We start from the raw sequence: 105,522 nt of genomic DNA, 5'->3' as shown, positions 1-105,522 counted from the left end.
TACTACTGTGTCTTGGAAAAAAATCTATAAAAAAAAACGAGAGAATAATTAATATCAAATTCTGTGTCGAGAATCTAGATATAGTTGTTGTCAATAAAATAATCAAGTATTAATAATTTTGCACTAGCTTTCAATTGTGTTTCCTTTGTTTCGTTTTAATTAAAAATCTGCTCAACATGTCAAACGTATAAAAATTATAATCACTTGCATGCATGTAACATTTATCCAATTATTATAATTTCTTGAAGACAATAAATGAACTAAAAGCAATTAATTCGGAACAATTAACCAGTTTAGGGCATGATAGACATTGTATTTATGTATAAGTACTTTATATGTAACTATGCTACATTAGTTTCTGTAAATTTGATTGGTTGATAACAATTACAAGGCACTAGCTGCCATGTCAATTTTTACTTTCTATATAAGCGATACTTATACTCACAGCTAGGGACTAGTTTTGTTTATCAATGTTTTTCAATATTTTTCTTGTTTTACCCTGTCTTTGTGTATAACATTATTAACGTTGGCATAACTATTTCTTTGTTTTCTAGGAATGAGCAGTTTACTATCCATATCCGTATACTGAAATATTCTATAATTTTCCAGTATATGAATATGAATATAGTAAACTGCACATTGCTGAAACAAATGGGGGGGGGGGGCAAATAAATAGTTACATCAACGTACTGTGTAAATTGTTCTTGCACTTGAATTCTAAACACGTGGACCCTTTATCTATTTGCGAAAAATAACGTATAAGTAACTATATCCGACATTCAAAAGTAGTCGTCATGGCTTATGTATTAACACTACACATAGTCCTAATTTCAATACTATTCCCTAAATTGTACAACCAACCTGTACAAATGAACACATTAGCTTACTTAATACTTGAAGTTAATAGATTATCTTGGTAATATGCAGGGCATATCATCAGTGTATTTTACAAACAGAGAGCTATTACAGATAAATCACATCAAAGGTACACCAAACACATATCTATGATTACTATATATATCTAGAAAAGCTGTCAGATGGCAACACAAAGCACTTTGTTGCGATTCATGTGATGTTTTGTATCATGCAAACTGACAAGGCATGTCATCTAATGTACATCGATGTATGGATTCATCAAATATATCTTGGGCGTGCATACAATGTGGTTTGCCAAACTTCTCCTCGTCCATTTTTTATCTTACCATACCTGAAACATCAAACTAATTCTCACCATGACCAGAACCTTCAGTAGGAAGTCCTGGCTTACCTAAAGCAACATCGTTACCTATAAAACAAACTTATGTCAAGAAAACTCAAAAGAAAGAAACACTATTGAAAATATTAACAATAAACGTTCAGTCTAATAAAAATAAAAAAGCTTATTTTAATTAAAACTAGATGAAATTATTTCATCTGTACCACCAGAAATAAAATTGGGTACGGAAACCTGGCTCAGTAGCGATATCTAATCATCTGAATTCTTTTCAGCTGATAATTACCCAGTGTATAAGAAAGACCACCTCTCCATCAAATAATAACCAAAGCTACGGTGGTGTCCTCATTGCCATATCAACACAATTACTATCAAATGAAATCAGAGAATTACAAACAGACTCTGAGAGCATATGGGCAGAAATAAGCATGACTATTGCAAGAAAACTTATACTAGGCTGTTACTATAGACCACCTTCGGATAATGGCATATCACTTAAAAATCTACACATCTCCTCAATCGCATCAGCAATTATACAAAAAACACTGTGATGCTTGGTGGCGACTTCAATCTCGGCCACATTGACTGGGAAGTACCATGCATTATTCCCGGCAAATCAGAAATTAAACTGCACACACAACTCAGTCTCTTAGATATCATAAATGATCACTCTTTAAAGCAAATTGTAAATAAGCCTACTAGAATTGACCGAATACTTGATCTCGTAATCACGAATCATGACACCACCAAGCAAAGTTAACAAGACCGAAACCATGCCCCCCTATTGGAAATGCGGACCACAACATTGTCTATTCTGAAAGTGAATGCAATGTATATTTAAAAAGAAACAAAAAACAACTTCCAATTAAAGTACTACAATACAACAAAGTAATAATAGATTCAGGAACACTCTTATACAAAATTAAAGAGCAATTTAAAGAATCAACCTCAAATACTCTATGGAATGCATAACACCACTGTCCAGCTCGGTAACAAACATGCTAAACCATCTTAACTGGCCAACACTTGAACTTAGAAGAATAAGATAAAGATTTGTATTTTTCTTTAAAATTATACACCACCGAGTAGCAATATACCCCCACAAACTTGTTAATACCATCAGGCAGTCGATGCACTCACATCCAGGCACATACAGGCAAAAAAAGACAGTATGTCTGACTAATATACATTTTCATTCTATACAAGGACACTCATTCAATGGAACCATTTACCAGTTACTGTTGTCCAATGCACCACAGTTGAAGCCTTCATAGAACAGATTCCTACATATGTTCTAAACCAATATTACATCATGTAGTTGTAACACCTTATACATAGTTGTGATCTTAGGGACGACATCAAAAGTTCAATGAAGGATAAAAAAACTTAATTCACATAGTTTTCTCACTGACCCCCTAATTCTGATGTAAATATATAATAGTAAATTTTACCCACACATGCGCGGCACATAGTTATCAATATTATGATGGAGTACGGAAACTGAAAGAAGAGAGAGGAGGAAAAAAATGTTTGTCCTCCCCCTTTTTTCCTAAATCCGGTATTCCTTTTTGTTTTCATATAATGTCCATAATTTACACGGAAAGAAAGTATAGCAAATCTTAACTTATTAAGCACCATCACTTATGATTGTCATTTTCACCAGAGAGTCAGGCGTAATAATACATCTCTGTTTTGATACACTAAGGCGAAACTTTTCGCATATCCGGATTTTCTCTCATTTCATCTCCGTTTCAGATTCAAATATTATCGCCAAAGGGGATTTCCAAAGTCAAAAATGGAGACGAACCAAAACAACGAAATTGTGTATGGAATTGTTAACAATATTCCAGGAACATATCATTCCTCAGATTTACGAAACTTTTTCTCACAGTTCATAGAAACAAATGGGTTTCATTGTTTCCACTTCAGACATCGACCAGAAAAACAAATGCTTCCCAAATCTGCAGATAAAGATATGATAAAAAACGACGCAAAAACGTTCTGTTGTGTGTTCCGTACAACTCCTATTCGTTTAGATAACCTGATCAAAATGTACAACAGAAAACATTGGTTAGATAAAAACGGAGATTCGATATCACAAGTGTGCTACATCTCTAAAATCTCTGTATCCCAAACTACCAAAGACTTTGCCTTGGGATTAAAGCCTGGAGGTATAAAATTTATCAGCTCTGCATTAGTTTAGTTTAAACAATATTTTATTTTCAAAAAGTGCACAAAAGATAATAATTGCATAGCAATATAAAATGTTCCACAAAAAGTAACCAAAAGTTAGTGTGCATTAAATGGCCTTTTCCATATCAGCCTACATGTAGGTATCATCCCGAGATCCCCATATCAGCCTGAGACAGAGTCAAGGTTCTAATATGGGTCGAGGGATGATACCCAGGCTGATATGGAAAAGGCCATGTATTAATCGCTTTATCATATATACTTCCGACAATAGTTTTGTGTAAAGCAAATAAACAAATGCAATAACTAAAACAGTCAAAAACTTTATAAAGAAGTTCAATTATGAATCAAATATACTATACTTGTCCAACAACATCACTACCTCCATCATTCGATATACATTGTATGTATGGTAACATTTCCTATAGAGGCATTTTGAAACATGAAAATTTGGAAGAGTTTTATGATCATTATTACTCCATATTTCAATGTTGTAAGTACTATAAAATGATTCATAATTGTCAATGGCATTTGTTTGCAATTACTAAACTATCCCCACAAATGTTACCATAAATTTGTACGTCTTCATAAATAATACCTGACGTCACAATCATGACAATGGAAAAGTAAACAACCGATACCGGAAATACTGGAAGTAACTTGCACGAGAGGCACTATTATGGGTTTTTGTGCACGAGATGCACCTGATATGGGTTATCAGCCCAGGTGGGAAATTATGGCTTGTGTACTTCCTCATGTATGCAAAAGCTATCATATCAATGCTAAATATTGCACTAGTAGTCATGGTAGTGCAATAAATCTTCCACTTTTTGATATTAGGTCAATTTGCAATTATGCAAAGTTAAAAAATATTCTGCAATTATCATCTACATGATCATGATTATACATGTACAAGACGTAGGCAAATATAATAATGGACAATATATAATATTAACATGATAAATGTGATCTATAAAATTGAGAAAGGAAATTGGGAATGTGTCAAAGAGACAACAACCAATCTAGTTTTCATTTATAAAATGTGAACATTGTTATACATGTACATTGTAAATACATGCATGAATTATATTTACAAAAATGTATTCTACATGTACATGTACATATTTACCTAAGCTTATAAAATCGTTCATGTTTAATATTAATAAATTCCATTCCTCCGACTGAGGGATTTAATAAAATGATAAGTAAACAATACTACATGTAAACTGTTAACATCATCGTTACATGTAGTATAATACAAATTCTTTGTCCAGTGTGCTTGGTGTGGTCTGATTTTCTTAAAATACATGCAAGTTGTTAAAATTGGTCTTAAACATGTTAAAGGAAAATGTTTTCTGTGCCAGTTGTACTAAAATTAATTTGCTCTATATATATATACTGTTTATGTTCCATGAGTACAATATGCTCTCATACTAAAATAATGTTCAAGGATCCAAATTAGTGCCTATAATGTTCATAAACAACTATGTACTGAACAGACATGCCAGAAAAATGTAACAGACAAAGTTGTAAATAAAAACATTGAACACAATACACAGTACATTTACTTCATGTGATTGCCTGTTGTTTTCTCTTTTTACAATTTAATCAAAGTCCTATACCAGCTTAGAATCATGGCTGCCAGTACATTTTACCTACATGTATGACATGTACATACATGTAGATAACATGTATGACATGTACATACATGTAGATACATTAAGTGCAAAAATCCTATTTTTTTGTTATACATGCACATGTACATCATGAACATTTACATCGTGTATGGATTGTCTCAGTAGTTCTATATATATATACAATGTACAAGCTAATCTTTTAATATTTCTTTTCCATATCTTTTCAGATGCTGATCCATTATATAAAAATAGAGCAGAATCAAAGCAAATTCCTACAGATAGAGAAGACTTTACAGATGCTGATTTATCAAAACTACCAGAGTTACATCCCCCTGATGTGATGCCAAATGGCAATGTTGGCACACCCACCAAAGTATTCTTAGAACTTATCCAGCAATGTAGACTCCCCCCTGTGGTCATAAAAAAACTTGGGTTGACCTTTCCTAAAACAAGGACAAATAAGAAGTATGGTGATGTTCCATTTGATTATGGGAGAGAAATTGTTGAAACTGATTTTTCAGATGAAACAGTTACATGTATATCTGGTCAAGGACATAAACTTCTAAGTGAGGGAGTATTTCAAAAAGATGATGTGAACAATATTGCTGGACCATCTCAAAATACTTCAGAAAACGGAGAAAGTCTTAAACAGACAGAGTTAGATGAAAAAAATGATAAAAAGAAGAAGTCAGACAGACATTGGAGACGTGACCCAGAAACAAAGAAGAGAATGAAAGAAAAAATAGAAGAGAAAATGATTGCTGAATCAGATCACTCAGAAGGGGTAGGGAACACAATTTTAACAAGATATGATCAAAAAAAACACCATGACATTGACAACCATTATGACAATGTACACACAATGTATCATGTATGTAAAATGTCTTAAAATGAATGACAGGTTGAAAAATCAAGCATAAAAAAGATTTATCCATTTCCCGACATACTAACTATATTTATTTAATCAAAGTGTGGTTCGTTTGATCTCAGATTTTCATTGGTCAAAATTTGATTATGATGTCAAATTTTCTTGCAATCCTCTCAATTTTGTATTGTGATGGCATGAAAAAAGGCGAACTTATGTTAACCATGTAAATTTGTATATGAAATACCATTAATTTACCTTCAAATATACATGTATATGATGAAACAAATAGATTTCCTTTCCTTACAGCAGGTCACATTGCCTAACAGATCATGCAGATAAGAAGGCACCTGCTCAATGTCAAACAATTGGTTATGAGAGCTAGTCGAGGTAGAGTTGAGAATGAATCAAATTCAAATAACTTTTATTTTCAGGACAATGATAGTTGTGAAGAGTGGGAACGACATGAAGCTTTCCATGACGACCCAGATAATCAGGAACGGAATGAAGAAAGGTTGTTTGAGAATGAAATAGAATTAAAGTGGGAGAAAGGAGGAAGTGGATTAGTTTTCTACACAGATGCACAATATTGGAAGGAACAGGAAGGAGGTGAGAGCAGTTTTATTCCCAACAAAGCTCCCATTCATTCAGCCGTTCACTTTCACAGTTGAAATTAAGTGGGAGATAATTGTTAAACTTTTCTAAATTTTAGAAAATAGATGGCAAAAAATTGCACTAATTCATGTAATAATGGTAATGTCAGGTTTAACCATTGGTCTTGACCTCATTTATAAGGAGGTTATGACTGCATTTTGCAACTTAAGGTTATAGTTGAATTTCTAAAAATAGTTCATTGATAAGGTCAAGATACACTTTCTGACAATATTATTTTTATTGTAGATTTTGATGAACAAACCACTGATGATTGGGATGTTGATATGAGTGCTTACTATGAGAAAGGTGCTGGGGATAAGGACATTAAGGACTTTCTAGCTATGAGACAGTCTCAAAGATGGCGGGACGGTATCGATAGCACTGATAGATTCAGTCTTGGGATTGCAAAAAAACGACAGAAAAAGAATGAGTCTGCTGCAGATCAAGCTAAAATTGGAAAGTTTGAAGTTCATACCAAGGGCATTGGGCGTAAGATATTAGAAAAGCAAGGCTGGCAGGAAGGCAAAGGAGTAGGGTCTTCTAGGGAAGGCATGGCAGAAGCTTTAGAAAATGAAGGACAACCAGCTTCGGTTAAAACAGGATTTGGGTAAGAAGGTTTACTTTGTCTTGTAAATCATGATTAAAAACAATGATCAACATTGTTTTTAAGGTGGTACCCAACACTTTCATCAAAATTGTTTTGGCCCGTTTAATTTTCATAAAATTTTGACAATGCATTTACTATGACCCTTTAACAAAAATATGAAAATTTCAAAAAAAAATAACCAATGTTAGAAAAATTACACTGGTTATATAGCAGTTTGACAAACACAAATTTGATCATTGAGAAGCTTAATATTCCTTTTACAACACAATGTAATTAAAACGTTTAGCTGACTTTACAGAGTTATCTCCCAATAGTGTTAGGTACCACCTTTATGTCAAGTACCATGCAGCTGCACTTTAACTTAACTTTAATATCCTATTTTAAGACAAGTTAAAAGCAAAATAGAGCAACAGAGAAAAGAATGAACCATACTATTAATAGTTTTCATACTAAACTGTGGATATGATGCAAAATATTATTTTAAATATAATTCATGACCTATTAAAAGTCCAAGTGTGATTACTATTAAGCATGTGCACTACTGGTATATCACTTTCCACAAGTTCTTTGGAAAATTATCTATAGTGGATATAAAAGATAATTTACTTAATAGAAATAGGAAGATGTGGTATGAGTGCCAATGAGACAACTCTCCATCAAAGTAATTATGAGTAAAAAAACAGTTATAGGTCAAAGTCTGGCCTTCAACATAGAGCCTTGGCTATCACCTAACAACAAGCTAATAAGGGTCCCAAAATGACTAGTATCAAACAGTTCAAACAGGAAAACCAAAGATCTAATCTACATACAAAAAGCAAGAAACAAAACAAATCACTTAACATCAACAAAGACAACCACTGAATAACATCTGGCTCCAGACTTGCTTATTTTGACTCACAAAATAATATCAATTTGGTGACAGGATGTTTTTTATATAACTCTATAATATAAGCTAGGATATTTTTATAAGTGTAAGCACTTGGTAAATTAATGAATTATTGGGTGAACCTGGTAAAAAAAAAATTGAGAATGGAAATATCTGTTTTCCATGGTTATTTTAGTCCTAGGGAAAATAACTTCGTTAGAAAAAGGGGACATAACTATGTACTTTTTTACATTGAAACAAATGACACAAATTTTACTACTTTCATATCTAGGATCTAGACAATATATCAATCTACAAACCATACACATCTACTATTACAATTAATCAAGTCTTTAAATTTATGTTTTGTAGTTACCATGGAGAAAAAATATCAAGACAATCGTCCAAGCCTAGAACTGCTGACAGGCAGGCTATAATAAGCACAGTTTATGATAGTCAACAAGAATTACAGAAGTCAGAACCATTATTACGAAGACATGATCATTATACCATAACTTATAGAGACCCTGTACACTTTAAAAAGGCAGAGTCAGAAAAAAGTTGATAATTGTTTTGCAATAAATTGTATATATTTATTTATTTTTGATTTAATTATGTTGTTAGCTTAACCTGCAAAAGAATTATAGTGGATATTCAGGCTGAGAACAATACAATTGGTAGAACCTGCAGAAAGAGTAGACTGGGATGAAAATCTCAACTGTCACAGAATGTTGGATTAGGGCAGAAATGTGTTCTTCCTAGAGGCCACTCAAAGAGTTGTAGCAATGATTGTTTAAAGTGCATAAGATTTATTAAGCACCACTATTTTAACCTGATGTGGCTCTGTATAAGAATATACATCCTGCATATCCAAATGGAAAGAGACATACCTCTAGTATTTTAAAAGAGGGGCAAAAGATACCAGAGGGACATTCAAACTCATATATGGAAAATAAACTGACAACACCATGGCTAAAAAAGAAAAGACAGACAGATAAACAATAGTACTCAAGAGACAATTAAAGTTTTGCTACTGGACAGTAGAAGTCCATGGAACAATATAGTTATATTTCAGTCAATGTTTAAGGTATGATTGACAGATATGGGGTAAATATCAAGGAAACTAGCTATCAAAAGTAAAAATAAGAAACATTTTGGAGTCACCCTTGAAGTCTTCAAAAATGAAACAAGCTTTCACATCAAAAGACAACCTATCAATTCCTGTTGTGTACATGCATTCTGAATGCATTTTACAGAGCCAGCTATGGATCTGGTATCATCATGTTTTGAACAATGGAAAAGAAGTAAAAGTGAGATATCATACTAACCACATACACATCATATTTAACAAACCCAAGCTCTATTTCTATTTAAAAACAATCTTAACTTAGATTTCTATGGGTAAGTTTTCTGAGAGCAATGCATTTATGGATTTAATCTCATAGGCCATGCACACACATGATTTGCTAGTTTAAGTTTTAGGGTTCTATATATGGTAAGATACTGGGTGTCATTTAAGGTGGTACCCAACACTTTCACTAAAGTTAATTTGGCTCGTTTAATTTTCATAATGTATTAACTTTGACCCTTATCAAAAATATATAAATTTCAAAAATTTTGAACCAACCGTTTTGTCAGAAAAATTACGCTGGTTAAATAGCAGTTTGACAAACACCAATTTTGATCATTGAGAAGCTTAATATTCCCTTAACAGCACAACATAGTTTAAACATTTAGCTGTTATTGCATAGTTATCTCCCTGTAGTGTTAGGTACCCTCTTAAGTGAAGTATATTTGAAAACAGTAAGTAGGTGTCTGACAAATTCAAATCATCTCACATGTTGGAACTCCTCACTGCAAAAACATTGGCCAATTATAAAATTATTTTGTACAGCTGTACGGTATTGGGACTTTTTTTGGCATATCGTTTGTAACTTTCATTTTGATTATTGTTGCTATAAAAACATAAGCACAAGCTCAGGCGACATATGATTGATTTTAAATGCATGATTTGACATTGTTTTATAGATCAAAGTATGGGATTTATGCTTATAATACCAGTATTCACAAAATTTTTTGGAACATGTGATGTATTAGCAGAACTCTAGATAAAGCAACAGTGCATAGTTGTGTGTAGTGCTTGTTGTGTGTCTGATGAGATAAGCTATTTAATGCTGTTTCTATCAGGTCATTCTTATTTTGTGCTCTAACACCATTGGTCCAAGTTAGGAGAGCATTGCAGCGCGCTAAAAAAGATTTTTAACCGTGTCACATTCTATATGTGCTGGTTATTCAGTAATTCATAGGGCTGTTTTGGGTTGCTGTGTTATATGTTTTTTTATTCTTTTCATAAATTAGGCCTTTTAGGTTTTTTTTCGTTTCAACTGTTTCACATGATGTTGTGTTTGTGTCTTTTATGGCTGACTACAGGGTATAGTTTTTGTTTATTGTTGAAGGCTTAATAGTGACATTGTGATTTCTTAAAACCTTGTCAATTAAACTCTGTTGATAAAACTTCAGAGTCAAACACCATAAGGATGATTTAGACCAAGATTGGCTTCCATTTGTATAAAGCCAAAACTCACCCTTTTCAACATGGAACATAGCAATAGTATAAGAAGTATGGACTAGTTCTAAGGATCTGACTCCAAGCGGGTAAGTTGTGGCTCTAAGAGCATAATGTAAGACAGCAACTTCATGAAGTTTTTTTAATTTAAAGGTCAATGAAACTTGAGATGACATATTTTCCTTTGAATAAATCACAACCAAATATTGTTGGTATAACATCGTCATGTATAATTTCGGATTACGTTGACCTGATCATTTGTGCAAAAACATGGTTAAAGACATTAAGGCATACTGTGGATTCATTAATATTTGTTGAATGCTAAATTTGTGGGTTCTGGGGAACCAAAAATTTTATTATTCCATGAATTACAAATTATTTTAAGGAATATATGTAGACTTTACCAAAACCACGAAATAAAGTATTCACCAATATGCAATTTTCCCTCAAACTACGAAAATTGGAACCCACAAAACTTAATGAATCCTCAATAATATTTAATTAATTCCACATACTCTTCGTCTAAATAAAGTTTTAAAGAGGAAAAACAAGAATGTGTCCCTACTACACAGATGCCCCATTCCCACTATCATTTTCTAGGTTCATTAAAATTAGAAAAATCATATCATAAGGAACATGTGTACTTAGTTTCAAGTTGATTGGACTTCAACTTCATCAAAAACTTTAACCTGAAGGGAGACTAATGGGCCAGCCCACACACAGACCAGAAAACATAATGCCCATAAATGGGGCTTCAAAATTATTCTGATATCATTGAACCAGGGAAGGGTAAAAAATATTTCAACAACCTTCTGATTAATCTTTGCCATTCCAGATTTCTCTAACCAAGGTGAAAATTGCAATCGATCACAATTACTGTAGATTCATCAGGGTGGTTGGATACTGATTATGGTGGTAACAGGTGAACTATAAACTTATAATTGTTCAATGAATTACTTATTTTCTATAGGCTTGTATAACTGGTCACTCGCAAAACCATAAAAACAAATTTCTACGAAAAATACAAGTTTTCCTAAATCAAAGATATCGATATTGGTAACCATTTGAAATAAATTAATCCAGCTTTAATATTTTGAGGGATCTGACAGAAATCATACCTGCTAACTGTCACTATGTGCGGGGGATTTCCCCCATGGAGGTTCCCAAATTGAAATTTTTGAAAGTGCAATTGTGTCCACAATTAAAACAAAACAATTTAATTTTACAATGATTTTAGGCTTATAAAAGTATAAAGGACCCAAAAAAACAACATTAAAATGTATTTTCAGCAAGTTGAAGGTTTTTTAGGACTATGACAGTCATCTTGAACACAAAACCCCCATGGCATTTTGAAAAGTTGGCAGGTATGAGAAATATGTACATTAAGGGTTGGTTGAAGGAACTTCATCATTATTACTGATCAATAAAACATCTGAAAAGTTTAAAATTTTTATTGGAATGAAATATAAAATTTATCTATAATGAATAAATTGACTCTTTATATACAATAAAATACCCGAAAGACATTAAAATACATATAGAACAAAAACTAAATATACAGAAATATAATAATCATAAAACATAATAAATAAAAACATTTAAAATATTTGGATTTCATAAAACATTTTTATATTATAACAGAAACAGTTCATTTTGTTAGATATCATGATAATAGATCTGTTATTAAAAATATTGTAAGTACGATCAATTTGAAAAAAAAAAATCCTTTCACAGCATTTCAGTACAGAACAACATATAAACTGATATCTTACAATCAGTAGACTTCTTCTTCCTATAACAATTAACACTAATTTGGTTTCACTAGCTGTTTCCCATTTCCAGATTGAATCCTTTGTAGAGGTGGGATAGGACCTTTATAGGGACTCCAGGATCTAGTGTTTTTAAGCTTGGGATTTCGGGATTGACCATTTCAGGATCTGGGAATTATTTTTTTCGAATTTCGGAACCTCAGGATTTCATGTTTTTAAGGATTTCAGGATTTCGTGTTTTTAAGCCAGTAATTTCGGGATCAGGACCCCTCCTATCCCTATTCTTGGTACATTTTTTAGAACCTGATTATTTGATTGGTATAGTTACCTAATTGATTAGAAATGCAATTATTCAGTTTGGACTGCTGATAGAAAAAAGTTTTACTTATACATGTATAAATAGTTCATTTTAGACATGACTATGTGCTCCGTACCTATTTCCAATAGGAGTTTGAAAAGCTTCATTTAAAATGAGTTAAATACTTGTGGGGCAAATGTCAATATATCAATCTAAAGTTATTTTAAGGAATGAAAAAAATTTGGTTGACCTGAGGTCAATCTGTGGAAATGAGGTCATTGAACAACTTTGACCTAATAACATGAGCACTGAGACATAGGAAATGTATCGAAAAGTGCACAAAAATCTAAAGTCATCATTAAGACTGCAACCCAATGACACAAAAAAACCAAAAGACATCTACAGATCTTTGTTTGTTTGTATAATACAAGATTGTAGCTACTGATCATAACATTTATCTTCTGAACAACTGAAAAGTTTATTTGGAATGTTTATTCCCCAATTACTCTTCCCCAAAAAGTGGCTTTGAAAAATAAGATCTAAAACTCTGAATAAAAAAATTGAGATTCCAAAAAAACTCCAGCATTGATATTAAAGCTATAGCGAACAGGCTGTGAATTGGTTATATACCATTATATGTAACAGTATCAGTTGATTATCTGTGACTTATGTTCTAATACAAAGTATGAAAAGTTTTTAAATGTTATTATTTTCATGCAAAAAGTACCTTGTGTGCTACAAAATATAATTATATATATTATAATAGTATGCACAAAATGGAACATAAAGAAATTGTGCTTTTATAATTAAAATTCAATGTTTGCATTAAGTTATTAGAAAAACTAATCATATCAAATGGAATTCATTAAAAAAAAAAATCAATTGTGATTGTTTATAAAGGCTGCTCAACATCCATAATAGAAAATCAACATGCTGTCCAGGTTGACAAAATGTTAATGAGATATGAGTATACTTTGCTATGCATGTGACCAACAGTCTATGTCAGATCTTAAACATAAAGTTAAGGTCTGATGGAAGATATATTATCCTGCTCAGAAGCATTCTTATAACTCTGAAAAGAACTGACAATTGCTCTTACTCCTAAATGCAGTATGCTTGGGGGAGAAAATACACAAACTCTAATATTAAACAAAATGTTTGGTCAGCTAGAGGTCAAACCCCTATCTCCCCCACTTAAGGCTAGTTACAAAAATACCCGTTTAGTTGTGAAATATTTTGATTGATAAATGAAAACTGATTTAAAAATGTATCATTCAATATGTTTTTAATAATATTTGTAATGGTCATTTAACAGCCCAAAATTGATTGAGACCTCTGTATAAAAATCAAGATGGTCTCGGTTTGTCTGTCATGTTTTATATGTTTTTCTGTCCATGAGTAATGTTTTAGACAATCTCCATTTATGTGTAATCTTTAAGATATTCTTTGTTTGTGTGTCATGTTTTGTGTTTTTAAACAAAAAATTACTGCAAAACAAAAATACCCAGTTATTATAGTTCATGTTAAAATGTCAGTTTTTGATTGATTAATATAAGGGAGGTAATTTAACCTATTCCATAGCAAAAACCATTCTCTAGTGTCCTTCACAGGGACTCTTGATCAATTGTGTGATTTTTTAACTACTGGTGGTTGTCTTTTACAATACACTTGAGCTTGCTATTCAATAGAGGGGAATAACAGAACATTCAGTATAATAAATTACTGTAAATTCAAAAATTATTGCGAGGTTTTTATTATTGCAAAAAATGCGGAAGATTTGTAAACGCAATAATTTAAACTTGCATTTTGAAATATTTAATATGCATTTAACAACATATATCTCAAAATCGTAATAAATAAAATAGCTTTAAAGTCTAAAATGACAAAATCGCAATAATAAATGCACGCAATAATTTCTGAATTTACTGTAAGTTGATAGAGCATACTGTTATCCCTCGTAAAATATTGTTATCCTTGGCTTAGCCTTGGTTGACAAATTTTCTCTGGGTAATAATCTGCTCTATCGCACCAACAGCTATGTGTTATTGTAACAGTATTAAGTACAGACAAAATTAAAAAGGAAAACAAATTTTAACTAGCACTAGTGATAGAGCCAGATAAAAAATGCAATAAAATTAGAAATTAATAACATAAAAATATTAAAAAAGCTAATTCTAAATTGTGAGACTGTATTAGATTTACATATATAATCCTTGTACATGTATGCTGTATAAAATATAAAAAAGTGCTACTTAACTATAATTTTTTTCTACAATCTAGTTATATAAAATGTTGAAATTTGATTAAAATTTACCCATTAGAAAATATGTACAATTGTGTAATAAGTATAAAAAACATTTTAATATGAAAAGTTGTGCATCAACAATATGAATTTTTTTATTTGCATACATTAAGTACACCCCACATATTATCATATAAAATATAACACACCCTCAAGTTACCAAATACAATAAAGCTATAATTGTTCAACATTAAAATATTGGTAGATATATAAAATCTAGATAAAAGTCAAAGTTTTAAATATAAAACAATAGTTGTTTGTAAGACAAATATCACAACCATCAACCTGGCATCCAATCAGGACAAGTCATTCAGTAGATTAAAGGGAAGTAATTCTGTCATGACACCTCTTCAACACTGGATTCCATCTTGGATTCTGACATTTTTCTGCAATAAAAAAACATGATTATAAAATCTGAAGATATGCATTATGATTATTTTGATATACAAAATAGCTTGATCAATAAACAAAGTATACTCACTACGTGTTTCAAATAAAATCATTACATTAATTTTAATTTTCCAACTGTTTCTTGGACAAGTAAACATGGACAAGTAAATATGACAGGAAATCTGAGGGAGTGGTAATGCATTATGTTTTATGCCCCACCTACGATAGTACAGACGAACGGAGGCACAGACCAGAAAACGTAATGCCCCTCTACTATCTTAGGTGGGGCATAATTAGACCTTTTGTCAAATAAATAATAAAGCTGTTCTCAGATAAGAAAAGACCAGCTTAATTTCGGAGTACTACTGTAGATTTAGAAATTAATGCGATGTTTTTATTATTGGGACAAATGCAACAGGGTTGAAATCACAATAATTTAAACTTGCATTTTGAAATTTTCTATATGAATTAAACAGGATTTTCCTCAATATCGCTAACATCAAAATCGCTTCTTAGTCTAAAATGACAAAATTGCAATAATAAATGCACGTAATAATTTCTGAAATATACAGTATATTAATTACTCTGGTACCTTTTAACAACTTGAGCAAATGCATCTGGTGCAGAATGTGACCTGGATGTCTTCTTATGTTCTCCATTGTCTTTGTGGAATGGATTCTTAAAGGATTTCTGTCTCAAAATACTCTTCACTAAGATCTGCAAAGTAAAAGATAACTTATATTAATTTATTAAAACATAATTGACTATTTTATCAAAGCAGTAAATTTACATCAATGATATTTCATGTGAATGCAAAATTGCTGACTACTGGCATGGGCAAGTGAAATTTATGAGGACTTAACAAGTACAACTACCTCAACCAAAAACTTTAACCTGAAGCGGGACGAACAGAATAACAGATTGACAGACGAACGAACGAATGAACGAACGAAAGAATGCACGAACGAACGTACGGAGATACAGACCAGACAAAATGCCTTATAAATGGGGCTTAAAAATGGTTGAAAAAAACCTGCTAAACTAACCATTTTATTTTGAATTCTGAGGAAGGAATGAAAGGTCTTTTGTTTCTGCTGGGCTGGTAATTGAGATATCTGTACATAACTTTTGGTTAGAATGCATGATAGCAAAGGAGTAGGTCCGGTAAGGACCGATTTTGGCCTCAAATTTCAGTTTCATCTGACGAAAAATTTTGACCACTTTTTAAACACTTAAGTGTCTATTTCATTTGATTCAATTATTTTTTATGAAAGATTTTAACTCATTTAGTCATAAAAAACGATCCGATTCAAGCTAAAATATGAAAAATCTACCAAATATGCGAAAAAATTTCACTTTTCAGATGGTTTTTGTCAAAAATGAAAGTGGCCGCATCCGTGTTCATCCTCAATCTTTATATATGTTATGTATTATCATCAAATACAAGTTCCATTTCAATATTTTGGATGAACACGAATGCGGCCACTTCCGTTTTACACGGAAACCGTCTAAAATTTAAATAAAATGCTTGAATTTTGATGATTTCAGTAATTTAGCATGACTTAATGGTGCTAGTACCCGATATCTGTGCATTGTATTGCCAAAACCAGCCAATATTTATGTAGCAGAACCATTCTACTATCCAATAAATAACTAAAAGTTTACATTTTAACAATTTTGTAAAACTGCTATATTTTGGGGCCAAAAAGGGCTCTTACCGGACCTACTCCTTTATGGAGTTAACTCCCCTTAATTAGCAATTTCTTCTACATTTTAACCAAATTATACCTAAAAATGCTAGAATAGGAAAAAGGAAATTCATATTTGTAAACCTTGTACATTTTAAACATGCATTAATGTAAACTTAAGCAGGTTTAAGTTTGTCATTGTTTCATTCTTGCCAGATTAATTACCTGATGAAAAGCTCTATCATTTCATTATTATTAAGCAATTTTTTTCCCTTATTAAATACATGAATAATATGTCCCTTTCAAGGGATATTTACAGTGAACAAGACTTTTATATAATAATTTTTTTTTTTTAAATTACAATTTTTTTCCTCAATTTTAAGGAGATGAAAAGGGGGTGCGAACTTTACATAAATGTGTACTATACATGACCGAATACGATATTATAAGGCAGATTGGAATAATATATATATTTTTTTTCATATGCTTTTGGCAAATGAACATTATACTGTAATCTATCATTGAATAGGATTGCTACTTTTCCTGACGAAAATTGGTGTTTTTTTTGGTATCTTTGTTAATATATATTAATCACCAATAAAACCACACTGCTTAGCAAAGTGTGCTGAAAGTGATGTAAAGCACCAACAATCTGTCAATCATTTTATACCAATACTTGATTTGAAGAAGGGGGGTTCCCAACCCAGAACAAAGGGGGGGTTCCAACTATATGTCCCCATTCAAATGCATTGATCTTCCCCAAAAAAGGGGGGATTTAACCCCCAGAACCCTCCCCCTGGATCTGCCACTGCACTTGATTGGTTTACTTACAAGTGTATCTAGTTTTGGCACATGTTTAACAACATTATCTATATCTTCTTCAGTAATGGTAACCAGTGTACAGTTCTCCTCCTCTGTTGGCAGGGAACAAGTTCCTCCTTTAGTTACCCATGGATTTAACTAAAATAAATAAGAAAACACTTTTGATTTTTTTTCTACAAAAACTTATGCTAATATTCTTGTAAATAATCTACTACTTTGTGGTAGTGTGACTATACTTTGATATTGTGATACATGTACTATATATTTGATGGGTGTAATATTATTAAATTTTTTTTTTAATTTTAAGTACTTAGTGAGTAGTTACTAGTCATGCTCCACTGGTTATGTTCATTGTATGATCTTTTCATGGCTCAGTGAGTTTTGATACATTTGTTATTTGTTTACTCTCTGTGTTTTACTAGTTTGTATTGTGATTTTTTCTCTTCTTTATTATAATTGGCCAATTTAGTCATATGGTCATTTTGGAGGGAAATTCTATTGTTAGCTCAGAATTTACTCATACTTTGAATGGTATGGTTGTGTGCTGTTGTTTTGATATGTGTATATGTGTGGACATCTTTGATTCTATTATCAGGTCAGTTTTCTCTATTTAATATTTCACATTAAAACTAAAATACTGATATGAATGGATTGTATAGATGATTTTGCATGAATGGTCAGTATGAATGATTTTAGAATTAAAGGTGTATAAAATAGATTTAAACATATAAAAGTATATTAAATCAGTTTAACAAAGTTGGCACAGTCAAATTTATCATTTTGTTACTGTACGCATTGCTTTATGTTTACTAAATATAATGCTGTTACTAATTGAATGGAATGACCTGTCAATGATTATCAGAAGAATATTTGGTAGAATACAATATGTTAAAATGTTAAGATGTGTATTTATGATGATGTAGATAGATTTTTAAGTCAAAGACATGGAAAACCATATATATGTCCATATTGTCACCTAGAATGAATAGAGTTATCTTTCTTTGTACTGATTAGCAGGGTCATTTCTTATATTAAAACGAATCCACTGATCATGAGGTGTTAATTTTTAAATGCGACCAAAACAATCTGGTTACATCTTGACAAATCTCAATTAAAACAAGAAAAACTGTTCAATAAAGTCCAAAACAAATTTAAGATTTAAGAAGAGACATGTTTGCCAGAAAAGATAATATATTTTGAGTAACATACAGTATGACCTTGTAACTTATATAAATAAAGATTAACAGAAATGTAATTGTATTCTCAGGGTATCTTCTTAATATAAGACCCCATTTACACTTGTACGAAATTGAATAGATCTTAAAAAGATTAGTTTGTGTTAACATTGCACAAGCAAGAAGATCAATCTTATTTAATCCAGTGCATTTACACTTCATCATTAAAACAACAGGTCTGACCTTTTTACCTTATATTTTGTAAACAAATAATCCTAAAAATAGAATAGTAAACACAATTCTGCATTTGGCACGCATTTCAAAATGATGTAGAAGATAGTTTGCTCATTGGGGTTTCGTATGGATTTATTAATTATTATTTAGGTTCATACATCACAAGTCATCAAAAAGATATGTGTGTAATCTCCCCTAAAAAAAGAATGGTCATAGCGTTTGAAGATGAGGATTTGCAGCAAAGAATTATAGTATAACTAATCGCCGTATTTGAATATAAAAAAATAATACAACGCGTGACCGAACGATGCATAGATTAAACGAGTGCACAGCACGAGTTTAATCCATAGCGGCGTTCGGTCACAAGTTGTCTTATTTTTTATATTCAAATACGGCGATTAGTTATACTTTTTATTACATTGTCAAATGGCTTTTTTTTTTATGAAATTAATGTACAAAATGCAAGGAACTATTTGTTTTTCCTACGCAGGTTTTGTTTTGACATTATCGATGTCTTGACAACGCCTATTGTTGTATGATGTCAGAGAGTGAAATTATCGGTTTTTATCTAACTGGGAAATCAATGTAATTCATTGCAACCAATGTAATAAATAAAACTTATTGATTAAGAAATAATCCAAAAACAGCGGAATCTAGGTTTACTTTTCTTATTCCATCTATCGTTTTGAAACACCTGTGTTTTTGCCCCCAAACATGCACAGATTTATTTTCATATCTAAATATATCATTCACCTGAAAAAAGTGTTTACACTAAAAGAAAGATGGATTCAAATAAGATCAATATTTTTAAAACGACCTCTGGTCGATCTTTCCCATTTACATGAGACCAAAGATTGATCTTTTTTTTTATCGCTCTCAGTAAAGATTGATATTTATTGCTAGTGTAAACGGGCCCAATATAACTCTTCTTGGAGCATAATTGATGAAATGTATTTTAGTTTTGTAAATGTGTGTGAACCAATGCATGGTGAACCTGTAGTACGATAAAGTCCCAGAAGTGGATACCAACGGTATGGAGGGTCGTTATGATCAAAATATATATGAATTTTGTATACCGACCTTTATCTGGGGCAAGGTAATTCTGTTGTCTGGATTCTTATTTAACATCTTCTGTATCAAATCTGTTAGGGAATCTGTTATCTTTATACTGCAAAAAATATACAAATATTATATATCAAATCAAATCAAATATTTTATTGTCATATAAACTTTAACATGCATAAGTAATAATGCAAATGAATTTTTGGCTTGGTAAAAGTTGTTTTGAAAGTATTTAGATAGTTGAAAGTATTAATAAATTTTCATCATCGATATTGCATTTTGAACTAGAAAAAGTCACTAAAATTGTATTTTGCTGAGACCTAAATGCATTGTTTAAATCATAAACACATATATTTCTTTTTTCCTAAATAAAACATTTATGTAAATATTAAAGGGAAATCATTAGCGATTATATTAACAATATATTACATATCTTACTTACTTGGTAGGGAACTTAACTGGGTCCTTTAATATTTTGTTGTGAAGTGCTAAAGGGAATTCATCTTTAAATGGAACCTGAAAATCAAACAATATAAATCTTAAATTTCTAATCAAAAGAAAAATAAATTGTGTATACCAGATAATATATGCCGTATATATATACAGGAATACATAAATATATATTTTAAAATTCTTCATGTGCATATCCTTAGTCAGGAGCCTGTTATACAGTAGTTGGTTTTTTTTCCTAGTCTGTTATATTTATTTTTTCATAAATTGTATTGGTATAAACTATTTTTCATGTCAGGACCTTTTATAGCCAATTATACAGTTTGGGTTTTTCTCATTGATGAAGGCTTTATGCTTGCCTATAATTGCAAACTTCCACTTCATTTGAACTGCAGGTGATAGTTGTCCCATTTGCAATCACACCACAACTCCTTATTTTCATGTCGTTATTTCATGAAATACCATAAATTATCTCCCCTTACAAATAATTTATTATTATATTTAAAAAACCAGAATACAAAGTAGCAGATAACAGGAAGTAGTTGTCAGGCAGACTCATATTTATGCTGCTGACCAAATATGAAGTCATGAATATTGTGTTCAGCCATTAGCTCTTTTTTTATTTAAAAATGCTTCAAGGCAACTTGTAGTTTTAGACACTCCTCTTTTCAACATTACTCAAATAGATTTTTTTTTCCAATTTAAATTATACTACAAATAAACATAATATATTTTCATATGCTTTGGTTTTGTTGAATTAAAACTTACCTGTCCAAACACAAAACAGTACAATGTGATACCCATGGCCCATATGTCTAGTGCCTGAAATATATTATAAAAAACTTATTTTAATTGTTGTTATTTACAACAAACTAGCTATCAGAAACAGTCAGTTCTGCTAAATTAGTTTGGTGCTTATCTTTTGTTAGATGAGTTTTCAGCTTTAAAGTATATATCTGTTAATTTTGGAAAATGAGAGTCATTTCATTATATTGTTTGTTATTGGAAGAGACTTATGAATCTTTAAAAATATTATATAAGAGACATTTATTCAAAGATAACAATAGATTAGGAGACCATTTCATTCTCCCTACACCATTATTTACATATTAAAATCGAAATGCAATTGATAAAGGTCAGAACTGTATAAAATAAATCACATACCTTTCCACTAAAATTTTCTTTCTCTTCTGAAAATAAAAAAAAAAAGAAATATTTTTTACAACAAAGGAATCAGTTGTGTTTTACTATAAGTTTAACCTGTACCTTGTTCTCAAATGTTAAAAGCAATCAATAGTTTCTTCTTTTGGTATGTACAGTAAGAAATATCCTCTTTTTTATACATGCCATTTTTCAGAGTGTGCAAACTTTTTTTACAGGATATATATTAAAGTGCTGCTATTAGAATTCGAACTTCTTACCAGACTTTTTTTTTTTACCACAACTTAAGGGGGTTCGCGGGTCTAAATCATTTATATAGGATTTCTCTATATTTTTCTATAAATGAACTTTATCTTATAGTTAATAGAAAAATAAAATAAAGAAGTGGGGTCACCGTTCATTTGCGCTCACAATCTGCCTTCGAAAGAAGCATACATTTTTGTAAAAGTGGGTTTTTTCTGTTGTAGTAATAGGAGAAATAAAGTTAATATCGAAATATAAAAAGAAATTTATTACAGAAATCGCTCAAAATTTACAATAATGTAGTTTAAGTACAGCTTATAAGAAAATTATATTAAAAAATATAGGTCACCGATGTATTGAAAAAGATATTTCAATTTTAAAGCCAAAAAATGGCATTTTTCCACCAAAGGGAGATAATTTGGATGTATACATTTTGAAAGTCATCTGGGGCCAACACGAATTGATTGTTTTGAATGATTTTTGTACCATATGATAAAGTAACAACTACAAAAGGTAACAAATAAAATTTGTAATGAAAAACAAATGTTTATTTTTTTTTCTGAAATTTTTATACCCTCGAGCCTCCTTAACAATTCAATAAACTCATTTTTTTTTTAAATTATCTTTATTTTGTAGTGTCATAGTTTTTAAAATAAAGAAATCACTTTTTGGTTCAGGTTTTACTGATGAGCCTTTTGTTAGCCAGGAACAAGTTTGGTGTACAAAATTTTAGGCCTGCTATCTGATGATTTTAACTGTTGACCTTACTTTTTTCTTGCCTGTTTTTTGTGTGTTGATGTACAACTGAAGTTTACTTATCTGCTTTTACACTTACTGAAACACTGATTTCCTGTTATACATCAATACAATTTTAGAAAGATGACTATGCAGATTAAAAAAATACCTCTTAAAGTTTCTGGAGCCATAAAGGCTGGGGTACCTGCAGTATTACTGAGTGATATATCTGTTCCTGTAAATTCATTACTCACACCAAAATCTGCTATCTAAAAGGAGAGAAAAATAAGAGTTATGTTTTTTTCATGAGCTTTAATTCTATTTTTAACTCATGGTCATAATAGTGTCATCAAAGTATAAAATTAAATTTTCTTTATCAGATGCATTAATTGTCACTAGTTTATCTATATTTTTTTTCTATAAATACACATACTTATTTTAAAGTATGGATATATTCAATAAAATGCATAAACTATCAGCTCTCAAATTTTTAGATTTTTTAATATAGTACCAGACTTACATACCAGAAAAAAGTTCAATGAAGGATATTTTATAATTTTCTTAGTAACCTTTGTTTACTGTTCTTAATAGATTATTTTGTCTTTTTCTAATGTTTCATACATGTATGCTTAATTATTATCACCATCTTTCAATGAATTTTTAAAACACAGCTAATTATGCATAACATTGTGTTAGTGTACTAGTGTGAGCCAATCTCAATTTGTTTATTTTCTTTGTTGAAACAGCATACAACTCATACACAGCAAATTCAAGCTACTTAAAGCATAATTTTCATCGTAAATCAGCAAAAGAATTTTAAATTTCTACCTGTCATTTTATACTATACATACCTTAAGATGACCATCATCACCTAACAACAGATTTGAAGGCTTAATATCTCGATGAATGATTTTTTGATGATGCACTGAAAGAAATTGAAACATAGGTTAATATAAAAACAAAAGATAAGCCTCTTCATTTAATTTTTCGAATAGGAATGCTCACATACTTACTGCGGCTATTTCTTTTTACCTATGTAACCAGACCTACTTATATTCAATAAACTACATGTTTATATTCAATATTTCCATATAGTTAACCCTTACACCTGTTCATGATTAATTTTGAAAATAAAGAAAGTCAACACTAATTTAAACACTTTATCTATGTTACATCTCCTTCCCAGAAGACCTTATTTGACACTCTTTCAAATACGGTGAACTAACTAATTTTTCGTGAGGCAAAGCTATTTATTTTTTGCAAATTTCACTAGCAGGAAAATAATCTGAATATTAGTTGCTGTTAATGTGTATAAATGGGATAATTCCTACATTAATTACTTTAAAGAAAATTTGAAAATTTTGAAATTAAATTGTCGTGACCAAAAAGAGAAATTGCTAAATGCTAAATTCGCGAAAAAAAAGTTGGTTTACAGGAGGCACAAACATGTACATTTCAGAATTTTTGTCATTCAGTCTAAGATTGAGTTTTAAACACATCCTTAACAGATTTAACAATACTTTCCTAATAATGGATTCATCCTTATTTTTTTAAAACTTCAATTTTCTTTTGAGGAAAACTAACTTACAATATTCTATTCCTAAAATGACATCCCTGAAGTACGACCAAGCTTGGTCTTCTGATAAAGGCTTCTCTGTAGGCACCTCCATAACCTCTCTACAAATACATAACACATTGTATTACTCATATGACAAAAAGACATGTTCATTAATCACATATTACAAGTTCTATAAATAATATGCATGCCGATTGAGTTGCTTATACCAACTTCATTTCTACATGTTAAACTCAGGTGGATATTTTTTTCTCATTGGCATTCTCATCATACAAAATCTCCTTAATTTTTTTAATGTGAAACCTACTTTGCATCTGTGTTGAAAACTCCTTTAAAGACGCTATAATATAAGACAGTATTTTGTTTTTGGTCAATTATTTTGTTATAAATTAGGATGTTATTTTCTCAATTGTTTCATGTCAGGGTCTTTCATAGCTGACTATAGGATATGGGTTTTTCTCATTGTTGAAGGTCGTACAGTTGCCAATAACTGCTACATTCACTCCATTTGAACTTTGGTGGATAGTTGTCTCATTGGCAACCCTACCACATCTCCCTTTGTTCATAGTTGTTGAAACTACACTTTATTCAAAGCAGAAAATGCATATAAATTGATTAATTTTCACAGATAAAATACAAAATCATAACCTTAATAAAAATGTCACTTTGTTTGGTTATGTCATCAAGATTTATGCTGATGTAACCTTTTCCATAAAAACAGTGTAATAATAACGTGCAGATGAAACATTGTTTTGCAAAAGATCATAAAATGTTTTTCAATTGATATTAAAGCAGAGGTATATTAATGACTTTACAAATATCAATGCTACAATACTGTTTTATGTTTTATGCATGGTTTTATTATGAAATTCAACTCTTTAGAGATTTCGCTGACTGAGCTATATCTTCACATTATGTAATACGTGTAGGTTGTTATTTTTCCCAATTTTTATTTCATAATCCAACAAGCAGTGATATAAAAAGTAAAAACACAAAAATACCGAACTCCGAGGAAAATTCAGAAAGGAAAATCAAAAATCAAAAGGCAAAATCAACAGTTTTTTAAACTTTTTTTTAAAGGCCTCACTGATTTTTGAGACGAAGAACAGCAATAAATGTGCTGCTCCTTTATTTTTGTTGTGTATATGTTGTTCTTGCTGTTCATGTATTGATTTTGTGTCAAGGATGGATTCCCCATGTCCTTCCTTTTTGCTATTATTACGAAAGAAATGAAACTTCTACCACTAAATCATTTGAGTTTAACTGTTGATTTGAACTTTATGAAAAATGTCTTTTCTTTCACAATTACAATTTCCATCATTTGGCTTTCAATTCTCAATCTGAAAGTACAATGGAAACAGAACTTGCTATTTTTTTTTCTTTTGCAATGTATGTTTGTGTTTCATGTTAATCTTTTTTTTAAATTTATAACTTCCTAGAATTTATCAGCAGGCAATTTAAATACAACTTACCCTTTTTCTACCAATTCAAAGGCTGAAAAAACAAAATAGATGCCATTTAATTTGAACATATAGGTTTACCTACAAGTGTACAATCACAAACAAAGGGAGATAGCTCATATCTATAATATATAATTTAGCTAAATGTGAAATATTGTTTCATCTTTTAATGTTTTTGTTCACATTGTAAAAAGAATGCAATCTTTACACTAGATCAACAGAAATAAAGTTGAGTTGAAATTTTAATAAAATATTGTATGTCCATGATTTTGTATCCAAATCCACTAAATCCAATAGAGTGATGTGTCAATGTTCATGTCCTGCATTGACTCAATTGTAACAGTGCAAGTTTGTTGGTATTCAATCAGGCAATTCTTAAAGAGTTGCAAATTTATAAGAAAGTGTCACATGTACCAAAACCTGAAACACAAGATGTGATTCCTATGTGTCAGTACATCCATGCAGTACTTTGACCTATAATGGTTTACTTTTACAAATTGTGTCTTGGATGGAGAGTTGTCTCATAGACACTCATACCACATCTTCTTATATCTATTAACTTGCAGGAAGGTTTGGCCCTTTGTCACTATGATATGACAAATGCTTATAGCAAATGAGGAATATGACCTGTGTGCACTTGCAAAAGGGGCAAAGACACTCCTTAGACTCGACATCTTCGGTTTATCTTTTTTCCCCTTTTAACCCATTTTTATAAAAGGAAGCATTTGAAGTAATAAAGAATAAAGTACTTATTTTTTCAAGTTCATAAAATTGCCAATTTTTAATATATATTAGCTAACATGAAAAAAATATTCATACCCTTAGCCAGGGGGGTTCTGACCCCCCCCCCCCCCTTTTGAAACCAAATAAGCACTGTTAAAGTCAACGTTCTGTTCAAATTGTGACTGTTAAAGTTGAGTTCATGAGTCCAAATACCCCCTCCCCTGGATATTCCTGGCTATGGGCCTGTTATTGAAACAGAACACAATAAAACTTACCCATATATAAATTATCTTTATCTGGATCATCTAAAACTTCCACCAATCTGACAACATTGGGATGATCCAACTTCTTCAGAATGGCAATCTCACGATACACTTTCTCTAGAGGTGTCACAGGTTTATTTACAGGTTTTCCATCTCGTGATGGAGGGGGGCGTCCTAAAATGTATATAAAATGCATTCAAATAGAATTCTTTAACATTTATAACTATGTTTCTAAAGTACACATAAATAATTTTAAGAATTTCACATGAATATAATTTTGAAACGACATGATAAGCACTTGTACTTTTATTCCTGATTTTTTTCATGTGTTCTTGCTCTTATCCATGTTTGTGTTCTTGCTCATATCCAAATTTTTTTTTTAACAAAACAAAAAGAAAATAGGAGGAAGTCAACAACCCAAAGCCGTTTTACCCTTAGATAAGATAATACTTCTTCAGGTTTCATAGGATGATGTGAGAGTTCCTTTGTACATATTTGTGCCTTGAAACTGACCAAATGAGGTCATATTAATGCCATGAAACAACTGATCGTGAAACTTATACCCCTAGCTTCAATGTAAACTTACGGTAGAATCCAGCTTTCTTTATCAATCGTTTTTTGGAAAGTATTTTCATTGCCTGTAAATAGATAAAAAATTAGTGGCACATAAAAAAATTAATTCAATTATTATAGATACACTTCATAGAACTGCTAATCACTTTTCAACCCAGCAAAATGAATATGGACTTCCTTTCATTTTGTTCTGTTAGTTTGTGTGTCTGCCCACTATAGGGGCCAATGTTTGAATAGTACCACATTCTATTATACCGGTACTATAAATCATTTTTCAAATATGAGGCATTGAAAAACCTCAATTTTGAGTCAAGGATGATGAACCACTGATTAAACAAAAATTCTACAGATAAATATTCATATTGAAGAACCCTGGGTTGTGAGAAATTTGTTAAACAATTTTTTTTGGTTTCAGTTTCAAAAACTGACATTACAAGAAATATGTATCCATGAGGTCAATCATATACTTCAAATCCCATTGATTTAAATTCTAGGAGATCGTATTGTTACATGAAAGTTTTGAATGTACATACCATGATATTAATTCTAAGCTATCTGATTGTTTGCCAAACATCATGATCAAAAGATTTATAATGGACAAACATTTTCATAATTTTCAAAAGTTGATTTTATTATGTATCCCAAATGTTAAGGATTTCATAAATACAGAACTGGTAAAATATTAATAAACATTACCATTATTTTAATCAATAACTCAGCTTTATAATGTAAAAGACATAAAAGTTAATGCTTTGTTGAAATCTGTTTAATGGCCATGTTTGTTGTACTAAAATTTCTCTTTTATCCACCTTAATGTTCTGTTCAAATCTTCTTTTTTTTTTACCTGAAATCTGTCTTTTATCTACCTGAATGTAATGTTGATGATACTGTATTTATTATCACTCTAGTTAAACAAGAAATAAAGGATTACATAATGTGTTAATTATTGCCTTTTCATGTAACAGAATCAATAGACAATTATTTCTACTTTGTTGTTTTATCAATTCACAAAGACCATGTTTTTCATATTTTGCTGTCTCATATTTTATTACATCAATATATTTATTCTATTTCAACTTTCATTTTGAACATTATACTTTTTCTTTCAATTTTTTTTTTTTTATTATTATGTCTTTTAAACAAAAAGTATGCCAATCTTTATCATGTTTAAAGGGGTTTGTGGGTTTGCTATAGAAGCACATATTGATCACTGTTGAACACCATATATACCACTCTCAGTCCTTATTCTCTAGTAGATACCCCAGTTGTTATAAGGAAAATACATGAAATAATACCTTTGAGTGAATAGAAAAAAAACCAAATAATAGACTTTGACAATGAAATATAAAAAGATACTTCTTACATAAAATGCAAAATAACCTTTCCTAGGTTTAATCTTTTGATATTAACCTTTGATGGAGGTTACAATTTTTGATATGATAATTCTGCTTTCTTAACAATTTTAAAATGGACTGAATTAAGAAATTCTTGAATCCCAGTAGTTATCAAATTGTAAGTTCATGATGGTCGTTTTGACTATTGTTAAATACTATCAACAACAATTAAGTTGGCCTTATTCACATAGTCTTCTACAAACTTCAAAGTTATTAGAATTTCAAAAGAAGTTTAAACTTAATGTGAATTTGTTTTTTATATAAAGGTCATGCATATGTCTTACATAGCATTGACATTTAATGATCATCTACAATGTCAAATAACCTAGTTTAAAGACTGTAGTCGCAGACGATGACATGAATCCATGGTCAAATAATCCAATAGAAATTGTTCAAAATATAAATACCGGTACTCATTATTTCCAGGAATATACAGTTGCTAGGTGCTTTTCCAAAAAAAAAAAAGAAAATCAGGCTCTTCAAAAACTATTAGATAACCATCTTTCAACTAGCCATTGTACAAATAGATCATTTTGGTACTCAGGCTAAAAAATGTGGTGAGGTATATGAGTGAATCTTGTTGAAAACTGGTCAACTTAAAAAAAAAAAATTATTTTAAAGCAATATGAAATATATATGAGACAATATCTGAAAAAGTCGATTTTCCATGTCCCCAACTTCACCAGCAATTATTTTTTTATTCAACCATCTTTTTTGAAAATTTCAAGTTTCAGTATAAACAAAATTATACAATGCACCAACCCCTGACAATTAAACACTCATTCTTATATTTCTTCCAATAAAATATTGTAATTTAAATCTTCAACCCCCCTAAAATCATGTTGTCCCCTGTGTTTTTTGGAAAACTAAATCATTCAAATAATATCCAAATTAATTAAACAGGCGTCCGATTTTCACATATATGAAAATAAACTTGCCCTTTATAATTGTCTTTTTATATTATAACTATAGCATGTAATAAAATTTTGCAAATTTTAAGACAAAAAAAATTTGTCCCCAGAGGTGATTTCCCTCCTGTTACCACTGAGGTTTTTTTACCTGTGGAAACGTTTACAAGACCAATAGTTATTTTCCCATTATGTATTGTGAAGAGCATCATTTCCTGAATGCATTAGTACAAAGAAATAGTTGAAAAGGCAGCCAGGTTTGAACATTCAAGCCCATCCAAGGTAAGAATTTATAGAAAAATACTTATTGGTGTTCCATCCTGTTATAGCCTTTTCTTCCACTTTATAATTTTCTGAGAATATTTTTAAGTGTGCACCACAATATTAAGTGTGTTTTTATATCATCTTTTTAAAAGTTATAGGACACAGGAAATACACTTACATTTAATGTGATAAAAAGGACAAAAACTATCGCGTAATTCCTTTCTGTTACATTCTGTCATGTTACCTGATAAAAAGTAACAGCATAACCATCATTAGTAACAGGAAGGATATTCAAGACATTTTCACTGAAGAATCGAAGAGTTAATCTACTATATGTGTCAACCATTTCATTTAATATAAATTATCACCACCATATCAAATAAATTTCAAAATAATATACAGTATATTGAATAACAAAATAGGTTTTTTGCTTTTGATAACAGCAGAGAACATTGTGCAATTTAAGTATAGTAGATAGTAACAGAAAGGAATTTATTTTAGAATTTTTCATTGCCTAGGCAGATTTTTCGTCTTGCAAATACAGTTTCAAGGACTAAATGACATTGTTTGCTGTTATCTTCCAATTGTGACCAATCTAAAATGATGTATTTTTCTTAAACTTTAAAATAAAGCAGAAAAATCCTTTCTGTTACCGACTCTGTCCTGTTACCGTTGTCCTGTTACTCAAGATTCTTTCATGTTACCGACATACCGAACTATATTTAAGTATATTTCTAAACCTTTTGTATTGCAAATGTTAAAATCAATAATTGGCATTTGATAAACTATTGCAGGATATACTAGTAAACCACAAATAATGTCTTAAACTTATTCCTTATTCCCATTAGAAACTTTTTAAAATTGATTCCCTTTGGTAACAGGAAAGAACTGGATATTTTTGTACCATTTTTAAAATTGCCATTGTTTCCTTATTAAACAATTGTTTGAATTACAGACAACAGTTCATAGATCCCAAATGTGTGTTCTTCGATTTGTGCTATTGAAATACCGGGTTTAAATAAAAAAAAAATGTTTTTTCTTATTGCCAAAAAATCTTTTTCAGATATTGTCTCATATACTTAACACTTTAAAAACGTTTTAAGGTCAACCAAGTCCAATATTAGAAACAAAAATTAGTCATGAAGAAACATATATACTCAAACAATAATCTATTTGCACAAAAGACTGAATTAAAAGCAGATAAATATTAGAAATTTTTCAAAAAATCAATTTCAAAAAACGTGGGCCTTAGTTTTAAAGACAACAGAGTATATCTTGTGTTTATATCTTGGTATATAGGTTGAGTGGGTAAAAGCTACATTTGTTTGTTCATTTTTAGTGCAGTGGTAAAACCATGATATTCGATTTTTATTTTAATGTTTATACAGAAATAATATGATGAAAATGAATGAATTTTGCGTGGAGATTTCTAAGTCAATAATTCTTTTAATACCATCCTGTTACAAATATTTCAGAAGAATTCAAGTGCTAAATTTTTAACATAACTTTTTTTTTAAACAAAAAAACTGTGATATTTGCAAAAGTGAGAGAACAGCAAAAATTTAAAATAAAAAACAGAAAAAAGAAGTGAAAACTGTGAAATTTTTCATCACAAAATAGAAAATAGAAGTATCAAAAGTTTGTTATTGCAATTACATTAGGTTCCATACATATATAGCAAATGATATTTCTAGTGTCATGATTTTGCTGTTGTTTTTAACTGAGTTACATCTGATAAAAACTTAGCTAGATTTCAGTGTAAATTACTTTTAACAGTTTGGTTCCACTATTGACATTCAGTACCAGGTACTCACAAAGGTAATCATGCAGTTATACTTTAAATGCAAAAGTTATCTCAAGGATGTTTGTGTCTGAATTACAAAACAGTACAAACAAGGGTATGATTCTCTTATCATATGAATGCCTGAATCCAAATACAAAGTATTTTCTCATATTTAAATGGTTTGGTTATCATGTAACCTTAACCTTTGACCTTGAAATTTAATTATATTTTTTCATGTCTGTATCCAAATGCGAAGTATTTCCTCATATCTAAATGTTTGTTATTATATAACCTTGACCTTTGACCTTGAAATTTATATTTCCATGCCTGCATCAAAATGCAAAGTATTTCCTCATATTTAAATGCTTATGTTATCATGTAACCTTGAACTTTGACCTTGAAATTTAAGAATATTTTCTACATTGTCAGGGTATCTTAAACAATTTTGAAGATCTGTTCAAGGTTAAAAGTCAGCATGATGTGTGTTGAATTTAAGATAGAAGCTAGGAATTCTCTAGTGTCATTAATATGGTGTAATTTCTAAAGTTTTGACCTTCTGAGCATTTGAAGGAGACAGGATTTCTAAATTGCATTCAAACTTTAAACTCCTTAGTTCAGTGTGATTTTGTCCTAGAAATTAATTAAGGACCCCTTATGGTAAAAAGGTGACAGAGTTTGAGTTCAAGTGCAATCATAATGCTTATACTGTTGTAGTTGCACAAACAGATTGATCACTTAACATAAACAAAAGACCTACTTTATTTTTTTAGGCCAAGGCTCCAGACAAAACAGCATTAATTTAATGGGCAACATTATACTTCAGAATTTACAATACCTTATACTTTATATAAAAACATTAAATATGCAATTAAGATAAGAATATGACACTGATAATGTTTATGTGCTATATAACATTGCAGCGTCTACAACCTGAATCAATGTTCTGTATGCAAGGTAATTTTGTTGAAAAACAACATGGTCTGAAAAATGTAATATTATATTCCTTTTAAACTTTACCTAGATGATATTTAAAGTGGTTAGCCATCTGAGGTTCCTTTTATGTATAATCGACACAAAATTTCAAAACTATATAAATATAATGATCTACAATATATTTTATATTACAAATTTAAAAAAAAAATCTTTATAGAGAATTAATAGTGCAAATACTTATACCCACGTACATCATTTAAGCTCTGAAGAACAGAATTTTGCTGTTTTTCTTGATATATAGAAATTTAAGCTGTACAAAAAAAATATATTGTTAATAATTTTTTTCTATATATCTACTACTTACATAATGAACATCATCTTTTTCGTTGTATGCTAATTTGACAATTCCATAGGAACCCTGTTAAAAAAAATAATACAAAATTATTATATCGGTTGTTTTTTTAAAACTTCGTCATGTAAATGATAAAAATCAGACTTCTTTGAGGCAAAATCAAAACCAAGAGCCAATAAAAATTATTTCACTAAATGAGGTGCATCTCAAATCATGTTCTAACATTTTGTAGGGTTTCAAATATCTTGGTTTAGAACTGTATCAATTCAATATAACTTATGACATACTGACCTAATTACCAATTGCTTATTAAGGTTTGTAAGCACGGCATAGATTTTATTTCTTGACCTTTAAGAGAAGGAAGAAGAACTACAATGGCACTTATTACTTACAAGTTTTAACGATATTTTATTGTCATTGTCTACATAACTATGGTATCATTAAAGTTTTCTTGATGAATATTAAAGCTTTGTGAATCGACATTAAAGAATGATCCATTAAATATGAAAAGCCTGCAGGAATATGAAATGTAGTCTGCTATGATTGAAAATGAGATCAATCCAGGTCAAATATAAATTTCAGTGCATGTTCATCTTGAAATCAACAGCAATAAAACATAGGAACAGATCTATCATTCCCAAGCAGATGGAAAATGTTGTACCAGAAGGCACTTTTAGATGGCAACAGACTAATCAGAAAAACGTAAAAGCACCATTTAAAAGGAAACTGAAATATTCTGGACTCTATGGGACCTTAACCAAAAATAGTTTTGATTTATCGGTGCACTTAAACCAAAAATGGTTAGGGTAGGCATGATAATTTAGGGTTGGTTCTAATAAGGAAGCAGGCAACATTTTTTTTATTTGACCAAAGACAGCAAACTCTCAAAAGTATGTTTTGCTGTAAAATTAAAGATCATTTTAATTTACTACAGTGAATCTTATCTGATTAATCAGGTTTACGGTTAAGTTATTGCTAGGTTCAAGTTACTGGAAATACTGGCTTATAGTTGTTAATGTCTGTGTCATTTTGGTCTTTTGTGGATAGTTGTCTCATTGGCAATCATACCACATCTTCTTTTTTATGTTTATATTATAACCCACTGATTAACCTTGTTATATAGTTTTGACATCTGTTGTTTCACTTTTTGTTAAGGTTTCTGATGTTTCACATTTTGTTATGTGTTCTGATGTTTCACATTTTGTAATGATTCCGATGTTTCACATTTTGTTATGTATTCTGATGTTTCACATTTTGTTATATATTCTGATGATTCACATTTTGTTAGGTTTCAGATGTTTCACATTTTGTTATGTATTCTGATGTTTCCCATTTTGTAATGTATTCTGATGTTTCACATGTTATGTATTCTGATGTTTCCCATTTTGTAATGTATTCTGATGTTTCACATGTTGTTATGTATTCTGATTTTTCACATTTTGTTATGTATTCTGATGATTCACATTTTGTTAGGTTTCAGAGATGTTTCCCATTTTGTAATGTATTCTGATGTTTCACATGTTGTTATGTATTCTGATGTTTCACATTTTGTTATGTATTTTGATGTTCCACATTTTGTATTGAATTCTGATGTTTCACATTTTGATATGTATTATGTATTTTGATGTTTCACATTTTTGTAATATATTCTGTATTTCAATTTTTTAAATGACTCATTGATTGCTGTTGGCTCTATGTCCAGCATCATATTTTCTATATATTCAGGACAACAGGGAGTGAAACAGTAAAACAAATACATAGAAAATATCTTTCACTGGACAATTAAAAAAGCAGTTAGTCAAAATACTAATTTCACATCTGTAAGTTTTCAATTTTGTGAATTCTATTCTTCAAAATTTTCGTGATTATAATTAAATACATATGCACTTTAATTTATCTATTCAAAACATCCTATGATCAATTATTGATTTTCATTACATAAATGAACAAAAAACAGTTAATTTAAAAAAAAAAGCTATATATAATAATTTCAATGCCATGTTTGATAATCTTTATATACAGAAATAAATTACTATGCGTGACTCGTAATTCAAGATTACTCAACATGATTACTTTTAACAGGTTTAATGAAAAATACACATGTATGACCTGACACCTGACTTGAAAATGAAAAAAAGAACAGCCTACTGAAGTCTATTGAACTTACCATTAAAGATCATGATAACAATTAAGTAAAAGTTTGTATTTTCAAATATCATAAAAATTCTTTAAAAAGATATGAGCTTTAAAATTTATAAATATTCCCACTAAAAAACTGCATTGATTTCATGTGTTCAGGCTTTCATTCAGAAATGTCCACTCATTAGAGCTCCACTTACCCTAAAATTATTTCTTACAAAATTCTCCTTTTATTTTCAGGGGATAGTTGCTGCTTTTTTAAGGTTGGCGAAACAATTTTAATTTTATTTTTGGTCCTTTATGAGAAAGATGGGAGTCATTAAAACCTTCTTACATAAAAGTGCTGTATTTAAAAAAAAATTAAAACCAACCTTAATATATACCCTTTGATATTTAAATTAAAAAAAATATTGCTATAATTACAATTGTGCAAGATTAGTTTAGCTATATACAATGTACAGCAAAACCTTTGATCTTCTAATTACATAAAATTGCAATTTTTTTTTTTCAATTCTGTAAAATTAAAAATCTTATTGTATGCTTCTTACTCTTTGATCTTATCAATATATGAGTAACATGAACTTTTATGGACGACAATATTTATATATATAAGAGATTTAGGTAACTATGCAAAATCTCATGATGTAATGTGACCTTTTTGATTCCACTGATCATGTTTATATGGTAAATTTGTATTTCTTAAAAAAAAATGTGTTATGGGTAAACCATGTTAATGCTTATGTTGTACTGTTATACCACTGTCCCAGGTAAGGGGGAGGGTTGGGATCCCGCTAACATGTTTAACACCGCCACATTATTTATGTATGTGCCTGTCCCAAGTCCGGAGCCTGTAATTCAGGGGTGGTCGTTTGTTTATGTGTAACATATTTGTTTTTCATTCATTTTCTTACATAAAAAAGGCCGTTAATTTTCTCGTTTGAATTGTTTTACATGGTCTTATCGGGGCCTTTTACAGCTGCATGACTATGCGGTATGGGCTTTGTTCATTGTTGAAGGCCGTACGGTGACCTATAGTTGTTAATGTTTGTCTCATTTTGGTCTTTTGTGGACAGTTGTCTCATTGGCAATCATACCACATCTTCTTTTATATATATAATGCATGCAGTTAATTTTAGGATAATAGTTTTAAGGGTTTTTTGTTGCAACTTCACTCAGTGTTTCTATCTTATTTACATTTATCAAACAGCTAAATTAATTACCTTGCTTTTTTCAAATATTTTAAACAATAAATTACCTTTCCTATCTCATTCTTTAGTTGATACTGATTTAATTGTGTGTAACCATCATTGTCAGTGACGGACACACGTCTAGTCTCCATCGTTGGCTGTCGTCTTAACCTTGGTGAAGACGAAGGGGATCCAAAGGGGGAGAGTCTACCTACACGGGGATGATCTACAGACTGGCTATATACAATTTTTGGAGCATGTCGTGGAGAATATTGCAATCTATTTATAGACTGGTTGTCATCAGAGGAGCTGTCTTGATTTGATTCGTCGAGTTGAAGAGGCACAATGAGGTGATCGACACAAGGCTCATATTGTATAGTTTCAGAATTACAACTAACGTTTGAATTCTGTTTGACTAACGGAGGTTTGGATAATTTTACAACAGCACCATTCCCACAGTTTTTCCTATGTTTATAATCTTGAACAATATCTGAATCGTTGTTTTTATTTTTATCGGAACTAGAATCAGCGATTGAGTTCCGATGATGACGATTTTCTTTCTGTAACTTTTTGTCATGTAATGTCACATGTGTTTCTGTTTGCTTGCCCAAAATATCCTCTTGGTCTCTTTGGCATCTCCTGAAATTAGAAAAAAAAAAACGTTTAATGTAAAATAAAGCAATTTCTTTTCCATTGAAATAGAAAATTTAAAATCTAAAATGTAAACATCTGAGCAGGCTGTAACATTGGGCAATCAGACAATCAGGCTATTTGTAACATGTGTATAGTTAGGTTAAGGCATGTTGTTTGCCCAATACCTCAGTGGATTCACTTATTATTGTGGGTACCAATTTTCGTGGATTGGAAAACTTGCATTTTCATGGATATATGACCCCAGAAAATATTACCAACATTGATTTCGTGATTTTGCAAAAGTCTTCATAAATTCTTATTGAAAATATGTTATTTGTTGAACATTTAATTTCATGGTTTACCCATGTCTGCACCCATGAAATCCACCGAAATTGGTATCCAACGAATAATAATGAATCCACAGACTACTTTCTTTAGTGCCTTTTATCCTTTACATGTACCATTGGAAAAGTACTTAGCAATGGTACATTCCTTATGAACAAGTATTACTTGGAACAATTTCTATTTGATTGTTTGACCTAATTTTGATTTGTTGATCATTCATCGCTCAAGGATCAAGTGCAATGCAATCATGGTTTTATTCAATTGAAACAATATATGTCTACAACACATCTTGACCTAGTCTTTAAACTAGGTTATTTTGATCTGTAAATGTCAATGTCAAGGTTAAATGCTAGTCTAATGACCTTTATAAATAAAACAAGTTTACATTAAGGTTAACTGTCTGTAGAAATTTTAATAAAGTGAAGTTTATAGACAGATATATACCAAGAGGATTTTATTGGGCAATCAGAAAAAAAATACAAATTGATTCACAGAATAAACTGAAGGTCAATAATCCATTTGTGATTTATTATACTGTAGATTCTTTTTATTTGTAGGTACCAATTGGTGTGTATTAAAAAGATCTTGCCTTGATGTAAATATTTTATTTTGTGTTTTCTTTTGTCATAAGCCGATCAACATGCAACTCAATATAATTTGATATCAAAGGAATTATTATGAATCCACACTGTTTTAATATATTTGTCATTCCTATTATAAACAATTGAATAAAATATGAGTTTGTATTCTTTCTCAGGTATATAAAAGCTTGTATTACTAATATATAATATTTTTCTTGGAAAATGATCGCAGAAAATTAAAAATTATTACCAACATTTATAATATTATAGTTCAAATAACATTCAACTGACTTCCTTCCTTTTGTGGTCATAAACCTTGTGTTTAAATTTCATAGATTTCTATTTACTTAAACTAAAGTTAAGTGCGAAAACCAATGTGTCTTCAGACAACTACGACAAGGAGGAAGGCGAGGCCAACGTCATACTTATATATGACCGCAATTTTTTTTTATCAAATGAATTGGGAGAAAATTGAAATTATTTTTATGGTAGTCAAAGAATGAAGTCTATTAATAATAGCACTGTAACTCAATACCCTAGATCCACTACTGTATAAGTACTTATGACTAATGATCAACATTCAAGTTCTAAGAAATGTACTTCATGAGATCTGTGAAAATTGAAAATTGAAAATAATTCATATTCAAATTAAATTTAAGACATAATTTTGAGACTTCACACTTACTGACTATTAACAGACATGATCAAAACACTTCACTCCTTAATGAACACGTCAATCATCAATATAAAATAATAGTGTGCATGACATTTTATCAGGAAATGACTATTAATATTACACCTAAAAATATTTTCTTACACAAGGAAAAAATTAAAAGGAAGTTAAAAAGAAGCTTTTTATAATAATGAGGTTCACTAGGGGATTCAGACTACATGAATCTTTTCAAACTTATTAGAAAAAAATGAAATAAAAACATGAGGTCACCGTTCATTTAAGTCCACAATCTGCCTCCGAAAGAAGCATATATTTTTGTTAATGTCTTTTTTTTCTGTTTATCTATATAATAGGAGAAATAGAGGTGATATTGAAATAAAAAAAAAACTAAATGACAGAAATAGCTTAAATTTTACAATTATTTAGTTTATGTAAAGCTTATCTGAAAACAATCATAAAAAATATATGTCATTTAAAAAGATATTTCAATTCTATAATGCCCAAAAATGGCATTTTTGCACCAAAGGGAGATAAATTGGAGCTTTTTCAATAATAACAACATTTTAAAAGTCATCTCAGGGCCAAACTGAAAAGATTTTTTTGGTTGATTTTTGTACCATATAAAGTAATTTAATAACTAAAAATTGTAATGAAAAAACATTTACATGTTTAATTTTTTGTCGAAATTTTTGTCAGCCTCCATAAATGTAAAAATACTTATAAAAAGCTCAATTATAATCCATGCCAATAAGAAATTAATTCAGTGCAAACCAATAGATTCAAATTGTACTTTTATCATTAATGAAGCTGTTACACTGAAGTACCAGTAACCAGCAATAACTATCAAACTATGATCGTTAATCCTAGAAATGAGTGAATAAAAAACATGTAAATCTTTCGCTTATTACTACCAAAACTCATTTCCTTCCTAATAACTGACGAAATAAAAATCCAATCATACTGATTTCATATTCAATGTTCTCATTACCACGCCAAACTCATGCACATGGCGGTAAATCACACCAACTATAAGTTATAAAACATTTATGTGATCTGCTAATTCCGAGTTGTTTATACCCTTGGTTATTTCGCCAATTATGGGTATAGAAGTCATCGACAGCTAATTTACTGGAGAATGATCCCAATGATGAGATTGAAAAAGTTAATTATTATAACACCATTAAACAGGTCATATACTGAATGTGTTAGTAAACAATTTACATCATCAATGGGCATGGCTAGTACACAGGGTACTGTAAAAATAATTAAAGTGTTTGGAAAACAAGTTATTTTTTATTATATGTCATGGATTGTCAAAATTAAGGTCACCTTAATTAAGCTGACCAGGGTTTTCCTGCAGAAAATAATCAAATTCATATATTCACCTTGTGTACAAAGTCAAATCTGTATTTCAAGATCTGTATGTGCACAGTGTGTGTGGACATTTATTTTTGGTTGATTCCCTAAATTGTTTCTGACACCTATATGCTTTGTTGTTTTGTATTTATGTAACAAGTCTGAAGTGCTTAGGTTCACTGAGAAAATTTTCTATGGAAATACCACTTCAGACACTTCAACATAGTCTTTATCTATAATACTAGAACACACCTGTGATATCGCGGGTCCGTGACTGAATTAAAGTATATAACTATGCGCAAGACTTATTTTTGTATTAGTATTGTCATCTGATAAAGTCATGCCACCATTTATAAGATAGTTATCACAGTTTTCTCTGCTTTCAAATCTTTCTGTTTGAACCCGTCTAACTGGAACTTATCAATTATTGGTAATATTAATTATTTGGAAAACAAAAGGTCCTGGGATGGAGTATTTTTTTAATCAACAGCATTATCCTATATACGTTGAATTCTTTGATTCACTGTTTTCATGACGTCATGCCCGCTAACAAATTAAAAACTGTACCTATACACCTTATTTTTAGTATTCATATTGTTATCTTATAAAGTCTTACTTATTAAAATACTACAATAGGTAACAATTTGACAATTTAGTAGTGTCAACCCTGTGATTATGACCCATGTATATAGCATATCCTGAATACACCGTTTGGTGGTGCGCCTGCCAAATGCGGAACGTACAGATAAGGTAATAGGTAACAGATGAATATACTATTGGTATCGGTATCGGACTCTACCCGGAACTTCTTAATTATTGGCAATATTAATTACGTGGAAAACAAAAGGGCCTGGAGTGGTGTAATTTTTAATCTACACCTTTGTACTATATTAGTTATATATAAAGTTGAATTCTTTGATTCGTCGTTTTTACGTGATGACGGCTGACAAATTGGACCTCGTAATTTTAGTATTATAGATAGGTAGTTTTAAGAATTTGAATACTGTTTCCTGGTTGAAACCTAATCTATCTTATTCTTAAATGCATTTAATCAACATGTTCTTCCTTTTTGGATACATCGTTTTGGCGTTCATTATCACTGAACTAGTTTATATTTGTTTAGGGGCCAGCTGAAGGCCAACTCCGGGTGCGGGAATTTCTCGCTACATTGAAGACCTGATGGTGACCTTCTACTGTTGCTTTTTTCTATGGTCGGGTTGTTGTCTCTTTGACACATTCCCCATTTCCATTCTCAATTTTATTTGTACAATTAAATGAGACTTACCTTAAGTCGAAATTTGATTGTAATTTTGTTGAACCTATGTATGCTGAAAGTTAACATCATGGTACTCTCAGCATATAGGTTCAATAAAATTATAAACTACACAGAGATAAGACTGTCCAGTGTTATTTCCTTACAACTTTTGATGCAATACTACAATAATTTATTTTTTTTGCATTTGTCTCTCTACCAGGTATTCTGAGCTCTTTTAAAATAGATTCAGTGTCAGTCTCAAGTTTACCTATTACCGGACATCTTTATAGATTATCGTTGGTTATCTCAACGTGATTGATTTTCTTACTTGAGCCGGTCACGGCAAAAGCGAGAAAAGCAATGGATGTGAGATGCATGACCAATGATAATCTGTTTATCGCTATTTTACCTACAACGACATTGTCAATTTCATTAGCAACGCAACATGGCTCCTTAGTTCCTAACAATAATTGTCCATCTCAAGCAAGTAGCATGATATGAAAAATAATCACATAAAAAGATCAACGAAAAAATGCAAGAATAGCGATAATAATAATTATTTAAACTCTTTTCATGTGATTACATTGATATATTCTGAAGTAAAACCAATGTTAAGACAGTCTTAAACAATCATTATTAAATAAGTTTAAAAGACAGACCTGGACATAGATTACAATTTATCCAAACCAAAGACTCAGCAAGTACACATATACATGTTTTTACTGACAACAAAATTTTTAACACTTCCTTTTGAGTGTGAATTATATTTTATTTAAGGACTTCCACTTGACATCTGGTTATCACTATACTTTATCTTTTGTCAAATTATATTATAGACAAATTTTGAAGTGAAAAGAAAAAGGCAATACCTTTAACAAGTGGTATAGAAGTAATAGGTTTACTTAATTTAAATGGAATCATTAAAAAATCATTAATCACATGTTTATATGCACAGTTGCACATCCCCATAGTTAAACATGCACAGCAGGATATTACACCAAGGTCATTATTAAGCCATCAGTTTACGATAAAATATTAGATGGAAAAACATATATATTTACATATGGTTAAAGTTTTATTATGGATTTGTAAATAGTTGTAGCTAGGAGATATAATTTTTCTACCACAAAATGTTGTATGATTAATTGCACTTTGTTACTGCCTTTTCAATTGCCTTAAGTTAACCCTTTCCTCCATAATGACGCCCTTTGACGCCACTCCTTTAACTCCATAATTACCCCCTTTGACGCCACTCACTTAACTCCATAATGACGCTTTTTGACACCAGTGTAGTACCTCAGTTGAAACCCTTAGACTATAAAATATCTGCATCTGAGACTTAATAAAACTTGTATCCAATATGAAAAGGATATCCATAAGAATATTAAATTTATTTGTTGAAATATATATTTGTTTTTGGCAATGCATTTCAATACTTTTAAGCATATTTTCAGCATTTTTTTTTTAAATCCTAATGTCAATCAAGTATGCAAAAAACAAATTTCCATTGAGGAAAGAATAAATGTATAACTATTTATGAAAGTGGTGTTATATGTTATATGATTTTGAGTACAGCAACCCAATACAGTTAGTAACCAAAATATCTTTCAACATGCAAAGAATACAATACAGCAACATCATTACGTGGAATAGATGATGGAATGTATATCAGAAACATATGTGCATTTTTATTACATGTAATTAATACAACCTCCCCCTTTCCCCCTAAAAAAATCAAATTTTAAAACATTACATCTGCTCACATATCTAATATAAGACTATCCGTATCTGATAAGCCCTCTAGCTGGTTTCTTTTTCTTTTTTATACCTTTTATGCCTTTCATTTAACCCCGGCCAGTTTCTAGTTTCATGCATATGATTACTGACAAAACTTCAAATTTACGGTTATAGATAATGATTTGATTGTGTTGTCAGATTGATGTCAATATAATTGACTAACAAAGAAACAGGGGTCGAAATGATGTGAAAGACAATGTTGACATTTTTTCTGTCCATGATCCTGATTTTAATAGAGAAATCATTGAGATTATCAAACCCTTTTTGAAATCTGGATCGAAAGCATGAACATAAAAGTAAACATCTGTCATTTATAATAGTTTTTGTCAAATGATTGTCAATATCATTTTTGCAGGACCAGTAGATTTATAGCCAGACCAGTAGATTTTTCAGTCCACTGGTCCGGCTGGCCAGTACAGAAAAAAAGCTTAAATTGGACCCCTGCTGACCAAAAACATTATCCTCTGTATAAATATATATAAGTATAGAAATCTATTTCTTTTATTATGAGATGAATTCAATAAAAGTCAAATGATTGAATATGAAACAATATATGTTTGTTACTTACTAGTAAATAAACCTATTCTTTTTATAAGGCCAAGGACAGTCATCTGTTGTTAAGTAAATATACCTATTAAGGCTATTTCATTAAGAAATATTTCAGCAGCAGCCTTAAACCAAGAAGGAATAAAGAAGGAATTGTATATGAACTGATATTGAACTTGAATAAACTAAGCATGAGAAAAACATTTGTCATATTAGCTTACTACAAAGGAGTAGGTTCAGTAAGACCCCTTTTTGGCCCCAAAATATAGCAGTTTTACAAAATTGTTAAAATGTAAACTATAAGGTATTTATTGGACAGTAGAATGCTTCTGCTGCATAAATATGAGCTGTTTTTGACAATACAATACACATATATCGGGTACCAGCACCATTAAGTCATGCTAAATTACTGAAATCTTTACAATTCTAACATTTTAGTTAAGTTTTATACGGTTTCCATGTAAAACGAAAGTGGCCGCATTCGTGTTCATCCTTAATATTGAAATGTAAGTTGTATTTGATGATAATACATAACATTTATAAAGATTGAGGATGAACACGGATGTGGCCACTTTCATTTTTGACAAAAGCCATTTGAAAATAGCCATTTTTCGGTATATATGGTAGATTTTTCATATTTGAGCTTGAATCAGGTCGTTTTTAATGACTAAATCAGTTAAAATCTTTCACACAAACTTATTGAATCAAATAATATAGACACTTAAGTGTGTAAAAAGTGGTCAAAATCTTTCATCAAATGAACCGGAAATTTGAGGCCAAAATCGGTCCTTACTGGACCTACTCCATTTACTGTAAAAAAGAGTATAAAAATATGCAACTCCAGGGCATATTCAAAACGGGGAAGTGTTTAAAAACTAATAAAATCAAATAACAGGCTATTATTTGAACTTGAAATTATTTTTAATCATGGAATTTGCATAATTTCTTGTGTTAAAAATTTAGAATAAATTCCATGTTTATTTGGTATTATGATCTTCCAAGCAGTTAATAACATTTTCAATAAAATGTATTTTGGTAAGATAGTGTTGTGCCCGGCACAGTACATTCTACTGAAAATATACTATTTTCCTTGTAATAGAAAGTGTTGTGCGCAGCACAGAACATTTCAGTATATACAGAATAAAAATGGAATTTATTAAAAAATTCAATAACAAGAAATCAAGCAAAGTCAATAATTAAAAAGAATTCCAAGTTTAAATAATAGCCTGTTAAATGTTATCAATCAACATGACAAACATGACAAGTGAAAAACAACTGTCATGTTCCAGACTTGCTACAGGCATTTTCCAGGTTTTATAGCTAGCTAAACCTCCCACTAGTATGACAGTTGTTTTTAGTCCGACATATAAAACATCTCTATAAATGATTTACACATACTTAGAATCGTAATCTTGCAAAATTTGATTAACTTTCCATTGACAGGAATCAAGAAATGTGAAAAACGATTGTCATTATCTATAATGTAATAAGGCACCTGACAAATGTATTGACTCTGATAGTAGCAAAATACGATACTATACTAGTCAATCCTAATTATCCTAGAAAACTTGTGAAACATTAATTTTTTATCAGGTTCACAAGGGAGCTATCAAATTGCTTGGGCATAAGATCATTACCTTTATGACATTTGGTTTGAACTTTCAACGACAATAGAAAAAAAAAGACCGATTAGGTTTCTGGAAATTCAGATTTTTTTTAAAGATTATTGCAGCTTGTAGAAGATGGTGAATGTTAACCTAATAATATAACAAGAGTGCACACACAGAAAGGTCTCACCTTCTTTACTAATCATTGATATTATGTTGATAGACCATAGTGTAAACCTTTATTACAACTGTCACATAAATTCAACATTAACCAAAGAAAACAAAACATTGATCAATGAACCATTAAAATGAGGTCAAGATCAGACAAACCATGCCAGGCATACATGTACAGCTAACAATTCTCCAATACAATAAATATAGTTGACTAATTGCTTAAAAATTAAGGAAAACAGACCAAAACACAAGCACTTAACACTTAGCAATGGACCGTGAAAATGAGGTCAAGGTCAACTAAAACCTGCGTAACAGACATGTAGATCATAAAATATTTCCATACACCAAATATAGTTGACTAATGCATAAAGTATGAGAAAAATAGACCAAAACTCAAAAACTTAACTTTGACCACTGAACCATGAAAATGAGGTCAAGGTCAGATGACACCTGTCAGCTAGACATGTACACCTTACAATCATTCCATACACCAAATATTGTAGACCTATTGCATATAGTATAAGAAAAACAGACCAAAACACAAAAACTTAACTATAACCACTGAACCATGAAAATGAGGTCAATGATGACACCTGCCAGTTGGACATGTACACCTTACAGTCCTTCCATACACTGAATATACTAGACCTATTGCTTATAGTATCTGAGATATGGACTTGACCACCAAAACTTAACCTTGTTCACTGATCCATGAAATGAGGTTGAGGTCAAGTGAAAACTGTCTGACGGGCATGAGGACCTTGCAAGGTAGGCACATACCAAATATAGTTATCCAATTACTTATAAAAAGAGAGAATTTTATTTTTTCAAGTAGTCACTGAACCATGAAAATGAGGTCAAGGACATTGGACATGTGACTGACGGAAAGTTTATAACATGAGGCATTGAAGCATCCAGGTCTTCTACCTTCTTAAATATTAAGCTTTTAAGAAGTAAGCTAACGCTGCCGCTGTAGCCGCCGCCGCCAGATCACTATCCCTATGTCGAGCTTTCTGCAACAAAAGTTGCAGGCTTGACAAAAACCTCAAATTTTGTAAAAAAAACATGCCCCCATTCAAATGTACTAATCGTCCAGAAAAAAAGGGGGGTTCCGACCCCCCTTTGGATCGCCACTGACCGACACATAATAGTACAATATATAAAAAAGCACTTAAAACTCATATTCATCAAGCTTTTTTCCAAAATTAAAAAAAAATCTTGATTTGAATAGATCGATTAGTGCTTAGTAACAAACCAATAAGATTAGATTTGGAAATGCACAGATGATATCAGCACATTTAATTGACACTTTTTATAAATCTGTTAAATGTCTCTTTACAGAGAGAATAGATCAACAAGGGACCAGTAAAAATTGTCAATTATATTTTTTTCTAAAGAACGCATCAGAATAAAAAATAGATCAATTGTTATTCTTCTTTTATCATCTGAGACAGTATGCACTTCAGGAATAAGTTGTTTATATTCATGTCAACCAGGCATTAATCCTAAAACATTTTTTTTTTTTAATTTTCTCATCAATAGTAATCGTGGTCAAACATAAAAATTAATATAAGAAAAACAGTGGTCTGCTGTTCTTCATTACAGAAGCAATAACTAAGAGTAAAGAAAGACAAAAAAAGTTTTGTGTTGAATGGAACATCACATTTTTCATTAGCAAGCTTCCTCTGTACAAAGCCAACTGACAAGTGATAATGGATCTCTAAGAATGACTGCTGTATTAGCTGAAGAAACCTTTAATTCATAATATGTTCAACTTCAATTTTATTTCTTTGGGGGCGAAATTCCTATTTCTTTTGTTGTTAGTTTTAAACTTAATGTTGTTTAAGCTTTGGACATATGAATTGCTTATTATTTGTAAAGCTGTCCAACTGAGTCCTGATTTACACCCTGGTTTTGGGTGAGATATAATTGTTAGATAATTTGGTGAACATGGATTTTAGTTGTTTTGTTATTATCTCTATATTTAATGATGTTGTTTTCATTTCTTTTCATTCCCTCCCCCCTTTTTTTATTCTTTAGTAAATTTTATCATTATATATTTTTCCTTCATAAAAAATATTGAACAACTTAATTATTTATAGCATCAAAAAGTTGCAGTTTAATAATCCTCGACGCTTGACCTTCCCCCCCCCCCCCCCCCCCCCCCCCAAAAAAATCGAAAAAACTAAAAACTAAAATTAAACAATAAAATGTTGTATTTTAATTAATTGCTGTTAATAAAATATATCAGTTCTTTAGTACTAACGCTTAAAAATTAGTAAAACTATAATCACAAGTTGTACTTTAAGTAGATTAGGATTGACACAGCTGGAATTACTATAGATGTTTAGTTCGCTTTCTCTCCTGGCTGGGTTGTAAAGAGATAGAGCCATAAATAGCTACATCTGTTGAAATTTAGAATGAAAAGACAATTAAGTAATCATACAGCTATTGCAGTCATGGCAGTCAATGTATTTAGATTCAGGAAGGTTTGTTTACGTATGATGTTTTATGTTTACTATGGTTCAAAACTGACAACTAGCTTTTATTTGTAAATACTATTTTTTTTTTGTACTTTGATGAAAAAAGTTTATTAACTGGCAGATCGAGGGCTTTAAAGTTTTCTTACTTTAATGTGCTTTGATCTGCACTTCATTCAACATATATGCTTTGAACAAGCAATGCAACTTAAACACTAGCAAAACTACTAAAAGTACCATTATATCTTAATAATAATCAAAATCAAGTGAAATTTAAAAAAACAAATAACAAAAAACAAACTCAAAATTAAGTGGCAGCTTTAAGTTAATAGGTATGAATATATTTTAAAAAAAAATGAAATTAACAATATAGCAACATTATGAAAGTATTTCTTGATTATATAACTTACTCAAAATCTAAATTATAATAATTTGATTGATATGATTCTTAATTGAAGAAGGCTTTGAAGCATTTAACATCAGGTTTATACCAGAATGATTTTAGTTTTTTGTAAATTCTGTAACCCAGAAGTTCTTTCATACTTCCTTACTTTCATTTTGGCAAATTATAATGTCCTTCTTAAAAATTAAAAAAAACAACTTTGCTGTGAATTTCATGGTTATATAATTTATTTCAATTAACTTTATTTGCTGTATCACAAGAGAGCAACATTTTATTCTTAGTTTTTTATAAGAGTTATCTCCCATATTTGTTAATTTCTTAGTGCTTTCTGTATAAGATATCTCTTAAACATAATACTATAATTCAAAAGAGAATAAGATTTTTCAAAACTTTACATTACTTGATATTCAAAAACAGTAATAAATTTACCAATGTAATGTTCAACTGAATGCAAAATATTAAACAAAAATATAAAAACATTTTTTAACAACTTACTGATGTCCATAGCTCCAAACTTTAGCGATCTCTAACATCCAAACAGATATGCTTCGTAGGCACATACTATACAATCATATACCCTCCATTAAACAACTTATTCCTGTCACTTTTGTATGACTTCTTACTTTGACAATGTTTGTATGTAATCTTACAGGTTATTGCTCTTTCTCATAGAATTGCAAAAAAGTTGCTCCTTCCAATGAAATCAATTGTTTATAAAAAGTCACTTTTATTAAAAAAAATCTTTAAAAAATCAAGTATAGCAGGTGAATCCTTGAATAATATTTTTCCCTCATGAGATTCTTTACCGAATGACGACAGGTTTCAGTCAACAAGTCGTTTCTAATTAACTTGATTAAATTTTTCCGTTTTCTACAATTTAAAATAGATACATAATTCTTAAAACTGACACACCCATCAGTAAAAGTATTCATTCTGTCGTGATCAATACAAATTCTGCTTTTAAGTCATGCAGCAACTCAGATGAGTAGTCTAAACATAAACAAAGTCATTATAGAAACATAGAAAGCTTTATCCATTGAAAGTTGGGCTTTGAGGTCATCAAAACATAAACTTCATATCTATGCTTAATAAAAGATGGTATAATGTTGCTATGATATAACCACATCAAATGATAATAGACTTTCAGTTTGTATTCAGGTAAATTTCAACTTTTTCACTTCCTTTTCATGACAGTAAAATCAATAATTAATATAGCAATTATAATGACAGCTAGCTTCCTAACTATAATAATGTAAACAATTAAAATATTCCTCTTATGTAAGATGATAAATTTTTGCCAGGATGCTCAAGGATTCATTTCTTAAGGAAAATAAACATTATTTCATATCCAACTAACTCAGACTCCACTAAAACAGTCACACTATAGATCACTGGGCGTCCTCAGAACATATTGTATACCCGAAGTTTTCAACAGTAGGTTTCCAATTTGTTTGAAATTGAATTGTTCCAAATTCACCCATGGAACTGCATGACATTTACAAGAACAGCAAAATTAGTTACTAATATTTCCGTAATAAATGTATGCCAAATTTTAACCCGGAGTTAATATATGATTTGTTTTAAAACAACTTTTTCTCAATCCACAAACTCAGATCTGACTATAACAGTACGATTCATAGTTGAAGTTTATCAGTCCATTATACAAAAAAAGTAATTCCAGTAGATTTCCGTGATCATTTGAAATTGAATTGTTCCAATTTCTCAATCCACTACCTGATTTTAAAACAAATTGCTCTCAATCTCGCAGCAAACAAGACTATACTATATACCAGTACATAAAAATTTAAACTTGTCAGTCCATTGTGTAACCTATAATGTAAATTTATTCCAGTAGATTTTCGATTCGTTTGAAATTGAATTGTTCTCGTGAATCAACTACCTGATTTGAAAATGAATTGCTTTCAATCTGTAAACTAGACTATATATATAACAGTATATAATAGTTCAAGTTGAAATCAGTCCATGGTGGTTAATTCCAAAAGATTTCCGATTTGTTTGAAATTGAATTGTTCTTGTGAATCAACTACCTGATTTGAAAATGAATTGCTCTCAATTGGCCAACTGGCTGGCGTTAATGTAACAGTAAGTTATAGTTGAAGTTAATCAGTCCATTGTATATATACCGAAGTTAATTCCAGTAGGTTTCCGATTTGTATCAAATTGAATTGTTCTCAATCAAATTACTTTACTTAAACAGCAACATTAGTTAAAGATGATTACAATGACACTCAGTATACCACAGTTTAACCCAGTGCGTTCCGTTTGGATTGAAATTGAATTGTTCTCAATACAATTACTTCATTTAAAATGCAACGTTAGTTAAAGATGGTTACTCAGTATAACAAAGTTTAACCCAGTGTGTTCCGATTCGTTTAAAATTGAATTGTCCTCATTCCACTAACTGACTTTACTTAAACAGCAACATTCTCTACGATTAATTATAACGTCTAGATACTAGTGTAAAGAATTTTGTTGTCGATACTTGTAATATGTTTTATCTGTAATTACAGTGATTAGTGTGAGTGGTGTCAACCCTGTAAATCAAGTCTGGTATCAACTGTATCCAATGATTTTACAATCAGAATGCAAGACGTTGAAAAATTAATGTCCAAATTGAGTTTCTGAAAGCTTTTTTCTCAGTATCTAAATTGAACTGAAACCAATTATAAAACGTCTAAAATGCTTTTTTTGTCCTTAATTGACGAGCTTGTACTCGAAAGATGTTTAATAACACTTTAAGTGACTTTAAGTGAAAAATGTTTACACCGGAAAAATAACAGCATGGGGTGAAAATAGGTCACATGTCTGAAAAAACACCAATACACTTAAAAACTAATATTGCTAACATCGATAATTTAGCAGTTTGATATTTTCACAATTTTAATGTATAAACATTTTGTGAAAAGATTATCAAATACAATAATATATAACATCAAATATTGGAACAAGAGCAGCTAATAACTTCAATAGTGTTCATTTTATATACATACAAACTATTCAAATAGGGCATACATAATTAGGATTATTATATAATTTCATGTTATAGCAAATTAAGTTAATTAACCAACCCCCTGCATAAAGATTTCCAGGACTTACATAGTTCTTTATTACAATTTTAAACAAATTCAATTCATGTAAATTAATAGACTTTAAACCTTATTCTCAGAGTGGCAAACACATTAAAAGACTGGGAAAAAAGTACTGACTTAAATTGGTACAGGTATATTTCTTATGTAGAAAATAGTCTATGTATTAAACCTGTTTTTCTACCTAGCTTAAGCCTCTCACTTACTATATATATAAACAACTTATTAAATCCTTCGAGTTATACTCTTTCAAAAAAGCCTTTAGAGAATTATGTTCTATAAATATGATACACTAAAGTTCTTGTTAATGTTGTAATGTTGGTGCATATAAACTTGTTAGATAATGTTTTAAATTCTTTTAAATGTTAACATGTATTTGCAATTGTTGATCACAAAGGAATAAAATGAGAAAATTAATTGCATTTCAGAGAGAATGGAAAATACAAATAATGCAATCATACTTCATTGACATTATGTGATGTCCTTTAAGTCATTATACCATTGACACGTACAAAGCATTAGTCTATTGCGACGATGTTTATAACAATAACAATTTTCGCCAAAAAAAATAATTATACTGTACATCGTAACATGGAAGATGGAAAAACATCAATATTTCAAAACTTTACTTATAAAAAAATATACAAATTTGACCTATAAACTTACCTTAAAATGAAATATTTACTGTTAAATTTCTGCCTTACAAAAATATGTAACACTCTTGCCACCCCAGTTAAATGCTGGTGCCACACATGAAGATTAAATATTGAAGCCATACATCTCAAATAACTGCATGTACCACAATGGAAGAAATGAACACTGCACTTAACAAGTTTCTGCGTTTCAATGACAAATTGTGTTTCAACTTTAAGGTCAAACAAATCTTACAAAACAAAATTCCAGTATAAATGTAAAAATAAAACCGTGAAGATATATTTGTGTGGTACCATCACGTTTTTTGCATAAATGGTCATCAACAGTTTTATTAAGTGATCATAATAAAATAGGTGATAATTGGACAGTTAATACCCTGATTATCCTATACTAATTGATCTGTGTAGACAATTAATGATCAGAATAATGACCTGGTATTTAACAGAAGTCGCCTACAGAAAACATTGCTCATGTTAATTACAAACTTGCATAAGAATAAAAGGCAAATAAATATAAAGCTGATATAATGCTCTGACCGGACCACCTCGCCCACACATGACAGGTCTATGAATGTATTACTATAGTCTGGCCTAGTTCTAATGCTAGAACAGATCTTGTTTAGGGTTATTACCCAATTAAGTTTCATGTTAATCTCTCAGCTGAGCTGAATACTGGATGCCAGACAGTGTCGCACTAAGTAAACATCTGTAAAATTTTAATATTTTCACAAGAATTTATCCAACTATATGTCCCCATTAAAATGCATTGATTGGCAAAAAAAAAGGGGGGGGGGGGGGGGTTCCAACCAATCGACCCCCCCCCCCCCTTTTCCCCCCTGGATCAGCAAATGATAAATTAAGTTGTTATGAAATTGTGCTAAAGTTTTAAATATTTGCCAATCCAAATTTTAAAATAGATGGTTGAGAATTATCTTTGAAATATAAATTGCCTTGTTGGAAGTTGGAACCATCACAGTAAAGTACATGAAGCTAATAAATTGAACAGCAATTTCTCAAATAATGCCATGTCTTGAAAATGCATGAAACTTTATGTTGCCACTGAATTCAACCATCTCTATTTGACAAGTAAAGCTTACTTTTAAAAGAATTGGTAAGTGACATTTTTTTGCTGTAAAAACTTATTTCTATTTTAAAATTTTAAATTTCAGATCTATCAGAATTCAACCATGTCTATCGACAAGTGAAGTGACTATGAACTGAATATTAGCTTCTGCAGGAAACTGCTCAAGGTCCTTATGTACAAAAATACAATAAATCATTATTGGCAGTTCCAACCATTAGCCCATTTCTCTGAAAATGTTCCAGCATAATTAAATTTACTGACAATTTAATCAACAGCAAGTAAAACATAATATATTACACCAAATAATTACGATCAACAAAATTCTACAAGAATTTTAAACATTTTCTTTCCTGAGACTTGATGGCATATTATGTTTTATTTCAAATCTCATTACTGGGTAGAAGTATAGATCTCAACTTGAGGTTACATAATTTACTGTTAAATCTTTTGCACATTTATTTATTGATTGATTATTGGTTGCTTAAAGCGGCAAATATTTCATGCATACATCGGACAATTTTGACACATTGAAAACCTGTTTCTTAATAATATTCTTGACATTGTGTCCGAAATACATGGATGCCCTTATCATAATTGCACTATCATTTTCTATGTTCAGTGGACCGTGAACTGAATAACTAATTAAAGAAATCAAATATCGAAAATTATTCACCTCGTGACCGAACAACACTGATAATTAACTCATGTACGTGCTACCTGCATTCGTGAATTATTTTGTTATTCGGTCACTCGTTAAATATTTTTCTCTATTTTAATTCTTAGATTAGTTATTCTAAAATTAATTATTTTAATTCATAGTGTTCATAAGAGATCAGTGAAACAAAAAACACTAAGTTAAATTTAAGTCATAATAAATGATTTTCTTATGGTTTTGGACATTTTTTTGTTAACCAGTTTTACTATAATACACATCCTTGAATTTATTTATTTATATAAAAAGTAACTGTGGCATTGAATACAAGCGACATTAAAATAAGATTATTTCTAAAAATCAATCATGTTTTTATATTGGAATGGCAAAAACTTGTTAAACTGCTGTGAAATACAGTTTGGATTAACTTGTTTTCTACAAGAAACTCAGGTTGAAGCTCCCCAAATTATCTTAGAATTTATCATGGATTTTTCAAAAAGCCATACAGAGCTCCAGGATTTGTTTAAATGTCAAACAAGGTAAACCTGTTATTAAGCGATTGTCTTCTCTCATCTGTGACTGTCTTCATTATGATAGCATTCAATCTCTGATAATTGAATTACTGATGGAATTTTATCACCTATTAGAGCATTAGCTAAGTAAATAAAAAAGCATTATTGGTGTAAACAATGCTAATGGATTACAAGGCCATGTATAGTTTTAAGTTAGATTGGATTCTAAGAACAGTCCTGATAATTCCTTATTTCAAGGCAACACTTGTATATAATTGTATTGAGTAAAATGGTAGAATCTGGTTCTCTAAAAGATTATAACAACAAATCCTCAGCATAATGTTTTGAATAGATTTTACAGGAAATTGCACAAGACAATTCAGGTTGTAGAAAAAATTTGGATGTTGGTCAAAAGTTATGTTTGCCTACTTCAAGATAAACTTTAAGAAATGATTTCTACAAACTCCAGAACCTCCTCCACCCCTTTTCCCTCCTTTCCACCCCTCTCGACCTATCACTGATTAACAAAAAAGGCTAATTACATTTTATTTACATGTATATAACCAAACATATACATCTTAACCAGATTACTTTGCTTTTCAAACTTGTATTTCAACCGCACTGAACGTGAAAACCCCATAATTTGACCTTAATACCAATTTCCTAGACAACAGATAAAGACAAAACAATGGCTAATGATGTGCATCTCAATAATACCATTCTATCAACAGTAGATCTTAGAGATATTAACTGTAAGCTCAAGGGATCAAACTTCATTATTAGTCTAACAAACTACAGTCAAGGGACACTTCTATAGCCTGAGCCAATACAGTGAGTGGTTGTAATGATACCAGATTTATAAACTGATACCTTCAACACTCATCATATGGAAGCATTTCCTCATTTATACTATGAAGTGTATAGACGAACAAAAAGAATTTTAATGAAACACAATGATAAAAGGAGATGTTGGGTATACAAAAAATCTTTCAGACAGATATCAACAATCAACAGACTAATGTGTCTTTAAATTTTGTTTCAACATGCAAAGTCTAAGTTTTTAAATTGTCTACAAATCTCAAGAAAAGTTTTTAAATTGTCTACAAATCTCAAGAAAATACTTCAAACCCTAATGGGAGGTAACTCATATAATAAAGCCATTCTAAATATGGGAAATAACTCTTTCTGTACAGAAATACAATGAAATGCCATTACATTTTTAATTGTAGAGGATGATGACAATTGATACAGAATTGAGTCAAGTATACATTAAGTTTTCCACATTTAAAGAAATTCTAAGAATTGCTTAAATATCTAAAAATTAAGGGGAGATAACCCATTATAAAAGAAGTTTCAAGCTAAAATCATAAGTAAGGGGACATTACTCCTAATTAAATGAAAAAGTTATTCACTTAGTAATTTAGAGTTATAATTATCATTATACTCTCTATTAAAAGGAAGTTTGATGCATAATAATACTAATAATAATCCTTATCTTTTTGTTTTATTGTCTTAATACCAGCTAGTACTATCTTAATCTAGTTGAAAAAAAATGTTGAATATATATGTAACTCCTTTGACTTTAGTTAATATCAAATAAAGAATAGAAACTGAAATAAAAAATATAAAAGGACATATGAATAGTCCCTTCTCCACCTAGACATGCATTCAAGAACTATTTTCTTTAGTTTTAATTTCAATTTGAACCCCAAACCTCGATGTGAAACTGCAGAGCTTGATTTTCCTACTTTTTGCAATAATTTCATACTTGGAGGAATGAAGTTATCAGAGAGATGAAAAACAAGATTTTAAGGTTAATATATCTCTACTACAATGACCTTAAATTGAAATTCTCAAATTGGTTCAGAAAAATAAATAAGCCGATATTGATGATGACGTGACAATATTTGATCCGACACTTGACAGCCAACCAACCGATTGCCACAAGACTTCTAAAACAGAAACAAAGACTTTCTTCCTTATAACATAGATAGTTTTAGTGTCAATTCGAACCCAATACCTTGAGGTGAAACTGCAGAGCTCTCACTACTTTTACTATTTTTTTCATACTTTAGGAATAAAGTTACTACTTTTAACAACAATTTCTTACTTGGGAAATGAAGTTATCAGAGAGACGAAAAACAAGATTTTAAGGTTAATATATCTCTACTACAATGACCTTAAATTGAAATTCTCAAATTGGTTCAGAAAAATAAATAAGCCGATATTGATTAAGACGTGACAATATTTGATCCGACACTTGACAGCCAACCAACCGATTGCCACAAGACTTTTCATACAGGAACAAAGAATTTCTTCCTCATTACATCTTCTTTATTGAATAAACGATAGTGACAAATTCAATTTCAATGTTTTCTTCAGTAAATTGTATTTACTTCAAATGACGTAAAGCCTGTTACAATATGTGACCAATACAATTAAAGTCAGTTCAACACTGAGATCAACAATCTCTATCTAAAAATTTGTTGACTTATTTTACAAGAATTGGATTATAAACCACAAAATTGAAAGCCAAAATAAAATTAACAGAAACGACCTTGAAATCAAAACAACTTAATTATATGATTTAGTATGAAAACAAAATGTGTATGTTACAAAGGGTACTGTGTTTGTAAAATCATTAAAAAACAATCACATGAAATGTTTGTTTCATTATCATATGATATTTGGATTGGCCAACAGCAATTTCTCCTCATTCTGAAATAAGCTTTCATTTCAAAATGAAACAAAACATTCATGTGATGACACAAACAGCTAATACCTTACTGATCCCATACCTGTAAACTTTTCAAAACGCCCATGGGGGTTTTGCATGCAAGATGGATATCATTATACATATCATTCTGTTATAAGCCTCAGTGAAGTCATTGTAAAATTAATTGTTCTGTTTAAATTGTGTACAAATTGCTCTTTCAGAATTTCAATTTGGGAGCCGCCATGGGGGAAACCCCTGCAAATAATGACAGTTAGCAGGTATGTGATCCTGGTAAAAAATGTAATTATTAAAGCATTGAATGCTTCTTTAAGTAATTTATTGGGTTTTAAAAGCGTAACACTGCACACATTTTTGAAATGTTACTTCATCAACATTTTTACACCCCAATAAAAATAGAGGCATTCAATTCTTAAATGACGCCTTTAATGTCACCAACGACAGAAACTAGTTGTTGCAGTTCACAAATATTCATCACATTTCCAAGCTGACGCTACTTAGGAATAACAAAATTACAAAAAAAAATTTGTCAATACATCATTATATATATATAAACTCTTACTGTAATAGTTCAAAATATTCCATGTCTGTTCCATGTCCGTTCCATGTTAGTTCTGATTTATAAGTATCAATACTTAAATAATATAAAATGGCAACTCCTAACCTTTAGCCATAAGTGACAGTTTTCACATTAATTAATATATAAGACAATACCTAAGATGATCATATAACCTCATTCATACATTTTTCTTCTTTTCATCCACCTGCATTTTTGCACCTGTCCCAAGTCAGGAGGGCTGAGTTTAAACAGCATTTATTAATGAAATATTACAAGATAAATATAACAATGTTACATAAAGTTCAAATATGGGATTCGGAAACAAGTTTGGAAAAACTTTTGTAAATCCGTCTCCCCAAGTCGGGGGTTTGTCCTTAGCAAGTCTTGTTTGTTTTTATCTCATTTTAGTACATTTATATGTTTAGGAGTTTTAGTATGACGTCTATATTGACTGAACTTTGTAGTACACAGCTTTGTTTAAGGGCTGTCTGAAGTTTGCCCCTGGGTGTGGGATTTTCATGCTGTGTTTAAAGACTTGTATAACAATGGTGGCCTTTGGTTGTTTTTTTACTCTTTGGCCGGTTGTTATCTCTCTGACACATTCCCAATTTCGATTCTCTATCATATACATTTAATTTTTATATTTTTTCAAGCCAAAGTAAACTAGGATAATATAAAAACGAACATATTGTCAATACAATAAAGCTCCTACTCTATAGGCTCTATTAGGGGGATAGAACCTTTATCAGGACTCCGGGATCAGGTGATTTTAATCTTGGGATTTCGGGATTCGGGAATTCTTTTTTTCAAATTTCGGGACCTCAGGATTTTGTGTTCTTAAACCTGGGATTTCAGGATTAGGACCCCTCCTATCCCTCCTCCTATAATTATATTCCATGTCTGTTCTATAATGTTCATTCTGTGTTAGTTCAGATTTATAAATATGAATTACTTAAATCATAAAACCGCCAACGCATAACCTTTAAATTGTACGTGACAGTTTGCACATCAATTAATATATAAGACAATTTTAGATGCTCCTATGACCTCATTCATATATTTTCAACCTACATTTTTTTTCACACCTGTGGCGATGAATCAAAGATGAATTAAAGTCTTTTTCCCTTTTTTTTTTTCATTAACCTGTCAGTCATAAATATCAAAACATAAAAGTTTCATCAATTAAGATAATTAAACATACTTTGTCTTGACTGATAAATTTATAATTTAAAAAAAAACAACTATTTTTGTAAAAATTTAAAATTTCTAAAATAATATGATAACTTAATAAGTTGCTTGGCCCAGCACAGCTGGAAACGACCACACAGGTTCGTTCAAACCTGAACAATTAGGGCAGAAATGGACACAATATTCACACTTGATACAAGTCTTAATTTGGATCCTAATTTGACACATAATAGGTTTCTGACACAGAATTACTGTAGTCAAAGAACTTGAATTGGTTAGTTACGGTATGTGATTTGAATTTATATGCCTTTTTTTGGCTTTTGTGCAATACACTTATCATATGCTGTTGCAAATTGACCAACCTCCCCAATATTTTTGGGGTTGCATAAAAATATGTCCAAATCAATCTGATGACACATTTTAATTAATACAAATTAATTGAGATTTCAAAGCTGCATAAAACCACAAAAATACAAGCATAAGTTCAACCTCCGAACTCTATTCAAAATTTAAAACATTATGTTTGGGTTTGTTTTTTTGTACTTTCTTAGGTAATGTTGTAACAATTATATTGATAATAAATAAATAACTTTTTGTCACAGAGATATATAGATAAAGGAAAATGTGGTATGTTGAGTGCCAATGACAAAACTCTCCAAGTCACAATTTATAAAAGTAAATCATTAAAGCCAGGTCAAGGTACAGTCTTCAACACATTAAGCCTTGGCCCACACCATACAGCAAGCTATAAAGGGCCCCAAAAATTACTAGTGTAAAATGTTCCTATCATGTGTTTTATAAGACTGTAAGACAAGACAAAACTTGAAGAAAAAAAAATCATATTCAGATTATGTAGAAAGAGATGAAAACCTTATAAAATTAATGTTCTTTATGTTATAACATATTTCAGTTATCCAAGAGCTGTCACAAGTCAATATGAAAAGACAATATCTCTTCACGTTAGTCTGTTACACGGAAATTAAATTAACAGAAGCAAATGTACAAATTGTACACTTAATCTAAGCATGTTTGTCCCATAACATGAGAGGAATTAAACCTGATTGTCTACATGTTGTATAACTGATCCATTAGAGAGACAATCGGTAGAGATATATGTCAATAGAACATGGAAACTACATTATCCCGTATTCACAGTTTTATGTATTGAATTTTGTCACTTTATATCCTCGCTAAAAATCAGTCGCAGATCTTGTCTAATGCACAATCGTCGTGACCTTCTTAAAGAAATTGGTCTACATGCAAATATAGAGAATATTGTAAAACTGAAAGTTAAAAAAATTTTAAATGGCGAAAATTATTACATAGTTGTAATAATTTGACAACTTGTCATCAAATGAAATTCAAATAGTCTATAACCGATTCCATTTCAATTTTTTTTTATATAAAATCAAATTGATTTTACTAGGAAATGTAGAATATTTATCAATGAGTCAGCAACCTAACAACAAAACTACCAAAAAGATTTATAAAACAAATGATAAAACAGTATACTGTGGATTCATTTATTTTCGTGGATACCAATTTTCATGGATTAAGGAAAACTTATATGTTCGTGGATATTTAATTTCATGGTTTTGGAGAAATCTGCATACAAGCCTATAGAAAATTTGGTATTTGTTGGAACATTTAATTTTGTGGTTCGTTTGTTACCACGAAATCCACGAAAAATTGGTATCCAACGAATAATAATGAATCCACATGTACAGTATCCATCAAAATGACCCTGAAATACCCGTGGCAGATTCTAGGGGATCATGGGGGATGTTCAGGGGGTTTGAACTCCCCCTTATAATTTTTGTTTGACAATTAACTTATGCTTTTATGTGAGGACATGATGATGGTAATGATGGGAGTTCTTAGCGACCTTGACTGGCTATACAGCCCTCCCAAAAGTATTGGGAACATATGGGACCCACCCTTTTTATATACAACTTGCATGTTTTGGAACCTCCTCATTTTGTTTGATGTTACTTAAAGGCTTTTGTATAGGGACATATGGTTGGAACATTGAATCTCCTTTTAATATGACTTGTCTGTGTTAGAGCTCGATCCTCTTTTAAAAATGACTAGCAGGGGCGTATCCAGCCGTTTTTAAAAAGGGGGGGTCCCAACCCAGGAAAAAAGGGGGGTGTTCCAACTATATGTCCCCATTCAAATGCATTGATTGGCCAAAAAAAAGGGGGGGTTCTATCCCCCGGAACACACACCCTCCCTCCCCTGGATACGCCAATGACTAGCTCTGCACCTGAATACCTAACAAACAAGTACATCTTTCCATTGTCTGAGTACACAATATCATGATGGGGATTACCTTGTGTATATAAATTACATGGTTTTATCCTATATCCCTGGTAGAATCATGTAGGTGATTATTATTCCGTAGATATAAATGTCAGACGTATCTTCTGGATAATCTCTAAATCTTTAATCCTCAATAAAAATCATTGATACACGAGACTCCAATAACAAACAGTTCATTACAATATATACAAAAGTCATCTCAGGGTCAAACCTTTAATATCAGGTTAGACCTTTTGAAATTGGGTAACACATTGCATCTATGATGGTGACAGATACTAGGTTTGACCTTTTGATATAGGTTGACACATTTAACCTTTAATATCAGGTTGGACCTTTTGATATAGGTTGACACATTTAACCTTTAATATCAGGTTGGACCTTTTGATATAGGTTGACACATTTAACCTTTAATATCAGGTTGGACCTTTTAGTATAGGTTGACATATTTAACCTTTAATATCAGGTTTGACCTTTTAATATAGGTTGACATATTTAACCTTTAATATCAGGTTTGACTTTTTGATATTAGGTTGACACATTTAACCTTTAATATCAGGTTGGACCTTTTGGTATAGGTTGGCACATTTAACCTTTAATATCAGGTTTGACCTTTTGATATAGGTTGACACATTTAACCTTTAATATCAGGTTTGACCTTTTGATATAGGTTGACACATTTAACCTTTAATATCAGGTTGGACCTTTTGATATCAGGTTGGACATTTAATCTTTAATATCAGGTTAGACCTTTTGGTATAGGTTGACACATTTAACCTTTAATATCAGGTTGGACCTTTTGATATAGGTTGACACATTTAACCTTTAATATCAGGTTGGACCTTTTGATATAGGTTGACACATTTAACCTTTAATATCAGGTTGGACCTTTGCAATTGGGTTGACGCAATGAATCTACGATACCAAGACTGCATTTAATCTCTTAGCGGCTACGTAGATTTTCACTATTGAACATGTAGCTATATACTTAAGTTGTTACATAGATATTGATAGCAGCTACGTAGCGGCTACATAGCTGCTACGATATTGAACTCAACCCTGGTTTGACCTTTCGGGATTGGGTTTGACATATAAAAATGTATAATACAAGATTTAATCTTATCATATGATATTTGGTTTGCAGGGCTCACACTACTTCAGAATTATAGGGAGAAGTGACTTCTCTTTTTGAAACTGCTAGGGAGAAGTGGTGGGATTTGAAAGAGAAGTGCATATTCCCGGGGTGCGCTACAATGTTTGGATTTTACTGTAGCCTGTATAGTATAAAGGGTCATATGTTCATTTTATATTGTTCAATTCATACCGTTTGATCTTATAATATCAGGTTTGACACTATGAAAACAATACACCTGATTGCTAATCCTGGCTGACCCAACCGCTTCAACTTTTGACGCAAACAACAATCACTTTTTCATTGTGGCGTCAGATATTTTGTTTTATGACATCAAAATTTTATGGGAACCTGTTTGATATCCAGTAACAGTGGACAAATAGCGATAAAGTGTATGGTATCTGAGATTTGACTTTATGAAAATAGGTTTGACCCTATGATATTGGGTTTGACCCTATAATATTCGTATTGACCCTATGATTTTGTGATAAGCACTCATCAAACTATATATTGATTACAATGATATTTATTCAATCATCAAGTCAATCACATCTCAAACTGAAACTATAATCAATAAATTCATGAAATGATGTATCAATTCAAATAAGAAATGTACATTGTATATGCATTTCTTTAAATGTTTTATTCATTTCATAATTAATTAATTCATAGAGAATATTTTGTTTATCAAATATAATTTCCTAAATTAGATGAAAGCAGATAAATGTTCCAAAAAACATGCGCATTTTTTGGGTAATTTCATTGTTCATTTAATAGTACCATCCCTTAATTAAACAATATATATTTACAATAGAAAGGCATGTATTAAAGAATCACCACTTTTCTATCTACTGATACATCATTTTCCAGAGCATTACATGTATATTCTGAAATGCAGGCTTACGGATTATTTAGATCACATGGAAGATCCATTTTTTTTTACCATTTTTTTTTTTTTCTTTTTTTTAATTTATAATATTAAAACATAAAAAAAAGTTAAATAAAAAAAGTGTTTGAACAAGTTACCTGCATTGACTGAAGCAAGAATTCATTCCACAACAAATCAACACTTTCCATTTGTGTCTGCGTTTGACCTCCATTTTCTCCGGAACAGTTCTCTTTCACAAGTTAAAGGCTTATTCGCTCTCTTTCAAAGTATAATATTTCAAAACTTGTGTATTGATGCTGTTTTATGAGAGTTATAATGTCTAGCTAAAATTTTACTCAAACTGCGCACTTTACTCTTCTCCTAATGACTCATAACTCACTGGTTTTTGTCTACAAAAATGTTTTATAAACGCGGATACAAATTTCAAAATAATTCTGTCTGACTTAATAATGTTTATTTGAATAATACTACGTCTTTGTAAAACATTAATCTACGACAAAAAAGTAAATGAAGTTACACACTCGAATACAAAACACATAATTCTAATTACAAATTGCTTTATTCAACTTTGATTGCAGCGCTTGTATACCACAAAGTTAAAACCGTTTAAAAGCGAAATATCAATCCTTTTCAATTAAGATCAGTTTTATTCAATTTTTACGTACGTCAGGTTTTTCAACAAAATAAACTGCTAGTGACATTTCTCATCGAATGTTTTACCTCTATCTCCTACGCTTAGGGACGCAACCTAAATGAATTGTCAAAAAAAGTTAGCACATTTCGTCACAGTTTAAAATTTGGTACCCTGCTAACACGCAACCTAAGTCCATTATGCGATAAAATATTCCATTCTTTCCATCAACTTCCAATTTGCATGATCAGAATTTAACACTTTGAAACATCATTGTTCATGTTATAACTGACATGCAACGATCGTTTAAAAATGACTATTACTTAATCTTCAGGGTGTTAAGTATTACCCAACTGAGGTAAATAATTTCCAATTGCAAATCATCATTTATCAATCCAATATTTGTCTCGTAAATTGTTTGATTAAGTGTCTTCCTGCGTCTCCGTGGAAATTGTCACTCAATATTTACATTTATGCCTCCATCAATTTTCTTGTTTCAATAGCAGATTTATATTCCGATGATTGAAATTGTAACTTGCTTTAATATAACCATCAGTATTATTTTCAAAGTCATTAACGATTCCGTTGACATTGCTTTGTCTAAACGCTCAAAATTCATATCAGATATCAATAACTTAAAATTGCTTCCTCCAGTATGAAAACGATTGCTTTACAACAGATTAAGAATGAATAAAGTCCAATTTTTTCAACCTAAGGCGCCAACTTTTACATCCTAAGCTATACTTATTTCCTGTACAATAGTTATCGGTCAAAATATTTACATCATCTGTCAACAAGCAGCTGTTTAACAAAAGATCAATTAGCATCGGAAGAAAAAACAAAAACATTAATCCGTAATGATGGTGTAATCAAATATTTTAATCCGAGATCTGATATCGGAATCGAAATAAATCATCAGTATCAAGTTTCAAATTCTGAAAAATCAACACTAATTCTAGTTTTTGTTTAGTTTTTTAAACGTGTTATATATATATGTTTCTAAAGAAAAAAAATTATGGAGTCTGGATCAGATATTAGACACTAGAAAAAACAAACTTCAGTTTTACACAGACAATGACCTTTTCTTCTTAAAAAAATGTGTTATGATACTAAATGAAATAATTTCACGGAGCATGAATCAAATATTAAAACACTTAAGCCAAACAAAGTTCAGATTTATACTGACGATTTTTTAAATTTTTTATAAAGGTGTTATGTTTCTAATGAAACAAATTTCACAGAGGTTGAATCAGACATTAAAACATGAGCCAAACGAAAATTCAGTTTTATACTGACAAAGTAATATTGTCTTTTAAAGTATAATGACAATTCTGTAAGAAGCAATCAGAACCAAGGACTGTTGGAATCGTTAATCCAATTCTTAATAAGGAAGCATATTAGATTATCTTCGCCCAATGGTAATACAGCATGATCAAAACAAAGGAGAACGGTACATTTAATTGATATTGCATCATGATCAACCCGATTCATTTACTGTAAATTCGAGAATTAATGTCCCTGTGCAGTTATTATAGAAAATCAGTGATTACTTGTAAAAATTTGATGGCATACAACTTACTGAATTATTTAATTATTATCTGGCCCACACTGGGAAAGGTCACAGGTTAGGCAAAACTTCTAGCTAATTCAATGTCCACTCTGTCCACCAATACACAGTGGGCATTGCAGCAATTTCTTTTGTTGAATCAAACGACTTGTAATTACAATCAATTGAAAAAGAGCAGATAAGCATTTGTAATCTATATTTTTACCCAAAAAAAAGAGATTATAGCTAGAGTGGGATGGGTGGGTGGAAAAAGCAAAATCCACATGGGCTGTTGTGTACAACCTCATTGTTGACAGGGTTCAATGATATATAATTATTTAGACTAATATAAAGACCATTAGTTAACGATTTTCCAGTCATGTTGACATATTTGTTGGTAATTTTCAGTTGGCAAAATTTGTCATTAAAGGGAAATAACTCCAATAAAGAAGCATCTCATGATTGCAGCCAGGTTGACTTATTTGTCATCAGACACATTGTTTAAACTAAATACCCTAATGATGATTATGGCCAAGATTATTTAAGTTTGGGCCAGTAGTTTTAGAGGAGTACATTTTTGTGAAAGTTATTGAAGACGGCAGACAGCAGACTGGCTAAGTGAGCTTAAAAAGGGGTTACATTCTGGTCAACTGTTTTAATAAACTGTCATATAACATAATAATTATTTAACAGTAAAATTTAGGTTTTGAGTGTTGACAGTGACTTGAAGAATGACTATTAAGCTTTTAAAGTGGACGAGTGCATTAAATAATGTAAATCTGTACTGTAAATGCACTTCTTGACATATTATGTAATTCTACTTGTTTCTTTATTAATTTTCTAAATGTTCATAAAAAAAGTGCAATGTCATAAAATTTTATGAAAGAAAACACATACCAAAGTGCAATAACATTAAGTAAAGGGAGATAATTTGATAATACAGGAATTCAAACAATGCCGAAGAGAAATGTAAACAAATTAAGTCCAAAGTCAAGTCTCAATCCACAATTAATAAAATTAACATCCACAAAAACAAGGGAGGTAATTCAATATTGACTGACACAGCTGTGAGTGACTGGAAATTAATCTTCATTTATGGATGCACTCCTACAAATAAAATTACCCATCATGCATCATAATTAGAATGTCACGTCTGCTGGACTGGAATTCTATCACCAAATTAATCCTACTGGGATACCACATAATCCAATGGGAATTGACTATGTATCATCAAATTTAATTAGCAAATTGCACAAGTCGGTCGATGGTAATGACATCATGTTATATTGTTCAGCCGAAATTACAAATTCTGTGACTCAATCAAGTATAATTATTTCGGGTTTTCTAGGCAAAATATTACATAATACCTCCGTTTATTATTTAACAAGTTAGGTGTTGATGCCAAACAAATTCTTCAATTAATAAACACAACTTCTTACAGCAAAACAGACACACAAAAAAGGAGTCAAGAACACAATTAAAAGAAGCTTGGTAACAAAGTACAAACTTCTTTTCAAGATGATTTTAAAAGTCATTCATCATCTAAATTTGATGGGAGAAGAATTAATTGTAAGGTGAGTTGAACAAGTTTTTAACAATACATGTTGCAAAGTGAACACAAACAAAAAATAAGTTTTTGCCTGTCCAAAAGGTGTGCGGATCAAATTATTTAAAATTTAGAAACAAAAAAACATGCAAATATACATTTTTTGGATCAAAATGATAATATTTTAAGCAATTATTCAAATCAAAAAGGTCATACAATGAGGTACTCATTATCATCCATGTGGCACCAATTTACGTGGATATTATTACATTTGTATAAGTACAAATGAACCACAAATTTAAATGTTCAAGGAAGTACTTTTTGTCAATAAAGCATTGCAAAATAAAATCCATGAAAACACAATTTCTCTTCAATCAACTTGAAATAAATTGTTATCAATGAAAATAAATGAATCCACAGTAAAACTTTTCCAAACTACATCTAGTTTTTTTAAACAATAAAATAACAGAGTTCCAATGTCCCCTGCAATCCACTTATTTTACATTTCCAAAGGGCACAACTCTTTTAAAACAAGAATGTGTCCAAAGTACACAGATGCCCCACTCGCATAATCGTTTTCCATCTTCATTGGACCATGAAATTGGGTAAAAAATCTAGTATGACCTTAAAAGTAAAAAGATCAACCAAAAGGGAACATGTGTACAAAGTTTCAAGTTGATTGGACTTTAACTTCATCAAAAACTACCTTGACCAAAAACTTTAACCTGAAACTCACGCTTTTAATTTCTATGTTCAGTGGACCATGAAAATGGGGTCAAATGTTTAATTTGGTTTTAAAATAAGAAAGATCATATCATAAGGAACATGTGTACTAAGTTTCATGTTGATTGGACTTCAGCTTCATCAAAAACTACCTTGAACAAAAACTTTAACCTGAATTAAGTGGGACGAATGGTTGGACGAAAAGACAGAAGGACGCACAGACCAGAAAACATAATGCCCCTCTACTATACAACTTATCGCTGTTAGCCTACTCTACTGCTAAAAATTGTAATGTGAGAGCGCTTAAACAAGACCAAACTGTCGGAAGGACAAAAGGATGGACACTTCGTATTTCCATGTCCCACTCAAAGCCTTACACAAATGACTCCATGTTTTTCATGTCCCATGCATCACCTTAATACTCAGTGGACAAAAATGGTTTGTGTATAATCATCATTACTATAATTAATATATATATATACATGATATATATGAGAAAATTGAAGTAAAAAGACCATTTGCATCTTGACATTAATTCAACTTTCTTAAATCCCCAAAGTCCAATTGGTTAGAGACTAGGCCAGGAAGGAAGGTAATTAGTAGCCAAATGCAGACTGAAATATAAACCAAAGAAAAGATCAAATCTGTCTGACATGAGAAACTCAGATCTCCTTTATCATGTTTTCAAAGTTTCCCATGAACTGAAGGTATCTTAGTTACCTAGCTTTAATGCAAACAAAAATCAATATCTTCCTAGCCAAACCTGGGGGTGGAAATATCATTCATTTTCAATTCAACAAATTAATTTATTGTTTTTAGTGTTTTAATAAACATCAATTAGTCAAATCTTTTAAGTGCAATTTCTTAACCTGTATCAATACAGAACTTCCCACTAGCTTACTTCCTTTGATTGAATTCATCTAAGCTTTAAGTCTTGCAAGTATTATGGGGATTTTACAATGTTTTTTATTGATAAATAGGAATTAAATGCTGTAAAGAAGTAGGTGAAATTTCTAGTGTATTTGTTTCACTCAAACATCTAGGTCAAAACAATTTTTTAAAATTCGTCAGAAATCCAAATTTTAGAGCAAAGAAAACATACATGTATATATATATCCTATAGATATAGAAATTTTCAACAATTTGAAATAATTTTTCATAAAATTAAAGTCTGACATACATGTAATGATGTCAATTAAATGCCCCAAGCATGCAGCCTTATTGCAAAAAACTCAGCTGGGCACGCACAAAAAATGACACAGGGTCAACAAAAATAAAATAAAAAACAGATCAATTCAAACTCATGGAAATGTGGGGTAAATACAGTCTCTGAGACAGTATTGCCCAATAACAAACATCAACAAGAATGTGTCCAAAGTACACGGATACCCCACTCGCGTTATCATTTTCCATGTTCAAACTTCAATGGACTGTGAAATTGGGTAAAAAATCTAATTTGACATTAAAAAAGTAAAAAGATCAACCAAAAGGGAACATGTTTACTAACATTCAAGTTGATTGGACTTTAATTTAATCGAAAACTACCTTGACCAAAAACTTGAACCTGAAACTCACACTTTTAATTTCTATGTTCAGTGGACCATGAAATTGGAGTCAAAAGTCTATTATGGTTTTAAAATAAAAAAGCTCATATCATAAGGAACATGTGTACTAAGTTTAAGTTGATTGGACTTCAGCTTTATCAAAAACTTTAACCTGAAACTCGCACTTTTAATTTCTATGTTCAGTGGACCATGAAAATGGGTCAAAAGACTATTTTGGTTTTAAAATAAGAAAGATCATATCATAAGGAACATGTGTACTATGTTTTAAGTTGATTGGACTTCAGCTTCATCAAAAATTATCTTGACCCAAAACTTTAACCTGAAACTCGCACTTTTAATTTCTATATATGTTTAGTGGACCATGAAAATGAGGTCAAAAGTTTAATTTTAATTTAAAATAAGAACGATTATATCATAAGGAACATGTGTACTTATTTTCAAGTTGATTGGACTTCAGCTTCATCAAAAACTACCTTGACCAAAAACTTTAACCTGAAGTGGGACAAACAGACGGACGGACAAGCAGACGGACAAATAGAGGGAAGGACGCACAGACAAGAAAACATAATGCCCCTTTACTATCGCAGGTGGGGCATAACAACAAAATGAAGACATTGCTATAAGAAGAGTTAATTGTTACTGGTTATACATATTTGTCTTTAAACACAAATCTAATATTTAATCCTACAAGTATAACACATTAAAAGTACTGCTAAACCTTCCAAAAAATTAGAAACTTAATGAATTGAAAATCCAGGGGGCCATTAAACATGTTAAAGAATTGACAAAGCAATGAATTGCATGCTAATCATTGCATGAAAGTTTTCGAAAGATTCTTTCACCACTTTAATGAAACAAGCCGGAAAAGAAACAACTGACTGAGATTCTATCAAGGATAAGACATGTCAATAATGGATCGGGAAAAAATCGGGAAGAGATCGAGCCGTGATAACAAAAAACAGTCTGTAGAAACATTACTTTGTCTACAAGTGGATAATTTTGTCATTAATGGATTAAGACTAACCAAACTTTCCTTGTTCTGTATCATGCAATATTTAAGTCAACGCGAACAGTATCGTCTGTGATAACATTTCCATGTCAATCATAGGACAATTTCATCAATTATGGATTTTTATTTATCATTGTATCATGAAATATTTAATGTCAGACTCTGAATCAAAGAATTGTATAGAAGTTTATCACTAATGCTAATTTAGATGTTATCTAATTATGGCTCCATAGACGATCATTAAAACGTATGAAACAAGGTTTTCACATTAAAACGGGTCAATTTCAAACATAGATAAAACTTTGTTACTTAATATTTAATAATTTAGAACAAAAATTTCCATTTAATGGGTCTGCATGTAGATATTACCCGAGATTCGGTTTCGTAGAAAACCAAATCATAGTCATTAAAATAAAACTGAAAGCATACATATTTCTGCTATTCTTAATCTGTCAAAAATAAATTGGAGAAATTGTGTCCATGGGACACCGATCGCGAAGAGGGGGATGGAAGGGGTCCTGACCCCGACCCGGGCTTAAAAACTTGAAATCCTGAGGTCCCAAATTGAAAAAAATTAAATGCTTACATCACAAAGTTTAAAAAGAAAATTACCGGATCCCAAAAGGATTAATCCCAAAATTTAAATTTAGAGCTTGAAAACACTTGATCCCCCCGTCCCAAAAAAAGTCCTATCCCCCTCACAGCAGATGCCTCTGCTAATTAAGCTTACAGCATTTTTTCATATTAGCGACCTTGAAAAATGTAAAGAATAACTATAAGTCCTATATGCACTTTTAACTTCCTTCAACAGCAAACAAATTTATAATTTCCATTTGAGCAAAGAAAAAATTATGTCCAATACTGGAAAAAAATTCTTCCATTCCATTAAACTCTAAGTGGCACCAATGTTATGACTGACATTTAATAATGTATTACATGACATTATATGTCCAATAATTAGAGCAATTTAAACCAGGCAATTATAGATTAGTTTCCTTGTCATCACACCATCAGAAAGGTTAACAAAGCAGATTATATTGAATGTCCCTTTGGTATCCTTCATCACTCTTATAGTACATATATCTTCAAAAGTTTAATCTTAATTTGTTAAATACTGTATTTCTTGTCATTTTATTTGAAGGCTTCAGCCAATGCACAAATACAACCTAAAATCGTGTCATGAATGTACTGTAGCTCAGCTCAGTGTTCCATTTGTCTATTTTATTTGTTTGGTTTGTTAGTCTAATCTCTTCTTTTTTTTTAGGGGGGAAGGGAACACGACCACCTGGGCTTCACAATAATAAAGCTTACGGTGGCCGGGTGTTACATTTCCACGTCAGTTTTAATCTAGCGTCGTACTACAGTACATGATATATAAGGCATGGAGACGTTATTGTTACAGATCAGCTCAATTATCTATAGTAAAGGATCTATATATATATTGGTAACAACATTATACAAAAATGTGCAACAAAACATTACCTTGAGGTACTACTGGAAGATGAGACTCTATTTTTCTTACGGGTTGGAGTCAATCTGAGGTGTGATACGTCTGTGTACCCACATATACCACTAACTCCTGAAAAAACAACAACATTTATATAATCTAGCTTTTAACAGAATATATTTTGTTAAATTTTCAAAATTTACTTTTAAGATCTTGTTTTTTCAACTTTTGTGGGGTTTTTTTTATCTTTTTTTCTTATTTAGATCTCCTTTATAAATTATGTTTCATTATGTTTATTTTTTTGTGGTTGAACTTTTATTTCCAAAACAGCAAAGATATTTCTAAAACTGATATCACAATTCCTGATTTTAAATCGTTCTTAACTGATCAACAACAAATAACAATAAATAGGACAATTTTCTCCATTAGATGAACATTAGTTTATAATTCCAACTCAATTAGTGGAAATTCCTTGAATAAAAGTGAAAAATGTTAGAAAAAATAAACAATTTATTTGTAAATTGAAGGAAAACATAGTTTCAAAACCACAATATAATTTTCAAATTGCTCAAACATAAATAAGCCAATTCCCAGTAAACACTTCACAATTGCAATTATGCCCCATTAATTTCATGGTTCTCATTCATTTGTCATTAAGTACTTGCTTGTTTGTTGTTTTCAAAATTTATTTTAGTACACAAAAGTCACTCTTCAAAAAAGAAGGGGGAAAAATTAGTAAAGTAAAAACACAGCTTACCTCTGACAGAAGTTGATAAGAAAGCCTATATTATTCTGCCAATAAACTTTGGGCCAATACACATTAATTAAACATATTCCCAGTAGGAAATATAACAAAGTTGGTACTAGATACTAACCAATTATTTATTTATTAAATTGACGACTGTATTGTAATTGAAACAAACAAAATCCCCGTGACAATTATGCTATTGTTTGAAGGGACGCCTGTTTTTTAAAAACCAATGATTTAAATTACATATCCACAATCAATGTAGATACAGATCATAGAACATAAAATAAAAGTTTTGTATGATTAGCCCCAGATCATCTATATTTTATTGCAGTATTTTTGCAATATTATAATCAATACGGTCAATACCAATCAACTGGAATACAATTGCGTTGTGTGCTGGATTCCCATGGTCACTTCACCTGAGTTTTCCTTTTAATAATTAAGGTACATTTGTAGTTTCATTGGATTTTTATTCAAATTTCTAATTTGGAGGTGAAGTTATTTTCATTAATTTTGTGATTATGATAAGTCAGTGAAAAAAATCCCCTTATCTAAATTCTCAGGTAAATATCACCCAACTGAAATTTGATATCTCAGGTAAATAGATCACCCTACTGAAATTTGATATCTCAGGTAAAAATAACTTTACTGAAATTTGATATCTCAGGTAAATAACACCCAACTGAAAGGAGTAGGTCCGGTAAGGACCGATTTTGGCCTCAAATTTTAGGTTCATCTGACGAAAGATTTTGACCACTTTTTAAACGTGTCTATTTCATTTGATTCAATTAGTTTATGTGAAGATTTTAACTGATTTAGTCATTAAAACATTTTAACAATTTTGTAAAACTGCTATATTTAAGGTCCAAAAAGGCATCTTACTGGACCTACTCCTTTGATATCTCAGGTAAATATCAACCTATTGAAATTTGATGATATGAAAATATCACTTAGCCTTAATTTGATATCTTAGAATTTTCTTACCTTGAGGTAAAAGGTCAAGGTTTTTGTGAACTTTTGCATAGGCAATTCTTAAAATAGCCTCTAAGGGCTAAGACCTCATTAGAGCTAGTCATTTAAACTTGAAATATATAGGTCATATGAAAAGTGTGATGTGGAGTATAAGTCATAAATCCATGACAGCAACCCAACAACCATAAAAATATAATTTTGTTTTTCAAGGTATCCAAACTTTATTGCACTGATTATAAGAGCCTTAAATGGAATAATGTGCGATACCTTAATACATTTCTGAGACTTTAAATCCCCATAATAATTAAGTACTGTCTCTAGAATGTTAAACAGACTAAGAAAGTGGGACATCAATATATATATGCTTGTGTGACACATGGATAAAAGGAGATTTGGAATCTAAGTCAGACGTAATAGCCTCCTACCTAACACAATATGTTATATTACTTACATTATGTAGGGCTACTATATCAGAATAAGAAGTGACCTGGTATATTTATCCATTTTTTATAACTTTTCTTTAAAAGTTTTTTTTCTGTAGTTCATTAAGATCATATCCGCTAACTGTCACTATTTGCAGGGGATAATATTATTCTCCCCATGAAAGCTCGCAAATGGAAATCTTGAAAGAGTAATTTTGTCCACAAATTAAAACAAAAAAAACAATTTTATCAATTTTACCATGGCTATAGGATTGTTAAAGTATGAAAAAGTAAAAAAAAAAAAAACGAAACATTAACATAAATTGTGTTGGCCCCTTTGAGGGTATTATATATAGTACTATGAGAGCCGTCTTGCACATAAAACCTCCATGGGTATTTTGAAATATTGGCAGGTATGTAAGATGGTGTTGAATTAGAAATGGAAATGAAAGATTCTCTATTATATCATTAGTTGTATTACTGTACAGATAATATTGCAGTTCATTCAAAATTCCTAAATTAGAATTTATTTATTAAACCAAACTGTTCAACGGGTCAGAATTTTAACCAACTGTTAAGTACATTAATGATGGACAGCAGTTTTCATATAATTATATATGCTATAAACTTGTTAATAAATCTGACCATGTAGGAGGTTTGTACTTTTATACACTTGTCTTTCCTAGACGTCTTAACTTTACTAAATAAACTGTATTACGCATGGATTATCCAATGATTGGATTGTTAAGCAAAAATTGTCTGTGTTTCTTATAATCTAAAATGACATAATCGCTGTCCAAATGAAATAATGACAGTATATCATTCTTGAAGTACAAAATACTTAAACCACTTTTGAGACTGAAGATTTGTTCAAATTACAAAGATTTTTTGGTTTTTTTTTACATCTCACAAATTCATTCTTGTACAAACTATCAGTTTGTTTTAATCCAATTGTTAACAGAATTGTAAAATTAAGGAAGGATTTGACCTTGAAATTTTTCCAATTTTTTTTTAAAAATATTTATAAAAAAAAAAGATTCAGAATGTTATCTATTGATCATTTCAATGACAAATTTCGTCTTTTTCTAAAAAAAAAATAAAATATCATGCAACCTTCTGACACCTTAGTTCAATGTTGGTATTTTTTTTTATCATCCATTATATCTTAAAGTCATTAACATTTATTGTTTCACTTTTTTGTTTCAGCTTTTTGCCTCAATTATATTCTAAAGTTTAATTGTTCTCAAAATATATATATGATAACCAATCCACTGTGATCTATAATTTCCATCCAAATTCAGTTTATCTAGAAACCTATTATTTTTTCAGAATATCTTCAGCAAGGAACAACAGACAGTTTCTTATACAAATGTTTTAAAAAAAAAAAAATATAAATATTCTGTTGTAATTATTTGTTTTAAAAGTTCTTTTTAATCTTTACATAAAGGTGGTGATGAATCTAAAAAAAATGGCTATTTCAATTTTCTATTATATTATAAAAGCAGAAATGGTCGTCAAACCGGTGTCATATGGTATTTTGAACCCCCTAAAAATTGAACCCGGGGTTTAAATACCATGCGGTAAAACCGTCAAGTATTACTTGCACAACGTATCAATTTACATGTATTTTTATTAGAATGATATCTAATGTAAACCAAATTGTTCACTTTAAAATATGGAATGGTGCATACAGAATTTTTTATAAGCAATAAAAAATTCCAGATTGATCTAAAATTCGTAACATTTAATGTCTTAATATAGGAAGATGTGGTATGAGGGCCAATGAGACAACTCTATCCAAATAACAATTTAAAAAAGTAAACCATTATAGGTCAATGTTAGTATCCATTTTCTGAATGCTAACTTAGTTTTGATAAGTTCAATGACAAGTTCAGTTTTTTTCATCTATTGTTTTTTAAGATCAATTTTTCCTTCACCTTGTTCAAGGTTGGATTTTTGAATTGTCAATTAATTCAAAAAGTCATTTATATTTATAGTTTCACTGAACTCGTTTCGGTTTCTGCTTCAAGTAAGTTCTATAGTTTAATTGTTCTGAAATGGTATATCATATTCATAACCAATCCACTGGGATCTATAATTTCCATCCAAATTCTGTGAATCTAAGAAACCGTTTCAATTTTCCAGAACATTCTTCAGCATGAAAAAGCAGAGACAGATTTTTGCAATTCCCAGAAACTGAGTCAAAAGCTAGAAATATTCACCATAAAAACATCACTATAAATTCAGAGTGTAATGTCCTCTTGAATGCTGTCAATCATCATTCAATATCAATTAATGTTATTCATGTCCTTCAAGCAGAAATCAAAATACATTGAAGTTTTAATTATTTCAAAGTTCATTCAGTCGGTTTTTCACAATAACAAAAAAATTCCATTAATTTCCGATCTGATTAAAATGCACATTTCTGTGTCAAATAACACTTTGTTTTCCAGGATCTGATACAAAAGAGTTTTTTTTCAACACATTTTCAGAATCTTACGCTTTTGTCATTTTAATATGCACCATCAAAATATTGGTTGGTTTGTTACAAACTAACCGAAGAGGGAGTGTGGTCAGATCTGAGTTATTAAAGCTCAAGGAAACATCATCACCATGATTAAACAAACATAAAATGAAGAAATATAAAATATAACCAGATGCTCTGCAGGGCGTAGCTTTATACGACCGCAGAGGTTGAACCCTGAACGGTTGGGGCAAGTATGGACACAACATTCAAGCTGGATTCAGCTCTAAATTTGGATTGTGATTAAATAGTTGACACAGCATAGGTTTCTGACACAGAATGAATGTGTTCTAATGAACTTAAAATTTTTGTTTTCTCTTAGAGCAATTCACTATGCTGTTGAATATTAATCCTCTCAAAAAAATGTTTGAAGAAATTTTCTTTTTATTTATGAAATTTCAAATGAGAAAATTGAACCCAATTTTTTTAATCACATCCCCCTTTCCCTTATTCCAAAACTAATCTCAATTAAAATTTCTAATGGAGTTTGCAACAATAACTACTCATTTAAATACATCATAAAATATTAAGATGTAAAAAAAAACTGCTTGTTATCACTGAATGGAAAAGATTATTTTAATTTATCAGTTGGTAGTAAAAAGTGAATATACATTGTATATTGTATATATAACAAAGATTTAAGTTGATTCTGGACAAAGAAAGATAACTCCAAATAAAAAAAATTCTTACAATTAGATATTTCTTGCTTACTATTCTGGACAAAGAAAGATAACTCTAATTAAAAACAAAATTGCTATTTCACAATATTTTGCAATAAGATATTTCTTGCCATTGCGCAATACTGTGCAATTGAAAAGACTTGCTATTGCACAAAACTTAATATAATAATTTTAGATCCTGATTTGGACCAACTTGAAAATTGGGCCCATAATCAAAAATCTAAGTACATGTTTGGAATCAGCATATCAAAGAACCCCAAGATTTCAATTTTTGTTAAAATCAAACTAAGTTTAATTTTGGACCCTTTGGACTTTAATGTAGACCAATTTGAAAACAAGACCAAAAATGAGGAATCTACAAACACAGTTAGATTTGGCATATCAAAGAACCCCATTTATTCAATTTTTGATGAAATCAAACAAAGTTTAATTTTGGACCCCAATTTGGACCAACTTGAAAACTGGGCCAATAATCAAGAATCTAAGTACATTTTTAGATTCAGCATATCAAAGAACCCAAACGATTAATTTTTTGTCAAAATCAAACGGACCCTTTGGACCTTAATGTAGACCAATTTGAAAAAGGGACAAAAGTTAAAAATCTACATACACAGTTAGATTCGGCATATCAAAGAACCCCAATTATTTAATTTTGATGAAATCAAACAAAGTTTAATTTTGGACCCTTTGGGCCCCTTATTCCTAAACTGTTGGGACCAAAACTCCCAAAATCATTACCAACCTTCCTTTTATGGTCATAAACCTTGTGTTTAAATTTCATAGATTTCTTTTTACTTACACTAAAGTTATGGTGCAAAAACCAAGAAAAATGCTTATTTGGGTCCCTTTTTGGCCCCTAATTCCTAAACTGTTGTGACCTAAACTCCCAAAATCAATACCCACCTTTCTTTTGTGGCCATAAACCTTATGTTTAAATTTCATAGATTTCTTTTTACTTACACTAAAGTTATGGTGCAAAAACCAAGAAAAATGCTTATTTGGGTCCCTTTTTGGCCCCTAATTCCTAAACTGTTGTGACCTAAACTCCCAAAATCAATCCCAACCTTTCTTTTGTGGTCATAAACCTTGAGTCAAAATTTCATAGATTTCTATTAACTTAAACTAAAGTTATAGTGCGAAAACCAAGAAAATGCTTATTTGGGCCCTTTTTGGCCCCTAATTCCTAAAATGTTGGGACCAAAACTCCCAAAATCAATACCAACCTTCCTTTTGTGGTCATAAACCTTGTGATAAAATTTTATAGATTTATATTCACTTTTACTAAAGTTAGAGTGCGAAAACTAAAAGTATTCGGACGACGACGACGACGACAATGACGATGACGACGCAGACGACGACGCCAACGTGATAGCAATATACGACGAAAATTTTTTCAAAATTTGCGGTCGTATAAAAATAAAAAGATGTGGTATGATTGCCAATGAGACAACTCTCCACAAGAGACCAAATGACACAAAACTAACACTTATAGGTCATTGTATGGCCTTCGACAATGAACAAAGCCTTTATGTAATAAATAATTAATCTATAACTATCAAAAATAGGGTTATTTAAGTGTTTTTAGTCAACATAGATTTTTTTAAAGGGTCTTTCTTCTTCAATATGTTGTAAAAGGATATAGAAGTTTTGACATGCTCTGTAAACAGACATTTCAAAGGTATAAAAAGTCAATAGTTCTTGAAGAAAACAAATCTTGACATAACAATTATAATTTTTGAGAAAATGAGAGACAAGCATACTTATTTTAACAAATCAAAGAGCAGAATGCTCTGAGGGATACGATTGCCATAGTTTTCATCGACACATGTATAGCAGTTCTGCCAAATTTTCATTAAACAAATGCATGAGATTTGGCCAAAATTCAAAAGATCAAAGAGGAAAGAAATAGATCCAAGAATACTGTTGCAAAAAAAGCATGAACATGCGCGAGTCTCAAGCATTTTTGCCGGTAACCCTGGTACAGCTGGATAGTATTATTCTCTAAACTAATTCAACTGCACATGCAAAATGTAACAATCTGAATAGTCACTCAACTTAAAGAATAGCCAATCCCCGTTACAAGTGTATGAGCCATGTACTTATTGTGTTTTATCGAATTATAGTTATCCTGTACCATTGTAAACTCGTACCATTAAAAAAAAAAAAAAATCGAACCATTGCTAACTCGTACCAACTTATTTAAATGCATTCAAATGGTGTTAAATGATGAATATACATGATATACGTTACTTTCACCCAATACCTCTTAAGTCTGTAAAATGTATATAATTTGAAAGTACAGTGACCAATTTGTAGCTTATGTTCCTTGTATATTGGATAGAAAATACTGTGGGAGATGTAGATAATTAAGGTTTCTCTAACTCTATGGAAATTTATCCCTTCTCGAACCCATTGTATAAAAAAAAATTAATCAACGTGTGGTTGCTGGTGATCTCAAAAGATCATTGGATGAATTTAAGGGTCATGACCTTTTTAGCTAACTGAATGAATCAAAATAGGATAACAGGTGTTAATGAAATTGACAACTTCGTGCAATGTGAAAGGCACTCGAAGGGGATTTTCGGTTAACAAAAAAAGAAAATGTCTTTTTAATCATTAGAGAAACAGATTCTTACATAGTTACTCGTGGATTATCGGATTTATCCAATCTCGATAGTTAAATTATAAATTTTAAAGTCCTCGCCGAGGCGGCTCGGACTTTAAAATTGATAATTTAACTATCTCGATTGGATAAATCCGATAATCCACTGGTATCAATGTAAGAATCTATATATATACAGTTTCACCCGAAGAAAATTTTTCATGAATAATAAAATCTTAGCAGTTAGTCAAAATGATTGCCAAAATTATTTTTACTGTCTATTAATAAATGTAACAATGAAATTTAACTGATTCCTGTTAAGGGGGTCCGCATTTTCCCCCGCAAAAAAAGCACATGGCTTTCAACAATTGTTAACATAGCATTCAATTTGTGATCATGGATTACAGCTTTAACTAACTTAAATTGGATATATACATATTCAACATGTTCAATTTTAATATGTTACAGTTAAAGCAATGTTTTAACTTTCCTCTGGATTAAGTTCTACAGTGGCGGATCCAGAACTTTTCCTAAGGGGGAGCCCGCTACTTCCCAGTAGTACAAGTTAACTTTTTTGGTTCCAATGCCGTGGTACGAGTTAACTTGCTTCCGTATCTTATCACCGTAATTCTAGGAGGAACCCTAAACTGGACCCCTATCATATTGTGTTCACTTATCGCTACACTGACCTTCGGTGCGAAGCTATATATAGAACGGCGGACCAGTTTAGGAGGAACCCCATTTCTTACTCTTTAATTATTGAAGTTCCTTTGGGTCAGAGGGCATGACTCCTTTCCGTACACACTCCTCTGTTTACATTGAGATCGTTCTTAATATAATACGACGTTTACCGGCATTAACGAGTTAATTCTTCTTGACGAATACTTCGAAAAGGGAGACAACTCGAAACGATAACATGGAAGATTCCATTTCTGCTGAAGGGGTGTTATAGGTAATTTTTACGATGAAACATTTATTTTGATTTAAATTATGCATGTGATTTAAAATTATGCAACAACAATAGCCCTCCATATGCAGACAGACATAGAAAGAATCCCATGAGTTTCAAATTAATCAATGAAGCGGGGAATCACTCAATCTGATACCCCTTGAAATCAGGAAAACTACACGCATGTGGGGTCTCACTAATTAGCGACAAAAAGCGTCAAGAAGCGACAAGAAGAAAAATAATAAGTGACAAAAAGCAACAAGAAGCTATTTAGCGACAAGAATACATTTTGTTATCACATACATTAAAATATTTTTTAGGATTATATTGAAAGATGAAGAAATAAAAAAAAAATCGATGAAGAGATTGTGTACTTTTTATTATCATATTGATATATGTAGAAATTAAACATGTGTAAGAGCAAAGGAAATGTAAACACTATAAAATGAAAATAAAAACAAAGATTTGTCACCTTCCTTTTGAAGGATTTAATAAAACCAAAACATGAAATATTATTTCCTTCCTAACTGTACAATTAATTTTTCCTGATAGGACCAACATTAGCTGTGGCTTCACTCTAAGGTAATACACAATTAAGAGCAACAAATGAGATTAACTAGGTGCGTGTCCTTTGTTTTATTGCAACAATAACATCCATTAACACCTTCATCAATTACACGCACCAGAATATAAAATTATTGTACCGAATAGTGAGCACCTGTTGAAAACTCAAGATTGTCATCAGTTTCCTTTAATCTTCAATCTATATGCATAAACATGATAAATATCGTTAAATGAGACAATACACTAAATAAAATGATGAAAAATATTCACATTTTAATTATGTTTTCCTCTTGTTTGATTTCAGTTCTTAATTTGTATTTCACAATTTGTGTATGAATTTTCTGGACAATTATGCACAAATAATGCATTTTGCAAGTTAATTATACATTGTACAAAAATGGTTTTAAAAACAAATAAAAAGACAAAATATACTTCCTGTGATACCTTATAAAATATCATGTAAATAAATGTAGCAACTGAATTAGATTTACAAGTTTCATTTTTCCCCCCTATCAAAATTAACTTTCCTGTCGTTGAAATTGTTTTCTTTTGCATATTTTTTTAATATTTATTTCGAATAAGTAATATTAATAAAAAATTGTTTTCTTGTCGCTAAATAGTTTCTTGTTGCTAATATTATTCTTCTTGTCGCTTCTTGACGCTTTTTGTCTCTACAATTCTTTTTGTCTCTAATTAGTGAGACCACGCTTGGACATTAATACATAAACAAACCGCGACTTGCGATTTGGAACAAGAACGTTTATTAAATGATATCATGAATGGTTCTCCATTTCTTTATGAGAGTACAGTATCAAATATCAGTTTCATAACGGTAAAATATAGAAATACTCCACTTCAGTTCTTGTGACAGAAATAGAATTATCGATCGGCTTTCAGAGAACTCTCGCAAGTTATCAAAATTTGGGAATTCCCTCTGACGTATTTCTAAATTTATAAAAAACTAAATATAAATACTGTTTAATTCTGATTTTCCGTATTGTTAAAAACACGCATATAAGTCAAGGAAAATATCATACATGAAGATTATGAGTAAAACATTACAGGAAAGTTGTTTATGTTCAATTGTTTTGCTTGTTTTTACCTTTTAAAGCAAGACAATCATAAGAATCTGAGATGTTGCCGAATGTTTAGAATAAAACGAATGATGTGAGGGAGTGTGTCATAGGGTCAATGGTAAAAGTCTACAGATTGCTTGACAGCAATCGTATCCCAAAAAATCACAAAACACCAGTGCAAGTCAGTAAAGTGTTGTTTGTTAGTCAAAATCATTCAAACAAAGCAGACATCCAAGACAAGTTTACAAGTTCAAAAATATTATAAAAAGGGGGGGAGGCAATGCTGCAAATTAAAGATAACAATAGGTTTCTGAGATCTTTACTTAACCAAACTAAGAAATATTCCCAGATGCTTGACATACACTGAGTAGCAAACAACTGTCATGCTAAAAGTTATAAGATTTTTTTCACAAATGCACGAGCAAAGTTTGTCCTTTTGGACAAATTCCTCAAATGAAATGTTAAGCTAAATTATGCCAAAGTCAGGGATTTCTGATGTATCCTTGAAACACATCGAGTGCTCACATTATTTGCTTGATTGAAAATTATATATTTCTATGCAAGAATGAATAAAAATCAGTTAAATTTACATTTATCTATCTGCGTAGCACTTGATGCTTTTTAAATTCAAGAATAAAATTACTTATACATGTTATATATTCAATCAGTATCGTTGGTGGATTTTTTTCGACAGTGATTCACTGATCCTTAATAAATCATAAAATTTCAAAAAATATTGAAAATTTTGTTGATAAGTATGAGTATGCATAATTCGATAGGTGCAGTTTGAAAATTATAACTGTATGCAAAGGGAGACAATCAATAATTTTTTTTTTAAATTATAGCACCACAAAAACCAATTATTTGTGATTAGAATTAAGATGTTTGTGAACAAAGACGATTCCAAAGACGATCTACTCACACTATATGAAATCAAACTACAAATGCAAAAATTCTAAATGCAGAAGTTTTTCTAGATAAAGCAAACATGTGAAAATTAATACTACATTGTGTACATTCATTGATCATAAAAACCAATTCTAATTAAGCTTTAAAAATTGATGCAAGAAATAGGAATACATTGTCATAAAAGGTAATAAAACAATAGTTTTCTAAAAGATAAATTCCCAAAATGATTTCACATCTTACTGTGGATTCATTCATATTTTTCGAATACATGTTCCGTATTTCTTGCATATACAAATGTAGGCCTAGGTAAAAAATTAAAAAGTTCAACCAAATGCACATTTTCTAAATTAAAGTTTTGTTCATGAAGACTTTGCATGAAATCAAATACCAATGAATATATCTAATCTGACAAGACACATCATCACATATCGTTTACATGTGCAAAATAACCCTCTTACCAGAACCCATTTCATTTTCTTCTCAGACAGAGTTGTCTTCCATGGTCAAGATCTAAAACAAACAAAAAACATTTTTGTTAAATAAGAAAATGTGAGGGTCACTTATTTTTTAATCTAATCTAAAATAAACGAACCAACAGACAAATATATAATTACATGTCTTAATAGTATACATGGTATAACATGAATAATACACATACATTGTACACAATGGTAGGAAAATAGATACATGAAGGCATATCATTTTCATATTATCATGATTATTTATATTTTCTTTATTTGCCAATGATCTGGACAGTGCTTTGGTGCTTATTCGAAAAATTAAAATGTATTGATTTTTATAATGCCTAACCATGCATGTTAACATGGTTAACCAGAACTATCCTAAAATGTATAAGGTGTACATGTGTAGTACAAACATGTAAATGTAGGTAGGGAGTCAGGAAACTGAACTTTATTTTTTTCTTAAGATAAATTATACATATATATGATATCATGTATATTATAATCTCCCTAGATATTTCATTTACATGTAACAACCTGGTAAACAAGGGGAATTGAAATACATCATTTCACATGTACCATCTTATTTCTGATTTCTAAATAATATATTATAGCATCACATCCACAATATAATCTTTAAGAAAATTACTTCAGATAGCATTACATTTAAGATTATAGCAAGGCCTTGGGGAGAGCATCAGCATGCTACTGGATATCCCACATCAGTCATGACTTTCAGGTCTTGCCATTAGTTTTTGTAGTTTATTTATCTTTATTCATAAATCCAAACAATTTTCTTGTTTGAAATGTTTTCATTTACCATTTACCATTTCATGAATTTAGAGCACTTGCTTCTGTCCATGGGAAGATAAATGTAGTCCAAACAATTATGACGTCTTCACAGAACATGTTAAAAGGCTATTTTATTTTTTTCTGTGATGGACTAGAAAAAATTAAATAACCTTTTGCAATGTTTTGAGAGGTCATAATTATTTGGACTACAATCAACATATCCTAAATATAGGTTGACAGAGGATTTTCCAATAGAAAAAAAGTGCCTGTGATTTAACAACCTTTCAAGGCACACTTTCATGACAATGCAGTAGGAGTTCTGATCATTATTGAAGGATGTACAGTGGCCTATACATTCTATGTGGGTCTACCTGTGGTCCAAGCCAATTCTTTGAAAGCGTGATACGTGAAAATCAAATTATTGTGTCAAGCGGGAAATGAGGTCCTGCGGGACCCAGGAAATGACGAAAAAATGAGAATTGCTTATGTACATGTACATAGTGTAAGCGGGATAAGGGAATCTGACAAAATAGTAAGCAGGATCCGGGATTGGAACCCCCAATGAGACCCCCTTCTATATTCTACATCATTTGGAAACTCTGGTAGAGAGTTGTTTCATTGCAAAAAATTCAAATCACATCTTTATTTTAATTTTAATTTTAATAAATAAGAGTTAAAATTTAGTCTTTTGTGTCAGATTTTAAATCTCAACGCTTACTGTTATCGCTCATTATCTGTTGTTTTGGCAATAGGAATTACTTATTCGTATAATCTTTCTATTGTCAACATTTTATTCTGAGACTGTCACTTGATTTGAATTTGAAAGTTACAAGTTACCTTTAGTCTGTCTCATGTGTAAACAAACAGCGGAACCGGATATGTCAACAAAACGAAATCTCGCGGGAAATTAAAAGTTTTATGGCGCGAAAATTGACAAAATTTCAAAATTTCAAAATGTAGCAAACGTTTTCGGAATTATCTATAATTATATAAGACCATGTGGGGGGAAGGGGGGGGGGGGCTATGAACACATAAACATGTAATATAAAAACCGTAAAAACGGCGTTGCACGGATAATAAAAATCGTGAAAAAAACGAAGCACGAGAAATAAAATCGTAAATATTTCATGAATGGCTGTTCTATTTTGAATTTATTGAACCTTAAAACTATTTTTTTAATCATCACATTGAATACTATGTGAAATATAAAGAGTCAAAAATTAGTTTTATGGTTCAAAAAAATCAAAATAAATTATTGCCATTCATTATAAATAAATTAGATTTTCTATCAAAAAGTACAACCCGGCATAGTTGGTGTATGAATACTCAATGTCATGGGTCTGTCGCCATCAAAATTGATAACATTGAAAATGAAACTAATAATTTTAACCAACCAGAAGACAGTAAAAACACCATTTGAATTTATTTATTAAGGGGACAACTCTACAACGACGACGTGTGGTCTAGCGGGACGTCTACAGTGCAGGCGATTTGGTGTCACGATATCTCAGTAGCATGGGTTCGAATCCCGGCGAGCTGAGACTACTATAACACATAGTAGTCTCAACGGCGAGGGAAAAACAACAAAATTGTTAAAGCATATTTACAGATCTAACATTGTTGGGTTGATGTCATGGGCGGATCCAGGCCTGATTTCAAATTAGGGGGGGCGCAACTTTTACATCTGCCGAGCGGATTTTTTTTTTTGAAATATTCTTCTGAAGGGGTGCATTGTAGGTATTTCGAACTATTGTGAGGTACAGTCAGCAAGAAATTAAAGTTTCAAGTAGAAACCGCCTAAATCCAACCTGACAACAATCTACAATCACTAGTGACTGACTGAAAGATCATGGACAGACAGATGTAAAACAATAGGCCTATGTTCCGGTTCCGCGAAAAAACTATGACGACAAGGTCTCCTACAAACTTGAAAAATCTTCAATAATCTCCTAACACCAATAACTTACGCACTACATGTAAGAGTCTGAGATTCATATTGCATATCTATAGTCGAGTTTATAAAGCTACAGTTATAAAGCTGCAGCCCAAAACAGAAGCTGAAGATCATGCGAACATTTTATTTTGATTCTGTGTTCCTATGCAAACCAATCTACAATCAAGACACCAGCACTTCTAAAATAATCTATCTATCAGTAATAAATATCTCAGTCAAATAATCCTTGAAAGACATTGGTGCTGGTAGTTGTGTTAAACAGAAAAAACAGAAACATCACAAAAATAAGAAGCCCTTGTTTGCAGATCGTCAATATGTTTTAGCATTTCAACATGGGTTTAAGTATGTGAAATGAAATCGGTTACTTAAGAATTACTTTATCACTCCATAACACCATCCCCGACAAACTTGGTTAGGACGATGGAAATGTAAAGAGTTGGCAGATAGACGGGTGTATGATACTATCTACGGAAGCAAAGTGAGACAAGAGAGATCACATCTGCTCACATGACCAATACTAGATACTATTAGATTTTGCAAACGAAAATTTCTACTTTTCGCCGTGATTTTCAATTGTCCTTTCATTATATCTGTTTTTACTTTTTGGATTTTTAGACGAGTTGTATATACATATTGTACACATCCATGTATCACCATCATTGCTGGTGATCCGATGGATAAATCTGTTGTAGAGTTGTCACTGACTCAGACGTACTTATATATATATACATATATATAATATATAATGGTATACTATTAATGAGAAATGGATAGTTGACAATTTGAAAGTTGAAATTATCACGTTGTCCCAATTTGAATTCGTTCATCTGAGTCAATATCGAAGGAAAGAACAAGATAGATTAAGATATGAGACATACCAATTTCTTAGTTTCGATAGTTTCATTCATCTCAAGTTCACTGGTATATACTTGAGATTCAACTACTCACTGACATGATACGTAGGAATTGAAAACAGTTTATTGGTGTGTTCAGTTACACTCAATCTAATTAAAATATTGATCTCTGATTACGTTATCAATATTTTAATTAGATTGAGTTACACGGCATTGTCAGATGTAAGTCATGTTTTGAAATTTGTGTCAGATGTTCGGCCCACTTGGGGTTTTCCCGACGATACAGGTAAATAAATTACCCCATATCACCCACTTTCCTGTTCATTTAAGTCGTCAATCAATAGGTCATTAATAAAAAGGCCATATTTATCAAAATTTAAGCAAATTCAAGATTTCTTTTCTTTCTATATCAGACCTAGATGCAAATACTGCCTACTAAAGTAGAAGTTCGAGTCAACCTTTTCGCGCCATTTTTTAAAAGTTAATATCTCGAGAAGGAGTTCCAAAACCTATCAATTGCTTTAGCTTTTTTTTTAAATCTTAACTAATGTTCGTCTGATTTATGGTGTCAATTTCAAATTCCATATTTGTTTTTTTCAATTTCACCTCTATCCATCCTTAATATGACTTTGGGCTCTGAATGTCTGAATGCTAATAAGCTACTCATATACAAACTTTGGTGCTGACATATTTCTAACTTCTGCCCCTGTTTAACAACGCCCTTGTTCATTTAATCAAATTATAAGCTTATGTTGCAATATAATTGGGCATAACAATCATTATTCCTCAAAAAATGTTAGGGGAGTTGTGGTTCAATCAGCGGATTTACAACACGTTTTGCTGTTGTTTTAATTGATTTTGTCACCTTTTTTAATATCTAATGGAAGTAGATATGCATTTTTTATTATTCGTAAAGATAATAGTTAAGTGTGAAACAAGCATTCTTTTTTTTTAAGAATTTGGTGTCAATGTCGATAGCAAGTTTATATATTTTTTTCTTTTTTAACGACGAAGCTAATAAACTAACATACGTAGTATAAACGAAACATCAACCCTTAAATACCATCAACTAAAAAGACAAACTACTGATTTCAGTAAAAGACCAAGGTCAATATCATGTTAAAAGCTCTCAATCTCTTGGCATGCTTGACAAAGGTAACATATAATGCCCCGGATATAAATGCATTCATACAGTTGTCATCGTTTCACCAGTAAATCATTATTATTGTTTTGAACTTGAAAATTTGTATCAATATTTGTTTGTAGATTTAGGTCAGATGTTGACCTTTATGTCTTCATTTTTTTAATCATTCGAAGTTTGACTTTATATCGACGTTCATCTTTCATCTCCATTTAAAAGTTTAAAAAAAACATGAGTTAATTACCAATCATACCACAGCTTCTCATCATATAGTAGATAGTATAGCTTTTTGTTTTCAAACTACCCATAATTCAACAATATACTTTTTTGATTTTCCGATATGGTTTTTACAATCGATTTTAACGAACACCCAAGTAATTATCCCAAAGACATTTCTTTGTATACTCTCAAATTTAAAGTTATTCTCTATGATGATAGTATCCAAGTCAGTTCCTTGTGTTCAATCTCCATTTGACAAAATATGTAACAAGTAAATCTGATTTGAACTAAAATCAATTTGTGGTCAACCAATGCCAAAAGTTAATAAAAATGCGTTGTTTGACATATATATTTGAGCATGGCGTGGTTACAAAAGAGTCTATATTTTACATTATAAAACATTGTTATTTCAGATTATATTTAAAATTTTGAAAGGCAGGTGTATGTACCCTTAAAACAATGGGACATATAATTTGAAAATAAGTAGATGTGGTATGAAAGAACAGCGATTTTGCAGTGTAAAAGCCGTGACTGTAAGCTAGCAGTGATCAGTCACCTTACAACCTTTAACAATGAGCTGATTCCATACCAAAAGGTTGTATGTTTAAAGTAGATAAAGGTTATTTGTACATATAGCTAGATCGTGGACATCAAGGTGTTACATTTATTGTAATTTTAAGGTCTTTGTTTTTTTGGATACAATATGTAAAGTTTGTTTTGTTTATTTGTCTTCCATCTCGTAACATCAGATGATTAGGAATTATCATTGTTTCTCCCGTATAAAAAAACGATGTTTTCTCAGTTTATTATTCAACGTTCGATACAAAAAACGGACACTAGCATGTTGTATTTATTGTAAAGACAAGGTTAACCTATTGTTGTTCTTTCAAAACTAAATGAAATCAAACCAACATGTGAACATGACACGGCTGACCTTATAAGTATAAAACAAACGCAATTCTCTTCATTTCTGGACAGCTTCAATTTCTAAATTGTAGCTTCTCATATCAAGCGACTGTGACGCTATGAAAATGTGCCAAATTTACCATGTTGTCAATTTAGTAAAGGACTAGGGGCTATAAGGGCCATTTTTGGCCCCACCCCAAAATTTCATTTAATTTGTAATGTTGTAAGTCTATACCATAGACCTTCTGAAAATAATCGAATTTTGGGTCTAGCTCGTTTATTCTGTTGCCTAGCAACCACTAAAATGTCGGAGTTAAACTCATAAAATATGATTATTATACAGCTTTAATATATCTATATTTGAAATTGGACCTGTTTAGCATGTAGTGAACTTTACACTTGTACACTATTAAAATATTACATAATTAATTGCACATTTTTGCCAAATTCACTGTTGTTTTTCCCTAGCAACATATCTGTGCCCATGGCAACCGCGATTTGTTTTCTATTTACAAGATTTAATTTTAAATATATTGAAACAGAAAGGCAATTTAAGATGTAAATTGTAAAAAGAAACGAACTCCTAGGTAAATATTAAGGGGGAAAGCAATATTAAAACACCAACATTGCTGTTAGATTTTTTAAAGAAATTTAACTAGATAAACTTACGGAAATATAATTAGGAATACACTTTACATTCATAAACAAAATAAATAAGTTTCTATAGGCATAAGAATGTATAAACTTAACTTTGTCAGATGAAAAGGTCCAATTTGGACGGCAAATTTCAGCTTTTTATTGCTCCGCTTGGTTATGAAAAATATAAAATAAACTATCGCACCAACCTTGCACCAAAAAGATTTTTTATCCGAAGTTTGATATGTATGAACTTGTCAAAATGTTAAAATTTCTTATTGGTGCAAGCATGGTGCGGTGGTCAAAATTTAGAAAAAACATCAAATTTTTGGTATTTTTGCTTATTTTCCTAATAATGACGTCATTTGCACCTACCATTGTGACGTCATTGAACCTTTTTTAGTTAAATAAAAACATTTTTTTCAAATCATTTACTCATATTCTAATAATTTATGGAGAAAAATCTGCTCTGTTTGAATTTTTATTATCTTGTAAATCTGGGGCCATTTTAGGCCATTAAAGCCCCTACTCCTTTGTGATTTTTCTCCGTTTTAAGTACAGATTGCATATTTTTTCAACTTCTTTGTTATAAATGTTTGAAAACATACATATCTAAGAAATTTGAAAAGAAAAAAGGGATGTGGGATGTACATGTTTCTGGTAAAATGATTTTTTGTATCCCTCACCCATTTTCTCGAAATTTTGGCTAAAAATATTGACTTGATTGGTAATAAAATTTGAAAAATTGATTACTCAAAAACTACTCATTGGAAATACCCAATTTTTTCACATAGTTGAGTTTGATTATAACATTTTTTAAATTCATTCATATTTTTCACTTGTACCACATGTTTTAGACATAATTCCAGAACGAGATTTCAACGAGACTGAACGAGACTGAAATGTCAGAAGAATACATCCTTAAGCATCAATTTTGATTTAACGAACATTATATCACATGGTTGTATTTGTTACAAAATAATGTAATTCTTCTAAATAAGACGAGGAAAAAATCGTTAATCATGGTAAATGCACATATAATCACCATCAGATACTTTGGCTGCATTTCTTTCTAACCAAAATTTTGTATTCTTTGTGTCGCGTTTGTTGTTGTTTTCTAAACGCTTCAAAAGTAGAAACAAATACATCGTTTAATAAGTCTTTACTGACCCTGTTTGAACTTTCAATAATGCATGCACATGTTGTTTGTTGACATATTTTTTACAAACGTAGAAATAAATACTTCGTTTAATCAGGATGAAGTTAGAAACAAATGTAGCGTTTGTACTAACAAACGACAAACTGCAGACGCTCTTAGAGTGCATTTGTTTCTAACACAAATGATGCAAACGGTTAAGCGCGCACATGTTTTGATCATTTCTCTCAAATATACGTTTGCAAAGTTTACATAAACTTTGACTAAATATGCACACGTTAAAAATGCGCCTGCAAACGCTACATTTATTTCTAACTTCAACCTCATTAAACGAAGTACTAAGTATTTGTTTCTACGTTTTTAAAAAGTATGTTTACCAACAACATAACACGAAAAAGGAAATTTGACTCAATTACGCCAGTTTTAATACTGTTACACTGGCTACCAATACATTACCGTTGCCAATACAAACTTATTTATATGTGTACAAAGCACAGCATGGTAAGGCTCCTAGTTACCTTCAAAATCTAATTACGCCATACAAGCCAAGTAGATCCCTCAGGTCGGAAAATAGTATGCTCCTACATCCTCCGAATGACGTTCGAACAAAAAGCTACGGTGAGAGGCGTTTTGACAAGGCTGCGCCTACACTCTGGAATAATTTGCCATCGTCTTTACGGAGTGTGAATTCCTTAGATGTTTTTAAAAAGCAACTTAAGACTCATTTATTTCGGACTGCTTTTAAGGATTTCTTGTAGATTTTATATACCTTTAATTGACTGCATTAGTTTTAGACAGTTTTCTATATTTTAGGGTACATGCATTTTTTTTATTTCTTTTCTCTTTTTTTTAAAGTATTTTATAAATTTTTATATGCTTGTTTGATTCTTTTAAGATAGTGCTTTGTAATCTATGATTTATGTATTTTTGTATTTTATATATATATATATATATTTTTTTTATTAATGTGAAGCGCTTAGAGTAATTTTTGTTATTATATAATGCGCTCTATAAATATTGTATTTATTTTATTGAAAGTTCAAACAGGGTCAGCAAAGACTTATTAAACGATGTATTTGTTTCTACTTTTGAAGCGTTTAGAAAACAACAACAAACGCGACACAAAGAATACAAAATTTTGGGTAGAAAGAAATGCGGCCTAAATAACTTCTAATGTTAATGAAAACTGGACGAATAAAGAAATATCAATTATTATGTTTATCGTTGACTGATCATGAGAAGTATATCTATTTGTTTCAATTTCCATCAAAGGTAGAAAAATTGTATGTGTTTTTTTTTTAAATATATGTTATTCAAAACTACTAAAAACCATTTCCACAAGAATACAGATGTCACATCTTTAATGAAGACATTTAGTAAAAAAAAAATGGTCATTCAAATCTTTATTAATAGTAATATGTCTTCATGTTTAACGAACCTATATGATATTTGATACATCAACTACTTATTCACCAGACACATATTTTTGCATTTCTATTTCAGAGTTTCAGAGTCCTCTTATATTTAATGCGTTTCCCTCGGTTTTAGTTTGTTACCCCGATTTGTTTTTTGTCCATGGATTTATGAGTTTTGAACAGCGGTATACTACTGTTGCCTTTATTGGACCATAAAAACAAAGGGAGAGGAACCATGGAATCTTAAAATGATATAAAATAAACATATCTTCGATATATTGTATACTAGTATTGTTTTACTAACAGATAAAACTAATCAACTATTCCAACTCTAACGAATAATGAGTATGTTTGTTTGTCTTGTCTCGAACCTGTTGGTGGTTTTCGCTCTCAATACATTTGTATTTACTATAAATTTTCGTGTTACAATAGCTAGATTTTCTTGATTTGTTCAGGTGAATTACATGAACAAAATTTTGTTCGGAAATAATTCTCCTTAAATCAAATTTGTGATTCTAATATTAAAAGAGGGTTAGCGCTTTCAGACATATTAACCCGCCACATTATTTGTGTGCATGCCCCAAGTCAGGAGCATGTATTAATGTGTTTGTCGATGGTATATGGCTTTTTTCGTTAATTTTGTTACAAATTATACCATCAGGGTTTCTCAATTGCATTGTCATATTTTCCATGTATGGCATTTATATCGCTGACTATGCGGTATGTGTTTGGCTTATTTTTGAAGGCCGTACGTGTGATCTGTATGTGGTTACTTCTATTTATTTTGGTCTCTGGTGTTTATATATACCACATCACAGGATTGAATGTCCACTAACATGTTTGACCAAGTCATATTTTGAATGTGCCTGTACTGTGTCAAGAGCCTGTAATTCAGTGGTTGTCGTTTGATGCTATGTTACATTTTCCCCCGGTTATTATTTTGTACATAACTAAGGTCGTTAGTTTTCTCTTTTGAATCGTTTTACAATAATCATTTCGGGATCTTGTTTAGCTGACTAGGTGGTATGTGGGTTTTGCTCATTGTTGGAAGCCACACGGTGACCTATAGTGGTCAATTTCTGTAAAATGTGGTCTCTGTTGAGGAGTTGTATCATTGGCAATCACAAAACATCTTCTTTTTTTTATATTATCGAGAGTAGCAAAAACTGAGTAGTCAGTCTTTTAGTACTGATATAATTTGAAATTCTTTTTTAAATTCTTGGTTAATTTTTATTTACAATTATATGGTCATTTTTATAAATTTTCTGTTTACAAAACTTTGAATTTTTCGAAAAACTAAGTATTTTCTTACCCCAGGAGTAGATTACCTTAGCCGTATTTGGCACAACTTTTTGGAATTTTGGGTCCTCAATGCTCTTCAACTTTGTATTTGTTTGGATTTTTAACTATTTTGATCTGAGCGTCACTGATGAGTCTTATGTAGACGAAACGTGCGTCTGGCGTATAAAATTATAATCCTGGTACTTTTGATAACTATTTATTGATTTTCCACTTCTTAAAGCAATGTTTACCTTGACTGATATCGTATATTTATGTTCTACCTCGCTATGGTCGTCCGAACATAAATTATTTCTCATTCTATATAACAAAGACTAATATGACAGGAGGTACACACCAAACAGTTTTAATATAACATTTATTCAAAATACATGTATACCGTGCAATCGAATATTAAAGTCCATACATCATGCGTCATTATATTATCTGTATAGTCATCTCAACTGTTCATACTTATATCTTCAAAAAGAAAATACAATGAGTTAGGATTTATACAAAGCTTAATATTACAATCTAAATGTAGTAAAGTTGTCGAACAAGTTTGGTGTGTGAAATCTCGATATAATGAAAAGGGCGCGGAAAACAGTATAAAAAGCCCGAAAACCGAATTACTCAGTATTCCGCAACAGAAATAGGAAGAAATCTCAAAACGAAAAGAAATATAATCTGTATGTGCCGGTATTGGGCATATAACTCCTAATGTGTTTACTGTCTTATATGTGTGAGAGGGTTCCTGGTCAGAGTAATCAGACTCATTCATCAGTTTGTGTTGTTTTTTTGTTTTCATAAGTGTCACCGAACAAAGTTCGCCGTTATTTTCCTTTATTGAAACTGGGATTGATGAATTGTTTATGTTTCCCCTTTTTTCATCTTAAACTGTTAACATTATCGTTTTCTGATCAATAAAGGCAACAGTGATACCGCTGTTCAAAACTCATAAATCCATGGACAAAAAACAAAATCGGGGCAACAAACCAAAACCGAGGGAAACGCATTAAATATAAGAGGAGAATAACGACACAACACCGAAACGCAACAGCACACAGAAACGGACCAAGCAACAGACAATACACCACGAGAATAACAAATATAACATCAAAACCAAATACATAAATATGGGATAGACAAGTACCGTAATAATTGTTAATTGGTTATTAGACATTATCTCTTTATTGGTATATAAAACTTCGTGAAACGAAAACCACATATTATAAAATGTGTACAATACGAAATAGTAAACATGGACCAGATTAGTTTTGTGGCAGTTGGTCTATAACGCATTTTTTCAGAATTATGTAAGATGCTAGAATATAGAGAATATTATTGTATAAAACTATATACAATTAATGAGTTTTAATAATCTTAGAGAATTATGTTATTTGGGTAAATTTATATTTCGTTCACAAAAATTAAGATCTAGCATGATGTAGTATGTTTTACACATTACCTCCTGCAAACTATGTATACTTTGTGTAGTTTATATGTTGTATGCCTATAGTTGTTATGACTTTGGTAAATAAAGATATAAATACTTTTTCCCCCAGTAACAAGTGTAGTTAACTTTTATTTTGTTTCAGTTACTCGACCATCATTCTCGTAGGTAATACTATGTATGTGGTGTTTTGTAGGCTGTTGATTGTCTTTTAGTAGTTTTTCGTTTTTTACAATTGCAATGACAGTTCATTTTCAACATATGAGCTTGACTATCACTTTGGTATTTGGCTTGATAATCTTGAAACCCATTGAAGACAAATGAAATCTTACAAGGGTAAAAGGTTTCGTATTTCGATAAGCCTTCTGTCTATTTCTATCAAAACTATTGGGTTATTTCTAACAGTAGTTATTGCCGTTAAATGACTAATTCATAAACGCTATGATCAATATAGTAACTTTAAAAAATAGACTAATAAGTAGTGTTGTCAATTCGTACACTTTTGCCTAACCGGTTACTCGGATAATCGTTCGACCGATTAACCGGTTAACCGATAATTTAAGTTGGTGTTTGAAAGCATTATCAATAGAACCCTACACTTAGATATAAGATGTGGTATGAGTGTCAATTTGACAACCTTTCATCCAAGTCATAAATACGCTTTTAGAATATTATTTTTCCTATAGCATTATAAGGCTTGTCTGTGAGGGATCCTGGCAAAGTTTGCATATCCAACTAAGTTGGACATCACGTGACTTTTGTGACGTATAATAGCCGCCATTTTGTTTTATATTTCCCCATATAAAATGCATATATGCTTCAATAAAGTTTAATTTTCTCTTAAACCTAATCCGTTTTCTTACTTTTGCAAATCAATCCTTGATATTCAAACATATTTCTATCAAACAATGTTGGTCCTAACAGTTTAATTTTTGATTAAATTCGGTCAAATCGGAATCGTAAAACATGCACTTTTACTCATCATTTCTCCGTTGACTCAATGCTAAATTACCGATACCCATGTCTACTTTTACAACAAATAAAGAAATTCTGTAAATAAAAAACAAACTTTGCAAATCGATTAAGTATATTCAAACATATAGCTGGGGGGAAATACTACTTAAAACAGTATAATTTCAGGGAAATTTCGGTCAAACATCGATTTAAAAACGGGAATTTCCGAGATTTTTCAAAATGGCGGCTGATGTATCATATGAAAATGTTGCATCAAATCAATGATTTCTATAGTAGACTTTCCTAGATTATATTTAATTTTTCATAAAGAATCTCTGATGTTTCTGTTATTTTCCTATTTCGATATCATTGATTTCAAAATTTCTTAATAAAAAAAAATTATTTTAAGTGTGACACGGGAACATTTATTTTGACAGATATTCATCCAGGAGATACTGTTACCAGAAAATACTTTACAATATCTATAATAAAAAAAAATCTCTTCTTTTTTAAAGTTTTTTTTCAAGTTTTCTGTATATTTTATCTTTCTTTAGAAATATATTTATTCATTTCTTTTAAAAAAAAAAAAAAATGTTTTCATCCTAAAAGAAAAAAAAACCAACGTCCAATTATAATAGATAAATATTCTATACCTTTAAAATTTCATTCCTTGACCAAACAGGTGAAATCTAACTTGGGTTATAATGTTACATCATAATATATTGTCAGGTAGACGTTAAAACCAAATGCAACCAGCTGACATTAAACATCCTGTCAGTGTGTATACATGTATTACAAGAGTTTAAATTTTGTGATATACAAAAGTTTTCCTAAATGTACAAATAAATATCTTCTCCTTCCCGTGTCAAATCAGAAGAAGTATGTTTCATTATAAACTTTAGGAAAATATGAATATTATGAAAATTTCTTTAAAAAAATATTTTTTGCTTAAAAGGCATTCAAATATTTATATGTTTCTAAAATTATTTCAAAGAAATATTCTGATTCAATTTTAATTTAAATGAATTTCGATCATTGAATATGATTTTATTGTTATTTATCTTTTAATTCAATATTTAAAGCTAAATCCAGGAAATTAATCGAATTTAAGTTTAAATTGTGTAAAACAAAAGATTTATTATATACATTCCAACAGAGACGTATAATACGATTGGTCTGGTTTTAACAATATTGTATACCCGATAATATCTATCGACAGAGTTATCGGTCCTGAATAGGACTGATATAGTTGGGTATGACTTTTAATAATCAAAAACACCGTATCCAACTATAGCGTTTGTACCAACTTCAGATTAAAAATCAAAAAAACAATTTTAATCTCGTAGAACTGAATATGTCGTATGTCTGAAACCGATTATTCTTTCCCTTTCTCTTGTTGTCTCCGAAAATAATGGGGTGTGTTTTTGGATTTAAAGTAAGACTAGCCCTTGCACTACGGAGGTTGCACATCTAAATTTAGGTTTACCCAATATTAGATCGAAAACGAAATAATGAAGTAATTAGTAAAATTAAATCTCATTACTGATTTAAAGTTACTGTTAAAAAAATATGTTTACTAATTATGTTTTTTCTAAGATCCTACCCCGAACTCTAATTAATTTTATGTTTATAAGATTAACAATAGCAATCAATATACTGGACAATTGATCTGTCAAACTAATTACCACGACGAAAATTTTAAATAAAACATAACCATTTAATGATTTGATTTTCAACACAAATTTATATCAAATCTATCGAAATTGAAAAAAGTCCGGTTAACCGGTTAGCGTTTTTGGTATTCGGTATTCGGTCGTTCGACCGATTAACCGGTTAACCGGTTAACCGTTGACAACACTACTAATAAGCAATAAAAGACCTCCTTATAGTCTAACATTACGAAAATCTTCTGTTGACTCATGCTTTTGTACAATGACTACATAAGGGAGTCATTGTCCATTTTCCTTAATGCAAAAACTATTGTTATTTTATACACGAATGGTAATTTCTTGTTTTCTGTATTTTTTTTGGGACAACACATTTATAGATAAAAAAAATTGTAAATTATAAAATATGTTCAGCAACAAACGTTAATATAGCCGAGTCATTGGAAGGGTTATTGTCTATAAAAGACGATCTTTTTTTTACAGCTTGGAAAAAGCTATTGAACACAAATAGACACACAAACTCTACACAAACAAAAATATCATGAAGACACGATCAACACATGATCAACGAAGAGGTCAGCAACATTGAAATTGTTGGTTCATTTTATTTTGTAATAATTGCCAAAATTTATTAAAATAGATGGACAGAATATGATAAAATAGCAGTAATACAAGATATAACTAAAACATATTCAGTCATTAATTATATTCTAGTGATAAAAATGCAAATAAACCCAGATGAGCACCACATATATGTTCTTAAGAAGACTCAGTGGTCACTAACGTACATGTGAGCTCTTTTGATAGCTTGGGAGTCTGTGATGCGTCCTTCATTTTATGTTACTACAGAACAAATGTCAACCACATTTGAGTATTTAAGTATAAAGTTTTTTTTGCCCAGGCTAAAATTGAACAGAATGATTAAACAGCTTTACATATCTTACATGAGGAAAACAAATAAAATGTATTGGCCGAAAAGAAAAATCCAAGGCAAATTCCAAATTAGAACCAGACAAATTACCCGCTCCGTATCAAATGATAAGCCTGATACCTTTGAATTAACTATTGCTGAATATGATATGGTGAATATAATTCTATGGAAAATATTTTCGAACCCTTTATGTCATAGCACACTTTTAAGTTACAGATGGCTGTTTGTTAGAGTTTAATTACAGAAATTGGCAAGAAACTTTTACTTTGATACATTTTGCATGAATTCTGCTTAACATTAGTACACCAAGAGGTCGAGAAGTTGTTGTGTACAATTAGTTTCGATTTGAATATGCTGGGTAAAATATCAATCCATCAAATTCAACTAATTTGTTGTTAATAAAATGTCCAGCATTTTGATGGTAGCATAAGCCATTTATATGTTTTGGTTCTATACGTTAGTTATAGATAATATTTTACCACAGAAAGAAAGATAGTAAATATTTCAGAGTTAACCTTGAATTTACAGTTAATGCAACATCCTGTTGTATTTTTTTTCTGAAAACACACGATTTCACCTATTTAAAAAATACAAAATGAATGAGGCCGATCGATTTTGCTGTCATTGTTTAACGATACACCTGATTTCACTTGGTTTTAATATAACCTTGTGTTTACAATAAATGCAATATATTGATGTCAGCTTTTTTTTTACACATAAAAAACAAGCTTTACATTTTACAGTGTAACTTTATTAACACAAACCCTTACTTTAGAAAATAACAAAATGAAATTATGTTCATGAGATCATTTGTTAAATATACATCCAATTTTGTCTAATGCTTAGTCCGTTTCTGTGTGTGTTACATTTGAATGTTGTTTCGTTGTCTCTTCTTATATTTACTGCGTTTCAATCCGTTTTGGTTTGCTACCCCGATTTGGGTTTTTTTCATAGATTTACGAGTTTTGAACAGTGGTAAACTGCTGTTGACTTTATTTAATTTGACATTGTATGAAATCACACGGACATTGATTCATAAAGTTAAAGGAAGGAAACATTTAGTAAACGATTGTCAACAAATTACAGAAAAAGTGCTTCAAAGTAAAATAGAAATGCTAATTTTAAACATGAAATAACAAAAACTAAAAAGGGAAAACAAAAATGTAAATAAAATGAAAACGATCTCAGATGTATTTTATAATACTCATCGCTCTATGCCAATTGGTGCTTTGTAATGCTTTTATTTGTTACGATATGTGTAAATAGCTGAGTAATAGATTTAGGAAGATGCGATATGAGTGCCAATGAGACAACAAAGTATAAAAATGTGGAAGCCTGTTTGATATTCAACATATATTTCAAGAAACAAAAAGACAATAGAAAAACACACCAATCTGTTAATGCATTGTACATTCTGTTAATGTATGAGTATAATTTTTATCAATGTAGGAATTGCAATCTACTGCTGAGAAATGGGTAGTTGACAATAAGAAAGTTTGAAACCCTAACGTTTGAATAAAAGATTCCTGTTCAAAGTCGTTCTTCATCTTTTAATTTTGCTGAAAACAATAAAATGTGAAACACACATTCCAGTATTACATGTTTCATTATTATCTTTAATCTCAAGTTCTTAACAATATTTTAGAGTCAACAACCTGACCTATTTTGCTCATATATATTCCTAAGTCGATTGAATAAAGTCACACTGTTTAACAACACCTTGTTTCATTGAATTGAAGAACAAGATTATGCATGTTTCATTTGAATCGGGTAGGTCAATCATTATTCACAGGGTTTTTTTGTTTTGTTTTCATTTATATCACCCGTTTTCATTCTCATGGAAGTGGAAGCAGTCATTTCTTTTTTACAATTTTGCAATTCTCAAAGAGAAAAGTAAATTGTATTATCTATTTTAAAAAATTTTGAATATCAATTGTTAAATTGGTCTCTGTTAACGACGACAAAAGAAACACGAAAATGTGAAATTGAAATGAAACAGCAAACCGTGAATACAATCAACTAAAAAGACAATGCAACCTACTGAATGCATCATAAATAAAATGTCAATACCATGTTTACAGTTTTAATCTCGAGAAAAATACACATTTGTTTGTATGTGTATTGTGTTGAATCAGTTGGCCTTCTAGCATTTTTTCTTAATGCAATATTTATAATATTTATTTCAAACTATTGCAACTTCTTAAATTATTGCGAGGTTTTTAGTAATGTTAATGATACAACTGCATGGGCAAATATCGCATTAATAAAAACTCCTGACATCTGATGCATACATCATTATATAGCTTTCCCTGGAATCGCAATATTTACTCTCGCATTTTGGTCTATCTTTGAAATTTTCAATAATAAATTCACGCCAATAAAATTTGAATATACATTACTAAATATCACGCATGTAGATTCATTCGTACAGCAGTCACAGTTACAGATTTGAATGGTCGAAGTTATTTTTAGCTTGACATATGTATCAATATTTGTATTTCAAGATCATATGTTTACCTTGAATATACATGTTTTTTCAAATTGTTCGATTGTTGGCTTTATACTGATTTTTACTCTTATCTACTTTAATTTATTTTTACAGAAACAAATTTTAAAAATAAAGCAGTAACATCCCTAAAAGCCTTTATGTCAGACATCTTTTGATAGAGGACGATTTTCGTATATATATATTATCATATGGCAGTACCAAACGAGCTGTTAAGATACTACAATCTAATATCATCACTCGCAATAAACTTATATAACTTTGTTAAAGTTGAACAAAAATATATGAAGCACAATTAAACGACAACGGTTTTGACAGAAAATTATAAAACTTTTATAATGTCTACACTGCATACAATTTGTATAAATGTCTTGAAAAGGAAAAAGAGTATGAGGTAAACATTTTTAGAATTGCATTGCATGGGTCATATATTTGATTTTCACTAAAAGTTTTGGGTAACGATCACCTTAAGGATTGCTTTTGATCGGTTCCTCAGATTTTTTACCTATATTGCCTACACGTCAATTTTGGACTATCATATTTCATTTTTAATATCAAAATACGAAATATAAACATGATAAATGCATGCTCGAATTTATCACAAATGCGTGTTCATTTATATGTACTTCTGTGTTGATACAAATTACCATTGCTATGGTTAGAATGATTATTTAACTCTTTACACAAAGCTTCAAACCTCCGATATATTGAGGATGTTGTGTGGTTCTAAGGAGACCACTCTTCACAAGGGACCACATGACACACACATTACAGAAATCAACTGCTATATATATCACCCCTACGGCCTTCTACAATGATTATGTTCACTACGCATGAATCTGTCCGCGTACATCATTTAGCTTAACATTTCTGAATTTTCATACCAAATACAATATTCTTATTGTAGATTACCTTAGCCGTATTTGGCACAACTTTTTGGAATTTTGGGTGCTCAATGCTCTTCAACTTTGTATTTATTTGGCTTTTTAACTATTTTCAAATGAGCGTCACTGATGAGTCTTATGTAGACGAAACGCGCGTCTGGCGTATAAAATTATAATCCTGGTACTTTTGATAACTATTTGTAGTTAGAACATGTGTGAAAATTTGTAAATCCAGTCCAAAGGTTAGTATCTTTTTCAGATTTATTCCTATGTGAATATTTGTCTATAATATAAGTCAACGACGAATTCAGGCATTCGTCAGAACCAACAACATGTTAACGATAGCAAACAACAGGAAGTATTTATTTTTAGTTCTAAGAATAAAAATAATAACAAACCAAATTGTGTTCAGTGGAATTAATCGGTTTCAGCAGAGACATATAATACAAGTATTATTATATGTCTCTGGTTTCAGTTTATTGTGACATGACTGTTAGTGTTGCTCTTCGCCTGTTGCAACTAATTCAAAATTCTGACCAAATTTGCAATTTGTTTTAGTATTAAAACCAAACTGTTTAAATGGTCAGAATTTTTAACGACTATTCAGTCAAAATGCGAAAGTGCAAGGTGATAAAATAAAACATGTAAAACATACTTACAATCATATATGATTTAAATCCACTGTCCATATCGATGTAGTGAAAATCCGTCTAACAGTTAGTAATAAAGCTTTATTGTAATTTTCATGCTAAAAGTGATAGGTAGTAATTTTGAATTGCTGTTAAATTGTCCAAAAGCTTTCATTTAGTTCTTCTTTCGAAAAGTCGATCTTCTATATGCATTAGAATCAGAAACCATTTGAATTAAAAACATCTTATATTCATAAAAATATATGTGAAATAACAATGCCTTAATTTATTAATAAGCTTCCATTGGAGATGACCAAAAACAATATTCTTTTTGAGTAAAAACCTTTTGAAAGAAAAATAGATAATCTCCCATGGAAACTTCCGAACAACGTATTGTAATTTCACACTTATTTTACTGAATATAAAATGTTTTAGTTCAAATGATGTCTGATTCTTCAGAATAAAGAAAACTTTTCGAAAGAAAAACTATATATCAAAGCTTAGTTTGGACATTTGTATAGCAATTCAAAATTACTTCACATCACCTTTAGCATAACGATGACAATAAAATATCTGTACAAACTGTTACACTGAATTGTCACCTCAAAATTCAAGTGGAATTAAAGTCTTATAGATTGTAAGTATGCTTTAATTTTTTTTACCACATTGCACTTTCATGACTTGGCTGTGTATATACTTTTGAATAATATAAAGTTATCAAAAGTATATTGCAATAGGAGGAGACCAAGACTAACAGTCAAGTCACAGTAATAATATATTTTTTCGTGTACATACAGTATCATTATAATTATTAGATGGGTATTACATCTATGACAATATGATGTGTATGTTCGTGTCTGTAGTCTGGAACCTGCACATCATAGTGTGGGTAATTTGATTTAATAAGATATTCAATTTTTTTTTATTGTCTTTTCCTATGTCTGTAATATATGTACTAAAAGAAACATCACTCAATTCATTGTAAAGTGAATAAACTCATCATAGATACCAAGTTTGAATTTTTATATTTACACCAGACGCGCATTTCATCAGTGACGCTCAAATAAAAGGAAATGTTAAAAAGGGCCAATACAGTACGAAGGTGAGGAGCATTGATTTCCAAAAAATCCTAAAAGTTTGGCCAAATACAGCTAAGGTAACCAAACAAAGTCAGAAATATCTAAACTAGAGAAATAGTCCAAAACACAAAAACCTAACTTAAATCACGATGTCAAGGTGAGATGACCACAGTTGGACATGTACACCTTACAATCATTCCAAACACGTCAATTTCACTTTTTCGATTTATTAATTATCAATTGTCACTCAATAAATAAAGGCAGCAGTAGTATACCGCTGTTCGAAACTCATAATTCGATTGAGAAAAAAACAAATCCGGGTTACAGACTAAAACTGAGGGAAAAGCATTAAATAAGAGAGGAGAACAACGACACAACAGAAACACGACATTAAAGTGTAACACACACAGAAACGAACTCTAGTAAGATATTGCATCTTATATCTCAGTTAAGTTGTGGCCAAGAAGTACAATATCGAAACTTGAGGGTATGCTTCATAGTAGGATCTTTTTCTTGTCACAGATGGACAATTCAAAACTAAGCAACAAGTGTAAGTAAATTGACTTATCATAGATACCAAGCTTCGAATTCGCACGCTAGACTTGTGTTTTGTTTATATATAAATGTAAAATATGCTGCATCATTTTATGCCAAATTTTTTAGGAAGGTGGTATTTGTTTAAAAATAATTAACACACTAAAAATAATTATGCGTTGCATTTATAAATGTAAATAAACAGTGATACCTGCGGTATATACATATTTACATCTTCACTTTTTCAAAGCTATTCACAATCCACTGTTGTAATAGGATATTGATAGGAGAGTGGTTCATTTCTTCCTTCTCTAATGTTTAGAAAAATATTCTGTATCTATTTTCCTTGAATTCTTTTTTAAATCAATGCCATTTGAACTCTGTTTGATGTGTTGTCTCATTGGCCAACATTACACATCTCCAGACTTTGTACAGGCATTCTTTCAAATGAGTGACATTCATAACTTATTCAATCTGCCTGTTATTGACTTCAAAGATGTAGAAATAATCAAGTTTGATGCAAGATATCATATCATATTAGTATTGAGTTACTCCTTCTAAATACACCTGCATGTAAAAGGCCTCCTTGAGTTTCTCTTAACTTATGATTAGTATACCTATTCTCATGACTTCTTTATGTGCCTGTTTTAAGTTATGAGGCAGTTATGCAGTATATGTGGTCAAAGTTGTTGTCTGTCATATTTGTTTTCCATATTTTGTTAAAAGATTAACAGGTGGTTGGTTTTCTTGTTTGAATTCTTTTAAATTTAATAATGTTGAGGCCTTTAAAAGATGACTCTAGATCTGTAATATGGGTTTTGATAATTATTGAAGGCCATACAGCATGATACAGTGTCTTATTGCAGGCCATACAGCATGATACAGTGTTGTATAGTTCTATGTAGTTGTTTGCATCTAAATCAATGGACTCTAATGAATAGCTGTCTATCATTAATACTGATTTTTAAATTTCACCTATCCATATATCTGAATTTAT

At 30.7% G+C, this 105,522-nt stretch overlaps 2 protein-coding genes across 5 annotated transcripts; one reads left to right on the top strand and one right to left on the bottom strand.

Moving 5' to 3' along the window:
* The first annotated feature begins 2,984 nt into the window (after positions 1-2,984).
* LOC134727523 (G patch domain-containing protein 3-like) lies at positions 2,985-8,596 on the top strand. Its single transcript, XM_063591903.1, has 5 exons — positions 2,985-3,384; positions 5,268-5,824; positions 6,340-6,514; positions 6,806-7,166; positions 8,404-8,596. Exons 1-5 carry the CDS (start codon positions 3,009-3,011, stop codon positions 8,594-8,596), a joined length of 1,662 nt encoding a protein of 553 aa, XP_063447973.1. The 5' UTR covers positions 2,985-3,008.
* A 4,106-nt stretch (positions 8,597-12,702) lies between these two features.
* On the bottom strand, positions 12,703-85,148 carry LOC134680757 (calcium/calmodulin-dependent protein kinase kinase 1-like). 4 transcript variants are annotated; one of them, XM_063539977.1, is made up of 18 exons: positions 85,048-85,148; positions 83,535-83,586; positions 71,663-71,759; positions 36,550-37,120; positions 33,168-33,221; positions 27,535-27,586; positions 26,961-27,122; positions 25,975-25,996; positions 24,515-24,603; positions 23,778-23,851; positions 23,096-23,195; positions 21,952-21,977; positions 21,556-21,609; positions 20,780-20,853; positions 20,356-20,443; positions 17,876-18,004; positions 15,949-16,073; positions 12,703-15,352 (listed from the first exon to the last, which is right to left on the bottom strand). In XM_063539977.1, the coding sequence occupies exons 2-18, from the start codon at positions 83,542-83,544 to the stop codon at positions 15,304-15,306; spliced, it is 1,776 nt and encodes a 591-aa protein (XP_063396047.1). In that variant the 5' UTR covers positions 83,545-83,586; positions 85,048-85,148; the 3' UTR covers positions 12,703-15,303. The 4 variants fall into 4 exon arrangements, with proteins under 4 accessions (XP_063396047.1, XP_063396048.1, XP_063396050.1 ...); XM_063539978.1 differs by lacking the exons at positions 71,663-71,759; positions 83,535-83,586; positions 85,048-85,148 and adding an exon at positions 48,827-49,380; XM_063539980.1 differs by lacking the exons at positions 71,663-71,759; positions 83,535-83,586; positions 85,048-85,148 and adding an exon at positions 41,984-42,084.
* Positions 85,149-105,522: the final 20,374 nt, after the last annotated feature.

This window comes from Mytilus trossulus, chromosome 8 (assembly GCF_036588685.1).
Source record: "Mytilus trossulus isolate FHL-02 chromosome 8, PNRI_Mtr1.1.1.hap1, whole genome shotgun sequence".
In the NCBI taxonomy this organism is placed as follows: domain Eukaryota; kingdom Metazoa; phylum Mollusca; class Bivalvia; order Mytilida; family Mytilidae; genus Mytilus; species Mytilus trossulus.
Note: the sequence above shows the minus strand (reverse complement) of the source record. Positions and strands in the feature narration are given on the sequence as shown.

Bases quoted from the DNA above. Each gene is read 5' to 3' on its own strand.
- LOC134727523 (XM_063591903.1), top strand. From the start codon at position 3,009: ATGGAGACGAACCAAAACAACGAAATTGTGTATGGAATTGTTAACAAT. The intron at 5,825-6,339 runs GTAGGGAACACA...TTTTATTTTCAG, and splicing joins AATCAGATCACTCAGAAGGG to GACAATGATAGTTGTGAAGA. The intron at 7,167-8,403 runs GTAAGAAGGTTT...TATGTTTTGTAG, and splicing joins TCGGTTAAAACAGGATTTGG to TTACCATGGAGAAAAAATAT.
- LOC134680757 (XM_063539977.1), bottom strand. The intron at 33,222-36,549 runs GTAATTTATTGT...TTTTTTTAACAG, and splicing joins TAAAGAATGAGATAGGAAAG to GGTTCCTATGGAATTGTCAA. The intron at 24,604-25,974 runs GTAAGTTGTATT...ATGTATTTGTAG, and splicing joins TTTGAATTGGTAGAAAAAGG to AGAGGTTATGGAGGTGCCTA.